We start from the raw sequence: 144,179 nt of genomic DNA, 5'->3' as shown, positions 1-144,179 counted from the left end.
TTTATTGGGTAGAAAAAAGGATAAAAGGGAGAACAAGTAACTCATTTCCCTGGACTCATGCTTTGTACATTATTTAGTTTTTATTCTTTTCATAGATGTCTGCAATTCCTACCCAAATTGGCCATTTGACTGGATTTTGCATTTCATTGGGTCTTAAGAGAAGTGGGTTTTTTTTTTTTTCCTTCTAACTCCACATGCTCTTGTACTTAATGAAACATTCCAATTTTTTCCCATGTAATTGTGATCGCTTTTGGATTACATAACTCTTGCCATTAGTAATAAGATACATGACTGATTCTGGATATCTCTACGGGTTTTGCCTTACTTTTTAGTGTAATCTGAAAGGCCGTGCTGATAGTGCAAACCCACCATAATTAGTGCTGGGGAGACCCTGTCAGGTGTGTTTTGTTCAGTGCTGCTCTAGTGATTTAAAAGATCAGGACCATGGAATGAATACCTCCCAAGGACAGCATTCTGGGCTGCAGTGGGGACTAAGAACCAATATTTGTGCTGAAGGGGAGAAGGGAAGACTTAGGAAACATGATGATTATCTGTAAATGTGCGAATGGCTGTTCCATGGAAGGAGGACTTCTTTTACTTGACCCCTGACAGTAACATGCTGGATAGATGTTACAGAACAGCCAACTCAGTTCAGCGTAAGGAATAACTTTCTAACAATCGCGGTTCTCACAAGGGAACAAACTCCCTTGGGAGATGGTTAGCCCCTAGTCACTAGGAGTGCTCATGGGGATCTGGGTGCCCATCTGTCAGGGACGTACTAGAAGAGATTCTAACAATAGTCATGAGGTTGACCTAAAGAATTTAAGTCACCTTTAAGAATTTCTGATTTAAAAAAAGACAGAGTTCACAAAGTTATATGGCTCATAAAAGACACCTAACTCAAAAACTCAATGATGTCATTGTGTTGTCCCAGTTACTACAGTGTGGACAAGTCAGACTTCCTGATGCTGAAAGCCTTCCTTTTCCCGGGGACAGAAAGCCTTTGGAGTTTTACAGAGAGCTTAGAAATGAGATGGCCCAGAGAGGTGTTGGGGGAGGAGGGAGGGAAAGACTTGCAGCGAGAGCTGGAGGAAACTAGAGCCGCAGTAGAAATCAGAAGGAACAGACACTCTGAAAGGAAAGAGAGAAGAGTACCAGCCACTCTGCAGTTTGGGAGGTGGAAGTGATGGGAAATGCTTTGCCTCAAGAGAAAGCCCTGAAACAGTGCCCTTGAAGAGGTAGGTATGCATACATGTCAATGTATCTTCTCTGGATTTATCTGTTTCTGTGCTTCAGTGGGGTGTGCATGAAACAGGCAATGGGAGTTTGACCTAAGGATGACTTAACTATAGCTTATCATGTATGAAACAAAATAAATCATTCAGACACTTCATTATAAATCATTATTTTATATTTTCATACTAATGTTAGCTAAAATTTATTGAATACCTGCTCAGGGACAGGGGCTGTACCAGGCACTTCCCATAGTCCACGCCAGCGGCAGGTTTGGCATGATGCGATGTTCAGAGCAGACAGGAAAACCTAAAGGACACTGTAGAACGACGTCCACTCGCCACTCTTCAGGTCACACAATCAGACGTTCAGAGTTTCTGGTCAAACACCTGGTTTGGGAAACTCCGCTTCACCATTTTACCAGGTACGGAAAACTTAACTTCTTAAAAACCTCCACTTTCCTAGATGTAAAATGTGGGTAAATGATACATCCACTATCTTATGGTGTTGGAAACAAGACAACAGACCCAGAATGGAGTCACATAGGCTAAGCCCCGAATCACCAAACCAAGCCTTACTTTAATTTCAGCTTCAGCTCTCCTAGAAGTGGAATCTTACACTGGTCAGTCAGGAGTCACCTGGCCATCTGTGTGATAGACCCCTGTTGTTTCCTAAAGGGAAGTAACCTTCCAGTAACCAGCCCACTTTTTTGCTCAGGATAACTTCCTTGTTCCTGCTCCCTTCTGCCTACAAAAGCCTTTAATTTTGTACCGCTCCTCAGGGCTCCTTTCTATCTGCTGGTTAGATGCTTCCCCATTCTAATAGAATTTTGCTCAAATAAACCCTCAAATTTAAAGTATGCCTCTGTTTATCTTTTAACAATAGCAAGACTTACAAAAATTAAATGAGGAAATGCATATAAAATTATTTCTATACTACTTGGCACACAGTCAATACTCAAGAAATGGAGGCTGTTCTTCTCTCACAAGAGGAGGCAACCTTTTTCTGCAAAGGGCCAGATAGCAAATATTTTAGGTTTTGTGGGCCATACAGCCTCCGCCCAATTATTTAATTTATGAACACTGAAATTTGAATGTCATGAAACTTTCACACATAATAATCTTCTTTTACTTTCTCAATTATTTAAAAGTTTAAAAAATTTTAAAAAACCGAAAAGCACTCCTCACTCCCAGTGTGTGGGCTGCAGCTTGCAGCCCCCCGACTCCAGTGTTCAGGGTCCCTTTGTCCCCTTCCACAGCAGGACGTGAGCAAGGCTGTGCGGCCTCCAACCGTGTCAGCAGAAGCATACTCTCTCCTCTAGAATATTGCACTATTTCTTCTCAGCAACAAAGTGACAAAAATCTTTGCTGAGGTCCCCACTGTGCTAAATGTTGCAAAGGACACAGTCTGCCCTTTGGTGCTCCCAACCCTGGTAGAGGGGCAAAGAGTAAACTTTTAGAAACTTGATGGCCACTGACTCCTTTCTCTCCCTACATATCCACCAAAGTAAGCCTGCCTCTTTACAAGGCCATTTTCACACTCCATTTCTTCCTTCCTGGTGCCACAGATTGGCTGCCTAACCTAGATCCTATGGCAACTACTCGAAGCAGAACTTGGAAGCAACTGGGGCTCCACTGAAGCTTTCTAAAAATGTACACAGATCAATACAGGAAAACACACAGCCTGGCTAAGTCCTTTCTGTGAGCTTTCGTTGCCCCCTTTTTATGGGAACCTTGCAAACAGCAACCTCTCAAATAAATTAACGTTTCTGTCCTACTATGAATTGGAAAGGGGACATCAGAAAGGCATTTTACAACACATGAACACATGCATATGACTTTCCTGGAGAGTGACTTGGCAATATCTTTTAAGGTACTTCATACGGCCAGTTCTTTTGACTAGGTAATTGACCTTCTAAGAATGTACCCTAAAGAAATAATCATACACGAACACAAACAATTTATGTTCAAGATGTTCCTCACAGTTTGTGTTCCTCAGACTAAATTCTTTCTTTAAAAAATTTTTATTTATTTATTTTTAGGGAGAGGGGAAAGAGGGAGACAAAAAGGGAGAGAAACATCAATGTGAGAGAGAAGCATCGATTGGTTGCCCGCGCCCTGACCGGGGCCGAACCCGCAACCCAGGCACGTGCCCTGACTGGGAATTGAACTAGCAACCTTTTGTTTTGTGGGAATGCCCAACCAACTGAGCCACACCAGTCAGGGCCAGACTAAATTCTTGAGAGAGACTAATTCATCGCTCTGCTTGGACCTCTGGCTTCTCCCCTGTGCCAGATGCCTGCATCTGGTCCAAAGTGCTATGACTGAAAAAGGGTTGAGAGGTGAGCAGCGTCTCGTGATAATCAGGGCTGTCCCATCCAGAGATGAAGAGGGACAGTACTCTTCATACAATATTTTGTGATAGAGGAAAGCGGTCACAATGTAATGGCAAGTACAAAGAGCAGGATATAAACTATACATATGGTAGATCTTAATTTTTAAAATACAAAATTATTTTAAAAGAAATGGATCTGTACAAAAATGAACTACTCAGGAACTAAGTCATATATGAACATATAATCCAAACCTGTTTGTGAGGAAACTCTTGAAGTTTTTTCTCCACTCTTACAAATGTTTAATATGTGCCCCGCGTGCCACACCGCACCGATCCATGCTACAGTCTAATTCATCCTAGCGTGTCCTCACTGACAAAGTGACGGTCAGGATTTGTGCCTTCACTCCCTTACGGCTATGAAGAAAAGTGGTACAAACATGTTTTTGACACATGCACAGTATAATAAATGTAACGTGTTCAATTATTTTTTAATCAACCCATAAAATATAACACAAACACACACACACTTTTGCACAAGCACACACAAATGTACACATGGAAAAAAACACTAAAAGAATGTACACCAAATGGAAATGGTTATTATCTCTGGGTGATAGAGTTTGTCTACTTCTTTATGTTTTTCTGTATTTTGTAGATTTTTTAATAATAAACATGTATTTCTTTTATAATGTTTAACAGTATGTATTTTCTTAAAGATTCAGAAAAACAACTGCAGGGCAGCAGAACATAAAACCCCAAACTCTGACTGTAGGAGTTCAGGACTCACCACTCCAAATGTGCTGCTTTGGTCTATTGGTTATTTTGAGCTGTAGGCACAGGAGAAACAGGAAATGTGGCGAGAGTCTTCCTCTGAACTCCCCTTACCTGTCCAAATACAGACCCGCCAAAAGGAACTTAGTCATCCCAAGTCCTCTCCCCAGGAATTTCGCTGGCCTCAGAAGGCAGACGCATCCCAGGAGAGGAGGCTAGACATGGACCCCACACCCAGACAAACTTTGTCACAAGCTATCATACCTCCTTCTTTTCCTCTGCGGGCCCATTTATCTTCCCTAGAATAATCTACTCTCCTCTGAGATACCTACCTGCCCCTTCCCCTTTCCCTGTTAAGTCTGAATTCTAAGCCACCTTAGGGAGTTAGCCATTTCTCTCTATCTCCCATGTATACATGGGGTGTATATGTTAATAAACTGTTTTTCTCTGGTTAATCTGTCTTTTATTACAGGGGTTCAGCTAAGAACTCAGAAGGATAGAGTGAAAATTATTTCTCCTCCCCCACAGTATTCTTTTACAAAAGAATAAATAAATAATGAAAGAGAGGCATATGAGGAGTGCCCTCCAGGTGGAGAACATGGGGTAAGTGCTGTGGAGTACATAAAGTATTGAAAGGAAGCTTTCTAGCTAGTTGCAGTAATAACAAAAAAAAAAAAGAGAGACACGTGTAATGAGAACATTAAACAATGGAATTTAGAAGCAGTTCAAGATGGTCCTTGTGGCAGGAACTATACCCTTGTTGCCAGGGCTCTCTCTGCACAGTGCCTGGCCCGTAGTAGCAGCTAATTAAACGCACAAGGAAGCCTCCTGAGGTGCCCCCACGGGCAGGCCCCCAGGGGCCCCACCACCTCCCTGGCTCTTCCTCACCAACTTCAGCCCCAGCTCCATCTTCAGGAATCACTTCGTACCTGCTTTGGCTTCCTCTTTCCCCACCTGTCTTAGTCCGTTTGTGCTACTATAACAGATAGCATAGGCTGGGCAGCTTAAAAAGCAAAAAAATATTTCTTATGTTGTGGAGGCTGAGAAGTTCCAGAGGCACCAGCAGTTTCCGTGTCTGGTGAGAGCCCATTTTCTGGTTCATAAATGGCCATCTTTTCACTGCGTCCTGGCATGGCAGAACCAGGCTCCGCCAAGGAAGCTCTCTGGGATATCTTTTATCAGGGCACTTTTCCCATTCATGAAGGCTCCACTCTCATGACCTAATCACTGCCCCAAAGCCACACTTCCAAATAGCTTCACATTGAGGCATAGGATGCCATGTACAAATTGTGGGGAGACACAAACATTCACTGTATAGCACTTCCCATGCCACGTGGCATAATCCTCCCTCAATTTCAATGTTCAGACTTTCACAAAAGCAAGGAAAGAGTATCACCTCAAGCAGCTTCTGAAGTTCGCCTTACAAACCCCCTGGAAGCCAGGTGCACTAAGGAAAACAGCAGGGACCAACAGGAGTTAAGAGCTCCATGAATTACCCTGCCACACCACTCAGGAAAAGCACCTTCTGTCCTGCTGGGCGGAGATCTCACTGCAGGACTAGGAGACTGGGGTGAAGGGTGGGGGAGTGACTCTTGGTGATAGGACAGCGAGAAACAGCTCAGGGGCAGGGGCAGGACTGGTGAGAAACACCCAAGGTTGTGGTGCCTTGACCAATTGTACTGCTCCTTTAGCTTTGGATCACACGTTGCCTTGCAACGATTCTGATATCGTTGCCTTGTATCTCCATTTAGTTTGTGAATCCTCATTTCCTTTATTACAGTTATATATCCTGCCTTGCCAACTGTCTTCTAGTTCTTATAAGAGCAGGAAACTGAATATATACCCTTCCTATGACACAGAACTCTACAGGTGCTTGATAAGTCCCAAATTAAATGATGACTTCTTAAACTTGAGACAAACCCCTTCTCTTTCCAAAATAACACCCTAATTATTTTAGTCTCTCTTCTCTTACAGGTAGTTCCCCCAGTCCTGAATAATTATAGTGACTAATCTACAAATAATCTTCCTTATGTGCAAAGAAAGGTATTCCAGCTACGGAAGAGAAGCAGATAGTTAATTTTTTATAAAATACTTTGTTTTTAGTCTTTAATACTAGGCTGATGGGACCAAGCATTGTCTTGGCTAGCTAAGGTGAGGCAATGCATTCAGGGATCAGCTGAAGACTGTGGTTCTCAGAGATTGTCCACATCCACGGTGTCCCTGAGACCCTTTCAGAGTGTTCACAAAGTAAAAACTGTTTTCGTCAAGTTACTGAAAAATTACTTGCATGTGTTACTGTGCTGGATTAGCGCCGATAGTCCCAACGTAAAGGTGGGCAACACTGCTGGCACCTAGGTCCAGTGGCCGTTGTGTTCCTCATCGCTGCGTACTCACAGTTGAAGACAACTGCGCTACCCCCAAATAAAAGCCAATTTCACTTAAGAATGCCCTTAATGCGGCAGTAAAAATTAGTAATTTTATTACATTTTAATCCTTGAGAACATGTCTTTTTTAATATCTTCTGTGACAAACGAGTGTTAGATAAATAACTCATGCCCTTTGAATTATGAGCTATACTCATTGTTTTTTTTTTTCATGTAACACCGGTGTTACTTGAAAGAACGTCTGACAGAATAGCGCTATAGTGTTTGTAATTTTCTGCAAAATAAATGAAGTGAACCTGTCATTTCAAAGAACTAAAACTGACAGTGTTTGTTGCCAGTGATAAAATTTGCGTTTGCAAGCAAAAATTAGAATTTTGGAAAATGTGAATGGGACAATGCTTAAAGATTTTTCTGATGAGAAATACAGTGATATTAACAAATGCATTTTTATATGGTAGAAACAAACATCAACATTTGGAAGACCTATGGAATTCAGTCAGTCAGTAATTTCCAAATGAATAATTCATTGTTACACAAATTATGCATGGGTTTAAATTTAAAAACATTCAAAATGCATGATAAACCAATGACTTTTAATATGACAGAACATGAAAAGATAATTAATATGGTTTCAGATTCCACATTGCAACCAAGCTCTAAGAAACACCACTTGGTGAGTTTTAGTGTAGTATCAAAGAAGAATATCTACAATAATCTAACAAAGCCTATGAAAATATATTCCTTTTCCAACGATCTATCTGGGTAAAGCCAGATTTTCTTCTACTACAATCAAGACAACATTGCAATAGCTTAAATGCAGAGGCAAATGTAATTATCCACTGTTTTCACCCAAGTTTTTAATTTGGAAAATACAGTTAATTGAAATTATTTTACTTATATTACCATGTAATGGGTCTCTTGTAATTTTAAAATGAGCTAATAAAAGGCTCTTTGGAGTCCTCAATAGATTTTAATTTTTTGGTCCTGGTACCCACAGATTTGAGAACCACTGGTCTAGACTAAGTCAACCCATAGGTCTTGTTTGTTGATCACCACTTACTAGCAGAGAATAACCTCTTTATGGTGTAAACCCAACATCTTTCAAGCATAAACTGGATTATTTCTTATCCAAGTGTCTTGTCTGACCCTTGCCTACACTGAGGCTCCTGAGTGGAGTTTATGGCGTCTCACATGGCCTCATGGGAGAACGTCTTCTATTTCACTTCTCAGAGAAGCTCAGTGTTATTTGAAAATTTGGAGATTTTGCCTTTGTAGGTCATTCATAAAGATGTTGAAGAGATTTCCCTCTGTACTTATAACCCCTAAAGGGCACCCATTTAGCCTTATATGTTTTCTGCCTCAGAGACAGCTCTCTGCCCTTGACTAAACATTGCCCTCAGTTTCGTGAAATCTCAACATTAGGATTATCTACAGTGTGCAATCTAGTGAAAAGCTGATAACACTCGGTATCGATCACCTCCACACGTTTTCTTCTCTGTAGCTACGTGTAATCCTTTGAGAATTCCTAGGGCATTTTTCAGGTATGATTTGTCCTTATAGAACAATTTCCCCAAAGAGTTTTTCTTTGATTCAGGATTCCCTGCAGTTCCAATGACTTATTCCAGAGTCCCACTCCCTCAGCGATGGTGTTTATTAAAATGATATTTCCTGTCCTCTGTGATTCAAACTGTCTAAGTACTGATGTGAATTGGATCTGACACAAGTTATATGCTTTCCTGCTTCTGTCATTTGTAGAACGTTTCCCTTCTCCCATGAATCCTTTCACCTCCAGTGATTTCGTCTACTGCTCTAGTGACCGACGTACAGTTTTTCCCCAACACCTCATTCGTAAACCTGGTAACATTCATTCATCAAGAAAATATTTTTTAAAGTTGTACCATTTTATAAATAAACTACAAGCATTTATTTCCATCTAGTAATTTAGTCTTACTTCCTTTTTAAAATTAAGTATCTTAATGGATTTCTTCTTACTTTTCCTCTCTCTAGATTCTGAATTCAGTCAGGTTGTCCACTTTCCACAGCCATTCCTGATCACCACTCCGCGCAGAATACAACACATTCCTTTCCTTGTGGATTTAAAGACTAACTTTTTTAAGAAATCACTTGTATCGTCTCAAACTCTTTATTTCTATATCTGGGCCAGATTCAAGGAGGACTGCTACCACTTATATAAATCCTTCTTCGGGGGTGTTAGTCCCTGGCTATTATCATTTAGTCTAATTTTGTAGCTTCCTTCCATATTACAGGATGTCATTCAGTTCTATAAACATGTGTTGAACACATACTGGAATAAGTGCTCTGGGGACACAAATATGAAAAACAACATAAAAGATTCCACACACCACGGTCTCCAACCTCCCAGGAGTCCAGTCTGACGGTGGAGACAGAGGCTGACTTGAGCAACTCTGATTGGCACTAACAAAGTGTCTGGGGAGCCCCGGGGGGGGCGGCAGCAATGCCTGTTACCATAGCTGCCTTACGGTTCCCCATCACCCTCTTTGCGTAGCCTTGTTTCTCTGAGCTACGCCCCTCCTGGCATCTAGGTGGGTAAGGAGTAAGTGCAACGAGGGCACTGTGTCTATCCGCCTCAAGAGATCGTAGTTGACACCCTACACTTTCCAGTTTGTGACCTTCTGGGGGTTGACTCTTGTCATTCTGCACTGCTTCTTCTAACACATGCCTAGAACCCCACTGCACCCCGACCCTGTGTCCCTGCCTTCTGCTGCCTTTGGTGCTGGGCTGTACTGCCCTTATAGCTATGACTGAAGAAGTTCTAGAAGCCGAGACACTATTTTTATCCAGTCTTTGAGGTCTAAGAGACTGGTCGATTGCCATAATTGTTAAGCTCTTGGCATGGCCTGTTTCTTGCTCAGCCACCTTAGGAGAGGGAGTTGGTAAGATTTCTGCTGAGTGGGACTGGAAGCGGGAAGGACAAATTATCAGCCAGCACCATCCATGCACTGAGCACACTTAATATATTTTTTCTCCTCACAGTACATGTCTCACCTTCCTGGAAGCAGACCACTCCCACAGGCTGCACAACCCTGTGTCTCCTCTCTGTTGACCCAAATGACAAGTATCCTAGAACCTGACTATCAGCTTCAAAGTCCCTTCATCATTTATCCTGGGAATAGCCTTCCCCAGGCAGATAGGAGCCTGGATGGACTGCTTGACTGTCCCAGCACCTCTGAACTGGGCACTCAAATTGGGCCCTCACCCGGATGATCGATCTTGCTAGTGCTTTTCTGGCAAGACCTTGCAATTATCAAAGTAATACATGTTCTTTTTCAAAAATTAAAATTGTCCATAAAATGTATATAAAGCTAGAAAGGTCTCCATCATACCTTCCCACTAATCTCACTTCTCACAGATAGTTATTTCACATTTGGTGTTTTTTCTGTTTACACACACGTACACATATGATCAGGAAAAACTTGGGTTAGCCCGAGAACACCTGGGATGTGTCACGTAAGCTATCTTATTAATAGAATAAAGGGAAACCATTTCTAATTGTCTCAATAGATGAAGAAAAGTATTCAATATATTTCAATGGCAATATCTAAAAAACACTTTTAGCAAAGAGGAACAGGAGAAAACTTTAACCATGTAATGGTTATCTTCCAAAAAACACATCTAATATCATAGTTATGTTGAAATGTAGAATTTCCCCTTTAAACAAACATGAAGAACAAGATTTGCTAAAGTAGCTCACGGAACTCAAGGAAACACTTTTAGCAGTTTATTAAAGGATGTGATAAAGGATACAGATGAACAGCCAGATGAAGAGCTATATAGAGCAAGGTCGGGGAAGGTCCCGAGCACAGGAGCTTCTGTCCCCATGAAGTTGGGGTGCACCACCCTCTTGGTGCAGATGGGTTCATCCACCTGGAAGCTCCCTGAACCCCATACTATTGGGATTGTATGGGGCTCCCTCACATAGGCATGATCAGTTATTAACCCTGTAGCCCCCTCCCTTCTTTGGGAGATGGGTTTGGGGAAGCTGGAAATTATAAGCTTTTAATCATGGTTTGGTTTTTCTGTTGACAAGTCCCCACCCAAGACCCCACCAGGAGCCTACCTAGAGTCACCTCATCAGAACAAAAGATGCTCCTAGCACTCTTATCACTTAGGAAATTATAAGAGTTTCAGGAGTCATGTGCCAGGAACTAGGGTCAAAGACAAATAAATATATTGTGTATTTTCTATTACCTCATACCATTGTTAACCAAGGAATAAGCCATTGTTTTCAGGGTTAAAAAAGAAAGTGAAAAAGTTTTCATTGAGTTTGATTTGGTAGGTCATTAACCAAATCAGGCAAAGTTAATGAAAAAATACTTCTCCATAATAAAAATTATACAGTGATATTTTAGAACCTATGACAACATTAAAACCACCAAGCGTTTGTAGAACTTACAAATGAATATGAGTCTCCCTATACCGCGCCAACACAATCTAACAGCATCCCAAAGTGGAAAGCCATAAAAGAATTTTCTTTATTAAATTGCAAGCAACCACAGTGTCTTTTTTCCCAAAAGTAATCTGAAAAAAATCAAAAGGCCCTGTTGCTCTGGAAATGACACAACAATGAAAGAATACTCTTCTGATAAAACAACCACTTCTAGTAAGAAATATGAGTAATAAATTTGCATTACATTCAATACCTGACAATTAATTTTCTGAAATACCCTAAACAGCCATGCAGATTTTCCATTTCAAATTAATATTCATTACATTCAACAGTGCAGGGGAGAGGAGCAGTGGCATAAGTTATTCAGTAAGTAAATAATATCACTCACCAAAAAGTGTTGTGTCATTTTCCATAAGTTACCCATCCACAATAAACACAAATTCCCTCAGCATTCCTACGTCACTTATCACTTCCGACTGAACTCAGCCTCACGTGCGACTTCCATCTCATTCTTCCTCTGTGTCAGATTAGTCTGGATGATTCTGCCTTTATGCTGTTTTTCTCATTTTTTCCTTCTTCCCCACTTGATCCCAGGTCTAACATAACAAGAATAGAAATAGAAAGTAGATCAGTTAAGGTTTCTTTGGATTGATTGGCCAAGCTGTGATAAAAAAGACAAGAGAAAAAATAACGTACTAAATGTTACTAAATATACTAAGTATCTACCGTGTGTCAGTAAATAAATTGCCTCATTTCATCCTTAAAATAACTCCAAGAGGTCACCCCTGTTTATTTGTGGGGGAACTGAGGCTCAGAAAGTTTGAATATACTGAATGAGGTCATCCAGCTATGGGGCTGTAGAACTCAGATTCAGTTGCAGGTGGTCTTTCTCCCCAGGCTGTGCTCTCCCACCGTATCTCATCCAGGCCCACATTCCCAGGTGGCTTGGGTAGTCTATGCTTAATGAATAAGTTGGGCCCAAATAATTAGAAAGTGAATCTTCCTGATTTTCACTAATTAGAAATGTAGGAAAAGTAATATAAATGTGTAATACTATTTCTAGATTTTATTTTGGATGTGATTTTATAACTTCAAATTTTGATTAAACTCAATTAATAATCCATATATATAATAAATTTTGCCTGCCCCCCTCCTGAAATAATAAAATTTGCCACTTTATAGACAAACCTGTTCTGTTCTATAGCTTCAAAGTATATTAAAGTTGAGATTTTTTTATTATTTCAAAAGTTCACCTAATTTAAGATATCTCATTTTGGATCACATTGTCTGATACATGTTGCAATAGATCACCCATAAAACTATAAATGGTAAGTAGTGTTTCTTTCATTCAAAAAAAATTTAGCCTCAAGTGCTTAGCTTTATTAAAACTTACTTTACCCTATTCAAATGATATTGTTTTCTTTGTTAGATTATTAATAATACTAATTTTAGTCACTTTAAATTATTTTTAGATTATGAAATCTAAAATATATGTCATTATAACAAAATAAACAATACATTTGTGTATAAAAACAAATGTAATAAAACAGATGAGGTTAGAAAGGTAGGTAGAGGCAGGTTCCCATAAGGTCTTATTGGTCAGATAAAGAGATTTTGGAACTTTACTTACATCCAATAGAAATCCCATGGGAGCTTTTAAGCAAGAGAATAACAGGGTCTGATTTATGTTTGAAGAAAAGGCACTCTGGCTGGTCTGAAGAGTGGATCGAAAGGAGGTCAAGAGTGGGATCCCGAGGCCCAGCTGAGAGGTACAATCAAGCAGTGTTCAGGGGAAAGACCATGGTGACTGAGAATAGTGGGAAAACAATGTAAAGAGAGCGAAGGGTCGTGTTTAGTACCTGTTTGGTGAGTTGGACTGGGGGATGGTCTGGCTAGAGAGAGTGAAGAGTCAAAGCTATCTCCTGAGCTGTGCATGGCAGCATTTTCTTTTTCTTTCTTCCTTCCTTCCTCCCTTCCTTTCTCCCTCCCTCCCTTCCTTCCCTCCTTCCTTCCTTCCTTCCTTCCCTCCTTCCTTCCTTCCTTCCTCCCTTCCTTTCTCCCTCCCTCCCTTCCTTCCTTCCTTCCTTCCCTCCTTCCTTCCTTCCTCTTTCTTTTCTTTCTTTCTTTCTTTCTTTCTTTCTTTCTTTCTTTCTTTCTTTCTTTCTTTCTTTCTTTTTCTTTCTTTCTTTCTTTCTTTCTTTCTTTCTTTCTTTCTTTCTTTCTTTCTTTCTTTTTTATTGTTGTTCAAGTACAGTTGTCTGCGTTTACCCCCCACCAATCCCCCCCCCCAGCCATCCCCACCTCACTCTCCTGATTCCACACCCCTCTTGGTTTTGTCCAAGTGTCCTTTATAGCAGTTTGTGAAACCCCTTCCCCACTCTGCCCCCATCATCCCCTCCCACCTCCCCTCTGGTTACTGTCAGTTTGTTCATTTCAATGTCTCTGATTATATTTTGCTTGCTTGTTTGTTTTGTTGATTAGGTTCCACTTATAGGTGAGATCATATGGTATTTGTATTTCACTGCCTGGCTTATTTCACTTAGCGTACTGCTCTCCAGTTCCAACCATGCTGTCACAAAGGGTAGAAGCTCCTTCTTTCTGCTGCATAGTAGGAAATGGACAATGAGAGAGAAGCACGGTGCTTCCCTTGTTGCAAGGTTTATACGTAGACATGCTTTAGGGATGGGGTGGCACCTAGAATTTCACCCTACTCCACTGCTCACATACATTTTATATTTTTCCAGTTGCGGTGGGTAACACTCTAGGGTGATCCCCATGATCCCAGCTTCCTGGTGCTCATGTTTTATGTGATCCCTCCACTTGGGTATTACTGGGACCTGTGGTTGCTTATAACCAATGGAATACAGCAAGTTTGACAGGATATACATGAAGACATGGACGGGACTACATTATTTAACACTGTAACCCATTTTGCTAGAAAACTCTTGTTGGTTTTGGAGAAGCAAGCTGTCATGTTGTGAGCTGACCCGTGAAGAGGGCCAAGTGGCAAGCAGCTGAGAGCTGCCTCTGGTTAATAGCCAAGACACTGAGGTCCTCCGTGCAACAACCTGAAACAAACCGAATGCCACCAACAACTACGTGAGCAAGGAAGCAGGCCCTCCACGGTCAAGCTTCAGATAAGGCCGCAGCCCAGGTCGACACTTTGATTATGGTCTTTTGATACCCTGAAGCCGCTAAGCTGTGCTCAGATTCTTGATCCACAGAAACTGTGACATAATAGATGTGTGTTGTTTTAAGGCATATATTTGAGGTAATATTACTAAGTAGGAATAGATAACTAATATAAAAACTTTCTTAAACTGTTCTTAAAGAAATTTGTCATAGCAGGACTCAGGTTTCTCCCATATGTAAATCCTTATTCCTGTTTGAAAACGTTACTTTTTATATATGCATCATATTTATAAATGTGTAAGTCTTTCTACTCTCTCCAATGATATACATACAAAATTATTGCACATAGCTGTCAATTTAACACTAACAGAAGTACAAGCTACAAGGAAACTTGGATAGGTAATGCAACTTGCCCAAGTCCCTACAGCTAGTTAGTGAGAAATCCAGGAGTAAAACTTAGCACGTTGACATTTGACTTTACCATTCACGTAACGTATAACCATGAGGAAAGTCTAGACAATCTTCCCGCTTTTATATATTATGTACAAAATTGTGTAACACATAGAATTAAGAAAAAGCAGATGTGAATAGTATTTTTATTAGGCTGAGATTATACGTACACCTCCTAATAAGGCTTTCTCATGACAGGAATTCACATTTTTAGGGTCTTCTGAGATGAAGGCCACACCTCACGAGAGGAAACAAATGCCATGAGCTTAGCCCGTTCTCCTCAGACACAACAGTTCTGAAGACCAGAAGCCTTGATATTCAGCTCATTTTGTCACTGTGCTTCTGGTTTGTGAGTACTTGATTCTGACAGACTAAAATAGAGATGGAATTTTCCCCATAAAACTGAAGGTGCTAAAAACAAGAATAACCAAAGAACTTCCATACTTAAAAGCAATAAATATGATACCACATAAAGCTAAATCTGAAAAATAAATGTTGTCCCAAAATATCAGATTATACATTAGATTAGACCACAATTTAACACACCAGGTGAAAGAAATGACCAATGCAAGCTGGCTGAAAAGTAGAGGCTATGGCTGGTAAGAAGTTATCTTTGTTTTACCCATAGTTTTTCAAAGAGCATCAGTTCTATCATTTGGTTAAAGCCATATATACAACAGGTGACTATATTACTCATTTTCCAGTTGGAAAGCCAAACAGTTTGTGATTCCATTCCCCAAAATTTACCTAATATTACTCCCCAATACAAAGCCTTCAGCCTGTGAACAGTTTGGGAAATAATCACCAAAGAAATGACCCTCCTTGTCCTGTTCAAAGGGAGTTCTGGGTTCTTTGCTTCTTATCCACCCATGTTCATTTGAAAGCCTTTGGCTTACATGAGACTCCAAGCCACTATGCATGGAAATCAGGGTACACGGCTTCACTCCAGTGAGCATGTTATTTCTTAGCCACAAGTTGAACAAATTGGGAGTAGCTGGCATAAAGCGTGAGTTCATCATTGACGTCTGCCCATTGGACTTTTTCGGCAGCCTTGCCAGCTTCCAGAGGAAGATGATCCATCACCTCACCTGTTTCATCGTGGTAGTTCACAGCCTCTGTCTCCATCTGCACATTACCTGTGTTCCAAGGATCATCACACAGCCTTCCTCTACCACAAAATGTTCCTGGCAGCAACAAACTGCTTTCTTGCTTACCAGGGTTTTCACCATTATAGGGAGATTTAGTTCACTAGGTCTAGAATAGCTGGCTTGGAGAAGGCAGCATGAATGTGTTGGAGGGCTGGGGGAGACAAAATTCCTTCTGTGGGAACACCCTCCAAGGCCTAGTGAGAGGGGTCTGAAAGGGAAGGAGCGCCCACTTGGTGCACCAAGCATGGTCCTGATGAGAAATCCAGGAGGTGTGATGTGTGTGGTAAGGGAGATGGTTTCAAATATTGGACCCATCATTTACCAGCTGAACGGCTCAAGCGAGTTGTTTAATCTTTCTTTTCACAGGAGTAGTGGCTGCAGCACAGAAGATGGTACAGAGGTTGAGACCACGTGGCCTCTGCTTTTAAAAGGTTCTGCTTGGGGATGCAGCACTTATATTTAAAAACAGAACTACCACTGGAAGGGCAGTGCCCAGTAATCCATAAGAGTTGAACACAATCAGGTTCAAACCCCAGCTTCTCAGCCTTAAATGGGACCTTCGTGAGCAAAGTTATTTAAGCGTACTTCAGTTTCCTCATTGTAAAATGGAAATACATAGTAATATCTACCTTGTAGGGTTGTGGTGGCAATTAAGTGGAAAGTTATATGTAAAGCTGTTAGCATGATATCTAGCCCATCATGCACACTCAAAACTGCTAGTTATCATTATTATAGTTATCATTAACTTTTTGAAAATTGTAGATTACAACAGGACAGTTGAAATGATTGTGGGAATTGAGCAGCTCACATATCTGGTCAAGCAACCTACGATTTCTCTGGGGAAATTCAGGCTAAGATATAACAGCTTCCCAATCCTGAAATAATAAACAATGAAAAGAAGAGGCACAGGCTAAGTCATTATATATATAAAAAAATTTTTTAAACCCTAGGGAAAGATATCTTAATACTTGACACAGATAGCTTTAGAACAAATGGAGTACTACATACTCTAATTGAAATCCAAAGGATATTTAAAATTTCCCAAAGTTTATTCCATGTTACACCAGTCCCATGAGAAAGATGTTTAAGAAACTAATGATTTGATGGTCAAATGTGTCTTGGGAAATTTTACATATTTCACCATGTTCCCCTAGAAATTCTGGATTCACATTAGTGTTTTAAGGATCCTGTGATTTCAAGTAAAAACAAAACTAATCAACCCTGTTTAATTCTGTTTCGTCCAGTTTTTTTCAAACTACCTAACCAGACAATGCTTCTTTTATTCAATAGCTGGCATTATTTTAGGAAGATACTCCCTGAAGTTTCAAAAACTTTCAGAATGTGTGTGTGCATGTGTGCTTGGGTATAAATCTCTAACCAGGTGAAGTTATCGGCATCATCACTGTGGAACACAGTTACTGAGTCACCCTCATGTACTCTAATCCAACTGCACCAGGCTTCCAGAAGGCTTGAAACCCAGAAATAGCTGGGACTATAGAAAATGACTGAGAGCAGAGAAATAGGAGACCTGGTCATCATTAACCACCACCATCATCATTGTTGTTGAGAGTTTGCTGTGCACAACATACAAAGCACCACTAGAAAAGAAAAATGGTCTTTAAAGGATACAGTTCCAGTTCTGTAATGCTGGCCTTCTCGTGGCAGTATTTTTGCTATCACAGAGTACCTGTTCCTCTGAGCCTCCTGGAAATGTATCAGGAAAACCACCAATGGGAAAATACAGTGTGGTAAAGGACACTTCTAAATTCCTCACATTATTGTTTCCAGGGATCATCATCAAACTCACAAGAAGCCAGTGGAGCAGAAGGACTGGGTCTGGTCCTATCTCCCCCATCACAGGCTGTGTGGCTTTGTATCTGACACTTGTCTTCTCCCGGCCTTGTTCCTTACTACAAAAGGAATCCACTGGCCTCTGTTATCTACAAAAGTCCTCCTGGTTTTAGCATTTTGTAATTCTAGGATCTATAAAAATTTTATTATTTGAAGGTCAAGGTCAATATTTACTATGAATCAAAAGGACCAGATGTTCAAATATAAACAATTGGATGCTCAGGGTGCAATACACATTGAGGAAAGCAAGAAGCACGGGAGGCACGGTGTGTCCAGTTCAATTCAGAAATACAGTGGGCCCGAGAAAAATTCACACAACACCAGGAAAGGGACATCAAAGCCAGCAGTGCGGGGTTTGGTTTGGTTTTTAGCATCGTCAAAGACAGTAAGACAGTTAAATCAGACCATTTGATGATCATGGTGCAAAAAATTGAAGGGAAGAAATTGAAATAATATAGTAGAGACCAGAAGAAGTATATTTTGGGGTGCCACTGGGGAAATTCTCTTTCCTATCTTGTCTGCTGAGGCAGACATGTCTGAGGCTGACAAACAAACAGAGCTAGACACGGAGAATGTTCTGGGCTCACCCATGAGAAAGCCCTAAAGGAAACATAAGCACAATCAGAACAGATCATTGGCCTGTCACGATGGACTGTTCTTGGGTCAGAGATCACCTGCGTGATTCCCATTTTATCAAGGACACTGGAGGGCCCAGTGGGGCTGGGGAGGAACGGCGTGACTGCAGGGCCTGAGCCGTGCAAGAGCCCTTGAGTACCCTTCCAGCCTCTCTTTGGGAAGCAGAAACAAGGGGTAGCCCGCAAACTGGATTATCATGAATTATTTATCTCTTCTTCAAATAATACCAAGGCTCAGTTTCTGAAAGGAATCTGGAAGGAAAGCAGAGAAAAGCTTCCTTATTTCTTTAAGGTGATAATACTGATAATAAACAACAATAACTACCATTGACTTAGTGCTTTCTGTGTAGTGGTCTGCAGCATACAGGTTTGTCCAGCTCTGACTGCCCAGTTTTGAATCCTGGTTCATCCACTTCTTGGCTTGTAGAGCTTGGGAAAGTTTTAAAACTTCTTTGGGCCTCCGTTTCCTCATTTAGAAATGATAATGGAATCTATGTTGTAAGGGCCGATACGAGATCATTAATTTAAAGAGCTTAGAATAATGCCTGGTCCATAGTCAAACCTCAACAAATATTAGCTATTATCAACTATTATTAAGTACTTTGTATTTACTATTCAATCTGATTCTCAAACGACACTATGAATTAGGCACATATACTAATAATAGCACCAGTTAACAGACTGAGGATATTGCAGTTTATAGAAGTTAAACAGGTTGCCCAAGTCTACATAGTTAGTTACTGGGATAGGTTTCAGAATTGGAAAGGCTTGACTGGGATACGTTTCAGAAGTGGAAAAATACAAGAAAGTTGTATTTTATTGATAGTCTAAGTGCATGTCGAATTTGATTTTATATGGCAGAATGACATTGTTTTATTATAACTCTAAAAATTTAAATTATATTAAGAGAGTTCTGCTATAAGAGGAAGAGGTTGGAGAGAGACACTAAAACCATTAGTAGTAACAGAGTTGTGAAGAGAAAACACTCTGAACCATGAGCCAGTTCAGACTAGAAAGGCAAGTCAGACAGATGCCCAGAAGTGGGAGAGGGGGCCTGAAGAGAAGAGGCAAAGGTCATCCATTTCAACCCTAACAGGCCCAGAGGGTAGTGGTGATGGCAAAAACGGGGCAGTCAGGAGGGCAGCTGGTCACGATAAGTTCACCTGTAGGTGGACAGAGCATGGCATAAGTGCTTTGGGAACTTGAGATTCTGCCACTGACATCTCTTAGCTTTTATAAAATAAGGAGTTAATCTAGAACTAATCCTTTGGATTCCTTTCAGCTTCCTAGAGGAAGCATGGAGATGAAACATAGGACGTAAAAGAAAGATTTCGGAGATTAAAGAGTCAGCGAAAGACCAAGGCATGAGGTCATTATTCTGGCTTTGAAGTAACAGAGAAAACTGGGACAATGATTGACTTTTTAAGATTAAAGAAAATTGTGCCTTTTAAGAAATGACCTGAGCAGGATAATTAATATGTAGAATGGAGGCCATCTAGAAATTAATCTAAGAAATCTAGACTAAAATATGCAACAATGAAAGTCAAATCGTTTATTTGTAGAAGAGGGAAGCTTCAGTTTGTGTGATGCAATGAGAAGGTGTCGGGACAGTCCAGCTGCCCCCAAAGTGTCTTCCTGACCCTCTTGAAATATTGCCTGAATTTACACCTTAAAATAAACCCCTTTTGAAAGTAGTTTGCATGGCAAAGTGCACATTTCTTTCACATTCAGCTGTAGTCATGCTTTCTGGGCATTTAGTGTAGTAGGCTGACAACCAGCTGAGGACAGTCGACTGAGGAGACAAGGGTTTGAAGGGGGAAGTAGAAGAGAAGCTTTTGGAATGTGTGGCCTTGCTCAAGTCAGACAATTCAACAACATGTGGGTGCCTGTTCTGCCCCAGATACTAAGCTGGGCCCCAGAGATTAAAAGGTGAGTAAATTGTGGTCCGTTGCCTCCAGAGGCTTATATTCCAGAGAAGGTACTGCCTCAAGATCATGGTGCTGGAGTTCTGAAAAGTGGGACCAGGGACTCCAAAAGGAAAGATGGAAGGCCAAGAAGATTCTGTTCCATCACAGTTTTGTTGAAGGATGGGATACTAATTAGAAGAAGGCTTTTTCTTGGTCCCACTGAATTCCTCTAAGGAACTGCCAAAATTTAAGCTGGTAGGTTTGATACTCTGTAGGCTGAGGAATGACAAATAATTCAAATGCCTTTAGTTCAATGAGTTTGGTTTTGAAATTTGAATTGTCCTTTTGACATGGTCCTTTGAAGTTTAAATTAGTAAAATGACCATCATATCTGATCTCGTAAACTATATTGTTGACTGTGAAATAGACGTCCGCTGCTAATTTTCCGTGTCCCACTTCTCTCTGGAACTTCACAGTACGCAGTGCCGATCGCACAGCAGGATCGCTGGGGTAGGGGCAGAGCCAGCAGCAGGAAATGTAGAGGAGCGGGAGCTAGAAGAATCACTGAGAACTTCTGCAGTCCGAGGATCACCATACTTTCACAGGTGGCATTCAACAAGTACTCCACGACATAACCTCTAGTCATGGAGATTCCTCAATCATGCCTTTAAAAGCTTTGAAAGAGCAGTTCTGGCTCTGGTATTAACTAGCTGAATAGCTATGGGAAATCATAATATTTACCTATAATTATTGAAGACTGACTGTATGCCAGGCACTGCGCTATGCGTTTTACCTGAAAAAACAGTTAATTCTCACAACCATCCACTGAGGTGGATTCTATTATTTTTCCTATTTTATAGATGAGAAAACTTAAACATAAATAAGTTCAAGGTCACATAGCCTAACATTTGTCAAATCAGGGATTTGAGTACAGGTAGTCAAGTTCTAGTGCTCATGTTTAACTAACATAATACTCCAGCTATCTAAGTCTTCTAGGCCTCAGTTCCCTCACTTAAAAATGGACAAGTTGGGCCAGACAATGTCTTTCTGGCTTAAAAAATGCTATGATTTTAATTGTATGAATTATATCTCTGCATAATATAGTTAGGGTTAATCTGGCTTTCTGAGTAGTCTGTCTTAGAGAACTGGGATATAAAGACTAATTTCTGAAATCTGATTTTTATTTCCTAGCTGTCTTTAAGGTTTCAGATTAGTTGGATGATAATATTCACTGTTCCACCAAGCATGCCCTTCCTCAATCTCCATTTATTGAAATGCTACCTATCTTTCAAAAGCCATTCTGAAGTGTTAGAGATTTAGAGTGGAGATGTACTCAAGGGTTGGGATTTGGGAGAAACAGCTGTGCCAATGCAAGGAAAAGATATAGAATAATGAAGAAAGAATGGAGGGAGACACTTAGAGATGCGGAAGGTAAGAGTCCTGTCGGCAGTGTTGAGGGTGACCCACACTAGTAAAGCCTTCTCGATAATAGGCAACAGTGAAGCCACCAAATTCATACTCGGTGGTGCCCAGCTAATAGGGGTGAGTTGAAGATTAAAATGAGGTAACATGTGAAATATCTAACACGATGTCTAGAAGGGCAACAATGTGACAGTTCCGAATTTCATGACCTGCCAGAGGAACCTCTCATCTCTGTCTTGCTGAAGAAGGATGCCCTCCTGCCCTGGAAGGAGCAGCACAAGCAAAGGTCAGAAGAGGCTCGGTGGGGAAAAGAGAAGTCAGGAGGATAAGACAAGTATAGGAACACAAAGAGAAAAATGAGAGCCAGAGCTAGAAAAGTAAGACAGAAAAAGGAAATGTAAGGGAATCATGGTAGAGAAGAGAGTAGATGTAGAAATGGAAGCAAAGAGGAAAAGAGGAAAAAGAAAGACGGAGTTCTGAAGCTTATGCTGCCCCTGCAGAATGGAACCCAGAGGAAGAGTCCCAGAGGTTATCAGGTGCAGCACCCAGGCCGGGAGTACCTAATCACTTGCCACTGCTCTCTGACCCATTCTCCTTTTCCCGCTCTGCTCCTGATCTGTCTTATAGGAGTTCTGCCCTCTGCCCTCTGTCATCTTGTCCATTGGCTTCTCCTGCTGTTTACCACTGGGTGGCCTTGCAGTATTGGAGGAAGGAAGAAGTCAGGGGTTTTCTCCCACTCTCTCTGCTTTGGGGGGCACCCTAGCAGTAATTACATTTCCTTCCAGGCTGCGACTCCCACTGGATAAGCCCTTCATGGTTCTGGCAGCCTCCTCCCCATGTCCCTCCAGCCCTAGCTGAGGAGACAAATACAGCAGCTGCTAATCTCAGGATTGCCTCACCTTCCCCTGGTTGCACTTCCAGTTCTTTCAACCCCTGTGTAACTAAGGCACTGCAGTGAATTATCGCTATTGAATTTTCTGGGAAAGAAAACTTTACTCTCATTTGGATTCACCCTCAGAGTTGAAAGGCAACTTTCCCAGTGGAAGCAGCACATCATGAGAGAAAGAAACCCAGCACTTGTCCAGTGTCTGATTGGAGAGGGACACTAACTGTCAGAGTGGAGGGACTCTTAGATGCTCTTTAAGTTAAAGCTCAAGTGATCAAAGTGAGTACAGTTAAGCAGGAAGGAATAGACATGCGTAGCCATGAACCCAGTCTTTTTACAGATAATTCCTAGGCTGAGTTTTATTCCTCCCGTAGTTATTAAGTGCCCATTATGTGTAGAGGATGCATAGCTAGATATGGCGGGGAGGAGACACAGGAGAGATAGAGGGCGTTCTCCATTTTTGGATGTGTTTGTTTTTAGCAAGCTGAGGTTTGTGGCTATCAGGAGACCCTTTTGAGTTTTTACAGTCCCAGCAGAGCTGCAGATACACAGAGACAATTTTATCCTTATATCGTTCATCTCTCGCGTCTCCAGAGTCCTGTGAAAACCAGACTCCTGTTCTTCAGGAATCCACAGACTTGTGGGGGCACAGAGTAGGCACAGACTGACCCTCAAGCCATGCTAATGCCAGCAGTAGTGTGGATTTTGCGGCGGGGCGGGTGGGGGGGGGGTGGTGCATATAGAAGACAAGCTGAGTCTGAGGGTTTGACAAGTGGAGGGAGCTCTGGGATTTTCCGGTTTCCTGGGAGAGAACAGAGCTGGATCAGTATCAGTTGTGAAAGGACAGAGGCACCTGAGATGTTGTCTGTAGGCTATGGGGGTGACGTTCGGGCAGTGGAGAGGAGACTGAAAGGTAGAGGCGGCCGTGAAGGACTGTGAGACTACGGGGTTGGGGCGTGAGGACAGGGGGAGTCATTGGAGGATCTTGAGCACCACGAGGCAAGGTCACTTCTGGGAGGGCAATTTGGCTGCTCAGAGGGATGAATTACAAGCAGAGAAGCTGGAGACAGGAGAAGGAATTGCAGCTCCCGGGGAGAGCTCATACAGGAAGCCTGGGCTTGACCATCGCCCCAGGGGCAGATCAACATCTGAGCTTCCTTTCCATCCATTCAAGGGCAAGTTTCCTCCGTCTGGCGGGCGGGGGACGAGGGAGTGCCCCTTCTACGGTTGGGTGATATGCAGTCTCCAGCGTCATAAGTTTCCAATTTCTCCTTGCCAATCGGCTACTACAGGTGGGCGACTGAGAGCTGTGGGCAAACATGTGGCTCCACGGCTGCCCACGGCAGCCGCCGCGGTTCGTCCCCTCCAGGCCCCGGCGCCGCCACGGGCCATGCCGGGCAGGGTGCTCCGGGAGCTGCGCGGCGGCTGCTCGAGGAGGCCAGGCGGGCGGCAGCGAGAGGCTGTGCCCCAGTTTGTGTCCAATCAGGGAGTGCGGGCTGTGCCCCGAGCCGGGCAGCAATGCGTAAACAAACCCACGGCAACTCCTCCGCCCCCTGGGCGCGCTCGCCCCGCGCCCGCCGCCGCTGTAGCCGGCTCCGCTCTGCTCGCGCCCGCCCGGCTGGCCGGCCCAGCCCAGCACCCCCGCCCCTCGCAGCTCGCACCCCCGCCGCCCCGCCCCGCCCCCGCCGGCGCGGGCTCCCTCACCTACCGCCCCACGCGCGCGCGCTCGCGCACCACGCGCCCCGCGCGGCCCGCCCGGATCGTGGCCTCTCGAGAGCAAGGTAAGGGCGATGTGCGGGGACCCGGGCGGCTTCCCCGCCTGGCGCGGCCCGGGGAAGTTTCTGATGTCGCTCTTTTCCGCTGGGCTCCGGGAAGCTCCCGGCTCTCGGCGAGCCTGGCGGGCGGGAGGGGCGGCCCGGCCCCCGGGGGTCACAAGTTGCCCAACCTGACATTGTGCGGGCGGGCGGCGCGGCGGGACCCGGCACCGCGCGGGTGAGGGGAGGGCCCCGAGGAACTTTCTCCTCCCCGGAGGGCTTCCCTCCAACCGCGGTCGCGGCCCCGCCGAGGGAGCAGCCGGCTCCCTGGCTGGAGGGAGACCATAAATGTGTTTGAAGAAGCTGACGCAGTTGGTGACGCTCGCTGCTTCCTGACGGGGACCGGCCGCGGTAGCGGCTTCTCCGAGGAGGGACGGGCGAAGTCGGCGCTCGGGCCCTTCCCCCGCCCGGGAGCCGCGCGCCCTGGTGCCTGGTGCGGGGGCTGTGGGCTGCGGACGCCAGCATCTGGTCCCGGCTGGGGAACGGGCCCCGGCAGCGCGCGTCGCTTCCGTTTTGATTCGCTCGGGTTATTATATAAGATGTCACGGAGAGGAAAGGGGCGAGCGGGAGGCACGTTGGCGAGGGAGCGTCGGCCCTCCGCGAGTGGCGGGAGGGGCGGGAGGCAGGGCCGGGCAGGGACCCACCTGTGCGTCCTCCGCGCCCCCTGCGTGCGCCGCCCGCGCGCGGGCCGCGGTGGGATGGAGATGAGGTCCGAAGGGGCGGACGGACGTGCCCGCCGCTCCCCTCCCGGACCGGGAACCCTCGGACAGCGGCCGAAACGTGCCTTTCCTCTCCGCCGCCTGGCTAGGGTCTACACGTTTCTGGCTCCAGGCGTTTGTACTTTGAAACATTTGTTTAATATTAAGGAAGCTGCGTGTGCGGCCGTCGTAGTACGCCCGGAACGTATGCCCGTAAGCTCCAAAGCGTTGAATGAATCACCGCCCCGCGGACCGATGATTCACGCGGGGTTCACACGCGCGCGTACTCGCCGAGTGCCTCTGACCCAGGGTTAGCTAGCGGTCCGACTGCAGCGAAGACGTCTGGAGGGGCGGGGAAGAGTTAACGCAAAAGGATGACGGTTTATTTTTTTCGCCCCTTCCGCGATTTGGGGGAAACTTTGGGGGTGTCAGTTTCCGCGGGTTTCCCGAGGCTTGTTGCACATTCTTGGAAGGGTTACAAGATTCCACCTGGCTGCATTAATGAGTCGGTGGAGGAGCGCTGATTCGCTGCAGAGCTGGGTCCTGTCTCATTCAGAATTTGGATGGTGTCAAGTGAGGTTTTGGGCTCTGAGAGAATCCTTCTAGTAATTGCCTCTACTTAAGTACCACTAAAGTAATTAGCAAAACCTAAAAAGTTAGTGGATCTTAAAAGAAAAATAAGTGGCTCCTACGTAGAAAAGTCCTACTTAAAGATTTGGGGGGGGGGTGCTTAAAAGTCAAATCCTAATAGTTTGCCATTAATAACAAACTTATGACCATTGTGACCCCCCTGAAAGGCTAACTTGACTCGTTTCCACCCCAACTCGCCCTTGGAAGATTGAGTAAAAATTTTCTCATCACTTAGTACTCTGCTTAGGAAGGAAGGCCTTCTGGATCATCTTAAGTAGCTTTTTTTTATCGACCTCCTAGTCCTATTTCATTTTCTTCATAGTACTTCATCACTATATGAAATGATTTTTATTTAGGGGTTCTTTAAATGCTATCTCTGCATTAGGATGTAAGCCCTACTCTGGCAGGAATTTTTTTTTAAATATTTTATTTATTTTTAGAGATAGAGGATGGGAGGGAGAAAGACAGGGAGAGAAACCTCTGTGTGTGCGAGAAACCACCATTGGTTGCCTCTTGGACGCCCCCAGCTGGGGACCTGGCCGGCATCCCAGGCATGTACCCTGACTGGGAGTCAAACTGGCGACGTTTTGGTTCTTTGCAGTCCCGTGCTCAGTCCAACTGAGCCACATCAGCCAGGGTTTGCAGGAATTTTTGCCTGTTTTGTTCACTGCTATAACTTTAGCGCTTAGAACTATGCCTGGCATATATTTGGCACTCACTATTTGTCGACTAGTGAATACATAAATTCATTTTTCCTGATCTCTTGGTAGAAACATCTTTGACAGTTAAAATTCAGTGCCTTTGTGGGCCATGCACTAAGATGGTACAGTTTTAATTTTTTTTCTTCCACTTTTTTTGGTTGGTTTCTTCCTCTGTGCCATTAACTTACAGCACAAGATGGGTTTGGGTATCACATCCCAAGGTGCTGAGTATGAAGAGAGAGAAGGCATGTGGAGCTTTGTCGAGGGAAAGTGTGTTACTGTGTAAGTCAGTGGAGGATTAAAAATACTCTCTGTGCTAGTTGAAAAGAAAAGTGCAGGATATTGAAATGGAATCAGCAAAATACTGGTATTTAAAATACTGATATTTTTGTAGTCTTCTCTCCCCACCGCCTGTGCCCCAACCTCAAGTTTAGCTGTAGTTGGGAAGGTCCATAGCAGGTGGAACTTAATATGAAGTATTAATTCAGGTAAATGAATACAAGATCTACCTCTCTGCAGAGGTCTTAACTCTGCTATTGTTCATGCCGCTCACTAACTTAACTCCACAGGAGAGTAGATCAAAGAAGTTACTTTAAATTATATTTTAAACAATTTAAGTGTATTATAACAAATTAAAGCTATAATAATAAGCCAATGATATAATGGGAGAACAATTTGAATGTAGTGCTTACTACTACCTCCTTAGAGGGTAAACTTTTGTGAACTTTATATTATTATAAACAATAAACTTGGGAAGCATATTAGCTAGCTTTAATCTTGTCCTCAACTCAGTACTTGATTAAACTCAGTACTTCCAAAGTCACTGCTACAATATTGGGCATCCAGCAGTTCCCTTTCGGTAACACCCGTTGTGGTCACTTACAGAAGCATACTCTCATGAGTGAGTTTAGATCAGTTTAAAGCTAAAAAGGACCTTGAAACTGCTTGGCATACTTCATTGCTTTTTACCAATCGCTTTTCTGAGGAAACTAAGGCACAGTGAGGTGACTTGCCCAAGATGCCGGGCGGGGATGAGAACCAAGGGTTCTGGCGTATTGTGGGAAGTCCCTGAATCAGCCAAAGCTTCCACAAGTGGGGGAAGTGACTTCTGTCACTCTCAGAGAGTAAACTATATCTTACACCCTCCCGTGTGCCTTGGACGTCTGGGGGCTCAACTAGTGCTTGTTGAATGCGGTTGGACAATGTGTTTTAAGTTGAAGATGTCCTTAAGAATTGAAAACGCAGGAACACAAATCTCTTTTCCAGATTGAAGACGTTTTCTGACAGTCAGAATGCTGGCAGTAATTAACCACAGAACTTTCATGGTAATGAAGCTACGATTTAGTTTCCCTGCCTCCAAAATTTCAAATAAAATAGCTTATAACTTGTAAGTGCTCATGCTTGCTTAGTTAGCATAACTGGAGGAACAGTAGGAAAGACCTGTGGTAGGTCTTGCCTCTGCCACCGTGTCCACTAGAAAAGCCTAGGCTTTCACAGCCAGATAGAATTGGGCGCTGGCCCTCTGTAGCAAGCTGCCTAACTTTTTCGAGCATTCTCTCATTGCTAAAATGGGGGTAATGGCACATAACCCTGAAGGATTGTTGGAGGACTGGCATAACATACGTACAGTGCCTGGGGTACACTAGGCTCTTAATGAATGGTAACAGCTGTATTCAGGACTTCTGATTTGTGTGGCTGTGGGAAGAGCTTAATCTCTCACACCTTCAGTTTTCCCACCTGGAGAATGGGGGTTAAGATGAGAGGAGGAAGGATTAAGTGATCTCTAAGATTTTGTCCATCTCTGTAGTTTAGGAAACCAATAAAGAATGCATAGCCCTCCTGTAATTTTAGTTTAAATGAAATGATTCACAGTGGTCTAACAAGGGTAACTGAAAATGGCTAGTTTCTAGGCGTTCCTAAGAATTCAGCATAATTAACTTTGATGATATTGAGTACAATTCATTATTTTATATGCTACGTAATGGATACAGAGTTAACTTAATATTTCCTTAATGCTTCAGTCTCTCAGTTTACAATCTACAAGGCAGCATAAGGACTATATAGGTTAATCAGACATGGACACTGTTTCTGTGAGAGGCTTAACAGTCATATCTTAACTTCCTAACTGGGTCACCCGAGTAAGGAAGTTATGAAAATATTCTCCAGAATGGAAGCAGCGAGAACCTAAGTTACGGTAGGGGCAGGTGGGTTGGGTAGAAATAAATGCAACAGGACTTGTTGACTAATTGAGTGAGGGATTGAGGGAGAAGTCAAAGATGGAAACTGAGTGACTTTGGGTGGTGATGGCAAGAATTGAAATAGTCAGGAAGGGCCACAAGTAAAGGCACCGCCAGCAGTGTGCATTCAGTAGAAATTTGTGTCATTAATGGAAATGGTTGGATTTGGATATTTTAATGTTTTTCTGCCTATGGACAGTCCAGATGGATGGGAGCCATTAGAAATAGAGAAAGATTTGGAGACATCTTTTGAGAGGATGGTGAAGCTGTGAAAAAGGGACAGGGTGTGGGGAAAAAGAATAAAAGGCCAAGGCAGGGCCTTGGATAAACCATTATTTGTGCCCTTGGAGGGGGAAACAGATAGAGGCTGATAGGACACTAAGAAGAAAGAAGCAAGAGGAAAACAAGGACATGATTGGGTTCAAAAAAAAAAAGAAAGAAAAGATGACAAAGGAGAATTTGGAGGAGGCTGATGAGGTAGAGGGGCCGAGACTGAAAGCTGGGAAGAGGTCTTTAGATTTGTTACCGAGACCACTGTCCCTCACCTTTGAGGATCAGGGGCAGCACCGCAGTGGAGATGGAAGTCAGCCAGAGCCTGAAGAGTGCGTGAGTGGGAAGGAGATGGGGCCAGTCCCTGTCATCTGTGAGTGGACTATGAAAATCTGAGGACAGTGTGTTGAAGCGATGAGAGTGCCCGAGAAACGTTCTTAAAAACAAAACCTTAAGTCCTGAGAATGTTGTAGCTGTCCATGGAAAGGAAGGAGCTGAAGATCAGGAGAGGGTGTGTGAGGGTCATTTATGACCAGGCCCTCCACAGGTAGGAGAGATAGGAGCAAGATTGGGCAGCCATGCATCCCGATTGCCCAGGACAGTGTTGGTTCACAAGGGTTACCCAGTCTAATTGTGGCATAATAGCTTAACAAATATTTGGACAAATAGTGCCCATTTTTATTCTAACGGAAAGTCTCTTTTTGAATAATATATTATTTGGTGACCCTAGTCATGACGCAGGTAAGGTAGTTACTCATGGAAAAACAGATGTGATATGGAAGGAAAAAGAGGTTAAATGAAGGCAAAGAGAAACTGAGATTTAGAGAGGAAAGTTGGAAGCTGAGAGGGAGGCCGGTTGCATTCAAAGTAAGTTGGTTCTTTTCTGTTGGGGAAAAAAATTAACAGAGGAGACCAGTTGATTTGCTGAAAGTCAGCTGGGAGTGAGAGAGGTAAAGCTGGGAGGTGGAGGAGAGTGGGAAGGGTTGGGAGTAGCTGTGGATTTGCACGTGACAGGAGCCAAAGGGGATGAGGGCCTGGACAAGGTGCTAAAAGGCCTTACCTTAGCCTTGTGACAGGAGGATCTTCCCTGTTTTCATGGCTTTCTCCAGCAATGCTCACGAAGTTGGAAGTGGAGATGGGTGAGTGTCATGGAAACTACCAACTCCTTACAGGCCCTTGTTGAGTAGACAGGCAAGTGAAACCCGTGTTGATGGGCTGGGAAGATGAGCTGGAGATGTGAGATCAGAATGCGTCGTGAGTGGCTGGTTTAGGAAGAACAAAGAAGAGAGAAATGGTAATGTGCAGGGGTGGTTCTGAGGCTATTGGCAAAGGGTATGTGAGGAACTTTCAGGGTGTCTTATCATAATGGAGGGATCAGTTATGAGTGGTGATGGAAATTCTAAGTGTGGCTGAATTTGAGCATGGAAAGGTGACACAGGCATAAGGTAGAAGGTCATCGATCTTAAGGAACTCTGAGGTCAAGAGGTTAAAATGATTATGTAGCAATGTCAGTGACTTTTAAACATTCTGGAATATATTTATTATTAAAGCCTTTCCAAACTTTTAATACATAGATTTGGAAAGTACCTTAAAGATAGGAAAGATTTTCTCATTTAAGAGATGAGGATGCTAACATATTTTAAAGACTTTCTAGAAAGATTATAACTTACCCAGATCACAGGTGTGTGTCTCTGGAAAGAATTGGAATCTCTGAATCTCAGTTTAGCATCACTGTATAGGGCAGAAGTAAAGTATCCACTGAACAAAATCTTAGAATCCTTACCATTCAGCTTGTCTACTGCTTTTAGAACACCAGTGTTTGTGGACCTGGAACTCCACTGACGAGAGCTCCACCGAGGAAGGGCCGTATCTGACAAACGTACTGCCAGCATCATACTCAATGGGCAAAAATTACAAGCATTCCCCTTAAGACTGGGAACGAGACAGGGATGTCTGCTTTCACCTCTCTTAGCATAGTACTGGAAGTCCTAGCCACAGCACTCAGAGAGGAAGAAGATATAAAAGGCATCCAAATTGGAAAGGAAGAAGTAAAACTGTTTTTATTTGCAGATGACATGATACTGTACATAAAGAACCCAAAAGATTCCACCAAGAAACTACTAGAGCTGATCAATGCATTCAGCAAAGTAGCAGGATACAAAATTAATACCCAGAAATCAGCTGCATTTTTATATGCCAATAATGAAGTAAGAGAAAGGGAAATTAAGAAAACAATCCCATTCACAATTGCTTCAAAAAGAATAAAATACCTAGGAATATACCTAACCAAATATATAAAAGACCTGTACTCAAAAAATTCTAAGACACTGAAGAAAGAAATTGGAGAAGATACAAATAAGTGGAAGCACATACCGTGTTCATGGATAGGGTGAACTAACCTCATTAAAAAGTCCATGCTACCCAGAGCAATCTATAGATTCAATGCAATTCCTGGCAAGAGTCCAATGACGTGTTTCACAGCACTAAAACAAATATTTCAAAAATTTATATGTAACCACCAAGGCCCTGCATAGCAACAGTGATCCTGCAAAAAAGGAACAAAGTTGAGGGAATCACGCTACTTAATATGAAACTATACTATAAGGCCATAGTAATCAAAACAGCATGGCACTGCATAAAAACAGACACATAGGTCAATGGAACAGAATAGAAAGCCCAGAAATAAACCCACACCTTTACCGTCAATTAATATTCAACAGAGGAAGCAAGCGCATACAATGGGTTAAAGATAGTTTATTCAAGTAATGGTATTGGGAAGATACATGCAAAAAAATGAAACTAGACCACCTCTCATACCACACACAAGAATAAATTCAAAATGGATTAAAGAGTTAAATGTGAGACCCAAAACCACAGAACTCCTAGAAGAAAACACAGGCAATAAAATCTCGAACATTGCTCACGGCAATATTTTATCTGATATATCACCCACTGTGTTGAGGACACCAGTGTTTGTGGGCCTGGAACCCCACTTGAGGAGAGCTGTGGAATCAAGTCCATGTGTGAAGACTTCTAACTGAAAGGCAGGTGATGGCATCTCTGAGGAGGACCCATGAAAAGCGCCAGTTCTTCCTCACCAGGCAAGGGACAGATGAGAATCAGTCAATAAACAAAATATTAACTTTGTTATTTATGAGACTTCGGTCAGAGAACGTAGCTTAGTGAAGCCCCAAACAGTCTGGTGTACCATCTACACCCTCGTCTAGACTTCGACCCTACTGGATGGAAAGTTCGAGGCTGCACAGCAGAAACGCCCAAGTTTCTGCCTTTCACTGCCCAAGCAGAGGGAAAGATTAAGAGGCCAAATCGCTCCCGCCTAACATCTTTGGTAGAAAAACTCCACCCATCTGAGAACTGAGAAACGACCCATGGCTGTCCCACACCGACCACATAAACTGCTCCACCTCTAAGGGGATGGAGATGGTGTAGGGCAGGAAGACAGGAGTGGACCAGGAATGTCCCTCCTTTGGAAACTATATGAGAGGAGGAAAGAGGTATTTGTTCTCTTCAAACATAAAGTACTGACCACTCTTAACTCTCTTGTTGCATTTCAGTTAAAGCAGCTTCTGAAACACCAGGTGAATTTTTCTGCTAACTGGAAGTGAGCGCAGACTCAGAATGCTTTGAGCCCAGTCCTTAGTTAGTCAGTTTCACGGCCGCGTGCCCAGTGGGTCTTTCCGTCCTTCCGGGTCATCTCAGGAACCCTGAGGATGTCAGGGCAGACACCGCCAGCTTTGATACCGTGTTTTTGAATGCAGCACTTTGGAAAAGTGGAGAGGTCTTTCTCCTCATAAAATGTTTAAGGAGCCCTTATTGGACATGCGACACTTGAAAATAGCCCTGATTCTGTCACTATCAGTGACCTTACTAATAACTATTGAGTGCCCTAGTTTCCTCATCTGCACTATGGGAGAAGATCATGCCCGTTCTATTTCCCAGGTATTGGATGCGAAAGCTTTTTCAATATAAATAGTCTTATGCAGTGGTATCGATATTACATCGATATTACGATGCAATGTCAACTAGGAAATTTAAGAACTTTTTAAAATAAAGTGTTTCAAATAAAACAATCAAGATGACTATTGAAATTTGGTGGGACTCTGGTTTAGGCATTCAAGATAAATCACGATGACCTTTCCTCCTTTGTCCCTGTCAATGTGTCTAATAATTATGGCCAAATGAGATTAAAGCACTGTGTTTTTGGACAAATTAAATTTCTGCCTTTTTATTTCTCTTTTAACTGTTCAAAGTATTTTTATTGTAAAATATAACATCTCTATAAATTCTGAAATGTAAATGTACAGTTCAATTAATTATAAAAAGTGAATATCCATGTAACTACTACCCAGCTTAAAAAATAGAACATTTAAATTTTTTCCCTCATAGGAATCATTTTTCTTTAGGAAAAAATGTTTTTTGTTTTTTTTTTTTCAGGGAGGTCATGAGTAGTGGCAGGAGGCAAAAATAAGTATGGAATATGTGTGCCTTTTGAGCGGAATTAGATCAAAGGTATATTAGTTTTCTCTTATTTTTACTCCATAGCTATTTCTTATTTCTATAACTGACTTTAGTGTTAGGGACAAGTGCTGCATTTTCAGCTTTAAAGATCAAAATCTTCAGGCTAAGAGTCTTCATGTTAGTGCCCTCTGGATGGGAGTGAAAAAGTTGTAATCCTTCGAATGTGAGAAAAGTCTTCATGCTTAATTATTTTTTAAAAGTTCTGATCATCCCTCCTTTGCCTGTCTTTAGAAGCAAAACAGCTAAGACTCCAGTGTTGATGACGACTTTGTGCGGTAGTCATACGTCTTCTGGGGAAGCACTCCGTCATTGTCAAGGCAAATACCTGTCAGCTCAGCTAGATTGGAAGTGACAAGGAGGAGTCAGTGAAAACAGCCTTATTGCATGAAAATCTTTATTTTCTTTGTTTAATTGCAATCTAGTGTTCCAAATTCTACCATCTTTTAAGACTAGATGAGTCAATAAGTCAAAAGTGTTTTGTGGTATCCAGAAAAGGATACTCTTCAATAAGTTTTTTATAATTAAAAAAGAAAATGATAAACAGTGAAATCATTGGGAAGGTAGCTTAGCTAATCAGCTGTGTCTATACAAACAGAAAAGTTACAAGTGTTTAAAAAATTAATAAAGATTCATCTTGAGGGGCAGCTTGTATGGTGGTGAGATATAGTTACAGGGATTTTAGATTAGAGTTTGGTGGGCTGAACATCTGTTTACTGTCAGTCCCCAAGACACCACTATAGAAATGGTAAACCCGAGAAGAGGCAACAGCAGATGGGAGATGCCAACCAAATTTTGGAGGTTGAAAAGCAAGCAGACCTGGGGCAACTGACTTAGTATAATGGAGAAAGTTGATACTTAAGTGCCTTGTAGGAGGTTGGGAGTAAATACCGGGAAGAAACAGTTAGTTTATTCCCCCAAATCCCAGGAAGGGTCTGGAATTAGAGACTTGGAATTGGGGACTAGGGCTGACAATAAGGAACCGATTGAAAGTCTGTAAAAGGAACCTCACCCTCACTTAATTTTTCCCTGTCCTGTATGGCAAAATAAAGTCCTTGCCAGATACTGGACATTTTTTCTGTGGAGGAATTGAAGTAACTAAACAATATTCCTGATTTAGGGATTCCAGGCAGAACAGAGGGGAAGGGTGAAATGCTCAGCTGAAAACACAAATTTCATGGACTGTGCATGCCAAACAGTGAGACCCTATGCTCTTTCTCCCTCCCCCGATGCTGGGAAGGGTACCACAGGACTCCTCTCGGGGAAAATGAAGATCCCTAGAGAGAAGTCCTATAGATGCGGACACCCGGGGTCCCACAACACCCACAAAAAAACCATGGTGAACCACTAGTCCACGACCCTGCTTCCTCTACTCCACGGACGTGGCACTTTCAGGGAGCTTTGTAGTGCCTTACTCTTAAGTACAAACAGGTAGCCAATGAATATGAAACCAGAACAAATGAGAAAAAATCATGGAGGAAACAAATACCAGGAGAAGAATAAACGTGCAAATAATCAAGACTAACACACATGTAATTAATGCAGTAAGACAGGGCTATAAAAAAGAATCAGAGAATAATGATCTTGGAAATTAAAGTAACATAGTAAAAAAAAAAATCATTGAAAAGACCAGAAGATAAGGTAGAAATACAAGCAAAAAGAAAGAAAAAGGAGAGAAAAAATAGAATTAGACAAAACTACAGATAAAAGTAGAGGAAATTACCAAAGAGGTATTATGAGATATTTTTTTTAGAACTGGAGGACATACATTTGTAGATTAAAAGGATTCACAAAATAGCCAGGAGAATGAATGGAAAAAGATCCATCAATGTATAAGATATATTATTGTAAAATTTCAAGATGCCAAGGAAAATGGGAATATCCTAAATCTCACCTTGCGGGGGGCAGGGGGAGAAGGACCCCGATCACATGCCAAAAGTTGGACATTGGAATGGCGTCAGATTTCTAACAGTGACACGGGGACCTAAGGACGATGGATGAATTCCTTCAGAATTCTGAGAGAAGTTATTTATAATCTAGAATTTCCAACACAAACTATCAAGTGGAAGATAGAATGAAGACACTTTAAGGGTATGACAGATCTCAAAATCTTATGTCTATGCATCACTTTACAGGAAACCACCAGATGGTATATTTTACCAAAATGTGGGCACAACCCAAGAAAGAATAATAAATGGTTTTCTGGAAACAGGGAGTCAAACATAGGAGAAAAGCAAAAGAAAATTCTGGGATGACCAGAGAAATTTCAAGATGACAACACAGCCCTAGAGAGAAGCCAGTCCAGACCAGAACAGGGGGAAGAGCCACTCCCGGGCTTTCCAAACGGGAACAAAGACAAAACTGATAGACGATCTGACACATCTGACCACATGCAAGATATTCTTCAGAGGGGCTTTCCAGTCCCTGTGGAGCATGTGGGATGAATTATTGATTCAAAAAGCCTAGTAAATTAAAAAAGGGCAATTATACACTCCAGAGAAATAGCAGCAAAAGACACGTAGAGTGAGATGGGCTCAGCGGATAATAATATTCACACAAGTCATAACAGCATAAATCACTAGTGTACTACTAAGCTGCGCACATGACTAAGCTGCTGTAATAGAGACTCCACGGGACTGTGACCGGAACAAAGAAATTTCCTTTTCCCTCATGCGACAGTCCAAGAACGAGCATTGCAAGTGAGTTGATGCCTCTGCTCCGTGCAGCTTTTCAGGGACCCTGATTCCTCCCATCTCGCTGCTCTGCCATCTGCTAAGACATTGTTCTGATCTGCTTGGTTAAAACCTGGGAGTAGCATATCACGCTCCAGCTTGTAAGTTGGGGATAGAACAGTGAGGGGCAAAGGTTTAGGGCCATGACTTTAAGTGGCACACATCACTTTCGCTCATATTCCAGTGGCGAAAATTTAATCACAAGGCCACACCTAGGGCCAATACTCAAAATGTTCAACAAGTGGCAACCCAAACACTGACCAATCATAACACAGCTCAGCCATAGAGCAGGAGGGCTCTGGTACACTTACACAATGGAATACTACTCGGCCACGAAATGAATGAAATCTTATCCTTTGCGATAGCATGGCTGGACCTAGAGGGTGTTACGCTAAGTGAAGTAAGTCAGACGGAGAAAGACAAATACCACAGAAACAGACTCAGATTCAGAGAATAGACCGACAGTTGTCAGAGGGAAGAGGGCTGGGTGGGCTGCGAGAAAGGTGCAGAGAGTAGGCAGTGTAAATCGCCAGTTACAGAATATCCCCAGAGATGTGGATTACAACGTAGGAACAGAGTCAGTAATGTGGGGCCAGCCGGGTACTTGAAACATCAGCAGACCACTCTGTAAAGTACGCGATTTTCTAACCACATTGCTGTACATCTGAAACTGATACAGAATAATATTGAGTGTAAACTGTAATTGAAAAACAATTAATTTTAAAAAAAGAACTACCAAAAAGAAAAAGAGTGTCCTGGAAGCTCCTTGTTGTATCAAATGTTAGCCCTTTGTTTGCCAGAGAATGGGACACGCGGCAGGAGAAGGTCCCTGGGAGGGTGTGGAAGCAGCTTGGGCAGCAGCCATTTAGCAGCCAATGTGGAAGTATTTTCCTAACGGCTGGTACAACAATGGTACTAAAACATACCGCCTGAATTTCAACCTTGACCATACTTGACTGCTAGAGAGGGTGGGGAAAATGGTGACATAAAGAACTGGTGATATTAGGAGAACAGAAGAGGATAAGCTAGTGCTTAAAAGGACATCAGTAGTTATATGAATTACTCTATTTTGCCGTGTCTAATGCTCACCCATGTTTTGTGCACATAATACACGGGATTATTATACCCATTATCATACCCCTGGTATGTAATAATTATACCCGTGTATAATGCACAGCCTTATTTTTCCCTCAAAAATTTGGGCAAAAAGGTGTGCATTATACACAGCAAAATACGGTGCTAAATTAAAATTGAAAAGTAATGAATCAAGAAATATCAGTATATATATTATTCAGGACTATATAATTAAATATCAAATGAGAAGCTAAATGTTTTTGAAGTAGTTTGCCCTTGGGAAATGGTTTTGGGGGTGAGTGGAGAGGGAACCCAGGTTATTGCTGTGCTTTCATTGTAAGCCTGGTAGTACTGTTTGAGTTTTTAAAGAGTTTGCATGGGTCATGTTGGTCAAAGTAGAATTTATAAGGAAAGTAACACAGTGCTAGTAAGTGGATTAAGGAATGATTTACATGGATCCAGAGCTTTCAAAAGTATATATTAAACATTAAGAAATGTTGTTTCAAAGTTATAATCCTTCCTCACAACTGTGATTCCAGCCCTCACTGTGTCTCAGAATCATTTGAAGGAGCTTTTGAAAAATTCAAATGACCTCCTTCATCCCAATATTCCAATGTACTTGGCTTTGCTTAGGCGCCAAGGAATCAGTAACTTTTAAGAGAACCCCAACTCCTTCTGGTGTATAGGGAGGGCTAACTCCTAGTCTAGTGGTTTAAACACTCTTGTTTTCACTTCTTAAATGTTTCTTGCATTCTTGCTGTCCTCTCTCATTGCTTTTCCTTCAAGTCAGATCTTCTCTACCTCTCGGTTCTGAACTAATACGGTCTATTCTGTGTCAGAAGACCGGGAGGAAAGAAAGGGAGAGACGTGGGAGGGGTCCTTTGGAGGGTAGTGAATGATGAGAATGGCTATACAACCAGCCAATATTTGCTTTCTTTTGTTTTGCAGAAACTACTTTAATTGATGACCCTATGTTGAATTTCTCAGAGAGTAACTTTAAAGCTCAAGTTCAAGTGAATTTGAACTAATAACATTTTGCTATTTCTTTACCTTCAGTGTTGTCTCCTGGATCTAAATCAGCTGCATCCTCAGACTGCCCTCATGTTCTTTTACTTCAGGTTTTGCCCTGGTGCTCCCAGCTGTGGTTACCAGGTGTTCACCATAGCGGCATTTCTGTTTTACACCTGGGATCACCAGCAGTTTTCATAGCTCCCTAATTTTCTGTGCAGCAATTCTTAGAAAGGTGATTAGCAAGCAAGAGAGGAAGGAATATTAGAATTATATATTTACCAAAGTTGGACATCTTGTACATTGGTCTTTGAGAAAAGAGATTTAATATACCTGAAAGAAAAAATGTTATGTGAATGAGAGAAATATTTAAGACCTCAGGGAAAAACTTCTTTTAAAAAAAAAAAGTCTAACTAACATTAGATTTTTAAAGATACCAGTAATTACAGGCACCCGGTCCACGTGAACAAGGAGTGTCAGTGATGTGCCTGTGGGGGTCGCACGTCAAATCAGTGCCTGCCCGTACTCTGAGGACTTCCCTCCAGCACTGTCTCCAGTATGTGGGGAGCGGTCCCGACAGTTTCTGAGGGACTACCTCACACTTAATACATGTATAAAGCTGGGCCATGGTGTGCTCCTTAAGGGGAGGGGTTGATTCATCTCATCAACAAGTCTTACTTAGAGCTTGCCCACTTAGTGCCAGACTCTCCCAGGCCATTATTACATTGCAAACTCAAATTCATTTGCTCTTGGGTGGGGCCTGAGATTCTGCATTTCTAATAAGCTCCCAGGGGATGCAGCTGGTCCACAGATCACACTTAGGGAGGCAATGGTTGTCAACCCCCCCGTTGCTCTTTAGAAGCTCCTAGGACCTACCCCTAGTGATTCTGACTTCATTGGTCTAGGGTGGGGCCTATACATAATATATGTATTTGTGTATGTGTGTGTGTGTATTTTTTTAAACTTCCCAAGTGACACTAACATGCAGACAGGATTGAGAACCACTGTTACAAGCTCTGCACACTTGCTGTGACTCAGGTAAAGCTCTTCTTATGTGGATTTTGTAGCGGTCTGGGAAGTACCTTATAGAGCCTTTGTGACAGGAATCCACCTGCTCTACGGATGCCGTCCATGGAGAAGGGATTCCTCCTGGATTGCTAGGTACCTGAAGACGAGGCGGAGGTGGCTAACAGAGGGGACATACTCAGAAGAAAAACTGGCCTTTTCATTAAAACCCAGATGTCATCTGATATAGGAAGGGTATTTGAAGTATCTCTTTATACAGGGGATCCTTCTGTTTTCTACATCCTTTTAGTAAGAGGTCATGAAAAAATTATGTTGTAAACATTGATGCTTTGTGTTTTCAGAGAATCCTGTAAACTTCTTACTATCCTTATGTATATGTTTACCTGTAAATAGATGCTCTTGCAAAGTTTCTGCATAGCCAGAATCCTAGTATTTATATTTTTCATTTGCCAATTATTTAGAAAAATTAGAGTATTTTCTGTACATTTTCTTTTGGCTCCTAACTTGTCTTAAAAATTAGTGACTTACCATCTCAATGAAGGGATTATTTAATCTCAGGAGTTTCCAGTGCTGATGGCAGATTGCTGATTCGATTTTCTCAAAAATCATAGTTCTTAGCTCAGTTTAAAGGTTAATTGTTTTGTTATTATTATAAGGATGTTCCTAGAAGCAGATAATACAATTTTATGTACATTAAAATATATTAATTATAATTTCTTGGAGACAATACACTTTAAAACTAGCGGATTAAAAGTAAATATTATTATGCTGCTAAGAAATTGGAATCCTCTCCTCCACCTCCTCATCATTCAATCATAAAATAGGCCTTGGATTTTATTTCCTTAAATTATCTTGTCCACTGATTTCAGTTAAGTCTCATTGATGTTTATTTCCTCCCTGGACCTCGCTCACTCCATTCCTGCCCTTTACAGTCCCTCTGCCCGAGTCCTCTCTGGTCTCCATGGTCCTCTCTGCCCGAGGATACAGTCCAGACCTCCAGGGTGCCATGCAGAGCCTTCTGACCTGGCCCTACCTTTTCTCCGCTCTATCGGCTGTCACTTCCCTAGATAGCAGTTTGTTCACTTCTTAGTTGAGGACTGGGGAGGAAACACTGGAGGCATGAAAGGGCAGTTGAGGAGAGTGGAAGAATAGGTCGCACCGGGGATACAAAGTGTGATTGCTGGGTAGCGCTGGAAGTCTCCTGGTGGTGGGTATAAAGTGAGACCACTCAGCACTGTCTGCAGGGGGACAGGTGTAAAGGAGGTAGAGCCTTGCATTCTGCCACTCAACTTGACGAAGCCATTCCACATTTCAGTCTCTGCTTTTGCACATGCTGGATCCTCCACCTGGGACATGACTGTTACCTTATTTGCCTAGAAAAATCGTTCTCTTAAGAAGTCCCGTTGATAATTTTCTTTTCTTTCCAAGACATTCTCTTGTCAGCTCCATGGTATTGGGCATCTCCCACCATTCCGTCCCCACTGGTCCATTAACCAGCCACTCTGATTGCACTTACCGCGCTGTGACAGGTATCGCTCACACCTGCCTCTACTAGACTGAGCACTCAGCAAGGGCGGTGATGTGGTCTTGTGGTTCATAACACAGTCCTGGGCACACAGTAGACACATATAACAAATGCTGGGTGAACCAGTGCCACATTTCTCCCTAAAGTGTTAAGAATCTGTTCTTACTGGATAGGGGCCATTTTAAAAGTGGATTCCACTTAGTAGTGTATGGCATGAAAACTTTTATTGCTTTAATTTTTAGTCTGACCTACCTCTGCCAAATATTCAAGTTAATGAGATCTTTCCATATATGTACATATATGTGCATGTGTTTATACATACATCTACATCTACATGAAAATGGAAGAAAGTTAAGGAGATCGAAGAGTATGAATATTGTCTAGGATAACAGGCCTCACAGAGTCCTACACAGTGCACATGGCTTTTCTGTTTTCTTTGGGGGGATCTCTTTGTCCAGTAGGAAACTGGTTAAAACCTTAAGAAACACCTGAGCCAGTATTGAACACATCTATATTTTCAAGTTGTATTGAAGTTACGAGTATAAAAATGTAGTTTTCAAAAGGTTTTTCCCAATCATGTAGAAACATATGGAGATTTTTAACTGCCAAAACAATTTCATGTAGTTGACAAATGAAAAAAAACCAGAGAGAAAATGAGGGGTACCCTTTTTCCTGAGGTAATGATTTCTCCCTTGGAGTGGAGGGGGCTTGCGTTCTGTCATCATGTGTCATTAAAGGGCTATGGTGTCAGCCTTTCCCACCTCTCTAAGCTTTAGTTTCCCCATGTATAAAATATGAGATTTGTTCTAAATTATTACCAAGGTCATTTTGAATCATCTGTGATTCTGGAAAGTTATGAAACACAGCCGGTAACCATGGTGAGGAAAGTTGATTGGTGACTCCAAAAATAGACTTATTTTCTCCTTCCGCATAACACTGATGCTCACCCATTGAGTAAATCACCCCGTGTGTATTGCCTTAATAAAGCAATCTTATTTTTTCATAATGAGGAGTTCACAAAAGTGAATGCAAGATTGTCTTTAAAAATACCAAACAAGCTCTAGTCTCTTGTTTTAAATGTAGGTCTGAATTGTTGTGCTCCTTTGCGTTCATGTTGTAGGTACTCAGAAAACAGAAGGTGGTGATTTAGTAAATTTAGAAGCTTATTTTGCATCAGTTCTTGCTGTCTTTTATGTTTGTGTGAGAACCTCATTCAAAATATGTCTTATTTATTCTTCCCTTAAAATATGCTTCCCTTCATTTTTGGCTTCCAGCTGGCAACAAGTCCATATCTATAAATACTTACAGAGTTTGTCAAAATCCTTAAGCAACAGTTTTTTGTTTTTGTTTTTTTTTGACTAGCTGCGTGAGATCAGACAACTCACCCTCTGTGAACCTCAGTTTCTTCCTCTATCAAGTTGGGGTTTGATTTCTCAACTGCCTTTGGCTCCAAAGGCAGTTTAGAAAAATAATGAAAGAATTTCATTATTTTTAATTTCAATTTTTTAATTATATTTTATTGATTATGATACTACAATTGTCCCAAATTTTTCCCATTCGCCCCTCTCCACCCAGCACCTCCCTCTCCCTCAAGCAATCCCCACACCATTATTCATGTATGGGTCACGCATATAAGTTCTTTGGCTACTCCATTTCCTAGACTGTACTTCACATCCCCATGGCTATTCTGTAACTACCTATTTGTACTTCTTAATCCCCTCACCTCTTCATCCATTGCCCCACAAACCCCTCCCATCTGTCAACCATCAAAACTCTCTCTGTATCCATGATTCAGTCTGTTCTTGTTTGCTTAGTTTTTTTTTTTAGATTCAATTGTTGATAGATTTTGTATTTGTTGCCATTTTATTGTTCATAGTTTTGAACTTCTTCTTTTTCTTAAATAAGTCCCTTTAACATTTCATATAATACTGTTTGATGATGATGAACTACTTTAGTTTTTTCTTGACTGGGAAGCTCTTTATCTGCCCTGCAATTCTAAATAATATCTTCTCTGGATAGAGCAATCTTGGCTGTAGGTCCCTGCTTTTCATGACTTTGAATATTTCCTGCCAGTCCCTTCTAGCCAGCAAAGTTTCTTTTTCTCTTAAGAAATCAGATGACAATCTTATGGGAACTCCCCTGTAGGTAACTGACTGTTTTTCTCTTGCTGCTTTTAAGATTCTTTCTTTATCTTTAACCTTTGGCATTTTAATTATGACGTGTCTTGGAGTGGGTCTCTTTGCCTCCATCTTGTTTGGGCCTCTCTGTGCTTCCTAGACTTGCATGTCTATTTCCTTCACCAAATTAGGGAAGTTTTCTTTCATTATTTTTTCAAATAGATTTGAAAATTTATTTGAAGAGCAAATTTCTTGATCTTTCTCTTCCCCTTCCAGCACCAATAGGATGCAAACGGTGGAATGCTGGAAGTTGTCCTGGAGGTTGCTTATCCTTGTGGTTTTTTGATTTATAGCTTTGTCATTTCTCTCCAGCCTTAAACTGACCGATGGCAATCAGTAATCTTAAAACTCAGCAAGTCTCTGTCTTTTCTCCTGGTACTTCCTCAGGATGGATTATTTTTCCACCCCACAGGCATTTGGGGAGACTTTTAAAAAGCTCATATGACAACTTTATTCAATTTATTTTTCTGTACATTTTGAGACCAGAGTTACTCAATAACTCAATTTATTTTGCTTGTATATCTGGGTAATAGCATAAAAAATAAAGTGTTCTTATTTTTGTAGAAATAATAAACATTTTTTTTCTAGCATGCATTGCTGGAAGTCTGCATTAATGAGAACTAAACTAAGTATCTAACTAGCTTAGATCCTTTGCTATGGGGCAATATTAAGAGATCAGATCTTTGATATTTACCCATATTCCTCATCATCAATTAAGAATCTTTGTTCAAATTAGTGTTTTAAAACTGTTGAAACTAAAAAAAAAAAAAGTGGAAATGGAGTTAAAAGAATGTTCTACGATAGCTTAAGTTTATTTATTTACTCAAGAAATACAGTACTCATGGAGTGCCTACAGGGTAGTCTTCCTATTATCAGTGAACAAACCAAAGATTCTTGATGTGATGGAGTTACCATATTTCTACCAGGTGAAGATAAATAAAAATAAATCAGCATAGTAAATATTAGTTATGTGGTTTGTTTTAAGATGGTAAGAGCTATAGAAAAATGAGTTGATCTGAAAAAGGAGAATGAAAGGTGGGTGGGGAGTAGAGAGCTGGGCTGCAGTGGAAATACCACAGTCAGGAAAGGTGGTGTGGTGGGCAGAAAGGCCCCTGAAGATGTTCATGCCCTAACCCCTGAACCCGTACATAAAGTTCCATGGCGAAAGGGACTCTACAGCTTTAACTGAAGTTACACGCCTTACAATACAGAGATCATCCTGGATTATCCGGGTGGTCTAATCTAATCAGTGAGCCTTTAAAAGTAGGATAGTGGTTCCACTCAGAGAGATCGAAATGCTGGGGAGACTCAACATACCAATGCTGAAGCAAGGGAAGGGGCACAAGGAAAGCAAGTGGAGCAAAGACCAACCTCTGACTGGTACCCAGCAAGGAAACAGGACTTCAGTCCTGCAGCTGCAAGAAACTGAATCCAGCCAACAACCTAATGAGCCTGGAAGCAGACTTATCCCCAGAGCCTCCAAAAAGGAATCCAGGCCTACTGACATCTTGATTTTGGCCTTGTGAGACTGAGCCATGGCCCAATTGAGCCATGCTGTACCTAGACTTCTAATCGACAAAACCAGGAGATAATAGCGCTCTTGTTTCAAGCCACGGAATCTGTAGTAATTGCTCAAGGCAACAATGAAAACTAGTACACGGAATGAGGAAGTGAGCCAGGGTGTCAGGGAAGAGTATTCCATGTAGAGAGAACAGGAAAGCCAAGTCCTAAAGTGAGGTCCACTCGGACTGTTAGAAGGACAGCATGTGGCCAGCGTGGCTGGACTAGAGAGAGCAAGGGGATGGGTAGCAGTAGATGAGGTCAGGAAGACAGTGTGGGTGGAGGGCTTTGGCTTTTATTCCAAGTGAGCTAGGGAGACATTGCATCATTTTGATCAGAAAAGCATTATCATTTGACTTAATTTTTAAAAGGATCATGCTGTCTCTTCTTTAAGCAGATTATAGGGGAAAAGCTGGAAAACCTATTCAAAAGTGACAGCAGAAATTCTATGTAAGATGGTGGTGGCTTAGACCAGTGGTAGTGGAGATGATGAGAAATTGTCAGGTTCTCAATATATTTTGAAGATCAAGTCTATTTCTTTGTGACTTTGATGTGGGGTATGAGAGAGAGAGGAGTCAGAAAGGAGTCTACAGTTTGGGGCCTGAACAACTAGAAAGATGAAGTTGCCATCAACTGCAATGTGGAAAGCTGTCGGTGGAGGAGATCTGGAGTGGAGGGGAGAATTGGAGTTCACTTTGGACATACCACGGATGATGTGTCTGTTCGAATCCCTTTGGAGATGCAGAGTGTGGGAGGTCGAATAATGGCTCCCCAATTCCCAGAATCTGTCATCTTAGGTAGCAAGAGGGACTTTGCAAATGTGGTTAATTTTTTTTAATATTTTATTTTTTTATTTTTAGAGAGAGGGGAAGGGAAGGAGAAAGAGAGTGAGAGAAACCAATGTGTGGTTGCCTCTCGTGCGCCCCATACTGGGGGCCTGACCTGGCAACACAGACATGTGGCCTAAGAATCGAACCCTCGACCCTTTGCTTTGTAGTCCAGCACTCAATCCACTGAGCCACACCAGTCAGGGCGGTTACATATTTTTTTTATTGTATTTTTTTCCTTTACTGTTTAGTACCCTTATATTCCCCTCCTCTCCCCTCCACCACCCCCTGCAATCACCACACTGTTGTCCATGTCCATGAGTCCTTTTTTCTTTTTGCTCAATCCTTCCACTCCCTCCCCTCCCCCCCACCTTAGCTATCAGCCTGCTCTCTATAAGTCTGTCTCTATTTTGCTTGTTAGTTCAGTTTGTTCATTAGATTCCACATATGAGAGAAACCATATGGTATTTATCTTTCTCTGACTGGCTTATTTCACTTAGCATAAGGTAGTTAAATGAAGGATCTTGAGATGGAGAGATTACCCTGGATTATCTGGGTGGGACCAACCTAATCATTTGAATCCTTAAAGTGGAGAACCTTTCCAGTGGTGGTTAGAGGGGGATGTAATTCTGGAAAAATTGGCAGAAGGATACAGTGTTGCCGGCTTTGAAGATAGAGGGAATGTAAGTTCCCTCTAGAAGCTGGACATGGCAAAGAAACGAATCCCCTTTTTGAGCTTCAAGAAAGAAACACAGCCCTGCCAGCATCTGATTGTAGCCCAGTGAGACCCACGTCTGACCTGCAGGACTATAAGACAATAAATTTGTATTGTCTTACACCACTAAGCTTGTGGTACTTTGTACAAACAGCCATAGAAAACTAATGCAGAGTAAATGGTTGGATCTGAGTTCTGGCAGTGATGGGGGGGGGGGGGTGTGGAGAGATCTGGATGTTGAAAGCATAGAGAAGGTGTTTAAAGCCATGGGACTGAATGAGCTCCCTAACAGAATGAGCAGAGGTAGAGAAGAGGACAAAGCATTGAACCATTTGGCACTCAATGTCACGAGGTCAGGAAGAGAAGGAAACAGCAGAGCACACCAAGAATGATCAGGCAAGAAGGCAGGGGGCAAACAAAGAGAGGGTGATGTCCTGGAAGGCAAGTAAAGAAAGCATATGAAGGAAGAGAGTGATTTTTTGCGATAAATGCTGCTAAAGGGTTAAGATGCACCCAGAAGGCACCCCTGAGAATCAACTAGGTCAGTGATTTTCAAAGGGGACTCTCCATCCTGATAAACAGGGAACTAGAGTAGTTGGTAAATGTTTCTCTCCCCATTCCCCGCTCATGTCTCCTCCCCTCCTGCCTTGAGAATAGCCAGCCTGTAGCACTCAGAAAGTCAGTATCTGTGAAATCCTATTCATTTTAAACCTGGCTAGTGAGCATCTCACAGATGCTGTTGCTCAATATATGTTTAATGAATGAGTTCCTTAAATGCAGTACCCCCCAAAACTGCTGGCGTTTCTGTGGTTTTCCCCTGCATCAAGGCATTCAGTTTTTAGAAATCAGAAATATCTTTGGTTTTAGGACCTCTTTTAGGTGCCTAAAAGAGATCCTAAGTGTTTGTTTCAGCTTCACAACACTGATTTAAGCACAGGTCTTCTGAGGAAGTAGAAACATTCCATTCATTCATTCAATAAATGTTGATTATCTGATGAGTCCCAGACTCTGGGGAAATCGACAGCAGTGAACAGAGCAGGCAAAAAAAAATGTCTGCCCTCATGGAGCTTATATTCCATTTGGTTGAGACAGTCAATAAATAGTTAACATGTGTAATTTGCCAGATGGTGACAAATGCTATGGAGAAAAATCAGTCTAGAGAAGGGGAATAGAAGCATCAGATGATGTCACTCTACCCAATGATGGTCCCATGGCTTTCCATCTTCTCCAGATAGAAGCCACAGTCCAGAAAGCCATACAGAACTTGCCCTCACCTCCTTGACCTCAGTGCCCTCTTCGTTCTCAGCCACACTGGCCTCCTTACTATTCCTCTGTGCTGTTCCTCTGGCATCAGCATTCCTTCTGCCCATGACACTTTCATTTCCCTTTACATAGGCACCCTGCCTTCAGACAACCATCAGACTAACTCCCATCTCTTTCTGGTCTTTGCCCAGATGTCACCTGCTCCGTGATGCCTCTCCTGTCCACCTTATTCTGAAGTTCACTTACCCTCCTTACCCAAGCACCCCTTATTCTGTAGGAGGGCACAGCCCAGCAGGGGATGTGACCAGGCACCACCCACTGGGCATGATGGCTGGCAGAGCAGCATCCCTTCTAGGGGCGGGTCTGCCTGTGGGTTGCAAAGCTGTCTCTGTATTTCAGTTTTGTTGGGGAGTTCTCAGTAAAGGCCCTGCCTGGTAATAGCATCATGGGAATCTCCACAGCCTCTTCAGTGGTGTGGTCCAACCCTGAGCTTAATTAGTGGGAATTCCCAGGATGGCATTTGCCTTCGTCATACCATGGTATAATCTTTTATAAATTGAATGTAGTCTCTTGAAATAAAGGGTCCTATTTCAAATGGATTATTTCTATCCCATGAATTTTAACTGGATGTGTTTGGTCTGTTTAGTCTGCTTCTCCTCCTTGGCAAGTCCGTCCTTGTTTTACTTGTCCACAGAGAGTTCTCTCTCTGAGCACCCTCTGTGACCGCCTCATCCGACTTCTCAGCTTTCAGTTTCACCACCTATGCTGACCTTTTACATATTTCTTGTTTTTGTTCAGAAACCAAAACTGCATTTCATACATAGCTGGTTTATATCTGCCTAGTTCCCATTTTATTAAAAACTTAGCTTTTTCCCCTTGTCTCTGCCACTGTCTGGTCTTAGAGCATTAAAAGCAACAGCCCTGCTTCCACAGGCAAAGTTCCAGAGTCTGTGATTCCCATGACATAATAAACAAAATTTAAAATGAAATTGTTACAGGGTGGGTTCCCTGAGGAGCAGACTCTGAGGTGGAGTTTAGCGCTCAGGATGTTTGTTAGGGAGTCATCTTCAAAGGGTGGGAAGGAAGCAAAGGGTGGGCAGAAGACAAAGCTTTGCAGTGTATAGGCCCAGTGACAATGTTGGTTGGCCCCACAGGGAGCTCTGGAACTAGAATTGCTCTTCAGCGTTGTCTTGACTTGGGCTGAGACGGCCAGGCTTTTCTGCCTCAGCATCCCTCAGGCATTGCGTGTTGGCTACCTTAGGAGAGTGCAGGACCTTGGACATAAAGGCTGAGGCCAGCTGCATCCCCCCAAGGGCTGCGAGAGGGGTCTGTGCAGACCTGGGCAGAGCCTCCCAGCTCCTTCCACGTGACTGTAGGTGCAGTTCAGCTACGGCTCCCAGACAGGGTGCAGTGTTTTTAGTTAAGAAGTAACCTCCGTTGTCAGTTTTAGTTTGATATTGAAATTTGCTTTATTTCATTGAAAATAGGATGTTAGAGCCTGAAGAGGCCATAGAGATCCTCTCTCCAGCTCCTGGTTCAATGGATGGAGAAATGGAGTAATAAAGGGGAGGAAATCTCAGTTTGGTTCCCCCAGAAACAGATCCCAAGACAAGGATTTGAGAGTAAGTGGCTTGAGAGGTGTTCCCCAGAAATAAGGAGAAGAATCCCTTCCAACCCTGAGAGAGTGGGCAAGTTGGGCAGGAGGAAAAGGAAACCAGTAAAGGTGTGTTTTCAAGAGAATTACTGTGCTGAACACTTGGAGCTCAGTCCCTTGTGGGAACTCAGGGAGACCGTCCACAGACTTTAGAGTCTCCTCCCCAGAGGGCAAGGAAGCTGGGCTATTTTCCCAGCAACTTCCCCATCCATCCTTGATGAGGGCTGCTTCTTGAAGGCATTCACTGCCCTGATCCCTAGCTCACTCTCTGTGTGGGCCTGGTCTGCTCCTAGAGCTAGAGGAAAAGCTACAGGTGTTCACATGTAGAGGTGAGCCTTGAGGACACGGGAGGGGGTGGAAGACAATGACAGAGTCTTCTAAGGTCTTGCCCAAAACCTGATCAGACTAGACATCAGATGTCCTGCCCACCTGCCAGGGCTCCTAACCCTGATTATTGAACAAGGTCCTCCACAGTACTCAAACCCATTCTAAGTCATCTAGTGAGGAGAGTGAGGCTGTAGACAGAGCTGAGGATACAGCCCCTCTTTTTGAGAAAGAGTCTAATTGGAGAGCCAAGCACACATTCATGTCTGAAGGAACACAAGAGGAGATTCCCTAAGCACTTGCATCCGCTCTGGATGAGACTGTATTGAAAGCGGAGCATTGCTTATGTCAGTGCTGAGATGCTTCTGTGAAGGGCTGCTCCAGAAAGAAAGCAAGACATTGAGCCTGGAACAGTCTCAGTGGAAATGTGAACAAGGGCTGGTGTGGACTGAGAGGCAGAATAACACACTGGTTAGTAATTGGGGGCCATCAGAGTGAGCCGTCCAGTTTTTCATCCTACCTCCACCATGCGGTTGTCATGGGACAGTGGGTGAATTAGGCCTGGGTCTCCTCCTCTATAAATTAATTAAGGCCAGTAGTAGAAACTAAGTCAGTGATGTAAAAACATCTGACCTAAAGCCTGCTGTGTAGGAAGGGTTTGATTATAAGCGGTGGTCGTGATTATTATTGACTGAGGAGAATGGAAAGGTAAGGTCTCGTGGGAGGATGATTAGGGCACAAGATCCGAGAAGCAAGAAGGGAAATGCGTGAGGTACACCTTCCGGTTGCTGGGGAAGGTGGGGGAGGCTATAAAGCCAAGAAGACCAGCCCACTCCGACCAGGTTCTCATGGGAGCCTAGGTCACATCAAAGCGAAAGTTTATGGGGAAACCCAACACGTCAAAGACATAAACAGAGCTACTTATTTGAAAGTGGAGAAGGAAGCAAGGGTCCTAGATTCCTCCTCCTCAACCACCCACAGCCCCTGAGGGATTCTGAGAAACCCCAAAGCTGCAAGAACAAAAGCAATTTTTATTAGGCAGGGGTTCAAAAGCTACTGTAAACCTCATTTGTTCTGTATTGAGTTAGCTTTCCAGAAAAACATTATTTTTTTAAGAAACTCATCGTGGATGAAATTTTGCTTAAGTGTGTTACTTTTTTGTCTTCTTAACAAGGCTGAATGAAAACCTTTTCATCTGTTCTTGATTTTTTATGATAGTAATGAACGTTTAGTTATGGTTCTGTGCTTTAATGTGGTGATTTCCAACCTCAGAGGTTCTCAGCAGTTAGGATTGTTTACTTACACTGTTCTTTTTAAATCATTACAAGAAGCAGCGTGGCTTCAGGGAAGGTCCAGGTTTGTGTCCCAGCTTTGCATCTTATTAGCACTATGACCTTGAACAAGTACTTAACCACTCTTTGCCTCAATTTGTTCTTCTACAAGTTGGTAATATTAGTCATACTTAACCCATAGGGTTATTGTGAGAAATAAGTAAGTTTTCATATGTTTATTGCTTAGAATAATGCCTGCATATAAAAAGTGCCATACAAGTATACAAGTGCCATTATTATTATTATTATTATTATTATTATTATTATTATTATTATATCTGTTTTTATAATTCTTCTGTTTTCTCCTTTGATGTACCACAGTGGTTAAAACTGACCTCTGAAGCTAAATAACCCAGATTTGAAACCCACCACCATTGTGATCTTGGGAGAGTTAATTTAATTTTCTGTGATTTAGTTTATTCATGTGAAAATGGAGCTAATAATACAAACTAGTTCACAGAATTGCGAGGACTAAATAGGATAAAATTTGTAAAGCCTTCAGCACCATATCTGCCACATTGTATCACAACCATCATTATTATTAATTATTAAGGCTCTAAATGAGGGATACTGTAACTGTAATGTAATATAGAGCCAGAAGTTTTTACTAGACTGACTCCTTAGAAACCTTTAGAAAGTTCCTTCTTGTTACTTAACTCGTTTTCAGTTAGCAGAGGTTGTTAACATATTGATCTTAAGTAATAAATATTTCAGTGTGCCTCTTAATATTGGAACGAGGGGTGGACAGTGGAGGGCTTGACCTTCATACTATATAATGTGATGCTTATTAACAAACTGTCACTCAGAACTTGTGTTTATATTGAACAAGTTAGATATGTTTTGGTTAAAATGTTGATGTATTAGTATTCATACAGGGGGAGTTTTAAAAGGAAGAAAAATAGTAAAGAAATATGTTGGCGGGAATGACTTCAAACAACACAGGGCAGGCAGAAAATTTTCTGATGTGTAAGAGTAGAGGCCAAATATGATTTAAAAAAATAACAGGCGAGCAACCTTGGTGTGAGGAGGGAAATGTTCAGCTACTAGCCACTGGCACACTCCTTGGTATCAGGCATTTTCAGGGCTAATTAAGGTCTCTAGAACATTCCCTTATCAAGACTAACCCATTCAGGAGGGTTTGTATGGCAGAGGGTTTATTGCATGTTAGTGGTAAAAATATTACCGAATCGTTAGAAATTAGGCACGAGGATGATTGCGTGTCCTTTCAGGGTTACGTTGTAGCCTTGTCAGACATACCCGGCAAAGGATCACGCAGTTCTCTGAGGAAATGCACCTTTCTTTAAGTTCCTATTTACTATTGATTAGGACCCAGGTTCTATCTAGTTAAATCTTATCTGTAGATTGAAAACTTGCAAGGGATTTCTGTCTGATGGAGAGGATAACCCTCAAAGTGTAGAGTTGTACTGACTACAGGACCTTAACCAGTTTTATGTCTAAAGCAGCAATCTTATTTCGATACTCTGTCTTTCATAGACCATACTTCAGTCTTTCCTGTACTCCACCGAACCAGAAGTATCATCCTGCTGGTTTCCTCATTAATGATTTAAAGAAGCTTCTGACACATGCTCAGTTTATATTTGTATGAGTTATATTTTTAACTTCTTAAAAACTGTATCCCAACAAACCAACTACTTATTAGTGGAAATTTTCTTTCTTACTGTTTTCTACTTTCTCTAACAATTTTGTTTGTTTTCCATTGTAATTTCGAAATTGAAATGAAAGGAATTAAAATATATTTTATAGGTCTTTTATTCTTTTAACATAGGCATTCTGTGAAGAACAGAAATAAACACAGGTAGTTGAAGTTTTTCTCTTGACTGGTTTAGGCTAAGTCTAATCGTGAACCTAATGATTTCAGCAAGGCCCGCCTTTCTGAAGTGTGTGATGTCAGTGTGAGCTCATGTAGTACTCTTTGCAGTTCCGTAATGTGGTTGTATAACTAGGTGCTATTTATTGTAGTTTACTGAGTTTGTGGAAACGCCCCATTTCATGTAACTACAACCACAAATGAGATAGCGGTAACTTTAGAGAATGTGTGTCTGAATAGTTATTTGCTTTTATAAAGAAATTTTTAGAATTATGAATATAATGTTTAATGTATATGCATTTCTATCCATCTTTAGTCCTTGTAAAATATTCTGACAAGCCTTGCAGTAGGGAAGAGAGCTCTTTGTCAGGGACATCTTCGACAGGATGCCAGCATTGGGTAATAAACTGAACTGGCGACCTTCAAAGTCACTGGGATTGTTAAAAGCTATGTGATCCTAAGGCTTTCATGAACGACGTTTTATATTCGTTTCTCCTCCTTTTGTTAGGAGTTTGCTCTCAACTGTTTTACACACCCTTAACTAGTGTTTACTTGATATTTCATGTAATTAATACTTAATTCTTCTAGAATGTAACTCCATGAGGACCAAGTCATGCCTGCTTGATTCACCATTGTGTCCCAGGCCCCTGCCCTAGTGCCTGTACGTGGTGGGCCCTGAACAAGATATTTCTGGCCCAGCTGACTCTCTACATGCTCACTTTCACTTCATTACAAAGCGAGGAACACATTTAGAACTGGATAAGAGACAGATGATTTCAAATGCTGTGAATGCTGAACATGGTTGGATGTTTAATCTCGGACTTCCAACCTGTGAGAATCATAGAGACATAGCATAGCCTTTAAGTTCTCTTACTAGTCATTTGTTTCAAACTCTTCTGTTCTCTGCAGCATTTTGGTTTTTGTGCTTTTTTTTTAAAAAAAGATTTTATTTATTTTTTAGAAAGAGGGGAAGAGAGGGAGAAAGAGAGGGAGAGAAATATTAACGTGTGATTGCCTCTCACACACCCTCTACTGGGGACCTAGCCCACAACCCAGGCATGTGACCTGACTGGGAACTGAACCAGTGACCCTTTGCTTTGCAGTTCAGCATTCAGTCCTCTGAGCCACACCAGCCAGGACTACTGCTTTTTTTTTTTTTTTTTTTTTTTTTAATTACCTGCTTGGAAATTGCTGAAATGGGGAATAAATTGATATGAAATTGTGGAGTCATTTCTATCCAGACAAACCTTTCCCTTTCAAAACTCTCAGAAGATAATAAACATGGGAACCCAGAAAATGCTGAGAGGGATAGCTTGGAGGATAAAACCAATTAGTTGTATGTTGCAAAGTTCCCCCACTCCCAATTCTTTGTTTTGCTCTGCCCTTTTTCTTACTCTTTCTCAAATTCCTTCCCCCTTTAACTGTCTTAGTTTCTTTTTCTGAAAATGAGTACTTTTGGTATTGGTTTGATATGTTTAGGTCACCAAGTTCAAGAAACATATGTGTATATATGTATATAATTTACATGTACATATAATCTACAAAATTTATGATTTTATCTATATAACAACTTTTAAAAATGTATGGGTAAACCAAATTACATGTCATACAGATTTACAATCCTAGTCCTTTTAGTCCAGTGAGAGTAGATTTATAAATATCATTATATGTAAAGTATCAAATATACTTCTACCTCCCACTAGAGTTATTACTAAGTTGGGCAGAATGTTTATTTCTTTGATTCTCCGCATCATTCATCCTTAAGCATAGTTGCTCCCAAAAAGTTAGAAAGCGTACCATGGAATTAATTTCCTTTTTTCTGAGTTTCCAGATTACTGGAAAATTTTAATCAGTGTACACTGGGCTCAGCCCACATGGAGCAGAGACCAGCCGCCCCTCACAAACGGTCTGTGAGGGAAAACGAACCTGCAGTCCCAGATGGCAACATTACAAGTGACGGGATTGCCTCCCAGAGTTCACGTATAAACCAATTGTTATGAACCATGCTCAAGGTGTACTTTCTCCTCTGGAAGCAATGTTAGAAATATCCTAAGTGATGAGTTTCACAGGCCAGCCCACACAACTGCTGTCCGATGTGTGGGCTGGCCTGTGAAACTCATCATCCATCTAACCATCCCTCCACCCATCAAATACTTGGGGAGTTACTACTATGTGCCAAACAGCACGCCATGCATGAGAGCGCATCCGAATCATTTGTGGTACATTTGCACTTCATAGAGATGAAAGGCACGGTATAGTAATATTTGGAAGTCTTTATCAGCTTACCAAGAAATTGGCATGTTAGTCTTTGTAAAATAGTCCCATAAATGTTTATTGAAGAACTGCTATATGCCGGGCTCTGTCCTTGTCACTAGGAATAAAAGACAACAGGATGACACCTGCCTTCAAGGAGCTTCCCAGCAGAACTTGAAGAAAAGTGGGCTGGATTAAAGGAGCGTGGAGAGGATGGTACAGCTGTTCTCTGAAGCACTTCCTGGGCTTTTGCAAAGATGTTTGTGTGCTCGTGGCACTAATGCTGTGTTTGCTTCCATCGCCTTCGAACCCTGCCACCCAGGAAGCGACGATGACGTCTGCAGAAACCAGCACTGGATGTTGTCAGTGTAACTCAACGTTATCAACTATGTCAGGGCTCTTTTTTTTTTTTTTTTTTTAACATCTCGAACCAAAGAGAACATTTTTGAGCCCTTTAAGAGTTAAAAGAGTACGGGAGGGAGTAAGGAGTTAGACAGAGTGTGTTTCTAGTGTGGGGAAGAAATACCCTGAGAAGGAATATTCTCAGGGCAGAAAGGAGAAGCCTGCTGGGAGGCTTACACACAGCAGAGCAAACTCGGTGGCTTCCCCTCGGTGCTCCCTTTGTGACGGGACTGTGGAGCTGGCTGTCCAGGGCCAGCGGGACTTTGGACAGATGGAAAAGGTGGGAAGCAGCAACCAGCTTATCAGGGTAAACCAGAAAGTCTTGATCCTTGCCTGTGAGGGACTGCATGACCTCTGACCTCTGTTCCCGCCCTCTGCTTCCTCTCTGCTCCAGCTGGAGCTGGATCAGCCTCAGGCCTGTGCACATTCACGTGGCCCTCGGCCTGATACACTCTTTCCCCAGTTACCTGCACAGGTCAGTAGCTCACCTCATTCAGGACTGTCTGCTCAGTGTCATCTGACTACAGTCCGTTTCTGACCACGCTGTTTTAAATAAAACACATCCCCCGCCACCCCTCAGTCCTTCTCAGCTTCATTTTTCTTTATTGCACTCAACAACTACCTGACAGTGTTTATTTGTCTCTTGTCTGTTTCCTCCTCCTAGAATGTGAGCTCCATGAGAACAGGGCTCTACTTCCTGTGGTGACATGTACACACCATTGCACATGGTAGAAGGGATGAGAAGGTGCATTTTCAAAGAAGGGGCTTGTAGTCTAGAAAGTGCTTTTCCTAAAGAGAAAACTTTAAAAATCTTTTTTCAGCCTGTCATTTATTTGTATTCAATTTTAAGACTACTTTGGGTAAGGACAGGGTTGGTGATGGTATTCTGTATTCTTCTACTAGAAGGTTGTGGGGACCATTTGTGATTGCATTAATTTTCACTGGTTTTTTTTTCTAACTTTTTATTTGGATAAATTCAAAATCTACAGAAAGTGTGCCAGAATGGTTCAATGAACATCTGCATACCTTTCACTTAGATGGAATATTTGTTAACATTTCACCACATTTGCTCTCTCTCTAGGCGTGCATATTACTATAATTCTCACTGAACTATGTAAGAATCAGTTACAGATATGACCCTTCACCTCTAAGTACTTCAGTTTGTTTCACCTAAAAAGGAGATACAGTTACCATATTCAGGAAATGTAACATTGATACAACAGTATTATCTAATGTCAGACCTGTCTTGTTGATGTCCTTTATAACAACAATGTACATACAACAACAGGGAGGAAGTCTCAATCCAGGAAACAGTCTAGGACCACACATTGCGTTTAGTTATCAAGCCTCTTTTATGTTTCTGCTTGTCTTTTGTGACATTAACATTTTTGAAAAGTATAGCCCATTTGTTTTGTAAAATGTTCCCCAATGTGGGCTTATTTTGTATTTCCTCGTGATTAGAGTTAGGTTATGCATTTTTGGCAGGAACACTACACAGGTGACGTCCTAACCTTCTAAGTGCAGCCCCTCGGCAGGTACCTGATGCCAGGTGGCCGTGACATTAAATTTGACCACTTGGTTTAGGTAGTGGCCAACAGATTTCTTCACTGGAAAGGTACCTTTTTCCTTTTGTAATTTAGAAATAACCTGTTGAGAGATTCTGCAAAACTATGTAACTGTTCTACTCCCCAACAAACTTCCACCTAATTGTTTTAAGGTCTCTGCAGATTCTTGCCTCAATCCATGATCAAGATATTGGTTGTAAAATTGTGATTTTCTAACTTTAATTCCTTATTTGTTTATACGTTGGTATTCTATAGTAAGAACTTTCACTTTATCCATTTGTTTATTCCCTTGTTATAACTATGGACATACAGACTCATGGATTCTTTTCTTTAACATCAGTGTGTTAGCCCTGGCTGGTGAGGCTCATTTGATTGGAGCATCATCCCATAAACTGAAAGGTCACGGGTTCCATTCCCAGTCAGGGCACATTCCTAGCTTGCAGGTTCAGTCCCAGTTGGGGGCACATCTGAGAGGTAACCAACTGATAATTTCTTTCTCACATGAATGTTTCTCTCCCTCCCTCCCTTCCCCTCTCCCTAAAATCAATAAACATGTCCTCAGGTAAGGGTTAAAAAACAAACAAACACATAAACAAACAAACAAACAATAAATAAATCAATGTGTTGTAATCCATTACTATCACTCATTTGATGCTCAGATTGTCAGATTGGCCTATCTCACTGCACTGGTCCCTAGCATTTGGGGATAGAAATATCTACTCCCAGGAGTAAGAAATATTTTTAGTACGTACACAGTGCTTCTGAAGTTTTAAGTGCGTACAAATCACCTGGGGCCCCAGATTCTGCATTCCTAACGAGCTCCCTGGTGATGCTGACACCCAACGGTCGGTGGATTGCAGTTGCTGTAGCAAAGGTGGAAGAGTCTATAGGCTGATCTGGAAAACTTAAAACGTGTCTTGCTCTCCCTGTATTAAGATGAAAATTTTGCCTCATTTACACAGAAGAGACTGATCTGTTGAAAGTGTGTGTGAGCTCTGGTAGGCAGTGGGGAGAAAAGTGCCACTCCCCAGCTGCTTAATTCTCAGAAACCAACTAACTCGGATAATGAGGAACTAACTCTGCATTCCCCTCACTGGTGCTTGTTTTGCATTTCCCTAGAAATCCTGACCTTTTCAGGGAGCTGCCTTCAGCTGCTGGTATCTGGGATCGGGAAATAGTGACGACCTCAGTGGAGGATGTGACTCCACCAGCATTCTCTATTAGTCAGACTGAACTTTATGGATTCCAAGGAAAGTCAAGCAATTTGAGCTGTCTTCATCAAAAAATAAACGTTCAATTTTTTTTGGCTCCATAGGAATTATGAGCTTCCTGTCGTTGCAGATTTCAGTGGCTTTGGGGCAAATAATTTCTTTTTCCCTTTTAAAGCCATTTCTAGACAGATTGTTGTTGGCACTCCAGCCATCTGCAGTTTACATTTATGAAGATTTGAAATGTACATGGTATTTTGCATTGCTTAGTAATTTTGTTTACTTACAATTTTACCAGTAGTCCTTTTTTTTCTTACATGATTTTATATACCCACCTGTCATCTGACTTTTACATTTCCCCTTACTTCACTCTATTAAGAATTGATGGGGTCTTCCTTATAGAAGAAGAGGACTTTCAAGCAAGGAAATCCAGTGGAGGTCTTAAAGGAAGCCTCAGAAATCAGAGGACTCCTCATGTAATGGACTGAATGTTTGTGCCCCGCCAAACTCATACGTTGAAATCCTACCACCTCATAGGATGGCCTTAGGAGGTGGGCCTTTGGGAGGTGATTAGGGTTAGATGAAATGATGAGGGTAGAGTCCACATGAAAGGGATTAGTGCCCTTAGACCCAAGTGCCCTTGCTTGCTCTGCTCTGCTCTTGGCCACGTGAGGATATAACAGTAGTCTGCTGTCTGCAACTTGGAAGAGGGTTCTCCTGAGAAACCCACTATGCTGGCACCCTCCTCTCTGACTTCCAGCCTCCAGAGCTGTGAGAAATCAGTTTCTGTTATTTATAAGCCTCCCAGTTTATGATATTTTATTCTAGCAGCCTGAACTAAGACACTTGTCTATAAAAAATTTATATAATCATCCTAGGTTAGCAGCTACCCATGAGCACTGGAGAGTGAAGGAGTGTGGAACCAATGTGCACATACCAACTCATTTAACAGAATCTGGAAGATTTCAAAAGCGAATATTTTGTCTGTGTTTGTTTGTTTTAATCTCTCCTATTTGTATGTTTTGCTGTTTCTGGAACTAAGATAGCTGATAAGAGTATTATACTTGAGTAAAGGTAGGGTAATTTCTGACTTATGAATGAATGATTCACAGTGTCATATGCCCCTGTGCTCTTCTTTCTCTGCTCCCTCCTCCTTCCAGAAGGCTGACCCCCACCTCCCTGCTGAGCGGTGGTAGGCACTCTTCCCCTTATTGCAAAGAATCTACCTGCTGCTAGAGCCCCTTTCTCTACCAGAAAGTGCCTTAGCTCTATGATGCCATTCTTGGTCACAGCACATGCTTATTGCTCATGGAACTATATGGAGTCAGTAGAAATTTTATTCTCCTTCTCTGAGTAATGTGTGTGTTTCAGAGGGTGTTTAATATAGCCACACGATGAAAACCTTACTTCTGAAACCTAACCTGGAAATCTCCTAGTTAGATGCATAAACAAGTAGATACCTTTATGTTTCCTTTGTTCAAAGATGCCACCAGGCTCAGCCTGGTCTGAGATGATTGGCCCACAGAGGCTCCCTGGTTGCTATAGAAGCATGAAGCCAGCAGAGCCTGTGGTCTGTGCCGGCCACTCGCAGGGTATTCAGAAGCATGGCCATGGCTGGGGGCCAAGCCCCTGTTGAAAACAGAAAAGCTGTTTTAGTGCCTTGAGTGCTAGACACCTGGTACCAATTAGACCACACCTGCTTTCTGCTGTTTGGTATCTGCCATTCTGTCTTAAAAAAAAAAAAAAAGTCACTGAAAATCAGAAATGTTTGATTCTGATTCAGATCTCTATTATCTTTATAACCTCTCAAAATTGTGTGTAAAATTTGGTGATACTAGTAAGAGAGCAAGTATCATCTATTTTCTCTTTCAGATGTAGAAGAATATCTTATTCTGACATTGAAGAATTCTCAGGTGAGCTGCTTCACTCATACACACACACACACACACACACTCACACACACAACTCAGGTAGACTGTGGCAGCGTCCTTCACCGTGCCCAGAACAATGTTTAACATGTAGGTCCTGGGCAGGTTTGCTGAATAAATGATCCAAAGCAAAATGGAACGGCAACTGGGTGTATTTTATTTTCATTTCCCATCTTACCAGCTTTTTCGAAACATCATTTTAATTCCAGCAAAGTTGGATCCCTCATTATATTCCCAGTGCTGTATCGGAACATTGCTCAAATATCAGTCCCTGGCTGTTCATGAACACACATATGCATAGACCGACTTGCTATTTCCAAACACAGACGTGCCTCCTCAGTTGATGTGATTAACTGGGGGAATAGGCTGTGAGACTGCAGAGTACTGGGAAGTTATGCGCGCCTTTAGTTTTACTCAAAAGGTCTTAAGATGATTTCTTAGAGTGTTACTTCATGGCAGTATGCTGCACTAATTTCATTTTCTATACTGCTAGAGAGGATATTATACATCCAGCCAGCGTTCATTGAGTGTCTGCTAGGTTCACAGACCTGTGCTAGGCCCTGTCTGGCCCTGCCTTCAGATGGCGTACCCTCTGAGCTGACAGATTGCATGAACGTGGAACATCAGTACTAACACTACACTAGTGAAATATCAGGTGCACTGCTCTCCTGCAGAAAAGAGAGACTCACATGAGGTGGAAGGGCTAGAAGAAGGAACAGTTTGGGAAAATCGCACTTGGCCTTAATAGATATTGAAGAGGAGAGGGAGGGAGGGCATTCCATTCAGTGGGGAGCAGTATAAGCAAAGGCTAGAGGCTGGTGTTCACGTTCTGTTTGCGGGACAGTGAGGAGTCTGATCCAGGTGTGGAGTAGAAGTCCTGTGTTGGAAACAGTGGAGATAAATGGTGAAACAGTGGCGAAGCTGTCTGGTGCCAGGGCCCACAGGCGCCTCTGAGCCGAGAGGTCTGGAAGGTGGCCGGGCAGCCCAAGGACGGTCCTAGAGCCGCTTTGTTTGGCTCTACTCCTGCCTCCATTGGTCGTGAGATGCGTGATCCTTGTTGTCATGCAAACTCTCCGTGCCATGGTTCCCTCATTTGTAAAATGAGGACAATGATTGTTTCACAGTGCTGGGTACTTGTTACAATTCATTCCATCAGTTACTGGGCGAGGGAAGGAGGTCGTAGCAGCCTTGCTTTAGGAAGCTGACTTTGATGTGCAGGAGGAGTTTCCACTTGTTGAAAACTTCATGGGTTGAAGCTTGAGGAGGCTCTGAGGAGTTGCCTTTTGCCTGAATGGAGGTGAAGACAGGCATTCAGAGGTGTCACCACCAATTCCAGACTCCACAGGAAGAGACCGAAAAGTGGGCAGGGTGATGTGTTGAGCAAAGCCATTCAGTTTTCACTACGTCTCCATTCACAGATTTTAAGAATGCTCATGCTTGACAGTCATTCAGAAATAATTTGGTCAAACTAATTGGCAGTGTCCCTTAGTAGCCAATGAGAACTCTTATGCTGGTCAGTTAAGAGGAAGTGAATTATTAGGCCAGAAGTAACTGGAAATTTGTTTCCTTGCCTTTTTGTTTCTTGGTTAATATTTTATATTGTGCACCCAGAGGCTGCTGTGCTGACAGGGATAAGATGGAGAGTTGAATCTGAATAAATCAACATGGAAAATAACTGGGAGCAGCCCTGTAAGAATTGCCTTGCCTCACTTAGGTAACACATGCATGCTAATTCGGTTGTGTTTACGCTTTGTGTGGATAAGAAAACGGAAGGCAGCTCTCCGTGTGAAAACAGGAATTCTTTTCATACCTTTCCTTGAAGCTTTTCTTTCTCTTAACCATGAGATTTTTAGCTGAAAGGAAATTTAATTCATGCAGTAGGAAGTTTGAGGTTTTACTAAGCTTTTGTCTTTGTAGAAAGATGTGACTAAGTTGCACTTCAGTTCTATCTTTATGGGGGAAAGTGTATGAAAATATTTATGGCACAAGCATTACAAAGCATATAGCACAGCATCTTCAAAGGATAATGCTGCAAGACACATTTTTATCACAGCAAGTTTAACTTCCTAAGTACTGCTTGTCTGTGTTTGATTCTGAATATTATAGATATGTCCGTATATAGTGTGGGGTGTTCTTATGTACCATTTCAGTGGTTTCAAGGGTCCATATTTACGAATGCTAACGGATCTGGTGTAGCACTCCAAATTTAATGCCACGCGTGGGCCGACACCAACAGTTGTTAATTAAGCCTTGATGATATGATACCTGTCTTCTAAAACAGGAAAGAGATAGCCAGTTAAAAGGGACTGTGACTGTCCTGTTTAAAAAACACATCTGTCTAGTTCGTAGTCCATGCGATCTTTAAAATATGCAGTCATATATGTGGACATGTATGTATATGTCTATGTATATATGTACCAAGTAATCTCTGTAACTGTTTGGCTATATATAGCACAAATCAGTTCTGTGACAGATCGTGTAAGTATTCATCTATATCTGATTTCTTTGAAATGATTCAAAAGAATATGTAGAATTAAGTGCAGTATAAATTACACACGCCCCCACCTTCAACGTGCAGTTCTGGTTCTGCTGCTGCAATTTCTGCCTGTGTTGTCACAGGCTGTCGGCTCTCTGTGCCTCTGTCTTCACATGGCGTCCTCTTTGTCTCTCCCCTGTGCTCGTGAGGACACCAGTCTTCATAGGTGAAGAGCCCCACTACTCCATATGACCTCGTCATAGCTCGGTTATTCTTTCAAAGATCTCATTTTCAAATAAGGTCACAGTCACAGGTACCAGAGGGTCGGACTTCAACAACTTGTCTTTTGGGGGACACAATTCAACTCATAACACACATTTAGAATAAGTCTGTACACTATCTAATAAATATGTATGTGAAATATGTGTGTTTACTGTGGCATATTAGAACAATAGAGTTAATAAACCAAGTACAAAAGTGTGAAACATTCACGTTGGTGTTGCATATGGGTATTATAAATGTCAACTTCTAAAAGCAAAATTCTACTTATTCAGTTTTATTAATGACTGATTTATTATAATATACTTCTCAAATGAATTAACTTATATGACATAAAGCATTCACACAAGTATTCATGCCTATGCTTAAAATTTCAGTTTCAATTACAAAAATTCTTCCCTTTTCTGGTAGAAATGAGTATTCCACTTAAAACTTTGGACTTCATTGGTAAAAAGGATTAAGGAATAAATCGTTTAGGAAATACTGTAAAGGAAATGGTGATCTACTAATTTATAATTATCAACTTCCAATGAACTTCCTTGTCAGTACGTGTGATAAGCATCATCCTTCTAAATTGTTAGGAAGTGAAGTATCATTATAAGTTGTTTAAATCAAGAACAACAATTCTTGACAAAACTTACCTTTTAAAAGCATAAGCAGATACAGTAATTACCTCTCTACCTTGGGGTTTTCTGGGTTTCTTAATATAGTAAATTAAAATGCCGGTATTCAAATGATGAAATATCAAAGCCTCCTCTTTTATAACTCAACAATATAGGTAGTGAATGGACCTCAGTCTTGATAACTTGTGTGAAAAGTACTTTGAAACTCTTTTACCTTGTTCATAGATTCTTCAGGGTTTGAATATAGCAGCCATCCAAAAAGCTAGCGGGGGAGAACACTGTCAGTATCTGTCAGCATAAATTCCTTTCACCATCAGAGAATTAGAGGCATCCTATATATCTCCTTAGTCTGTCGAGCCAAATCCAGTTCCCACAGCTGCAGTATCCTTATTTCAAATGTGTCCTCTCTGGTTGCAGCTGCTCTCCTTCAAAGGAGATGAGATGGTGAATTCTCACCTCCCTGTCCTTCAGGGCCTCTTCTCAGACCAGGATGAAGGTGCCAAGGCGGCCACAGCGAGGCTGGAGTGGACACACACACACACACACACACACACACACACACACACACACACACTCCAGCATGCCCTGGCCAAGTCAGGCCAGTTTGCAGCACTATCTCTAAGTATGTAAACAGGTCGTTTACCCCTCGAAGTCCTGTGTTTTCTCTAGATCAGCATTCCAGAATCCCAGGGAGAATGGAAAAATACTTTCTCTTTAAATGCCACCAGGACTGTTGGCAGTCTTCAAGTCAGAGGTGAGAGGCGAAGCCTGCTCCTGGACAAATACGAGGGAATGTTTCGGTTTAACATTCCTTTTCTCTCTGTTGGTAGACTTTCTCCATTGTGACATAGGAGAAGGATGAGATTGTGGCAAACCGTTACAAAGAATAAAAGACAGTTTCTAATTCTCTGAGCCATCTGAGGGTGGTGATGGTGAGGATGATGATGATACCACCCTTTAGGTTAGTTAAACCACTATATTCTGTTCATTGCCTAAAACATAGAAATCGTAAGTTAAGATGGTGCGCTCCAAGTGTTCTGGTTTGAAACAGTCAAGAGTTGTTGGAATTGTAGAAGTGGTCGACCCTGGGATGTGGGAAGTTTTTAACTGCTATCGTCTATACACATTCACAGATTCCTTCTCCAGGTCAGGAATTGGCAAAGTATAAGCCCAAGGACCGAATCTGGTTCACTGCCTGTTTCTTGAATAAAGTTTTATTGGAACACAACTACATACATTCCTTTACATATCATCTTTGGCAGCTTTTGCCCTATGTGGGCAGAATTGAATAGTTGGAACTGTGGCCCACAAAGCCTAAACTGTTTACCATCTAACGTGTTACGGATAAAATTTGCTGACCCCTGCTTTAGGTACTGCTTCCAAATTGGACAACCACGCAATGGGAGAACGTCAAGGCCTGCTGGCGGCTCTGTGCCCCACGGCTAACGCAGTTCTGTACACGGTCAGGTCAAGGCTCATGAAACAACTCGCCAAGGGTCTTCCTGTTTGTTGGTGATTTTCTTTTACTTTTTTTTTTTAAAGATTTTTTTCCCATAACATTTTTATTTTCAGACATACATAACAAAAAGTTTATCATTTAACCAATTTATGTGTACAGTTCAGTGGCATTGAGTATATTCATATTGTTAAACTGCCGTCAACACCATCCACCTCCAGGGCTTTTTCATCTTCCCAGCTGAAACTCTGTATCCATTAAATACTAACTCTCTGTTTCCCTGCCTCACTCCCCACCCCCCACCCCCGAACCACCATTCTACTTTCTGTCTCTACGAATTGGACTACTCTAGGGACCTCATGTAACTGGAGTCACATAATAGTTGTCCTTTTGTGACTGGCTTATCTATAGTTTTTTTAATTGAAGGAAATATGCCTTGTCCCTGACTGATTCACTACTTGACTTGGTCCAGGGTAAGCTGATCAATTTTTCTTAATGTCCTCAGCTCTAAAATGACACATCTTTTCCTGAAGAATACAACACAATATCATGATATTAGTCTATTAAAATTAAAAAGTAAGACCTCAGAAGTTACAGGGAATAGTCACAAAATATTAACTTGCAGTTCATGTATTTGCGTCCAGTATCTTGGTACAAGAGAACACAAAATAACACTCAGAAAATGACTTTGTGGACGTGTGAACCAGAGCCAAAGGTGAAGGATGGTAACTCAGGTCGCAGGACCCGCTCCTGGGTGGGATCCAGCATCCTTCTCTGGTGACCAGTTCAAAGTTTGCCAAGTTCAGCGTCTCCCTGTTTCAGACAGTGTTGCCTACACACTGTCCACACCTTGCTCTTTGCACTTCCCTTTTGTGGGCTGCTTGTACATTTTTTCCTACTTACACAAGGTTATTTCACACAAGGTAAAGCATAACTGATTATATTTTAGGTTACTAAATATGTCACATTTCAGTCCTGCCTTGCCAAGACTATACCCAGGTCACTCAGTTGGAGTTTTGAGTGCTCATAAAACTCTTTAGCCTTCTGTATACATACTATTTCTTGATTTTATCTTGAGATGAATAATTTAAACCATGATTTTCATACCTTACTCATTTACCTCTTAGAGAGAAACCTTATTTTAAAATTCTTGTAGGGGGAAGAAAGGCACCGGGCAGGAAAGTTGGGTGACCAACCGCTGCCTCCATGTACTTCCCAAAAGCCAGTAAGTTGTACTAAGGCGTTAGTTTTAAGTATTTGTTTGTCATCAGGCCTTAAATCATGTCCTATTTTTACTGTTGTCCCAGTAGCAGGTAAGAGTATAGATATGACATTCTTAAAATTAATTCAGCAATTAATTTGCTTACTATGCTTTTCCGCAAACCTATATAAAAATAACCAGTATTAAAAAAAATAACCGGTATCTTCGTCATTAAGGCTTTGAATAGTTGACAACAGTGTGAACACATTAATTTACCTTTTTTTTTTTTCAAGAGGGTTGTTTGTTTGTTTTTGTTTTTGATCCAAGACGAAATTGTGGAGCATGAGAGCAAAGATCATCTTGGGTGGTTTGCCATCCTCTTTCTGATACTTTCTTCCCTCTTCCTGGCTCCCCGGCCTCCCAGCGAGCAAAATTTTACAGTTACTACCCCGCTAGAGAGTTAACTCGTAACTAAAGCCTCCTGGCCTTCCCCGGCCTTTCTCCTGTCCTATGGACTAAGGAGTCTACTAATTCTGGCAAGCTGGGATCCTAAGAGCTTAACTATGATCCTGCCTGGAGAATTTACATTCTGATGGAAAACACTTCTGCTACACGTTCATTTGAGGGGAATACATAAAGATTTAGCACACCACTTCTACAATGTTGAACTAACCCAGGTTATTAAACATCTTGGGGGGACGAGTTTTCTTTGTATGAGTTTGAATTGCTTAGTGAAATATTTAGGTTTCCCCAACTTGATTTTTTTAAATGGGTGTGATGAGTATCACAGCCTGCAGAGGGAGGAGACCTTTCTGACCATCCCATGCCTGGTTTTACGCTGGGTCCAGGATCCAGCGCCATGTCCAGAGTGTCTCGTTTGTTCCACGAACAGCCTTTGGGCATATCTCAGTGCCAGGACCTCTGCTGGGTGGCATGGGATTATTAGGTACTATTCAGTTGCTGGTGGTCCACAGAATTACCACTTATACCGTATATTTTTTACAGTTTACAATTTAAAAATCACTTCTTGCTTCTCATCTTGTTTAATCTTCTATGTGCTCATTTTAACAGCATACAAGAATCTAAAGATCTTTCCTGTAAACTAGTGTTTAAGATGACAATATTAATCTCAGTTTTCATAGGCAGAATATGAAGCCAAAGGAAGTTAAGTGACTTGCCCCGACTAAAAACCAGGTTCTCTTGACTCTGAGTCTAGAGTCCTTTCTTCTAAACTATAGCTACCTGAAAAAGGCAGGACCTTTTCAATTCATGTGCCTCGTCTCCTTTAGTATTTGAATGTTTATGTTACTAAGTTTCTGTAATGCATTTGCCTCAATTGAATTTCATATCTTTTTTTATGATAGGACTTTTTTTCTAACTTTTCTACAATCATTCTGAACTTAGAATCATCTACTTTCAGATTTGATGGAATATTTGTAGTTTCTGCATTTAAATTATTTGTTCGCTTATCCTCAGGGATTTAATCTGACCTCCCAAAATAACAGTTGTGGTTCTATAATGTTTTAAAATATCATAGCCCTGGTGATTGGAGTAAATCCAGTTTTTTCTTATAGTCTGTACCTATTTTAGTTACAGTCTCTGTTCTTTCAGTATAAATGGAACTTGCTTCAGCCAACTGTTGACATCACAGTAAAGAAAATACAGCTAGTTTTTCCTCCTCTCAAAGAAGAAAAAAATTGTCAATCTGTCTCATTAGCATAATGTATTTAAAGCACTTTGAAATATTTAGCTAGCTGTACAGTCTTTCACAGACTAATCTTGCCCCATACCTATGCTATTTATCTGTACCCACTTTTAGTACATTGACTTAATTTCTCTTTTTTTCTGGCTTTCTCATTAAATACCACAGCTTTTGGTATTCTACCTTGCTGTCTTTGTAACTGGCAGAGTCTTACGCATGTAGAACTAATTTCTTAACCACCCATGGTATTCCATCTTTCAACGGGCGTTTTTGTCATTTGATCAGGTTCTACTTAACAATTTATTAATAAATATGGTGAATTGCTGTTTCATGGAATTGCTGTTCCATGATTGTTTCTTGTGGATAAGTCTCTACTCCCTGGAGTGATTTTAATTAGTAGTCCTAGCAGGCAGGGATTATGCCTTAGCACATCCTTTGTAAAGATCCCTCTAAGAAGAAACCGGAGCAAGAATACACAGAGTGTGTTTCAGAGTGTGCGCAGCCATTCAGCTTCTCAGTCAGGGTTTACCTGAATGTTTACTGTTTGCCATCCACTCTGCTAGGGACGCAATGTATCCATTGTGTTCACACACTAATAGAGGGGTCAGACCAGTAAATCCGATAATCCAAGACAGTGTGATGTGGGATTTGAGAGATTTAGTATAAATTACTATGTAGGTATGTGGTATTTGTATATAGAGGAAACTCTTAAGCAGCTTCGAGGTATCTGTGAAGGTAGCCTTTGAGATTATCTGATACCTAAAGGATAAATAAGAGTCGGCCAGATTTAACGTGGGTGGGGAGAGGTGAGGGAATTGGGACGGGGTGCTCAGTTGGGACAGGGTGGGTCATGAAGACCCACCTCTCTAGCTAGAGGGTAAAAAGGTTCATTAAGGCCACAGCATGGAGTTCAATGGAAATACTGTAGAAGTGACTGGGATCCAGGATAGGCTTAAATGTTTGGCTTTATCACAAGTTTTTTTGTTTGTTTGTTTTTTGTTTTGTTTCAAGCCAGGGAGGAGCATGCTCAAATTTGTACAAATTTGTAGTTAGAAAGAGTCTCTGGCTGTTCCATGGAGAATGTTTTGACAGAGAAGAGCTGTAGGGAGATTGCTTATAGTCCCTTGAAGTAATGGAAGGTAGAGATGATAGTGAGAAAGGGATCTAAACCAGGGTAGGTTAAGTGGAAGGATTCAGAAGACATTTAGCAGAGAGGGTCCTTGAGAATTATTGATTGCAGGAGAGGGCAATTGGAAGTGCTTTAGTTCTCTGTTCTCCTCCTGTCCCTCCATTTATTTTAGGCCATTCATGTATTTTGAGCTGTTATATCCATGGCCATAAAATAAATACATTTGGACCTAGTAGGACACTTTAAATTTTAATATATTCTAAAATCTTTGTAGGAAGATTTTTAGAATACAGAAGGTAGTTTTATAGTAGAGTATTCTGTGTTAAAAGATTAGCATACTTATATAAAATAATTTACAATAATGAAAAAGTCATTATTTCAGAGAAATGTAAAGATATAACCCTATTATTAAAATGTTATGCCATTAAACAGTTCATTGATGATGTATTTATTAGATAAGGAAGGAATGTGAACTGTTCAGTACAGAATTACCCATCCATTGTCCAGTCTTAATGTAAATAAAAATCTAGATATAAAATACAAAGTAATGAAAACGTTTGTTAGGTATACAGATAGTTCCAAGTAGTTCAAAGGTCTATCAAGAGCCATTAACAGTTCCCTGGTGAATCTGGATCAATCAATGGAACAAGTTATTGCTTTCAGATTATGCTTCTTTGATAGTAAATCACCAGTGTCCAGTTCCCTTCTAAATACCCTCTAAGCAGTTATTTCCTGCCCTCTCTTCATCCATTCTTCTCTCCCCGTGTTCGTTTATTTTCTTTAAGTTAATTTGTTTCTTACCAAACCTTCCTTAAATTCTTAGACTTGAGAAGTTATCCTGAGAGGTGTAAATAATATGGAAGTGGCACCTTAGTTTTGGTCTTGGCTTTACCAAAATCAGCTCTGTGTTTATGAATTTGCCACTTCTCAGGATCTTGGCTTCTATATCTGTAAAATGAGAAATCTGAAGTAGATTAATGATAAGGGGACTCCCCTCTGATTCTTTTATCTGCCTTTTCTTTTTCCTGGTCCTTCATATCCAATTGCTTCCAGGCCTTTGTTCACTTGAGGGTCCCACTGATACTTGAGATTTGTTATCAGAGCCATCCCCTCATATTGAAGCTTCTACAGTTTGTTCCAACCCCATCAGAACCAAGGGACTAAGGAGTGAATTACTGCAAAGCTGTCCCAGGGGAGAAGGAGAGGCAAGACGGCCCCAGAAAGCCTTATGTTTAAATGCTTAGAACCTTCACTTAGGTCAGGAAACTTGCCCCCTCTTAACATTCTCTCTTGCATTTTCTTTTGTTGTTATTTTTATTTAACAGATAGATGTTTGAGGTTTTTGTTTTATTTTTCTTTTTTGTGTTTGTGCATTTTTTTTTCTTGGAATGGGAAAAGCAGGGTGGTTGCTAAAGAGGGGAAAAGAGAAACCAGTGGACATTTTTTACAAATCATGCTGTCTCTGGGGACACAAGGCACAGATTTCCTTACATAGGTTGTCATTCTCTCCCAAGTCCACCATTTTCATTTTCAATTACGGCAACCCACCTCCACATCTGTCTTCAGGTACTGCTCCATAGCATCTTTGTGACCCCCTCCCTCCATTGCCAATGAGAATCCTCCTAATATCCATCCTCAAGCTCATTTCCTCAGTGCTAATTAACCCTGCTTATAATGTTGATCAACAGTCACATTTAAGCCCCTCTGGACTTCATTAAGTGTTATTCTTTGAAAATATATTTAAAATAGGTTAATGTGAAAAATAAGAAAATACCAAGTTGTGTAGTGTATGTTGTAACAGTATGTACGGTAATATCTTCTTCCATTACATATTTTAAGTACACTAGTAATAGGGTGACTTTTCACATATTGATCTGTTTAGTCTCCGAGATGAAAGATCTGAAGAGTAATCTTTCAGATATAAAGTCATTTGACCTGACTTGTTTTTCATTCTCATTGTGATTGCTGTGACTTAACTGAAGTTGACCCAACTTGGAAATAGGCATGTTGGCTTAAAAAAGACCACCTTTGCCTTAAAAATGTAGTCATTGATATTAGTAGCTGTTTCAGAAAATGTATTGCTCCAGCTGTGATACTAAAAATGGTAATTTTTAAAGGTTATGTCCACTCTACATAGTTTAATTATGAACTGGATATTTTAAGAAGCTCTCCTGGTCTACTTTTTGGTGTATTTTAAATTTGAAATGGATCTTTGAACCTGTACAACAGCTGGATTAGCAGTTATTGAGTTCATTGGTTTGTCACTGGAACCATCTTCACGGTCTAAACACCCTGGTAATAAGGAAGGTAACTCCAGTCAATTGCAAATAAAGCAAATAATTTGCATTAGTCCCCCCCCCCAATACTACCAACTCCCTAAACATCACTGCTCTCACTTCTAGAAGCGAAGATGATGCAGTTGCAATACCTCTACCTCTACTTGAAAGCTGCCTTTTGCTGGTTCTGTTTGCCATGTTAGTTTTAACTTTTGGTTTTTTTGTTTTACGGGTGAAGACCACACTGTTTTCCTGCTACCCTGGGATTTACTGGATTGCAGTCTTCTAAGAAGCAAAGAACCAGGTCTAATTTATGTTTAGCAAAATAGTGGTTGGAGTAGACACTTGTAAGTTAGTAGAATACAGAATAGTATTAAATGACTGACGAATCTTTTAATGCATGCTTTTGAGTACACTTTTTGCAATGAATGGTCTTTTATAGATCTCAAACAAAACAAAAGAGGTAACATTTTTTGTTTTCTTTTGACCCTTGCAGTACCTTTTCACTAAGCCCCCCCAAAAGTGCTCCCGCTTGTTTACAGTTATTAACGATCATGCTGTCTCTACCCACCCGAGTAACAAATTAATGATTTTAAGATAAAGTGCAAATTAAATGATGTGCTCGTTCCCCTCTCAACCCGGTAGGACTGGCGTGGGGAAGATGCAGCCCAGTAGACAATTTCGCAGGGTGACCTATTTTCAACACTGACTGATAATTTTAAACCCGCCAGGAAAACTATACCAGACATTGTTATGATGAAAACAAGTGGGATGGGTTGGTGGTGGAGAGAATAAGAACTGATAAAAAATTTGGCCAAAGCTACGGTCGCACAGAAGCCCCCTCGGCAGGGCGGGCGGGGCGCCCGGCACCTGCGTGGAGCGCGGGCCGGCGGGCGTGGCCTGCGGGCGTGGCGCGGGGGGCGTGCCCGAGGGCGTGGCCAGCCGGTGGCGCCGGCGGTTGAAAGGGGGTGGAGTTGCCCTTGGAGGCGGCACCGGCCCTGCGCCCCGAGGCCCGTCGCGCCCTATCGTGCCGGAGCCGAGTGGCCCCGCGGAGCCGGCGCGCTCCCGCCTGCAGGGGGAGGGCGGACGGGGCGCCGGCACCGGCCAGGCCGCGGCTGGCGCTGTTTCTCTTTCACTTTCCTTCCCTGTGAGGCCGGCGCGCTGGAGGGCGAGGAGCGGCGGCGGCCGCCGCGGGGTAGGTATTGGGCGGGCTTGAGAGTGGCCGAGGGGCCGGGACCTCGCTGTCCCCCCACCCCCGGTTCAAGTTTGGGCCGGAAGGGGAACAGTACCGGCACCTCCAGGCACCTGCCGCGGCCCGCGCCGTCTGGAACCCGGAGAGTTCTGGGGCGGAGGTGGCGGGCCGGGGTGTGGGGGCTTCGGAGGCGCGGCCTCCCCTCGGGGACGAAGAGAGCGGCGGGCTGCGAGCGCCCGGCCCGGGAAGAGGCGGCGCGTCCTCCCCTGCTCGCCGGGGCCCGGCCGAGCGGCGGCGTCCCCGGGGCCCGGCCACCTGCGGGGCGGGCGGGGCGGACTCGCCCCTGGACCGCCCTGGGCGGTACTGCCGGGTCCCTCCGCTGGACGACGCGGAAAAGTTCCCTGCCGCCGCTGCGCTGTCACTGCAGGGACTTGTTTGCTTTCTCTTCTGGTGACGGTGCTCTGTGGCTTACGACGTTCTTACTGCCACAGGTCCGGACCGTGCGTTTCCTCTTTCCGAGGACTTTCCCTTACTTGGAGCTTCTGGGCGATCCTACCTGTGGGAAAGGCAGGGCCCTCAGTCCCAGCGTGTAGAGGGGAAAGCGCAGACCAAGGCGCGGGTATTGCATGCTTTGCTGAAGGTCATGCAACTCTAAGGACCGAAACCCAGAGCCCCCGTGTGTTAACTGTGTTCCCTTTCTGCTACACCCTCCAAACAATATTCCGAGCGGATGGGAGGATTACACGCAGAACCTGTTCCTTGCACATTCTCAATGGCGATGTGTGGACGGACTGATGCATTTTACTTTTCCGGTTGCTTTCTGTATGCTTATCTATGACTGAACAGCTAAGAAAAAGTTCCTGTTTATAGAATTAAACTTAGGAAATCAACACCTTTTCCACGTCACGTTTTCTAAGAGGTTACATTTATTATAAGAAACCTCTAAAACTTTTTTAAAAAAGTAACCTTATGTACAAATCAGCTATGCTGAACGTGTCTGGAAAAAGGTTAGTGACTTTCAGTTTTACTGTGAGCTAGTTTCATGTATATTGTCTCGTTTAATCCTCACCACCCTTAGGAGGCTGACACTTATTTTCCTTTTAGGGTTAAAAAAACAAACAAACGCTGAGACTTAGGGTAAATAACATTGCCTAGGTTATATATACATTTACTGAATTTGACCAGTTTCTAGCAAAGATTTTTGTAGTCTAATAGAGGAGATGAAGAGTGACTATGACTACGTCAAAATACATAACAGGAGAGAAGTAAGGGGTAAAAACTATGGAGAGGTTCAACTAAGGGCAGAACTGGAGAAGGGTTTTGTAGGATCTAGACCAGTGATTTTCAACCTTTTTCATTTCATGGCACACATAAACTAATTACTAAAATTCTGTGGCACGTTGAAAAATACATTTTTGCCGATCTGACAAAAAATAGGTATAATTTTAATTCATTCACACCAGATGGCTGCTGTTGTGTTGGCTGTTGTCATTTTTTTACTTGACAATCTAAGGGAAGAGAGGTCACTGACCCTGACTGAATAGTCAGGTATTGCATGTTTTAAAAATTCTTAGAGCACCAGTTGAAAATCACTGATCTGGGCAGAGGAGAGGGAGGGTGGTTGAACAGAGTGGACTGTGGGAGAGGGTGGTCCTTTCAGATTGCCTGAGTGTTGAAGGGTGTGTTAAGGTCAGCCTGTGGAGGGTCTTATATAACAAGCTCAGAAATTTAAATGTTTTTCTATTTGTAAAGAGGAGACACTGACATTCTTTGTCTGTCTTTCTTTGACATTCTTTGCCCATCTAGAAGCAGAATATAAGATGGAGTGAAGGTAGATGGGTGGGGTAGCTGTGGATGGAAAGGAAGAGGACATCAGCTTGATTTGACTACAGACCAAGTATGGGGTACAAAATGGAAATAGGGACCATTTTCATCGGGACAATAATGACTTCAGTTTTGAGTCCTTTAACTTGTACCACCAGGAACTCCTAATAGAGCAGTCAGCAGATAGTTAAAATCATTACTGCGGACGTGAAGTTGTCAAAACTGGAGTTAATAGCCTTAGATGTCATTGGTGACATCAAGGTGAGAGTTGAGGCTTCAGGACTGGATGGGTTTGTTATTATTCTGAATTAAAATTTAGCAGGTTTACAAATTAAGGTTAAAATGAGGGAAATGTTCTCTTCACTTGTTTACCAAATTTGGAACATGCAACACTTGGCTACTAATATAATGGTATTAATATAGTATCAGGAATTTAACACTGTATTTTCTCATCTTTTAAATTGTTGTGGAAACAGATATGGAAAAGCAGAACCACCAAAAGGAGTAATGACCAACAATTTCGTGACAGACGTGGATGCTAGTTCTCATGCCTCAGGCTATCCAGTTGGGAACTCCATACCAGCTCCTGGGATCAGACTTTCATCCACTTAAGACTATTCTTTATCTGAACTACTGAAGCCAGTCCTAGTTAACTACGAATGGCTACCCAAAGGAGACACTTGGTGAAAGATTTCAATCCTTACATCACCTGCTATATCTGTAAAGGGTATCTGATCAAGCCAACTACAGTGACGGAATGCCTTCATACCTGTAAGTAATCTTTTATGTCATATACCCATCAGAAATTATGGGTTACACTTGCTCTTTTAAAATTTCCACATTTTGCTTTTATCTAGTTTTTAACTTTTAAAACAATGAGTATTCTAAGAATTAACTTTAAATATATTTTCAGGATTATCTTTGTCACTGGGATACCACTGCATTAAATTATTCTTTTGTTATTTAAATTATCATAGTTGACTTTTATCTGATTTTTAAATGTTCTAAAAGTCATAAGCATATCATTGGTTATAGTTTTTTAACCTTTTAAAATTCTACTGAAGGAATTAAACTTCTCAGGTTTTGTTAAAATATGCATACTTTAATCCATTTTTTAAACTACTTTATTGAGGTATGTCTGACATAACAAACAGCTGTAAATATTTAACGTCTACAGCTTGATTAGTTTAGAGCTAAGTATACACTGGTGAAACTGTCACCACATCTGTGCCATAAACATATTCATCACTTTCCAAAGTTCCTTCCCAGACTCGTATTATTTATTACTATTTTTGTGATAAGAACACTTAACGTTAAATAAATTCTCATGGCAAATTTTAGGTATACAAAACAGTATTGTACTCATAGGCACCATGCTATCCAGTAGATCTCTAGGACTTACTCTTCTTGTATAACAAAAATTTTGTACCCTTCAACTAATCACCAGCAACTGCATCATCACCTGGGAACTTGTTAGAAATGCAAAATTAGTAGGCCCCACCCCAGTATTACTGAATCAGAAACTCTTGGAGTGAGCCCATCAATATGTATGTAACAAGCTCTCCGGGTGGACTCATGGATGTGGACAACAGGGTTGTGATTGCTGGGGGGATGGGGTATGAGGGGATTAAATGGTAATGGGAAAAAAATAAAATAAAGATTTTTTTTTAAAAGCTCTATAGGTGATTCTGAAGGACACTCAAGTTTGAGAATCATTGTTCTAAGATGATATCTGTGGAATTCCTGACAAGTTTCTCTTTTATCTGCCCTATTAGTAGAGAAAGAGAAATTTTTATAGCCACTTATGCCAGGATTTTACATACTTTTGTGGTCCTGCCAGTATGAATTTATTTTTCTATTTCAATGAAGGTAATTCCAGTACATCTAGTTTAATGTCTATCATGTACACAAAAGTAGATACTTTATATATGTACTAGATTTCACTTTAGCTTTACAGTAACCTTGGAGCAATTCGGAGTAGATATGGGAAGGAAGAGAGGATATAAAGTTTTCATTTTGTGGTTGTGGAAACCTAGAGTTAAGTAACTTGCTTGGTATCACATCTAATGAGTAGTGGACCTGTATTTGCCTCCAAAGTCCGTGCTCTAAGATAAAATGGTCTCTCTCTCTTTAAATCCCGCTTTCAGCTATACTTCATCTGCTGAACTGGCACGATATTATACAAGTAGTTTTAAACAGGAGTGCAAAATACAATCACCTAGAAATCGTTAAAGTGGCAAATTTTGTGTTATATGTATTAAATTAAAAAAAGTAGAATCACCTAGGAAGCTGTTTAAACATATACATGTTCAGAACTCTACCCAGAGAGGTTTGGGTATTGTGGTGAGGTCTGGGCAGGTGTGTTTTGGAAAACCTCTCCAAGCGATGCTGGTATACTCCTTTGGGTATTACTGGCCTGCGCTGTTCAGTCGGCAGTTAACTATGAACTGTCTTGAAATACTAAGTCATTGTTGCCCTGTATCATTATTTAACTTGAACAATTACAGTTAAATATCATCCAGCAGATATTTATTGAATACTTACTGTGTGCCATGCACCATTCTAGGCATGGAGGATACAGCAAAGAACAAGATAGTAAAAAAAAAATAAAAAAAATCTCTGCTGTCAAGAAATTTTAGGGGAAACTAATAATATGTGCCACATTAATGATAAATGCTATGAAGAGGAACAAAAGCAGCTTGTAGATAGGAGAGATGGGGTTATTTTATATAGAATGTCAAGGTTGGCCTCTTTGATATGATGAGATATGAACATAAACCTTAAGGGACTGAGCTCTGTGGATGTATGGGAAGAGCATTCCAGGCAGAGGGAAAATCAAATACAAAGCCTTGAGGTAGGAATGTCCTTGGCAAGTTCAAGGAAGAACAGTTAAAAGGCTATTGCTGCAGGTTAGCTGAAAGATTATAGGACCTTCACCTTGGGTAATGAGGTGTGAGATGGAAGTGGGCAAGAGTGATTGGACTGGGTGTATTTTGGAGGAAGAGCCAAGAGCCTGTGGCTAGTCTCGAGTGGGGACTTTATCTTACACTTCCGTATTTCCCACTGTACCAAGCATGGCACCCGGACATGGTGCACAGTCTGTTTTGTTGTGCTGCTTCTAACATTTGTGCATTGTTTGCATATTTGGATGTCTCTGGCAGTAACTGCTAACTCTGTTCGGAAGATAAGAAGAAAGCACAAATTCTTCCCCCCCCCCCCGCCTATTTAATATAGATTTTATATCTGTTCTCAAAGAAAAAGTATTTGGGACATAATGAAACCCAATTTAAATATTACTTTTTTGTAGGAAAACCCAAAAATTCTAGAAGTATAAATAATCAGTTTATAAGCAAGGGTTATATTTATGTTTACATCAGAAATTTAAGGTGTAAGGGGGTAGTGACAGTTTAACTGCACAGGTCATTCTGGCATAAAATACCCCTTGGAAGTCATCAAGCCTCTGTACTGAGAGAGAATGAAAATGGCGGGGGTGTAATTAAAAGACAGTGGTAAATCACAAGTGTGGCCTTTAATCACCAACAGAGAACACAGAACAGTGTAAATGATGGAGTCAGGTACTCAACCCAATGTCTGAGGAGACGTGAGGATTCTGCAGTGCCACTCTTTATGCACTTTCCAGTCCTTGGATTTCTATGGGGTTTTTTGTTTGTTTATAGTTATATTAGGGCCTATAATGCAAAAAATTATCCCACTTGCAAAATATTCTCCTATTTATATTGATAAAATAAATAGTACCACAAAGCAGTGTTCCTCAGTAATTGGTGGGGTCTTTGATGTTACCTAGTTTTCTCATGTGCCAGGTGGGACAGACTTGGTGGTACTGTGATCTGGGGGCAGTACGAAATAGGAAGTAAGATGGCCAAATGAGACAGGAGGAAAAGGAGAAGCATTAAGTGACATTTTCTTACCTCGTAATATTTTCAATCTTGATTTAGTCATATAAAAAGAATATCTTACTAAGATTGTACAAAGACTAAAAGTTTATGATACTGTAAGAGTAGTTCTTACTATGAAAATTAATTAGGAAGTTTGAAATATATAAATGGAGCTTTATTATTGGTTAGCAAAATCAGGTATGGAATCTGCCCTTCTGGACTTTCTGGTCAAGTGAAGAAAGACAGGGTAATCAGTTAAAAAATGTATAAAATAAAATTGGATGTTGATAAGTGTGACAAAAATAATGAAACAGAATGATAAAATAACAGTTATGTGTCAGGATATGGCAGCAGAATGGAATGCAAGAGAAGGAAATAAAGTATTTTCTGAAATTCCTGAAGCCACAGGTCCGAGGTCTCCTCAGGCAAGGACATTAATTTTGGGGTCTGGCTGCAATAGAGGTGATTTGGGGTGGGAAGGAGAGACCATGCATGAGTGGCTCTCCCTACTTTGACATGGATAAATGAATTTGCTTTACTCTCTTTTCAAAATACTCTGCAAAGGCAATTCAACTCTTTTTCTCATCAAATCAGAAAGGTTGTTGCCCTCCCACTCTTCCATTGAGAAATTCTGGAGCTGACACTGACTGGTTTCCCTGTGTATGCAGCAAGAAGGGCTGAAGGGAGCGGCAGGGTGGCAGACTGCAGCAGCCTTGACATTCTCAGCAGTCCGGCTAGGTGGAAGGAGAAGAAAAGGGCAAGCCAGTCAGAAGGGAGGGGGAGGTAGAGGTGACAGGGCAGGCTGCCTCCTGGGCTCCTGGCAAGGAGTTGGGGGGAAGCCTATTGACACCACTTCCCTTTGGCAGGCCAAGGACATTCTGTAAAAAAATAAAATTTTTAAATGAGGTAAAAATTTAAAACATGAATGAGTTTTTAGTTTTAAATAATCACTTAGCACTAGAGGGACTAAATCTACATCAACTGTGGTTATAAGTCTATAACAAACCTAAGGAAATAAACATTCACACAATTATTAAATTTTTAAAAACAAATAATCAGATGTCAGGCACTTTGTTAGCCACTAGAGTAGAGTGGTTAAAAAAAGGATAAACTTGGATAAACTCTATCAAGCAAAACTTCTCATAAGACAAGAAGAAATTTCTGCACATGTGTTTGGATCTATGTTTTTCTTTCTTTGTGAGCTCAAGTACTCTGAGACAACAACTGCGTATGCTGATCTCTCCCAAATCTTTATTTCTGGCATAGTCCTTTCCTCTGAGCTTCGCAATCCCATTAGATGTCTGCTCAGATGTCCTAAAGCTGCCTGGAACTCTACGTATCTAAAAATGAGTGAGTAGGATTCCAACACTCAGTTGGCCAAACTAATGAGTTTGCTAGAGTTAATGAGTGCTAGAGCTGGGTTCTGAATCCTGGAGAGCTGTCTCAGACACGTCTTCATATTCAATTGTCACTTCCCTAATATTCTTTCTGCTTGGCTATATTTTCTAAAATTTCTTTAACAACATGTGAATTTAAAATGTATATGTAATGAGCCTCTTTATGTTTTCATGACTGTATACCTGCCTCTCTACACACACATACATACATACATACATACATACATACATACATACCAAGGAAATACGCTGCACACTTGAGTCTCTTTACCCTCACTACCACAACAGAGACAAAGTCCTGACTGGTCCCTCTCGTCAATATCTCTTAAATCTGTCACTTCACTTCCTTCCCCTGTGACTGTTTGTTCTGGCCCTCATTACTTCTCACCAAAGTCATTGCGGCCTACTCCTAACCACTGTCATAGTGGCGATTTTTTAAACATCGTACTGTCTTCAGCACTCTTAAGCTGACCCAAAATTTCCTAAAAATAACCTAGTACCCTCAGGATAAATTAAAACTACTTAGGTGTGACTGATTTCTGTTCCACTGTCCAAAACACACTTGCAAATAATTGGTTTAGCAGCTTGCTCTGCTTGGAATGTACTTCTCCTATATACCTGGCTACCCATTCTTCAAAAATCATCTTCAGATATGCCACTCACCTGCTCCACAGATACATTTGGGTTAAGTATATTCTTAGTACTTGAGTGCTCAGTAAAAGCTTAAATGAATAAATAGCCAGTGAGTTAATTATTTTAGTGTTTTTTTTCCTTTCAGAGATTCAAATGCAGTGATAGGTAGCTTGAAAGGCATGCAGACAGTGTTGTTTAGGACTTAACGAATTTTGAAAAACTGTCTTCTAAAGTATATAGGTGGGAGTCTTGTGGGCCTTAGGTAAGGTGAGGGAGAGATGCTGGGTTGGGGACTAGAGATTGGTGGCTTTAGATTAAGGGATGCTCTATCTCTTGCACTAGGGTCCTGAGAAACTTTTTGAGGTTACTTGGAGTATAGTTGCTAGTGGCCGTATAGGTTGTTGACTTAAAATGGACGACTGTTCACTTAAACTGAGAACAAAGGAGCTTTGTTCCAGCAGTTAAAATGTGAAGAATACAGTGTGTTGATTCTTAACTCTCTTGTGCTTAAGAGTCTGCTTTAAGAACCTAATGGTTCTTTCCTCAGGAAAAAAGAGAAGTTTTAGACACAGAATTCCATGGTACAAGACAGGATTTCTTCATTTTGCCCTTTGAGAGATTATGGCATGAATCCCCTAAGAATGAATTCTTTGGAAAAACACATTGTTATACTTAAGAATTTTTTAAAATATTTTTTAAATTTATTTTTAGGGCAAAGGGAAGGGAGGGAGAAAGAGAGAGAAACATCAATGTGTGGTTGCCTCTTGTGTGCCCCTACTGGGGACCTGCCCTGCAACCCAGGTATGTGCCCTGACTGGGAATCAAACCTGCAACCCTCTGTTGTACTCAGTTTTTAACTTACACAAAGAACAAGGGTTAATTGGTAATTAAACATAGTTGACGTGACAATTAAGGGACTTGATGATTTTATGTGGTGATATGGGAGAATGAAGGAATAACTTAATCCTAAAATGCTAAAATTTAAGTACTACCAACCATTTATTTATTTATTTTTGAACAAGTATTATAAATACACAAGTATTTAAGTTATGGAGAAGTCTTGATACATTGATACTCGATGTTTAAAGATCTTATGCTACATATACTTACTATTCAAGGTGCATTCACCAGACAGCAGTATCCACCAGCAGCATCACCTGGGAACTTGTTAGAAGTGCCTATCTCTGGGCCTTACTGTAGACCTCCTGAGTCAGAATGTGGGGGAGGCCACAAATCTGTGTAAGGAGAATTTTTCGGTGATTCTGTGGTGCACTGAAGTTTGCGAAACACTGCTCTGGACCACACATTTATAATACTAGCATCTCTTGGACTAGGCAGTTTGTACTTTTAATCACGCAGTAATTAAATGCAGTGAAAGATTAAACTAATGTATGTCACTTATTGAATGTCATACATAGGATCATGAGCTTTACTTTCATTGTCATAATCTTCCTAAGGACCCTTCTAGCTAGGCAGTATTATTTAATCATTCAACAAATGTTTATTAGCACCTACATTTTGCCAGTTTTTATTCTAGCCAGTGGAAACACAACAGTACACAAGACAGACGTAGTTTGTGCCCTCCTAGAATTTACGTTCTAATAGGAGAGACAGATAATACACAAGTAAACAGTATAATTTCAGATGCTATGTGTATCAAATGCTATGAGGAAAATAAAACAGAAGAAGGTATTTCTCGAGAGTTACTATTTGAGCAGAGACCAAAATAACAGGAAGGAGCAACCAGTGAGAAGGTTTGAGGGCAGAATATTTCAGATTCATATTCCAGTGTTTTCCACAGAGACTCCAAAAGTTTAAGGAACATAGCTAATGAGTGCTAGAGCTGGGTTCTGAATCCTGGATAGCTGACTCAGACACATCTTCATATTCAATTGTTACTTCCCTAATTTTCTTTCTGCTTGGCTATATTTTCTAAAATTTCTTTAACAACATGTGAATCTAAAATGTTTATATAATGAGCCTCTTTAACTATGTTTTCATGACTATATACCTGCCTCTCTCTCTACACACACAAATACATACATACATGCCAAGACATGATCTAAATGTATTATCGCTCCTGGATAAATAGCCTTTATAATGAAGAAAACATATGAATTGAACTTTCTAACAACGTATTTTGTATAAAAGTTGATCTTCAGAGTCAAGACTTTTTTTAGAATAAAAATCAAAGGTCTATCAAAGTTTTTGATCCCATCAAAGAACTGTTAGAACTAATGAATGATTTGGGTAAACTTGCAGGACACATAATCAGTACAAAATAATCTGTTGTGTTTCTGTGTGCTAACAACAAGCTACCAAAAGAGAAATGAAGAAAACAATCCCATTTGCAATTGCATCAGAAAGAATAAAATATTTAGGAATAACTTTAACCAAGGGTGTGATAGACCTGTATATTGAAAACTATAAGACATTAATGAAAGAATTGAAGAAGATATAAATAAATGGAAAGATATTCCATGTGCATGGATTAGGTGACTTAGTATCATTAAAATGTGTCCATACTACCCAAAACAATATACAGACTCAGTGTAATCCCTATCAAAATCCCAATGGCATATTTTTACAAAAATAGAACAAATAATACTAAAATTTATATAGAATTTTAAAAGACCCCAAATAGCCAAAGCCATCTTGAGAAAAAAGAGCAAAGCTGGAGGGATCATGCTCCCTGATTTCAAATCTGTAGTAATTAAAACAGTGTGAAATTGTCATAATAATGGACACAGATATGAATGGAACAGGATAAGGAGCCAGAAATAAATACACATATATGCTCAATTAATTTACAGCAAAGGAGCCAAGAATATACAATGAGCAAAGGACAATCTCTTCAATAAATGGTGGGAGAATCAGATAGCCACAGCCAAATAACAAAACTGGACCACTATCTTATACGATAAACAAAAAATGAACTCAAGATGGATTAAAGACTTGAAAGTAAGCCCTGACCAGTGTGACTCAGTTGGTTGGAGCATTGTCCCATAGACCGAAAGGTCAGGGCACATCCCCAGGTTGCTGGTTTGATTGCCCCTGTGGTAGGGGAGGGTAGGGGGGATAGAAGGCAACCATCGAATTCATTCTCTCTCTCTCTCTCTCTCTCTCTCTTTCTCTTTCTCTTTCTCTTCCCCCCCTCCCCCTCCCCCTCCCTTTCCCTCTCCTTCCTGTCATCCTCTTTTGCTCTGTTACTCTCTCTCTAAAAGCAATAAAAAATATCCTCAGGTGAGGATTAAAAAAAAAAGACTTAAAAGTAAAACATGCCTGAAACCCTAAAACTCCTAGAAGAAAGCATAAGCAGTAAGCTCCTTGACATAGGTCTTAGCGATGATTTTCTGAATCTAACACCAAAAGCAAAAATAAACAACTAGTTCTATGTCAAACTAAAAAGCTTCTGTACAGCCTAGGAAACTAGCAACAAAATGAAAAGGCAGCCTATTGAATGGGAGAAAATAATTGTAAATCATATATCTGGTAAGTGGCTAATATCCAAAATATAGAAAACTCATACAACTCAATAACAAAAGGACAATCTGATTTAAAAATGGGCAGAGGATTTGAATAGACATTTTTCCAAAGCCATACATATGGTCAACAACAGGTACATGAAAAAGTGCTCAACATCACCAGTCATGAAGGAAATGCAAATCAAAACTGTAATACAATATCACCTCACACCATTAGAATGGCTATTATCAAACACAAGAAGTATCATGTTGGTGAGAATGTGAAGGAAAGGGTGTCCTTCTGCACTGCTGGTGGGAATATAAGTTGCTGCAGCTACTATGGAAAACAGTACAAAGGTTCCTCAAAATATTAAAAATTGAACTGCCATATGATCCAACAATTTCACTTATGGGTATTTATTGAAAGGAAACAAAAACACTAACTTGAAAAGATATATGAACCCCCATGTTTATTGCAGCATTATTTACAATGGGCAAGATATGGAAACCTAAGTATCCATCAATGGATGAATAAAGAAAGTGTGGCGCACACACACACACATACATACATACACACACACGCACGAATATTATTCCCTGATAAGGAAGAATGAAATGTTGCCATTTGTGACAATATGAATGGACATTATGCTAAGTGAAATAAGTTAAAGACAAAATAATGGATGATTATGATTTCTCTCGCAGGTAAAATCTAAAAAAAAGGTTTTAAAATCCCACACTGATAGATACAGAGAATACATTGGGGGAGAAATGGGTAAACTGTTTCTGTTTTTTGGGCTTTCTTTTTTTTAGTTTAAATAAATTGTTTATCTTTTAAGAAAAAAATCAAAGGCTTAAGTAGAAGTTATATTAAAGCTTCAGTGGGTATAGATATAATGTTTTAGGGTTGTACTAAAAATGAGTTTGCTGGTATACTGATGTTACATATTTCAAACAGTATTTTGGCAGTAACTAGTCACTCATTCATGAAAGTGATTATAGTGCTCATTTTGATGATTCTTTTTAAATAAGGAAGAATAATTATAGGTCTTAGACAATCTAGGTGTCATCTATTATTAGTAATAATGTTAAAGAAGAATTATATGAGATGTGTGCCGCTTCTAACTTTTGAAACTATGCCTTAGATAGTAAAGAATGTTTAAAAGGTTGAGCAAAGTATCATAGTGGACGCTAAAAGACAAAACTAGGGGATAACAGATAAAAATGAAATTGTCTTTCATATTGGCTTCTGAGAATAAATTATATCTGTATCAGAGTGAGTTGGAACTGATATTAATGATGGATTGAAAGAAAATATATGATTTCAAATATATATTCAGAATTAGAAACCAAGGTCAGTGTGCAGGTATGTTTAAGAGTTCAGCAGATCCAAAATATATAAAGAACTCACACGACTCCACTCCAGGAAGACAAACAACCCAATTAAAAAATGGGCAAAGGACTTGAACAGACACTTCTCCAAGGAAGACATACAGAGGGCCCAGAGACATATGAAAAGATGCTCAGCATCACTAGCCATCAGAGAGATGCAAATTAAAACCACAATGAGGTACCATCTCACACCAGTCAGAGTGGCCAACATAAACAAATCCACAAACAAATGTTGGAGAGGATGCGGAGAAAAGGGAACCCTAGTGCACTGTTGGTGGGAATGCAGACTGGTGAGGCCACTGTGGAAAACAGTATGGAATTTCCTCAGAAAACTAAAAATGGAACTGCCCTTCGACCCAGCAATTCCCCTGCTGGGATTATACCCTAAGAACCCTGAAACACCAATCCAAAAGAACCTGTGCACCCCAATGTTCATAGCAGCACAATTTACAATAGCCAAGTACTGGAAGCAACCTAAATGCCCGTCAGCAAATGAGTGGATCAAGAAACTATGGTACATTTACACAGTGGAATTCTATGCAGCAGAGAGAAAGAAAGAGCTCCTACCCTTTGCGACAGCATGGATGGAACTGGAGAGCATTATGCTAAGTGAAATAATCCAGGCGGTGAGGGAGAAATACCATATGATCTCACCTTTAACTGGAACATAATCAATAGAAGAAAAAAGGAAACAAAATATAACCAGAGACATTGAAGTTAAGAACAATCTAACAATAGCCAGGGGGGAGTGGGGTGGGGACAATGGGAAGAGGGGATTACAGGAACTACTATAAAGGACATGGACCAAATCAAGGGGGAGGGTGGAGGTGGGGGAGGGAGGTGGGTTCAGCTGGGGTGGGGTGGAGGGATGGATGGGGAGAAAAGGCATAGAACAGTAATTGAATAACAATTAAAAAAAAAGTTCAGCAGAAAGGTTGATTGTAAACATTAAGTACAATCTAGCCTGTACAAAAGACAAAAGATAATTTCATTTCGATACTTTAAAGACTTTTCATAACTACTGATGCTTTATAACACTTTTTACCAGACTACTATATTATATTAAAAATTTAAATACCAGTGAGCCAAAGCTATGTTCCCTCAGAGGCTCAATCACTGACATTTCTTCATTCAGTTAACAGAAAATAATTACTGCATTTTATAAAACTCAAATAGATTTTAGTTTATATTGAATTAACTCATTTTAGTTGTCAGAAAAATTAGTAAACTTAGATTCTATTTCTGTGATTTATTTGAAAACATGGGCCGATTTCTGACTTGACTAAAATAGTACAGTTGTGGATCCTAGAATCTTGGCTCCCTTTGCTGTTCCTAACCCTTGTGTCCTCATTTATTCCCCAAGTATTCACTTAACTCCTCCTCCAGGTACTGTTCTGGTCACTTGGAATTCATTAGGCAACATAGTAGGCAATAAGTAATATGATTGGTATAGAAAAAGTAATGTGAGTGGTATAGAAAAAGGGAGAGCCAAGCTGGGTAAAAGGATTACGGCAGTCAGTGGGAAGTTGTTACAATTTAAAATAAGCCTCTGTTTAGGGTAGACCTAATTACAAAAGTACCATTTGACCAGGTTTAAAGAAGTAAAAGAGCTAGGCATTTACAAGTCTGAGGGAAGAGTATTCCAGGTAGAGGGAATAGCCGGAGCAAAGGGTCTAAGGCAGGCAAGTGCCTGACATGTTGAGAAATGGTCAGGAGGCCAGTGTGTCTGGACAGCAGTGAGCAAAGCAGAGTTTGGAGAGGTGACAGGGGTGGATGTGGGCCACAGGCACAGTGTGCAGCTCTCATAAGGCCATTGTAGGATCTGGCTTTTCCTCTGAGAGGAATGACCCATTTCAGGCAGGATTTTGATAGAGGAATGACATTACCTGATTTGGGTTTGAAAGCATCACTCAGACTACTGTTGAAAATAGACCTGGTAAGAGGCTGTTGCATAAGTCCAGGCAACAGGCAGTGATGACTTACACCAAGGTGGTGGTGGTGGTGATAAAACCGGTTAGATTCTAGTTATGTTTTGAGGATAGGGCCAAATTTGCTAATGAACTGCATGGGAGTCATGAAAGAAAAAAGAGTCAAGGAGTTAAGTCAGTCTTTTAAAAAATTTTAAATACTACTATTTATGCTATTACAGTTGTCCCCATGTTTTCCCCCTTTGCTCACTTCCACCCAGCTCTGGAGTTAAGGCAGTCTTAAAGGATATCTGTAAGAGTTTGGTATGAGAAAGTTGAGGGATAAAGATGTCATCAGATTGTATAGAAAAAGTTGAAGGTGGAAAATCAGGAGACTGTTTTTTGAGACATCTAAATGGAGATGTCCAGTTGGGAGTTGGACATGTGAGTCTGGAGAATATCAGCATGTAGATCATATTTAAACAATGAGAGTACCAAGGGAATGAGTTCTCACTTCTAGATGAGAAAAGAGGACCGAGGATGGAACTCTGGGGCACTGAGGAGGAGGAGTCAGTGAGATAAGAAGAAAACAAAGTGTGGGATCATGGGAGGCAAAGCACGCACATAGTGTCAAGGAGGAGAAGGGGTAATCGAGTCAACTGTGCTGAGTGAGATGGGACTGAGAATAGACCACTAGATTTAGCAACACAGAGATCATGGATAATCTTGTCAAGCAGTTTCAATGGAATGGTAAGAGGTGAAAGTCTGCATAGGTGTAAGAGAATGGAAAATTTTTAATGTCCTGGTTTTGATAATTGTACTACGATTATATAAGTATTTTATCTTAAGTTTTAAAAAAAAGTGAAAAAAAAGAATGAGAAGAGGGGAATTGGATGGAGCGAGTATAGATAGCTCTGAAATGGAATGATAGCTGACACGGGAAATGGGGTCAACAGTCTTTGTTTTGTTTTAAGATGAGGAATATGTTTGAATGTTGATGGGAATCTTCAGTAGATAGCAAAAGACTGACACAGGTGAAAGGGAAGAATACTGAAGCAGTGTTCTTAGGTCATTGGTAGGGGATGGAGTGCACAGAGTGGAGATTGACTTTAGATAGGCACATGGAAGTTCTGGAAATAAGCAAGCTCACTAAGTATAGATGCTATTCATGTGGTGGTATGAATTACCTGTGTCTCAGTTTTTTTACTTTTGTTTTCAGTAAAATAGAAAGTGAGGTCATCAGTGGAGAGTGAGATTGGGGGAGGATATGCTGTGGATTTGAGGAGAGAGGGGAAGGTGTTCAGAGATCATAATGGACTTGCAGCATTGAGTATGATTGCCTGGTAGATGAAGGACCCACTCTAGGTTCATAGTCATGAATTTAAGGTGAGACACCAATCAGCATGGTGCATATTTTTCTCCCACAGCTACAATCTTGTATAAGCAGAGTATGTTGGATTTAGCCAGGATTGATAGTTTAACTGAGCCAGTATGACGAAAAAGAGAGGTAGAAAAGTTGAAGTAGAGGAGAACAAAGTTTCCAAGGGTATGTATGAGGAAGTGATTACTCTGATTGACCACAGAATTTATATTAATCGGGAGGGGTATGAGGGCATTGCTGCACTCACCAAGCTAGCAAGCTCTACCCAAACCTTAGAGTCCCATTTGACTCCATAAGCCTGTCTGTGAAAGTACAGCCTTCCTGGACATTTTGGTCTCCTGGCGTTCTTGATGTAAGATCCTTCTGCTTTGCTGCCTGCTTCTCTGTCAGGGCAAAACAATAAAGCATTCTTCTTAGAAAGTAATGTTATCCTTGGTGTCCTCCATGAAATTGCAAATGTAGGCCTTTGAAAGAAATGTGCCATTTATAACATAAGAGAAGAAAGGTGTTTATTAGTTCCTTATACAAGTAAAACCAGGAAATACTGTCTCATGGAAGCACATATTCTGGAAAACTTTTGTGAAGATATTGTCAGTTTCACCTGTAAGAATAATTATCAAAATCAGGAAGTTGATGCCTCTTCTTTTTGCAGATGACCACAGTTTACTTATAAACTGTTAGCAGATAACATTAAGTTTTCAAAGCAAACTGTATCAAATGAGTGTTCATCAAGAAGGGCACATAAAGATGGTGACAGAGCTTAAGGAAGGAAGAAAAACATCCTTCTATGTTAACAGATAAAACCAACACATTAGGATGATTTTAACAAAGAAGTCAGCATTTGACCACTTTTAATAAACAGAACATTAATGAATGACATCACCAAGGACATGAGAGAAAAGACTATCTTATTATCGATGGTAGCAGAGTTAGTGCTCAAGAAGAGAAATTTGTGTGGATTACTTTGCATCATTAGAGCTGGGAAGCTAGCTGTCTGGTACATAGAGATGTGGACATATCCAAGATGGCAACAACAAATGGCCCTTGTACCCGTTGTGAAGAACACCGCAATCCCCAACCTCTCAAGACTTGACAATAAAAATGCAGGATAGCCTTTTGTTAAACTATGAAATCAACATACAGTAGCACTTCAGAACAGGTATAAAGTGAGGAGACAGAATACGGAAGCTCCTAGACCAGTGGGACTGTGCTAGAATTGTATTAAACATACAAAGTTAAGGAAGGAAGGAATGTATAATGGAGAAGCGTTGGTCAATCTTGGACCCTCCAATCCAGAAAAAAGACGTATCATACATGCAAAGATAGGCTGTTCCCATTCAGATGAAGCAATATGTAGAAAATATCATGCTTGAGTTGTAAGACTGTATCTGTAGGGTGGTCATAGCTGCAGAGGATTAATACCAATACATAATAGACATTTCGAGTTCCGTTAGCAAGATTATCTGTCATAAGATGGACGTATCACACTAATCATATAGTCTGTTGCCGTTCAATATTCGATACTCTGATTCTCCTTGTTATGATTTTATGTTCACCCAGTGATATAATTTGTAGTTATAGCTTACATTTAATGACTCTTTACAAGTTCCCATACACTAATTTACACATTTTACATATATTTTTTAAAGATCTTACTTATTTTTTAGAGAGAGGGGAAGAGAGGGAGGAAGAGAGGGAGAGAAACAGCAATGTGTGGTTGCCCCTCACATGGTCCCACTGGGGACCTGGCCTGTAATGCAGGCATGCGCTCTGACTGGGAATCAAACCGGCAACCCTTTGGTTCGCAGGCCAGCACTCAGTCCACTGAGCTACACCAGCCAGGGCTACACATTTTACATATATTATCTCATTGAATCCTTACAAGAAGTCTGTGAGATATGTATCCTTCTTATCTCCCTTGTATAAAGAAGCACAAGTAAGTAATGTGCTTAATGGCAGAACTGAGATTCAAATCCAGGCCATCTGCCTCAAGATTGTCTTTTGTCTAGAGCAGTTGTGCTGTACTACCTTGGCCTCTGCATTATAGGGAGAGGGTATGTTAATCCCATATTCTTTTGACTATGCTTTGTCCTATGACAGTGATTTCCTAATAGTGAACAGTAAAGTGACTTCTGACTATGATTCGGTAGAGGTCCAAATCTTTGAATGGGTCCACCTATCTGAGGTACTAGTCAGTAACGGTCTTGTGGCCAGCTCCTGGCCTCCTCTGGCCAGGATTTCCCAGTTATCTTTTGACTGTCTTAGTGGAGAGCTTTGCAGAATTAGAGTCTGGGTGCTATTCTCAGAGATTCTGATTTAATTGGTTTGGGAGGGGGCCCATGAGTCTGTTCTTTAAAAGATCTCAATGGTGATTGTGGTACCCATCTCATCTTGAGAACCAGTTTTAATTGGCACATGACTCTTTCTCTATTAATTTGTGCAACAACCTAGTTCAAATCTAAGAAATGGTAAAATGAAAGATTTCACTTAGTAACATTTAGGCAGAAGTTTCGTGATGTTTGTAATCAACTAAATATAAAGATCAGTTAAAAATAAGAAATATTGACACCAAGAACCAAGAGTTACTGACTTTCTGGTGATTTGGTTTTTAGGCTTAGAGGCGCACAGCCTGGGAATGGATGCCATCTCTGGGCAGCTGTGGACAGCCGTGGCAGCCTACTCAGGCTCTCCAGTACTACTGCATTCCTCATTGCCCCTGGGGTCGGGGAGGGGGGGGGGGGGAGGTCAGGTGGTAACAGTCTATACCATAATCTATGTAAAGCCCTGAGCCCAGAGCCTGATATTTGGTTAGTGCTCAGTAAATGTTAGCATTTGTTGCTAGTTAAGTGGTTTTTTTTCAACTGGAGATGGTTTTGGTGAGGCTAACTCCCTTTCTGAACTAGGTGTTTTTTGTGGCTGCAACATCTATCTGCCTCTAGAGTGGCTGGTGAAAATGAAGATTCTAATTAGTCTCCTTATAGTATAGTCTTCACCCAGTCTGGGACCTTTTTATCTTGGACCACTTGAGTTAACCAGTGTAGCAGTTGAGCAGTTAAGAAGCTTGGCATTAAATCTTTTAAGGCATTTAAAAATGTGTTGTATAGCTGGTATAAACCAAATTAAAAATTAAGAATCGGAGTAGTGATGAGTTTTGTAGTAATGACTTTTGTAAACATCTAAGGAAAAACAAATCCTCACTGAACTTCTGGCTTGGATTTTCTCAGGTTCTAATTTTAAAAGCATGTGGGAGGTAAATGTATTTACTACTGATTTTTTTTTTTTTTAAGGAGTAAATCAATTACTTAAAAGAGCTATTTTGTGCTAAACATTCAGTTTAAAGGAATTCTAACTCTACAAGTAGACATATTTAAGGCTCCCAAACTAAGGGGTAAAGCTTTTTTAAACAAATTATTGCAGACCAATGGAAGTAAAATTGGAAGAAAATGTATCATATAGGCATGTATTGGTTAAACAAATGGACTCTTGATTAAAATCCTGGCTTTTACCACCTTATGACTTCAGGATTTTTGGCAAACTGATGGAATTCTCTACTTACTTTGCCCATCTATAAGAGGCCTAATAATGTCACCTAATTAATAGGGTTGTAGTGAGGATTAAATAATTAAATTGTGTTGAATTAAATATATGTGGAAGCATTTAGGGTGGTGTCTGGTACATACGCCCTGTGTTGATGATTATGATGACAGTGGTGACACCCACTGCCAAATCATCTGAACAAAAGTGAAAACTAGAGTAAAAATGTATTTCAACATCTCAATATTTTTCTTTCTAAAACTATTTGAAAAAAATTAAAAACAATTTTTTGGCCTTAGCCTCTGAAAAACATTTTTTTTCCATTTCTTTTACTAACACTTAATGTAATAAGGTACATTCCTATGCCCTATGGGACGGCTTATCTGTCGTGTTTACTTGGTGCTTAATAAAGATGCTTAGGATGTTTTGGAGAGATGGTATTTCTACATAAAATGTTCTTTTCCTTTGTGAAGTTAAAAAATCTTTAAAATTTGACATAAAATGTGTGATTTCATATCAAGAAAACCTGGAGTCAAGTTTCTGTGCTGCCACTCATCGGAGCAGACAGGTTACCCGGCTTGTAGGCGCCTCTTCTTCATCTGCAAAAGTAAAATAACATACTGCATCTCAAATGTTGGTGTGAAATATAAATTCATCTCCAGATGGGGCTCTCTGTGTCCTTCTAGAATAGTACTGTTCAGTAGAAAGAAAATGTGAGCCACCTGTGTAATTTAAAATGTTCTAGTAGCCACATTTTTTAAAAGGAAAAAATGAAAGTAATTTCAATATTTTATTTAATCAAGTCTGTTTAAATATTATTTCAACATGTAAGTATAAAAAATTATTGAGATTTTTTTTCATGCTAAGCCTTTGAAATCTATATTTTACACTTATCGCACATCTCGACTTGAACTGGCAATATTTCATATGCTCAATAGCCATGTGTGGCTAGTGGCTATCGTATTGGACAGTCCAGATCTATATATAGATTAATATTCCCCATCAGCATCCTTGGGCACTGGTGTTGTCTTGGTCTTAATCAATTAACACAGACTTATTCTTGAAACTGTGTGCACCTCTGGATGGATAAACTTTACATTCCTGTCTTCAACAACCTAGATTAGTATTTTTGTCCTTGGGATGACAGGCTCCTAACCCTCAGCCTTTTGGCTGACTCAGATCAGGGCTTGCTCTAGGCATATCACGTGTCTCTCCATCTGGCCAAGGCTATAGACAACCAGAAATTCCTCAGTCCTTGAGTGTGATAAACCTTTTGAACCATAAGGATCAGAGCTCCAGGAAGGGATCAGTCTTTGTAATACCCCTTTATTTTTGTCTCTAAACTTTTTTTTTTTTTTGCCTTCTTTCCCAAATTTCAGAGGCTTGCCCACTGTGCTAGGGGAAAGAGCAAATACTAGCAATCTTCTAAAGGAATTCAGCTTCTCTGTCCTCCACTTCGGTACAGTTTAACAAGGCAGCCCTCCCTTCCCAAACATTATTTTGACTTTTTAAAAGACTTTTAGAACCTTTTTGGTACCAAGAGATTTAGAGGACATAGGATATATTCATATCTAAGCTTTTTTATTTTTAATATTTTCTGTCTGATACTGTGCTTAATACAAATTTTGAGAGAATTGAAATGAAGGGTGTTACCCTAATATCTGTATGTAATGGTAAAAAGAGATAGAGAAAGTGGGATTCAGGTGTACTTCACAAAAAAATATGCTTAGATGTCACCTTAGAAAGTCCTACACTGATCACACTATCTAAAATAGCTGCCAGCCCCCAATACTCTCCACCTTTTTTTTTTTGTCTCACTTATTACTAAAATCCTTTATTTGTCTTCCTGAATAGAATATAAGCTCCATAAGGGAATGGACTTTGTTTTGTTTACTCCTGCATCCCAACTCCTAGTACAGTGCCTTCAGTAAATGTCTATTGAATCAATGAAAGGAGATACCAAGATATTATTCTTTATATGTATTAATGATTTTAAAACTAGATACCTAGTAGAATTCTTCCCTGACCATCATTGCTCTGACTAGTGTGTGTAACATGCTTGAATTTTCAGACCTAATCTCAGTGATAAGAATCCTTTAGTGTTTACTCTTGCTCAATCATTTAGATAAACTTTTACTTCTTTTAGATAGTGTGGGACACTAGGGAAAAAGAAGTAGTTTGCAATGGTGTTGTAAAGTGGGGCTTAGCGAAGCCTATCTGTATTAGAGGAGTGGGTATTGGGACAGGGGAGTGGATGAACGTTTTTATAGTTCAGTGCTGTAAATATATGTCTAGGTTTGGGGACAAGACAGTTGGCAAAGTAGGTAATAGAGGCTTAGGGAAAAGTGAGAGAGATTCATAGCAAGAAAGATTATTATTATTTGGAGGAAATGCAGGCTTTGTAGGCTTGTGGCAAAAAAATTCACAAATCATATTTCTGTCATTCTAGTTTAGAATCTCATTTAAAATCTTAATTTTCACTGTCAGTTTTACAGTCATTCTTTCACTTTACCTCTCATGCTTTTGTACTAACTTGGAGCCACTACCATACTTTGTGCTCCATGGAATCATGGACTATAAGCACAGACTCTTCATACTTCACAAAGGCCAGAAGTTCCATTGTAACTCCTGCTTTGTTCCAGGAGCATCCTGCCAAAAAGTAATACACACATTGAAAACTCTCATGTTTTTTTAATGAACTATTTACTTTGCATTAAAATAAGTTTCTAGCAAAAAGAAATAAATGCAGACTTATCAGTAAAAGTAAAAACATTTTTTTGGTCCTACTTCTTTAAGAAAAACCATTTTATTACATGAACTAGCTTTTTTATAGTATGAATGAATTTGGTTTGTTCATATAGTTAAGAAAATAAAATGCTGTATACTTTTTATATTGTGGTGGTAGGCTTTATTTCAGTTGGGGTTTTTTCAGTGTTACAATTTAAAGTTTGATTAAAGATTAGTACTCTACCTATAATAGTTAATTTTTAAAGACTTTCTAATTACATTCAAAATTCAAATGATGCATTTTAACCTAACATCTTCTTTCTTCTTAGTCTGTAAGACTTGTATTGTTCAGCACTTTGAAGATAGCAATGATTGTCCACGGTGTGGCAACCAAGTTCATGAGACAAATCCATTAGAAATGTTGAGGTAAGTAAATGTATTTTATAGTTCATCTAAGTAAATGAATAAACACTTAATAACTTTTATTATGCATCATAATATTTGTTGGCACCTTGACTCAGTTAATACAGGTTTTATGAAATTTATGGTTTTCATTTTAAACAATTTATTTCATTTTAGAGTATTTTATTAAGCAGAATTAAAAAGTAAGGATGTACATTTTAAGTATTTAAGAAATACATTTCCTAATTAAAAATTATAACTTTATCTCAGGTTCTCAGAGTTAATTTAGTTGTAGCTATTTTAATATTCTACACACTACACTTCTTTTTTTTAAAGATTTTATTTATTTATTTGTTAGAGGGGAAGGGAAGGAGAAAAAAAGGGAGAGAAATACCAATCAGCTGCCTCTGGCATTTCCCCAACTGGTGGCCTAGCCCGCAACCCAGGACCTTCCCCAAGATCCAGCCCAACATGTCGGTAGTGCTGAGGGCAAGAAACTGATTTAAATAATTCAGAGGAGATCAGAACAAACATTTTCTATCAAATAAATTTTTTTCCTGGTGCTTTCATCAAAAGCTATAAACGAGTAACACTTTAAAATGGAGTTGGTAATAATTACTATATTGTAGCAAATTATCTTAACTTTTGGTTTTGACTGTTAGATACCTGAAGGAATCCAGTCACAGTTTAATTGAATCGAACTCCCTTGGCTAAAATGTAGCATCATATTTTTTTTTAATTTTTACTTGGAAATAACTGAAATCTACAAATATCTGCAAAAATAAAAGTAGTACCAGGAATGCATGTATTCTCTCTACCCAGATTAGTCTGTTGTTAACATTTTACCTCATTTGCTTTATCATATGCTTAAATTTTTGCTCTCTGTGTTTTTTTCTGAATCACCTGAGGGTAAATTACATATAGCATTACCCTTACCTCTGAATGCTTTAGTGCATATTTCCTAAGAATAGAGATGTTATCTTACATAACCACAATATGATTACATTAGTATAATACTTTCTACATTTGCCTTCCACATTTCAGTTTTTGTTAGTTTACCTAATGATATCCTTTATAGAAAGAGGTTTCTTCTTCTATACCACTAAAATTGCTATGGAGGAATTTTTTTTAAAGGCAAACTCAGGGATAATAAGAACAAGAACATCAGCATTCGTGGCACCTAGGATAACTCCTGGAATGTAAGATTCTCAATTAATATGGGTTGAAAGGATGAGATATGATATAGCAAAAACTGGGAACTGGAAAGCCAACTGATGGTGGTGATAATTGAGCAGACCCAGGAGACCTGAATATATGAGGAGGTGACAGGGGAGGATCTTTACCAGCCAAGATTAAGGATGGAGAAAGAGGGCTATAGGGGTTTGAGGAGAGAAAAAAGTGTGTTGTGTTGTCCACCGAAGTGAGAGAATAAATGGGCTGGGGAAATGTAGTATGATTGCTGGCCCCCTTCAAGGCACATTTGGGTTATAGTTATGAATTGGAAGGGCTGTGATTGTGGATTTTTTCCCCAGCAATGGGTGCAAAGTGCAGAGATAATGGAGAGTTGGATTTAAGTGGAGTTGTGGTTGTACCAAATAGTTTTGAGAAAGTGCAGAGAGGACAAGAGAATTGAAGTATATACATGGATGTGGCTTTTATTGACTTACTGTGGAGTAAATCATTCCTAAACTGGGTGAGGAGGACAGAGAGGACACCAGATTGGTGAGGGATATCTCAGAGGAATAGAAATGAAAGTGATTGATTCCTGATCTGTTTGTACATAAGGGGGAAGAAATTCTTCAAGAGAATTTAGGAATATGTGCATAGTTATTGCTTTCTTATTTTTATTTTCCAACTCCAGGGAAAGGAAAAAGCTGAATGAGGGGGCATCTATAATACACTGTGAATATTTGTGTAATCAAAACCATATAAACACTGGTTATTTTAAAAAATGGTAATAAGACTATATCAGAAGATGAAAGTAAGGAAAAGGTGTATGTTAGGAGGAAAGAGGTGGAGATTGCAGGATATCAGGGAACTCAGAGAACTAAACCTTTATCTTCCCTAAAAGGATGTCAGAAAAATCTACACAGCAGAAAAAGCGTGGCTTTGTTGTGTGTGTGTGTGTGTGTGTGTGTATAGTACATATATGTGTGTATATACATATACATGAAAGTAAATATTACAAGGAACAGGTTGGATTTGAACATGGTTGCCTCTGGGGTTGTAGGAATCAGGATGAGAATGTTCTATTTTAATGTAAGATTTATGGGGAGGTTTGGCTTGTAAATTATAAATATGTATTACTTTGATAAAAACAAAAATATTAAATTAAGAAGAAGAGAAATGCTACCTTTAAGTACTACTGCTATTAAATATTCAGGGAAAACTTGGTGAACAAGTCAGTATTTGAGTTAAGTCCTGAAGAATAAGGTAACAGTGGTTTGGTTGGAGAGTAGGAAGAGTAACTGAGCCAGGGTAAAGAGCATGAGGGAGAGAAACAGACTGCAAAACACAAGGCATTTTTGCTGGCTAGAGACGAGAGGTGATAGGATAATAACACCAGTTATGGTTTCTAGGGTGGATTCAAGTTATATAAACACTTGAAGCCAGGTGGTGGGAAGAAATTAGTTCTTGAGCAGGCAAGTAATGAATCTTTCTTAAGTACTAATTTGATTATTATGAGCAGGTCAGGTTAAAGGAAAATAGCTCGACACTGTCCTAGTCGAAGGAGTGTGGTAATTGAGGAACTAGAAGGGTAACGAGTATGGGGAGATGAGATGGAGAAATACCTAGAAGGAGCTGTCAGTGGACCCTGGAGATGTAAATGTGTGAGTTGAGAGTGGTGGGAAGAAGTGTGTGTATTAAGAAAAGTCTTACATTTTGAGACTTTTTTGGAAAGAGATATGGTTTTATTTGTAAATGTAATTTTTTAAAAGTAAGACAGTAAGAGTGGTGTTCAATATTTTGTGGGCGGATGGATGAGACAGTGACACAGATGAACAGAAGGAGGTGCTTGAGATATTCAGCATCTGTTGGGCATGTGGAACTTGAGCTCAGCAGGGAGATGTAATATGTGTGTATATAAAAGTTACTTGCTTTATATGGTAATTTAATTATAATTAAATATATAATTTTAATATAAATATGTATAAGTTAATTTAAACATATAAGTTACCTGTTTATACAGAGTCACAAAAGTGGATGAGGTCCTCAAGGAAGGCAGCCTACAGAAAAGGTCAGAGCATGCAGAGTGCAGAGCATTGAAAATGCTTGATTTAAGAGTAGATGGAAAAGAAAAATACTTAGGGAGAAAAAGAGTAGACAGAAAAAAAGAAAACCAGGAAAAGACATTTTGAAGGAGGCAGTTTTGGACAACTGTCAAACTGCTTCAGAACAATATAGGAGAAAAGTGACTACAAAATAATTTTAAAATTTTAAACCTATCCATTTGGAAGTTATGGATGATTTGGGGAGTTCAGTAAAGGATGCAAAACAGTATGTGACAGAAATAATGTTGATTATGCTTCAAAGATTTTCCAATTTGACGAAAAGATTGGGAAACAGTTAACAGCTTGAAAAGACAATAAGTTAAATGTAGGTTGGGTCTTTCAAGATTCAGGGAAACTACATGTTTGTAGTTAGAGAAGAGTAATGCTGCTGAGCAGGATGAAGGTATGAAGAGCGAAGAGGGCATTGTGGGAGCAAGAGAATTAGATTAAAGAAATGAAAGCCAAGAAAAGGACGAATTACACTCTTATCCAGAAAAGAAAACTAGAATAATGTCAAGAGAAATATTTACTTTTTTTTTTTTAATCTAAGAAGAGAGAATGACTAAGTGGTCTAAATTTCTGAGAACAGAGAGTAGAATTTATTTCCTTTATATGAAAGAGCCAGAGTTGTGGTAGAGATTTTGAGAGTGAGTATATCTGCTAATGTTGCAAAACCAACCACCCCTTAAATGTCATGCTTAAAACATTTGTTTTTAAAAAGCATTTCTTATTCCTCACAATTCCTCATGTCACAGATCTAAGCGGTTCTTCTGGTCTTGGCTGGACTCACTCCTATGACTGCAGTTAGCTGCTGATTGAATAGAGAGGCCTCTCTGCTGACCTCAGCTTGGTTCTGTCATATTGGGATGGGCCGTCAATGGACTCATCTAAGATGGCCTTGTCAGGGGAGCTCGGTTGTCTTGTGTGTGGTGCCTCATCCTCCACACCTGTTCTCATGGCTGGCAGGATTCTGAGAGAGAGCAAACAAAAGCACGTGGTGCCTCTGAAGGCTTCGGCTCAGAACTAAGCACAGTGTCATTCATGTCATATTCTGTTGGCCTAAGCATATCTCAAGGGTAGCCTACATTCTTGGGGTGGGTAGATTAAGGGGTGGAGTCTAAGTCATGTTCAGAGGGTGTAGATGCAGAGAAAGTTGGGGACTAGGACCATTTTTGTAACCAATCTACCACTGTGGGAAAAGCTAGAAATAGGTGTGCTCCACATGCAGAGGACTTTGGTATGGATGTGCTGAAACTGCATGTTCTACATGTTCTATAAGATAGAGATCTCAGACTGTTTATGTGTTTGATTTTGCTATATTCATTGTTAGTGTATTCTCTTTTCCCCTTTGGAAGGTTGGATAATACGTTAGAGGAAATCATATTTAAACTGGTCCCTGGACTACGAGAACGTAAGTTGCTCTTTGGCTTCTTGCAGATTTGTGTTTTATGAAACCAACATTGCTATTACACATTTTATGATTGATCTATTATTTTTGTACTTCTTTTTTTCTTTTAAATTAGAAGAACTTCAGCGTGAATCTGAATTTTGGAAGAAAAATAAGCCTCAAGAAAATGGACAAGGTGACTTTTTCTTACATCTGTATCTGACAGCATCTTTCAAATTGGCTAGCTTTTTGTATTTTTGGTGAACTAATGTCTTTCTTCAAGCTCAAATTTCTCCTGTACAAAATTTATGTAGTCCTTTATTCATATTATGAACCTTTCTCTTACTATGAAACTTATATAAAAGCCTGAGGCCACTCCAGTTAAAAGTGATAGGAAATAAAGGAAATTGGACTTTGGGAAGAGAAAAAGGAGGTAAAACAGAAATATGACTACTGATTGCAGCAGTATTTGCTGGAGAGCTAAAGGAAACTGAAGTAAGGAAGAGCTGTAGCCTGAAAGTAAACAAGTGAGAGGTTTTGTCTTACTTTATTTTGTATGTTCGTTTGAATAGGAGATGGAACTGAGATGTGGCTGAGAGCATAGCAACGGGGTCTTAGAAAGAAGTTTTCGTAGGTGCAGCTCATCTATCCTGAAATTTGAAAATATTTCTAGGTGCTTATTGGAATTTTTCCCATCATCACTGTTCAAAGTCCAAATTTCTCTTCTGGGTCCCAGGAGACTCAGGAAGCAGTGAATTTTTTATAATTTTAGCAAAGTAGCAAACACTACTGGGCAGAGAAAAGGCTTTTAGTAAGTATGTAATTCACACAAAGAAAAAAAGTACAACCTACCTGAAATTATAAGGAAATGGTATCATTTCCCATTAATTAATATAAGATTTATTTCAAGATAACCTAAGTGCCACTGAAATGTTTCAACAATGTGTGTGTGTTTTTATAGCCTCACTCCTGAGCTCAATCTCCCACCTCTGGTTTTCCCATAAGATCAAAGGATTGTCAATTATACATAATTAAAATGGGTGAGAAAATGCTCTTTTCATTTGTAAAATGAGGATCATAGTTTCATTAGTTTAGTTTAACTGTGCAGGGCTGGCTTCATGTATTAGGGGAAGTTTGAGCATAGTTTTGAATGACTGGGATCAGGTAGAAAGGGATTATTTTTTATCTATAACCACAAAATAAGCCTGACAGAAGATGAATTAACTAAAAAGAAACCAAGCCTGACAAAAAATGGCTTAACTAAAGGCTTGTTTAGCCTAAGTGTAAATTACAATTTAGTGCTATAGTAAAAATATAGATGATATAAAGTTGACTAAATGTTCGTTTTTGACTACCTTTCCAAGAGGACAGGGGATCAGCATCAGGAGCTATGTTGTAGGTTTAGTTTATGACTCTGTGTATCTTCCAGATTCGCTTGTGAAGGACTATAGCCTACTTTGTGTTTTTCTTCCTTTTCCCATTATTTCTCCCTCTTGTTTTTTAAATATTTTATTTATTTATTTTCAGAGAAGGGGGAAGGGAGGGAGGAAGAGAGGGAGAGAAACATCAACGTGTGAGAGATACATCAACCAGTCGACTGGTCACCCCCAGCCAGGGACCTGGCCCACAACCCAGGCATGTGCCCTGACTGGGAATCAAACCAGCAACCCTTTAATTTGCAGGCCAGCACTCAGTCCACTGAGCCACACACTGGCCAGGGCCCTATTTCTCCCTCTTTATTTTGTAATATTTGGTCTTTAATTTCAGTGGAGAATTTGGATCTGTTCTGGGGGTGGAAGTTTAGGTCACAAGAGGCAACTACTGTCTATGTGGGTTCCATATAAATATGTAGAAGAAACAATGCAGAAGAGAACCCACTTGCTTTTTATGAGACAACTATAATGCTTGTATTAATCATCATAGAGGAGTTGACCTGTTGGGTTCTCCCCCGCCCAGACCTTCCTATACTGTAATGCTCGGCTAGCCAATTCTTTCAAGTTTCAGCTTAGAGATTTTATCTGGAGATTTTCCCTGAATCTCTGCTTCACCCCAAAGTTTGAGTTTATTACCTTTCACATATGTGGCCATGCTGTCCATTTTACCTCTTCCATCAAAGGCCGTATCTGACTTCTCCATCTGTCTTCTTTACTTTTCTGAATCTCCTCCTATCCCTGACCACTATGAGGATGAGGATGATAACACCCTAGTTTTAATATTGTTCCCTCAAGCCTAGCACAGTGCATAGCTAATAGAGTTAAAGGCACGATGAATGAATGAATCAGCAAATATAGTTGTATTATATGTAGGCTGAAGTTATTTCATAGTTTAAATACATTTGAATATAATGTGAAGTATACCATTCAGATTTCTTTAATGGAGTTTTAACATGTTATATAGCTATGTACATGTTTAGAAAGATAATTCTACTCATAGTTAACTAGCTGATTTTATGAATATTTTAAATATTGAGAACTTAAAGAGAATATTTTATAGCAGTGATTTTCAACTTTTCTCATCTCATGGTACACATAAACTAATTACTAAAATTCCACACACCAGAGAATACATCTTTTGCTGATCTGACAAAAAGGTATAGTTTTGATTCGTTGTCAATTTTATTTGACAGTCTAAGGGAAAAGAAGTCAGTGCCCCTGATTAAAATAGTCAGATATTGTAAGGTTTGAAATTTCTTGTGGCACACTAATGTGCCACAGCACACCAGTTGGAAGTCACAGTTTTATCGTTTTAAAAGAGCATTTGGTTTTAAATTTGAATATATATATAACTTGGAAGTATTTTTATATCCTGTTTGCTTTCTAAGTGATCTAATTACTAGTTACAATTACTTTTGTGACCAGATAAAGTAGTTCTGAATCTTATTTGGATGTCCCAGTGAGCCTAGACATCTTACGCTGTGTTAATAAGTAACTGATGGTTTTTAAAAATATTTTCATTGTTGAGTTAGTTGGGACATTTTAAAGTTAAAGAATTTAATGTTGATTTTTGTTTCAGTGATTAATATATTGTTTAACTTTAATATCAACTTTGAGTTATATCTTTAGTTTCATTTAAATTTTACAGATGATACTTCAAAAGTTGACAAACCTAAAGAAGATGAAGAAGGTGATGAAAATCAAGATGATAAAGACTATCACAGAAGTGACCCACAAATTGCTATATGTTTAGATTGTTTACGGAACAACGGACAATCAGGGGACAATGTAGTAAAGGTAAGTGGACAAGTACAGTTATATTTTTTATAATTATTTTATAGTAAACCTTTGATAATTTGTTGATGAATTTTCCTAATGTTTCAAAATGTTTGCTCTCAAAGTTTTTAATATAATCAAGCAGAATACCATTCTCCAACCATCCCATACCTACAAATGGCCAAGCAATTGCTCACTTCAGGCACCTGATTTCCAACCGTACAACTGAACTGTCCTGGGCCAATGCTACCACCTAGTGGCTGATGTGAGAATCACACCTCTATTTCTCCTTTCCACCTTTTTATGCCTTTGGGAGTTCATACGCATTTTTTCTCTTTTGAAGTGTGGTAACCAACTCTGACTCAGATCATTTCATGTTGGGCGGTATCTCCAACCTTTTTGTTCATCCTCTTCTAATTTTCTCCATTTATTTGCAACTCAAAAACATGTCATGGCTGACACATTTTATGAATAATTAATTGGTTCTAAAGTAAAATTGGATGTCATAAAATGCTTGTGAACTTTTAAAGTTCTGGAAAGCTTCCAGATTATTTCTTATAGAATCTCCATTTCTAACACTGTTTCTCTCTCTGTTAATTGAACCTTTTTGTAAAGGACCTCCATACTAGAGAGTTTAAAACACCCTACTTGCTTTTAATTGCAAGAAACTTTTGTTTTCATTGTAAAGGTTTACTGCTTTACCACTTAAATAGATTTTTGTCACTTTGTCCTACTAAATTACAGCCATTGAGTATATTGCTGCTTTCTTTGTATTACATGTTTTATTCAAATAACTATATTCAATGTCTCTTCTTTTCTTCCACTGTATAATCTATAGGCAAGTGGGTTGAATTTTCACTAATACTTTTTTTGAAAAGATTTTCTTTATTTCTTTTTAAAGAGAGGGGAAGGGGGAGGGAGAAAGAGTGGGAGAGAAACATCAGCGTGAGAGATGCCGATCAGTTGCCTCTCTCACACCCCCAACTGGGGACCTGGCCTGTAACCCAGCCATGTGCCCTGACTGGGAATCAAACCAGAGACCTTTTGGTTCGCAGGTCGACACTCAATCCACTGAGCCACACCAGCCAGGGCATGAATTTTCGCTAAACATTTAATGACATTTTTCTTTTAGGAAACTAAAAATAAATTTTCATATTAGATTAAGTGTTCCCAGCATCTTCCAACAAAGAATATGTGAGCACAGTGAGTCAGTGAATACTAATCAGCTATGTGGATATGGGGCAGTGAGGATATTTAAATAAGAAAAAAATTTTACTCAGGGAACTTGGGTGAGGTCTTATACAAATAAACAGTATAATACAGTAAGATAATGACTGGATTAATAGAGTCTGGTTCGATAAGGCATGTCATAAAGTGCAGAAATCTTTAGGGATGCGGCCATTGTGCCTGTTAACCTTCCCAGGCTTCTCTATTGTTTTTATGCTCTGGTGGATCACCCTTTCTTTTTTGTAAGTCTTTTTATCAGGGTTTTTAATAACCTTACATTTCTCTCATTGCCAGTCATTTCTGTAATTCCCATTTTGGGAGGTTCTTCTTAGTAGAGATTTGATCATCCTTTAGTTCTTGAATACGTGAGTTATTACCTTATAGTGAAAATTAAGTCAATAGAAAGGCTGAATATCTTTATAAATAAATGTAAAGTATACTTCTTTGCAGGATTTCTCATAAGAAAGTAAGTGTCCCAGTTGTGAGTTTCCCTAACACCTGAAACTGCACATATTTAAAGACAAGTTCATTGTATTTTCACCTATCTTTGCTCCAGACATGCAATTTCAGTTATCATTACCATCTTTCAATGAGTCATACAAGTTCAAAACCTTGGAGTCATCTTTGACCTTTTACTCTTTCCCTTCAGCCTGTTATAAGTCCTGAAAAATTCTCCAGTCTAGTGCTGCTCACCTTATATGTAGATTGTTCAAAGTAGTCTCTTAAGTATCTTTTGTACCTTAATTTCTTTTATCACCCATGGCTGAGTCCACAGACTGAGTATGCTTAAGGCAGAGAGTGAAGGGCAGAGTCAAGGCCAAAATCAGGGCAGATAATAAATATTTTAGGCTCTATGGGCCATATAATCTCTGTTGCAGCTACTCACCTTACTCATTGTAGCCCTAAAGCATCCATAGATGATGGTGAATGAACGGCATGGTTGTGTTCCAATAAAACTTTACTTAAAAAGATAGGTGGCCAGCCAGATTTTGCTTGAGAGCTGTGGTCATAGTTTGTGATCTTCCGGCCTGTAGCATCAAATCTTAACACCTTAAGACAGTATTCAAGGCCTTTAACTAAATAGACCCTATCTTGATAAACTTACCTGCCATTGTACCCATCAGTGAAACAACTTCTCAAGACAAACAGTTATTGCTTTATATATGAGTACCAATGTATATGTTGGCACTCATACCTGACAAAGGACTTGCGTCCAGAATTTATAAAGATTTATATTAAGAATATTAAAACCCTCTAAAATTTTGAAGTCTTTCTTTTTTGGCATGTTCTTCCTTCTTCTCACTACCTTCCTGTGCTTCCGTCAAGACTCCAGCAGAGACCTCTATTCTTTGTGATGCTTTTTCTACCTTAGGGAATCCCATCTCTGAAATTCTGTAGCAATTCTATGGGATTTGCATTTGTCACTCAATTAGGGCTTAGTTTGTTATTTCTTAAGTCAGCATTTACCGTGTTCCTGAAGATACCAGGCACTGATGCTGGGTTGTTTTTTTTTTTAATCTTTTTTGGTATCGTCTTTAGAACATAATTATAAACTCCTTAAAGGCAGGGAAGCAATGTCTATTTTCCTTTATAGCCTCCTCAACCACTTATTCCTTTGCAGTAAGATGTGATTCTCAAATGTGGTGGTGGAGTAGTCACATGTATAGTTTACATGGTATAGCTATTTTTTTTATAATTTAAAAGCCAATGCCAAGAACAGGAAGGCAGTGAAAATAGTAAAGACCTCCAAAAATTTTCTCCTCCATGAAAGCAATTAAAAAATGGGCAAAAAAGCCCTTCAAAATCAACTTGTTCAGAATTCTAATAATTATGAAATTAAGAACAATCTAACAATAGCCAGAGGGGAGGGGACAGTGGGGAGAAGGGTTTTCAGGAACTACTATAAACAACACATGGACAAAACCAAGAGGGAGGGTGGAAGCAAGGGAGGAAGGTGGGTTTGGCTGGGGTTGGGGGGAGGGGTGGGCAGAAAATGCAGACTGTAATTGAACAACAATAAAGTAATTAAAAAAAAATTCTAATAATTAACCAAAGACTTGCAGAAGTCTGTGGAGCAATTAATCAAGAAAACTGTCTGATGTTGTGCCATTTTAACTTATCTTGGTCGCATCCCCTGCTCTGTCAGGCACCAAAGGGACAAAAGAGGTGGAGTTGTTTCAAAGCCCAATTGTCAAATAATTGTCATTATTTGACCTATCTGGTGGTTCTTGGAATACTTCACTTACAAGGGACTTTGAAAAGCTTGGACAGAATCTGGGGAATGCGGAAGAGCAAGCAAGCACATGCTTAGGAAAGACTCGAATAGAGCGCTAAGCTCTCCCCTGTGGCTGACCCTGAGGCTCTGCACAAGCGGGAAGTGAAAACTAGGACAGAGTTTTCCACAACCTGATTTACTGTTGGAAGCGGTCCCCAAAACAAACAGAGTCCCTCGGCAAAGACTGGAGACTTAATTTTTACAAGTGTATAAGGAACTCTGTTTAGTCATTAGCCAATCACTAGATGGAAACTAGTGACCATATTATATAAAGAATACACACTTACAGAATTAGTTTAGGTAAGTCATTAAAAAGAAACAATAAGAAACAGCCACGACAATAAATCCTGAGGGGCTAGAGGGAATCTAATTTTCCAAGGTTGTCATGTTACGTTATTTAAGGCGTTCAGTTAAAAAAAAAAAAAATGAGGCAAATACAAACAAGAAAGTATAGTGCATTTACAGGAAAAGAAGCAGTCAGTAAATCTGTCCCTGAAGAAGCCCAGGCATTGGACTTACTAGATAATAGATTTTAAATCATCCATTTTAAGCATGCAAAGTACTAAAAGAAACTATGTCTAAAAATCTAAATGAAAATATAAGAACAGTTTCACCAAATAAAATATTAATAAAGAGAAATTATTTTTTAAATATTTTGGAGTTGAAAGTATAATAACTGAAATGAAAAATGCATTGTAGATGCTCAACAGCAGATATGAGCCATAGGAAAAGAACCCAAAAACTTGAAGACAGATTGCACTTATTCAGTTTGAGTAACAGAAAAAAAAAAGGAATAAAAATGAACAAATTCTCAGAGGCCTGTAGAACACTGTCAGACTTATCAACATACACATAACAGAAATCCCAAAAGAAGAAAAAAGCAAGAGGGGCAGCCCCGACCAAAGTGTCTCAGTTGGTTGGGCATCATCCTGCAAAGCAAAATGTCCCAGGTTCAATTCCCAGTCAGGGCATATGCCTGGGTTTCAGGTTGGTCCCTGGTCATGACACATATGAGAACAACTAATCTATGTTTCTCTCTCCCTCCCTCTCTTGCCCTCTCCCTTAAAAAATAAATAAAATTCTTTTTAAAAAATGAAGAGGGACAGAAAGAATAATTGAAGAAATAAGGGCCAGAAACTTCTTAAATTTGATAAAAAATATTAAAAATCTAAGAAGCTCAACAAACTTCAGGTATAATAAAAAAGAAATTAATAGCAAGACACATCATAATCAAACTGTTGAAAGACAGAATCTTGAAAGCAACAATAAAGAAGTGACTCATCACTTACTAGTGATCTTCGGTAATATTAGCAACTGATTTCTCATCAGAAGATAGAGGCCAGAAGGCAGTAGGATGACATAAGGAGAATGACGAGAAAAAAAACAGAACTGTCAACCAAGTATTCTGTGTCCATCAAAAAATCTGTATCTTTTAAAAAGGGAGGAAATATTAAGATATTCCCAAATAAAAACTAACAGAATGTGTACCTACCAGACCTTCTCTGCAAAAAAATAATGAAGGGCGTCCTTCAGGCCTAAATTAAAGGACCCTAGACCATAACTCAAATCCACATTAATAAATAAAGAGCACTAGTATAGATAACTACACAGTTAAATATAAAAGACAATGTATTTTTTGTTTCTAACTTTTTTTAGGGAGGGGGGAGAATGGAGATATATAAGAGCAAATATTTGTATACTATTGAAATTAAGATAGTAGTGCTCCAAACTAGATTATTATAAATTTAGATGTTAACTGTAATCCTGAGGGAAATCACAAAGAAAATAAGTTGAAAATATATAGGAAAAGAAGTTATAAGGCAATTAAAATGATATATCTTTAACATGAAATAAAGCAGTAATTGAGAAGTGGAACATTTAAAATAGAAATAGCAAAGTGGCAGATAAAAATCCTACCCTATCAGTAATTGCATTAAATGGAAATGGATTATACTCTCCAGTGAAAGGCAGAGGTTGGCAGAATAGATAAAAATACATGGTACAACTATAGGCTGTCTACAGGAGACATACCTCAGACTCGAAGACACAAATAGCTTGAAAGGTAGACTGGAAAAAGAAATGCCATGCAAGCAGTAACCAGAAAAACAGCACTGGCTATAGTAATATCAGAAAAAAACAAACTTGCAGACAAAAATTGTCAAAGACAAAGAAGGAAATTTTTTAATGACAAAAGTATCACTCCATCAAGAAAATATAACAGTTAAACATAAATGTACCTAACAATAGAGCCCCTTAATATATGAAGCAAAAACTGCCAGAATTGAAGGGAGAAATGGACGGTTGAACAATATATCACACTTTCAATAATAGAACTAGGTGAAAAGGTCAATAAGGAAATAGAAGATTTGAACAGCACTAAAACTAGCTAGACCTAACAAACATTGATAGAACACCCAACAACAGGAGAATACATGTTTTTCACAAGTGCATAATGAACATCTGTCAGGATACACTATATCATAGGCCATAAAACAAGTTTCAGTAAATTTAAAAGGATTGGAATCTTTCCAGGGGCAAAAGGATGGTTCAGCATATGCAAATCCATCAGTATAATACAGCACATTAGCAAAACAAAAGATAAAAATCACATGATCTTATCAGTAGATGCAGAAAAAGCATTTGATGAGATACAACATCTATTTATAATTAAAACACTCAATAAAATGGATATAGAAGGAAAGTACCTCAATATAATAAAGGCCATATGTAACAAACCCTCAGCTAATACTATACTCAGTGGTGAAAACTGAAAGCTTTAAAACCAGGAACAAGACAAGGATATCCACTCTTACCACCCTACTTGGACATAGTTCTGGAAGTCCTAGCCAGAGCAATTAGGCAACAGAAATAAATAAAAGGCATCCAAATTGGGAATAAAGAAGTAAAGGTGTCACTTTTTTCAGGTGACATGATTCTGTAATAGAAAACCCTAAAGACTCCACCAAAAAGCTATTAGAAACAACAAACAAATACAGTAAAGTTATAGCACACAAAATTAATGTACAAAACCCCACGGCTTTCCTATATACTAACAATGAAATTTCAGAAAAAGAAATGAAAAAACAGTTCATTTTGTAATTGCAACAAAAAGAATAAAATACCAAGGAATGAACTTAACAAAGGATGTAAAGGACTTATATACTGAAAACTACAATACCTTGTTAAAAGAGATTAAGAAAATATAATAAAATGGGAAGATAGTCCATATTCATGGATTGGAAGAATCAACATAGTTAAAATGTCCATATTACCCAAAGCAATATACAGATTTAATGCAATTCCCATCAGAACCCCAATATCATTTTTTAAAAAATAGAACAAAAAAAAATAATCAGATTTGCATGTAACCACAAAAGACCCCAAGTAGCCAAAGCAATCCTGAGAAAAAAGGATGAAACCAGATGTATCACACTATGTGATTTCAAATTACACAACAGAGCAACAGTATGGTATTGGCACAGAAACAGACACATAGACCAGTAAAGCAAAATTGAGAGCCCAGAAATAAAACCACATGTATATGGACAAACAATTTTTGACGAAGGAGCCAAAAACACACAACAGAGAAAAAAACTTCTTCAGTAAATGAATGGTACTGGGAAAATTAGAAAGCCACATGCAAAAAGAATGAAACTTGATTACAGTTTTTGTCCTCATACAAAAATTAATTCAAAATGGATCAAAGACCTAAATACAAGGCCTGAAACAAACAATTGCATGGGCAAAAACATACATACTAAACTCATGAACCTTGGTCTTAGAGAAGATTTTATACAGTGTCCAGCACAAATAATGCCCCTTTTAATTACAAAATCATAAGCATGTAATTCTGTAACATAACAATATCACACTCAAGCACACCATATAACATTTTAGGTGAAATATTCAAATTAAAACTATAAATTATTACACCCATATTATTACCCTACCAACCACCCTCAAGCAGGCATTACTGCTGCTGGATCCTGTATATTTGACTCTAAAGGCAAGGGAAGTAAAGGTAAAAATAAGTGTGTGAGACTATATCACACTAGAAAGCATCAGCACAGCAAAAGAATAAGGCCACAAACCAAATGGAAGATGATATTTGCAAACAGAAGCTCCAACAAAGGGTTAATACCTAAAATATATAAAGAATTTATGCACCTGAACACCAAATAATCCACTTAAAAAAATGGGCAGGGGACCTAGACATTTGTCCTAAGAAGACATATGAATGGTCAAGAGATACATGAAAAAACTAGCTATTGGGGAAATGGATATCAAAACTACAATGAGACACCACCTCTCACATGTTAGAATAGTTATTATTAACAAGACAAGCTATAACAAATGTTGGAGAAGTTGTGGAGAAAAAAGAACTCTCATTCACTGCTGATGGGATTGTAATCTGGTATAGCCACTATGGAAAAGAGTATGGCAATTCCTCAAAAAATGAACAAGAGAGTTACCATATGATCCAGCAATCCCTCTTTAGGGTATCTACCCCCAAAACTTGAAAACATTTATTCACAAAGATACATGCACCCCTATGTTCATTGCAGCCACCTGTGTTCATGGTAGCCAAGACACGAAATACAGAAACAACCAAAGTGTCCTTCAGTAGATAATTGGATAAAGAAGATTGGTACATGTATGCTGTGGAATACTACTCAGCCATAAAAAAGATGAAATACTGCCATTTGCAACAACAAGGATGGACCTTGAGAATATTATGCTAAGTGGAGTAAGTCAGAAAAAGCTAAGAACCATGTGATTTCACTTATGTGGAATATAAAACAAACTCAGGCATAGACAACAAACAGTATGGTGGTTACCAGAGGGGAATGGGACGAAGTAGTAAAAGGGGCAAAGGGGGTCAACTATACAGCAATGGAAGATTTGATTTTGTGTGGTGGTACACAATGCAATGTACAGATCATGAATCATAGAAATCTACACTTGAAACCTATTATATATAATCTTATTAATATCACCCCAACAAATTCAATTTAAAAATAAATGAGAGAAAAGGACTGACATCATACAAAGTATATCTCCAACCATGGCAGAATAAAATTAGAAATCAGTAACAGTAGGAAATGGTGAAATTTACAAATGTGTGGAAATTAAGCTACACACTACTAAATAAGCAATGTGTCAGAATAAAGCACAGAGGAAATTAGAAAATATTTTAAGATGAATGAAAATGAAAGCACAACAAACCAAAACTTAGGGATGTAAAAAAAGCAGCGTTTAGAGGAAAATTTATACCTATAAACACCTACATTAAAATAGAAGATCTCAAATTAATAACTTAATCTACCTTAAGAAACTAGGAAAAAAACAACTAAAAGCAAGCAAGCAGAATAATACAATTATTAAATATTAGATTTAAAAAATGAAATAGAGAATAGAAAAGCAACAGAAAGTTAACAAAACCAAAAAATTGTTTTTCTGATGATCAATAAAATTGGCAACTCTTTTGCTAAATAGGCTAAGGAAAAAAACAGAGGACTCAATGTACTAAAATCAGGAATGAAGGAATATTTCTAGTAATCTTACAGAAATTGAAAAGATTGTAAGGGACTGCTGAGAACAACTGTATGCCAAAAATTAGATAACCTAGATAAAATGGAAAATTTCTAGAAAGACACAAACTACCTAAATCGACTCTAGAAGAAATAGAAAATATGAATAGACCTGTAACAAGCAAAGAGATGAAATTAGTGATTTAAAATAAAAAAGAAGTTCCCACAAAGAAAAGCCCAAATATTTAAAGAAGAATTAACACTAATCTTTCATAAATACATGCAAATGATAGAAGGAGAAACACTTCCTAATTAAATCTGTGAGGCAAGTAATCCCCTGATACCAAAACCAAAGACATCACAATAAAAGAACTTTTAGGAATCAAAGGACACAATCAATAAAGTGAACCTATAGAACCTAAAGGTAACCTATAGAATGGGAGAAAATATTTGCCAATCATGTATCTGGTAAGGTGTTCATATCCAGAACATGTAAAACTCTGCAATGCAACAACAAAAACAGTCAAATAATCCAATTTAAAAATGGGTCAAGGAAATATACAAATGGCCAACAAACACATGAAAAGATGCGAGACATCACTAATCATAAGAGAAATGCACATCAAAACGTATCACTTCACACCCATTAGAATGACTAATGTCAAAAATAAAACAAAATAGCAAGTGTTGGTAAGTATGTAGAGACATTAGAACCTGTGTACTGCTGGAAAATTGTAAAGGTACAACCTCTATGGAAAACAGTGTGGAGGTTTCCTGAAAATTTCTAAAAATAAAAAGTACCACCATGTGATTAATCAATTTCATTTCTGGCTATATATCTCCCAGAATTGAAAACAGAGTCATGAGATATTTGGACACCCATGTTCACTGTTGCACTATTCACAATAGCCAAGAGGTAGAAGCAACCCAAATGTCCATCAATGGATAAATGGATAAACAAAGTGTGGCGTATACAGTGAAATATTACTCAGCCTTAAAAAGGTCGTATCCTACAACATGGATGATTGAGGACATTATATTAAGTGAAATAAGCCAGTCATAGGAAAGACATATTGACTGTGTGATTCCACTTGAGGTATCTAATCAGATTCATAGAAACAAAGTAGAATGGTGGTTACCAGGGGCTGGGGGGACAGGGGAGAAAGGAGGTGTTACTTAGTACTTAAAGAGTTTCAGTTTGCCACCATGAAAAAATTCTGAAGATCTGTTTCACCACATGTGACTATACAAAGCACAACTGAACTGTACACTTAAAAATGGTTAAGATGGTAAATTTTATGTTACATGTTTTTTTACCGCAATAAAAATTGCAAAAAAGGGTTTTTTTAAAAAGAAAAACTGACCAGTTTTCATTAATAAAGATGCAAAAATCCTCAAAAAATACTAGCAAACTGAATTCAGCAGCTTACAAAAAGGATTATATACCATGACCAACATGCAAAAATTAATCAGTGGTCCTACACCATATTAATAGAATAAGGGGGTGAAAGACCACATGGTCATCTCAACAGACAAAGAGAAACCATTTGACAAAATCCAACACTCAATAAATTGAGTAGAAGGGAACTTCCTCAACCTGATAAAACGCAATTACAGAAACCCACAGCTGTCACCATAATTAATGGTGAGAGACACTGAAGGCTTTTCAGGAACGAGGATGTCTTCTCTCACCTCTTCTGCTCCACATTGTACTGGAGGTTCTAGCTAGAGCAATCAGACAAGGAAGAGAAATTAAAAGCATCCAGACTGGAAGAGAAGTAAAACTATATTTTCAGGTACCATGGTCTTGTGCATAGAAAACCTTCAGTAATCCACAGAAAAACTGTTACAGTTAATAAGCATCTTAGCAAGGTTGCTGGATATAAGAAGTAGGAATAAAGTTGGAATGGCAATCCAAAAATGAAATTTAAAAAGTAATTCCATTTATAATATCAAAAGAATAAAATATTTAGGAATATATTTAACAAAGAAAAATGTAATACTGATACACTGAAAACTACAAAATGTTTAGAAGGCCTAAATAAATGAGACATCCTATATTCATGGAATGGAAAACTTAATACTGCAGTCCTATCCAAATTGCTCTTCAGATTCAGTGAAAACCCTAACTTAGCATAAAGGTAAACATACAGATTAGTGAAATAGAATTGAGAGTCAGAAATAAACCCATGTATCTATGATGAATTTATTTTTGACGTGGGGGCCAAGGTAATCCAAGGGGAAAGCATGGCACCATTCCACAAATGGTGCTGGAACAATTGAACATCCACATACAAAAAAATGAAGTTGGATCCCTGCCTCATGCTACATACAAAAATTAGCTCAAAATGGATCAAATACCTAAATATAACAGCTGAAACTGTAAAACTTTTAGAAGGAAACATAGGGATACATTTTCCTGGCCTTGAATTTGGCAATGGATTCTTAGAAATAATACCATCAGCACAAGCGTCAAAACAAAATATCAAGATTTTACCAAAATCGAAAACTTTTGTATAAGAAAGTGTATCAAGAAAGTGCAAAGAAAACCTACAGAATGGGAGAAAATATTTCCAAATCACAAATCTGATAAGCCTCTAGTGTCCAGAATTTGTAAAGAACTCTTAAAAACCAACAACAAAAAGATAACTCTTTTTTTTTGAAGTGGGCAAAGGATTTGTATATCTTCTCCAAAGAAGATATAAAAACGGCCAATAAGTACATGAAAAGATGCTAAACCTTATTAGTCAGTAGGGTTATGCAAATCAAAATCACAATGAGATACCACTTCACGTCCTCTAGGAAGGCTATTATGTTTTTTTAAAGGAAACTATTAAATGTTGGGTAGAATGTGGAGAAATTGGAACCCTCTACATTACTGGTAGAAGGTAGGATAGCACAGCCAGTGTGAGAAACAGTTTGGCATTTCCTCAAAAAGTTAAACAGAGTTACCATATGACCCAACAGTTCCACTTCCAAGTATATACCCAAGAAAACTGAAAACATACATTGACACAAACTCTTGTTCAGGAATGTCTATTTTGTATAGTTATTATTATCATTAGCATTATTTTGTATTATAACCAAAAGATGAAAACACCCTCAAATGCCCATCATCTGATGAATGCATAAACAAAATAAATCTGCCCGTTAGAATGTTATTCAGCTGTAAACTAGAGTGAAATACTACTACATGCCACAACATGTACAACATGAATAAACCTTGAAAACATGCGAAGTGCGAAAGAAGCCAGACACAGGAGGCCACATATTATATGATTCTATTTGTATGAAATGTCCAGACTAGGCAAATCCGTAGAGACAAAATTGGATTAGTAGTTGTCAGGGCCTGGGGAAAGGGAAGAGTGAGAAGTGACTGCTGATGGGTGTGGAGTTTCTTTGCATGCTGAAGAAAATGTCCTGGAATTAGAGTGGTAATGGTTGCACAACCTCATGAAAAAATTGTATGCTTTAAATGGTGACTTTCATGATATTTGCATTATATATCAATTTTTAAAAAGTCAGAGTCAAGCTTTAGCTGGTGGAGATAGTAACCATACCATTCTGAAGATGAGAGAAAAAACATTGTAAGGGGTTTGGGCTTAAGAAACAATCAAAAACAAACAAACAAACAAAACCCCTCAATAATCAGTATCATAAGAACTAGAATTTTTTGAATTGTATCCTAGAACTGAAAGCCTACCTAACTTGCAATATGGACCACTATTTAATTTCAGATATAGTCTTTTAACGCTTCTAGAACAAAGGAATAAAGAGTACTCTAGGGTAGCCAACATTAAAGCAGAAAGAAGCATATTTTGAACCGTTCCTCTTCTGGCCCAAGTTGGAAGGAAAAAGTTAGAAGGCAAGGGGGTTGTGTCTTGAAAGGGAAAGGTAACATGCTCAAAAACACAAAACAAATATCTTTTCATAAATCATTTCTTCAGATATACAGGTGTGCCAGAAATGGTGATCCCCACAGGGTAGCTCCACAAGGCCTGGGCTGCACCGCCCACTGCGCCAGGCAGCAGCCTCCCCTTCACCGCCTGTGTATCCTACACTTTTCCTCTTCCGTGTGGGCACAAGATAAAATGGTAGGGAAGAAGCACTGCTCTCAGCTTCTCTTTGAAGGTTCATCTCTTTAAGCTTCTCCCTACCATCACATCATCTCCTACTGAACACTCTCAATTGTTATTGCCCCTCCTAAAAAGTGCCCGTTCCTTCTCAGAGATCTGTAGAGCAGTAATTTTCAAATGGTGTGCTGCAAGAATTTTTTAAAATGTGCAATACCTGACCAGTCAGGGGCAGTGACCTCTATTCGCTTAGGTTGTCAACTTACAAAATAGTTCTGCTTTTGACTCAGTGAATTTAAGAACATTTCCAAATTGTCTATCTAATTTTCTATACATATAAGTAGAAGTAATATTTTCTATCTTTAAAAGATCCAGTTGCCAGTTTTTGCTTTATATTGATATTTTCTGAGGTTTGGGGATATAAGCTTGTTTTACAGGTTGGCTCATCTTTATCACATCTACAACTACATTTCAGTTCATTTTCAGCTTGTGTGTGCATTCTGCTTTGGTTCTTCTGTGTTAGTGATATTTGACCTTAAAGAGTAAATTAGCACTGCTGGTGAGGTGAAAAAAATCAAGACACACAGAACATTGTTTTTCTTCCAGTAAATACTGCTGCAGCCCATCCGACACTGCCTGGTTGTGTTCCTCCCCAGCCAAGAGTCCATTATACACGACGTAGTTGCTGGGACTCTTGTTGACTAACTGGCCTCTCTATATTGACCCCTAAGGCTCCACAGAGCCCCACTTGAAATCACTGCTCCTCTTTAAAACATTTAAAAGTTACAAGACTTTTAAAAATGCCCCTAATGCTTTCAGAAGCGACATTGTGTAATAAAATATTTTTGTGACCTTTCTTTACTTTCAGTTAAACTCATGACGCATTCTTTACCAAAATGTGGAGAGGTATGCCAGTTTTTTGTTTGCCAGCATTTTCTTGGCACACATAATAGTACATTCTTGAAGAATATCATGTATCTAAGAGTTAGGAACATTTTTACTCACAAGTAATAAAGAGCTGTGAATTGAAATGTTTTCAGAATACATTTTGAAAATACTCAAAATGATAGTGGAAATGACACCTGTGGTTTCTTTATAAAACAAGGTAGAATGTTTTAATTAGTAACCTTTATTTCCTTTAGGGTTTAATGAAGAAATTCATTCGATGTTCTACACGTGTAACTGTGGGAACTATAAAAAAATTTCTAAGTTTAAAACTAAAACTTCCAAGTTCTTATGAGGTAAGTTAATAATCTTACATTGATCATTTTGATTATTCTGATCTGAAGTGAAATTCTAACAAAGTAAGTAAAAATTAACTGAGTATACATTTAATTTAAATTTGTAGAAACTTTGGTTATTTTCACGTTAAAAATTTAATTCTTAAATGTAACATTCTATTTCTGTAATCTGTATTTTATTTTAACCTTCTGACTAAACATAATAGTAACGCATTTAGTGTTTTATAATCAGAGAAGATATTTAAATAACATTAAGTATTCTCAAAATAAGTATCTCAGTTAAATGGATTCTATTTTTGTTTTTTATGCCAGTATGCTTTATTTAGGGTGTGTCTTGTTTTTTATTTTTAATCTGAAACCTTTGAGATCCATTTTTACCAACTGTTCATCGACTTATTTTTTAAAATATAAAACAATATCAAAAGGGATTTTGTAAATGTAAATTATGTTCCTTTTATTCCCATAGTAGGTGAAGGTAGTACTGTTTACCATTAAGTAAAAGCTAGTGTTTTAATATTGCATCTGCATAAATGCAGTTTACCAATTTCTTTACAGGAGAAAGTGCCCTGATGCTGATCATAGTACAATATCCTTATCTGTCCTAGTACAAAAGGCTTTTTCTGTGGTTTTCAGTAATATTTACTGCCCCCCCCCCTTATTTTGCTGCCCAACATGTAGGGGATGATTTAGTGGAATACCTGAAAGCTGAAAATTCTGTAACAGAATTGCTTATGAATTTATTTTATAGGCGAGATAAAATGAAATTATCTACTTTGTTCTTTTAAACACAAAATGGTATCTGAAAAACATTTCGAAGTCCATATCAGACACCATAAATCATCAAAAGCTCAATATATTTTAGCTATTAATTTGTCTAATACAATTTGAACTATACTCATTTTAGACCTAAGGTTCAAAACTATTCTCTGTCTTACTTACAAACAATTATTTAAAACCCGTTCTTCTTCCCCCTTTCTACCCTTTAAATTTAATTCTGTGAGTTTGCCCTTAATAGCTAGAGAACTAAAATATTCTATGTATAGGGACCTATGATAAACATTTAATTATGCTTTGTTGATTAGTCAGTCATAGTCACATATGGGGGTCGTTTGGTTCCTGCAACACTAGAGCAAAAGTGGGCATTGATAAGTACAACGCTTTTTTGAAGTTTTACGCAAGGTTAAAAGAGGGACCTGTAAATATTAATGCAAGTTGCCAACCAAGCAGAGCAGGGAGACCTAAGAGCCCTGGGAGACACAGGCCAGTGGCATGGTGCTAACTGTGCTGTCAACTTAGCTATAGGTGACTACCAGAAATTCTCATATGCCTCGAAGGCCCCATAAGTCACGTCTCTACATTCATTCATTTGCTCTCTTCAAATATAAACATGAGAGGAAAGTAAGTCCTTCAAATCTTGGGTTGGGAAGGTGAAAGGATTCTGAGAGATGAATATAAAACTGCTTTGAAGAACTGTGAGGTTTCCACAGTGTCTTCTCATTCAGTAAGAGGCAATCACAGAAATGTGTCTAAAATCTCAAAGCTTGCAGAGAGACGTGGATGAGAAAAGTTACATTGCTTTGCAAAATTTTGTGTATGAACTTGAGATACAGGTGGGTGGGACAAGATAAAAAGTGCTTCATGGGACTTATATCTGCTTTAAATAAAAACTGTTCTTTTTAAGTAAATGAATAATATTTCTATTTTAACTATTTGAGTCTTTTTGAAATTTGGAAAAACATGTAAAACACTTACACATTCAAAATTACTTACGTTAATGGGCCTATAACCATTCTTTTTAAAGTTGGATGTGCTGTGCAATGGTGAAATCATGGGGAAGGATCATACTATGGAATTCATCTACATGACAAGATGGCGACTAAGAGGCGAAAACGTAAATTGCTTTTATATTTACTTAAGTGCATATTTAATTATATACTGTTTCATCACTCACATATAACAGTGTTACTTAGAAACTCAAAGAACAAACTAGCTTGGGAAAGAGAAAGAACTGGTTTCTGCTTATTGTTTCTCCCAGCTATACCATGATAATTAGTCCCAAGTACAAGACCAAGGTTTATGTTAAATGTAGTTTTGTTATATTTAAGGTGAGCTTAAAACCCAATTAAAATATATTCAGAGTTATACTGACCTCAAGACAGAGAAGATGGCACTCAACGTTTTTTTTAAAATCTTCCTAAAATATGGGAGCGTTTAACTATATGGAGTAGGGGGTGAGGAGACTGAAGATCGGCCCTGTCTAGTATGTTTAATGGTTGATAATGTATTATTTTTTTGTCATGGTAGAAAGGATGGATAGGGTAAAATCTAGATAAACTTTTTTCAGGTACCTGATTTATATTGAAAGTATAAAATTAGACCGAAGGATAAGTGCGTTTGCAGTGATTTCTGATGCCAGATTAGATTATTGTGCCTTAGGCCCTAAGCAATATGGGAGAAATGATTAAAAGGAAAAAGCTAAGAAATCCGAAAAACCTAAAAGGAGGATTTTATATTTTGAACTGTATCTTTGATTAGGGTTAATTAGAACATTCAAGCATATCTCATCTGAATTATATGTAACATTGATATTAGGGAAATTTTAGGGACTAGGGATTATAAGGCTTGTATGTAGCAGTAAGGAACATAGTAGTAATACTAACAGAAACTCTCATCATAACCTGGTTACATGAATAAACTTTGATTGACTGCAAGGTTAGACTAAATGACTTCCATTTAGCCCTTAAGATTTTGTGGTATGTGGGATAAAAAATGTCATATTTTTAAACTCTATAATTTTAACCTCTCTGTAAGCTAGCTTTTATTATATTTTCTTATGAAAATATAAATTAATTATAAAAACAATCACAAGATTAAGAAATGTAACCTCACACAAAGATAGCTAATACAGAGTCTAGATATAATGAGAGTACAGTGATTCAAAAACAGACTTATATTAAATGTAAACATCTATGGAACTTCTATGAAACCTCAAAATATCTTTTTTGTGTGCCATTCAATTTGTAGGATATTTGGCTATTTTTAAGAAGAAATGTCTTGATGTGATACAATAACGAATGAAGCACCTAGCTTCTTAGTCACAATTTTTTTTTCTATTTGAGTCTCACATGGGTCAAGCTTCCTTGTGAAGCTGAATTATCAAGACCAGGAAGAAAAAATTATGTTTTATTACTAGACACCAACTAGTTGTGTGCCCTTGAACTCAATAAACCTCTCTAGAGCTCTTTTAAAAAACTGATTGTCTTTGTAGCCAGTAAATTACTACTTGCCTTTATATGACATTTCCTAGTTTTTAAATCATGCTGCATACATCACCCTCATTTAATCCTTCCAACTGAAATGTTTCAGGCAGCAGGGACAGATTACAGAAATAGTCATTTCTGTAGTCATAGTTGGGGCCTGGATATTGTAATATTACACATAATATCATATTGACACAATTTTAGCTTTCTTTGGTAGTTCTTTGGGCATTTCAGTATGTGCTTGATACCATCATTATGAATAGGTTTGCCTTAAGTTTGAAGAAATGTAAGTAGTTATCCACTGCAAGACTCTGTTAGCACTCACTGTCCTTCACAAGATTCCCTCCCCAAATGTCACCCACACTTCCATATATTTTAAGGTCAAAGCATGAAGAGCTAATGCATTGAAATTGTTATTAATAGACAATAAATTAAATCAGTCTTTGTTACAATTATGATTTTTGATTACACATTTATGAATAGTTTGAAGTCCTTAGTTGTTTAAGGCATATTTTAACAAAAGTTAGTCAAAAAAACTTCACTATCATATGATTTTTCATTCACGTAGAAACAACCAGTAAATAGAGAAATTACCACATTTTATATTTAGTGCAATAGTAAAGTAATATACCGGCCTGTTTGTTTTTTTTTTTCCAGCATGAAAAACCTGTATTTGTTCCCCTCCTCCAACCTGTTTCTGCCATAGCCTTCCCAATCTCAATCCTTCTGAGACTAGTGGTCCCGATTTTCCAGTCTCTCAAATCAAAATCCCTGAAGTCAACCCTGATTCTTTTTCTTTTATCCATCTTTAGCAAATATGGTGACCTCTACACTATACATATAATACTGTACGGTATACAAGATAATCAGAATCCCATTGTGTCTTACCAGCTTCACTCTACCACCCTGATCCATGCCACCGTCAGCCATCCTCCCGAATTCCTACCAAAGTCTCCTACCTGGGCTGGATACTTCCACTCCTGCTGCCACCTGTTTCCCCCTCCTATCTTCCTCCAGTGCAGGAGTTAGAACATATCAGAACATGTCACTTCTCTGCTTTGAACTCTCCAGTAACATCCAGTAGCATGTAGACAAAAGCCAAAATCCTTCCAGGGACCTATAGATACAGGCCCACATGATTTTCCCCAGACACCTCTCTGATCTTACCCTTTCTCTCTCCCTCTGGCTCCCTGTACTCTGGCCTCACTGGCCTCTGTGTTTACTGTGGCCAGGCTCTCTCTGGCCTCCCCAAGTGTCACCTAACTTGCTCCCCTTACCCCTTCACTCAGAGAGTTTTGCATCTACATCACCACCTCAGTGAGGCCCCCAACTTTGCTTAATATTACAATTCCCTCTCCCACTCTGGCACTCTTAATCTTTAAAAATCAAAATTTTAGCACAGGCAGGTGTGGCTCAGTGGATTGAGTGCTGGCCTGCGAACCAAAAAGTAGAAAGTTCGGTTCCCAGTCAGGGCACATGCCTGGGTTGTGGGCCAGGTCCCCAGTAGGGGGTGCACGAGGGGCAACCACACAATGATGTTTCTCTTCTTCTCTTTCTCCCTCCCTTCCCCTCTCTCTAAAAATAAATATTTTTAAATAAAATATTTTTTTAAAATTTATATGTGTATATATATTTATTCATTCCTGGGCATTGTATTTTATTTTAAAATAAAAATAAATTTAATGAATTTATTGGGGTGACATTGGTTAATTAAATTATATAGGTTTCAGGTGTACAGTTCTAAATACATCATCTGTATATTGTACAGAGTGTTCACCGCTCCAAGTCAAGTCTCTTTCATCAGCATTTATCCCCCCTTTACTCTCTTCTACCTCTCCTCACTCCATTTGCCTTTGGTAATCACCATGCTGTTGCCTGTGTCTGTGAAGTTTTTCTTTTCCCTTTGCTTAATCCCTTCACCGTTTTCACCCAGTCCCCTAGCCCCCTCCCTCTTAAGGAGGCCCCTATTTTGTGCCTTCCATGGTATTTGATACCATCTGATGTACTGTGCCTCTTATTTATGTTTATTGTTTGTCCTCCAACTAAAATGTAGTATGACGGCAGGGTCATATTTGTTAACTGCTGAGTCTCAGCACCGAGAGCAGTGCCTAATACAGATGTTCAATAAATAGTTGAAGAGTAAATTGATGAAAATTTTCTCTTATAAGGTAATAGTTATATAAAATATACCCTAAAGGTTATTCCATTCAGAAATTGAATCTCAGTTTCTCAGTTGATTTTATTAAACAAATTTAAAATTATTGCACTTGTTCCAATTAATTATGAGTTATAATAGTAGTAATTAATGAATTCTGACCATTGAAATGAATGGACAAATTAGCAATAAAACAATCATTTCTTAATAAAACCCTACTAGCAGTCACATACTTTCCCATCTCTACCCTCCATTGCTAGCAAGATGCCAGGTGTCTGAAAACTCACAGTACTTTACCCTCTGGCTGACTGGCTCTGCCTAGGGCTGAGGACAGCTTCTCTCCTAAACGAATATCCACCTTGTGGTTCTCTCACTTGCTTTTAGTACATTTTTATATTGAACATTTCAGTCCACCAGGATTTGTTTGTTTATACACACATACCTATAACAAGGCTAAGACTCTAACTTAATCTAGGGTTTTTTTGCCAGAAATATGATTTATTGAATAATCTATAATTTTCCTCATCATTTAGAGATGTCACTATTATTTGTGCATATGTATCTACATGTATTTGTATACACACACAGATATGTGTGTACCCTCATATATGTATTTGTGTGTGTGTGTATTTTTTTTCATTCCTGGGCATTGTATTTTGTTTTTCTGAACGGTTCTTATTTCTACACCAGCGTTACTCATTATATAGCTTATAAAAGTCTGATCACATAACACCTCTATCTAAAACCTCTCCAATTACCCATTTCCTTTGGGATATATTTGAATACAGTCCAAACTAACCTACAAGGCAAACAATTGGGCCTTCTTGGTTACTTTATGCTGTGTTTTATTATCTATTAGGGCAAAGCTGCTTCTTATTCTTTTCAAAATTGTGTTTTTTCCCATTTATTTTTTCAGATGAGCTTGAGAATAGGATTATGATTGCCATTGGATTAAACTTCTAGGTTGATTTGGCTAGAATTGACATCTTTGCAGTTTTTCATTCTGTTCAGTGTGGTGGGGTATCTCCTCACACGTTCTACCGTCTTCTCTGTCTCTAAATAGACAGTTAATGTTGGATGCCACCTCTGCCCCTCCAAGTCTTTTGCCTCAGGCAAGGACACTTCATACTCAGATCACCTCTACACCTTGGCCTGTTTGTTGGGTCCTAGGAAGAATCTCAGAAATCAATTTTGCTTCCATTTCTCCAGAGCGAGACACAGCTCCTGTACTGTCTAGCACCATGCCTCTCCTTTAGCCTGGGGCAGCTCTACTTCAAGTTCAGCCTATTTTTTATGTCCCTGCTCTTTCTGGATCTTTGGCTTCATTGTGATTCATTTTTTAAAAGATTTTTATCTTCAGAAATCAAATATCTGGTCAATCTTAGCTTACTCTCAGAAATTTTTCAGTTCATAACAATACTGCAGCCTCAAGATTGTTATACTCAAGATTGTTATCCACAAGATTGGCTTATTAATATTGGTTCATCTTTTGCTTATTAGTGGGATAAAATATACCTTTAAAAAGAAACAGTGCTTGTCTATGTGACTACAAATCACCTGGGGATCTTGGTAAAATAATAGATTCCGATTCAGTAGGTTGGGGGTAGGGACCAAGAATCTGCATTTTTAACAATTTCCCAGGGGGTGCCAGTGCATCTGACCTTTGGACCATCCTTTGAGTAATAGGGTTTTCAAGATGTTGTCCGTGACCAGTGGCTTGCCCTGTGGCTTCCATGTCTATGAATTCAGAGTGTAGAATTATAGAATTAGATCTCAGTTTAGAAGGGACTTAGTTATCAAGGGACTTGATAACTACCAAACATGGATCCTGTTTATATCTATGCAGTGTTCATCACATTTTTTGAGACATAAATATAATTATATGTATTGTTCTGCAACTTCTCATTTCATAATGTCTCGCAGAGAATCAGTAAAATTTGAAATAAGTCTTTGTAATGAGTTGATAACATTCTGTTTGTGTGGCTGTAGTATAATTTGATTAACACACACCTCTTTGGTTTTCTGATATTACAGGCAGTGAGATAGAATTCCAGTACATACATCTTTTTGCACTTGTGCAAGTATACTCATTGGCTAGATTCCAGATACGGATTTACAACAGAGTATGCGTATTTTAAATTTTGATAGGTACTGACAGATTGTCTTCTAAAAAGGTTTTAGTTTTAGCAATTTATAATCACACCAATAATGTATAAAAGTGTCCATTTTCTGATGTCCTCACCAATAATGATATTACCAGTTTTGTATTTCTTCTGAGAGGTTTCTTTTCATATCCATTGCCGTGTTATGTTTTACGTGTAATGTTTGTCTCTTACTGACTTCTAGGAGCTCCTAATGTATTCTGGATGTTAATCTTTTGTTATATATGTTGCAGCTATTTTCCTCCCACTTGTGTCCTGCTTTCTAGTTGTTGACTCAGTTTTTTGATCCTTAAAATTTAGGAAACACTAGCTATCTTGAAAAATTTTAGTAAGAATTATTAAGATATTATAAAGCACTTAGCAGTGTGCCTGGCATAATAAATGTTATTAATAGCTTATGTATGTTAGCTTTTATTATTATAATTCCTCTTACACTTAGTCTTATCCAAGAGCTTACTGTTAATATCTCTGTTCAAGCCTTAGTTTTCACCACAAACTCACGTTCTTCCTGCTCCTCTTTTCTTGGGTGGGTTCAGTACCCACTCTCAGTACAGCCCCTCTTTCCCAGATGGTCCTGGTCAGTTTTATCTTCCAGCAACCCTGCCAGTCCATATCTGAAGTCCCTGCAAAGTATGTCTTGCTTTGCTTTATTTGAATTGTCAAGCAGTTTTAGGAAAAGCAAACATCTATCTTGACTGATACCAAAGAAATCAGTGGGGGAAAAATAGTCAGTAAAATTGTCTCTTTCCACCTTAACTCTTTACACTCATTACATGCTATTTGGGACTTAACATAGTTAGACCAAGTTTGAGAGACAAAGAGCGGGAACTCTTCAGAGAGAGAGGGGAAGGTTGCCAAGGAGAGCAGTGCTGGGCGTGTTTTACGGCACGTTGATAAGCCCTGCACAGAAGTGTAAGGACTAACTTTGAGAGGAAAAATTGCTGACATCTTTGGGGAAATGGAAAATTTCTAAAATTTTCTTTAAAAGACTGCCAATATATTTATTTTAATTATTGCTTACTTAAGTATTCTTTCAAACTATATCTTTTTAAAAGCTGCTCTGGGATATTATATTTATCCTGGTTAATTTACACCTTCCATTTTTATGTATTTTTTTCCATTTGGAAGATACATGCAATGTTGAATTCACATATGCATAATTATGTTAGCATAATGTTGAGAAATCAATATTTGGGAATGATTTTTTAATATGGTTAAACTGCTAAAAGTTAGTTTACAGATGAATTTACTCAGTAGTTTTAAAATATGTTCATTCATTGATTTACTCATAAAACATTTTTCAGTGCTGCTGCATGCCAGCCAGTTCTGGGCCTTAACTCTTAAGATTGCAAATGTAAATAAATTATAGATTCAAGGAGCTCACAATGTGAATATATTAGAATATAATGGAGACTAAGAATCTAACCTGAACAATGTAAAGAAGAGAATCAGAAACAGAAAATGGATCCCTTACAGGCTGAGGCAACTTGCACGTCCCTGTCGGAGTGCTGATGTCCTTCCATAGTGACACTTTCAGGAGGCGGTTGAAGAGGAAATCTGGAAGAGATTACTTACAGGAAGGGATAGAGTAAACAGGGTACCGAAGAGGGGAGGGTTTTCCCAGGACTTAGTATTCGAAGAGGATATGGAGAGGATATGGCTACCATTTTGGTAAAATATTTGCAGAATATTAGCAAAACTCTTACTTAGATACTAAAATTACTTCAAGCTAAATTTTACCAGTCACTAAGTTCTTAAAATCAATTTTTAAAAAAACAACTACCATATTTTGGAAAGTGTTTACTTAAAATTAATCATGTTGACTCATGTTTAACGTTAAAATATTTTAAATTATCAGTTTTAAATATGTATCCAGTTGTGGATGCCTCTTATCTGATGAGTTCATCTCCTCCGCAGTTTCGGTGTCTGAACTGCTCAGCTTCGCAAGTCTGCCCTCAGGATGGCCCTTTGTATCAGGTAAGAGGCACTCACCACGGGTACATGTGGCCCCAGGACGCTGCCCCGAGGGGACTGCTTCCACCCCACACTCAGGGGCCTAAGATGTGTAACTTTGGGAAACAAACACTTGAGCTGCAAAACTTCTTTTCAAAATAAGTCCCCAAAGATTTCCATTATTTTAGTGCTCTTGAAATAGCTATTTAATTTTACTAAACTAAAAATGAAATTATAAATGTTAAGGCCATAGTTTATGGGTTAGGAATTTTTAATAATTACCAGTTTTATCCCTTGAGAAATCTCTGCTCCATATTGGATCTCTGCTCCATGCTAAATACTTCTTTGTGTGTTATTTTTGAAAATACTAAATTATTTACCCACAAGTGAAAGATAAAATGCCAGATGAGGTGAAGCTGAATAATGGCAGCAGCTAAATGTAATTACGAACTTACTTACTAGGCCCTGCCCTAAGTACTTTACTGAGTTACTGCTTTTAATACAGAATGATAGTGACCGAATTCAATAATGCACTGGGAAAATTTGAACATGCATCTGAGGAAAGTTTATCTCATAAAAATACATACTAAAAGTTTGGAAAACAGAAAAGACTAAAGGTAGGATAGTAAGAATTACTGTCCATAGATGATCTGTGATCAGCCTTAATCTGTGGATGAATCATAGCATTTCTTTAAAATCCTCATTGTTTGGAATATTACTCAGCCATAAGAAAAGAACAAAATATTACCATTTGCAACAGCACAGATAGACCTAGAGGGTATTATGCTCAGTGCACAAGTTAGTCAGAAAAAGACAAAACCATATGATCTCACGTGTGTAGAATCTAAAGACCAATGTAAATGAACAAACAAAACAGAAATAGACTCATAGACACAGAGACCGAATTGGTGACTGGCAGAGGTCAGGGGGGTTAGGGGATTGGGTGAAAGAGGTGAAGGGATTGAGAGGTATGAATTGGTAGTTACAGAACAGTCACAGGGATATAAAGTACAGCATAGAGAATATAATCAGTAATAACATTGTAATAACTACGTATGGTGCCAGGTGGGGACTGGAAATATCGGGAGAACACCTTGTAAAGTATGTGATTGTCTAACCACTATGCTCTACTGAAATGAATATAATATTGAATGTAAATTGTAATTGAAAAGATTTCTTAAAGAACAGAAAGAAAGCAAAATAATTTGTACTTCATGGTCATACCCTGGAATTTGCACATCTTAAAACTGCTTTCAAAATTTGGGGGGGAAAGGGGATATATTTTGTTTTTATTCTAAACGTTATAAATACACTTTTTGAAAGTTGAGTTCTTAATAACACTGTGCTGAGGCATCCCTGCTTCTTTTGGAAATGTAAAAATAGAACAACTTTCTTGGAGTCCACTTTCCTGTGTGAGAGTATTTAGCAAGAAGGCTTTTAAAATGTGTATGCTGTTTGAACCAGCAGTTCCCCTTCGAGGACCCAGTCTGGGACTGGTGGGTGAGGAGGGGTGCAGGGACTAGACTGTATAGATCCTTGGGTCAAAATTGATTTGTAATAGCAGAAAAGGGGGGGAAGAATAAAGTGAAAAGAACAACAAAAGAGATTGGTTTGATAACTTATAATTCACTTATGTAAAGGCATTATGCACAGCCTTTAAAAATGATCATATTAAGTAGTATAGAAATAAATTTATTTTTAAATGGACAAAATTATTTACCAAACAATATATGTAGCATGATTGCAGTTTTGAAAGACAAATAAGTACGTAGACAAAAAGATTAGAAGGATATAAACTAAAATAATTATGGTAGTTATCTTTGGGTGGTGTCGTTTTAAATGATGGTCCTTTTTTCGTGTGTGTGCGCTTTTCTGTATTCTCCAAATCTACAGTAAAGCCAAGTTATTTTTATGATAAATAACTTGTTTTTTAAGAAAAACAGTACGCCAGTGTTAATTTTAGGATTTTCTAACATCCCATTTGAAGTATATGCTTTGGAAGTATCTATTCTTTATTTTAGAACCTCATGAGACCGAGGCCTAGCAGCAACTCCACGAAAGGGAGGTTCAGTCGGCGCGGTCACTTAACCACACCAGGAGGAGTGATGCGCTGTGTTTCCTTGTATCAGAAAGCAAACTGCAATGCAAATAGAACTTGAAGTTCGTCTTAATTTCCAGTACTGTAACACATGTCAATAAAAGTATTAAGCTTCATATGTTGCCATAGAACAAACAAACACAAATGGTTACTTGGAGAGGCAAACAAAACCATTTTTGGCCCAAAACTGAGAAAACCTCAAGCACTTAACCAAGCCATTTTATTGTACTTCCCTTTCTACCTTCATGCTGGTAAAATCAGTGATGGAATTTTCTATATATTTTGAACAAATTCTAGGACAAATGACTTAACTATTTGCAGAGAGAGTGCAGATTTAGCAATCAGGAGTGGAAAACAAAGGTAGAAGATTATTGATAAAGGGCAAGCTGTGGGCTGGGCTCTGGTAGGATTGGAAGCAGTGAAGTCAGGGTTGGATGTCTAGGCTGCAGTCCCCAAATCTGGCTGAGCTTCAGAAAACCCAGGGAATTTTATAAAATGCAGATTTCTGTGCCCCACTCCCAGCTACTCTGATTCAGGGAGAACAAAATAAAGTTTAAAATAAAAACAAGCAAACAAAATTTACACCAAAATCAGTTTAGAGCATGGAAACCCTGAGACATGTCCATGACTTTTACGCCAGCTCCTAGAAAACTGGGAGTGGTACCACCTTATTTCTTCAGCTGGGAGGAGCCAGTCCGAGGAATCTCATTGCCACCCTCCAGTACCATCCTGGGCTGAACGGTAAAAGAGGTTCCAACACTGAGTTTTCTCAGTGTGTAACATGCTTATGATAAGTAATGAAGTGGTCATTTTCAGGATTGCAGAATCTCAGCTATCCCTTTCATTCATATGAAGAAAATGGTTCTCTGTCCTGGATTTTTACATTCACCCACACTGAGATGAAGGAGAAACAGTCAATGGCCATTTCAGTCCTTTCTTGGTTTCATAAAAGTAGCTCCTCAAAATTTCACTTTAAAAGGAGGAATCTGCAGCTTGAAGAAGAGGAAGACAATTGGCACTCCAGACCCTTTCTGACTTGGGCTCTATACATGTGGTAAAACAGAGGGTAAAAGCAGACCCACAAGTAGCAGTGTAGCCTATACCATTTGTCTACAGGAAGCTGTTTCCTCTCTAGTGCCATATGTTGTTGTGTGACTTTTTTCTTTTAACATAGAAGGACAATCTGAACCATTCAAGTATATAAGAATCAAATCTAAATATTTAATAGTATCAACTGATTATTGAAAGGAGGCAGTAAACCTAAGTATTTCATGTAACAGATTAGCTACTTGTTTTTCCTAAAAAGAAAACAGGTGTCAAAACTGATTAAAAAGAACTAGCTTCATAGAGGGAGGTGTCTGTTAATTTGTGACTCAGCGGGCTCTCACGAACAGCAGCTCTGTGGAAATGCAGCCTACAGACTCGCCTTGTTCCGCCCTACGAGGTTAACGATCAAACACACCTTTAAGGAGAGTATTACAGCTTTCAGTCCTCCACAGGCCCTGCCTCTCCCTAAGTGTTCTGTCAGTAGTACTCACCTGTGCAACCAACACGACGTCTCCAGGCCTTCAAACTTGAGCTTTGTTGTATACTACGGAAAACTTTACTGATTCTAGAAAAATAATGGCAATTAAAAATTACAGAGTTTTCATAGATACAACAGAATGGTGGGTACCAGAGGGGAAGTGAGGTGGGGGAGAGCAAATTGGGTAAATGGAGTCAAATACATGGTAATGGAAGGAAACTATAGACTTTGAGTGGTGAGCACGCAATAGAGTATACAGTAGTGAATTATATTATAATGTTATATACCTGAAATTTACATGTCATTAACCAGTGTTACCCCAATAAATTTAATTTCAAATATATAGTTTTAATGTCACCTTGTCATAATCACTAGTATCAGCAAACATTGGAAATTATAACCCCTCATTCTTAAAATCTTTTGTATATAACCTATATTGGTTTTTTTATAAACACAGTCTTATTCATCATCTGTTTTTATTTTATAGTCATACCCCATGGTATTGCAGTATCGACCAAGAATTGATTTCGGTTAGACCAAGGGGCCCAGATCCCACTGAGATGAATCCTGCACTATTTGTTTACTCTGGACAGATTGCACAGCGAACGGTGTGTGGACTAGAGGGACACAACCAGACTTTCAGCATGCAAATAAGGCCATTGTCTGTCTCTAAATTGTCGGTCGCATTTATGTCATTTCTGTTATGAGCAAACCAAGTGCCATTCTGCTACTGAACCACCTGCATAAGTTATTTGCGCTGTCTCCCCGTATGCAAGTCTCGGTTGCGTCAGGGAGATAGGCGCCACGACACAGCCCTCAGCGTTCTGCTTGCCTGTTCCGAGACTGTTCTCATGTTTGATTACACTAGTAATATGGCTTAATCTTTGTGGTGTTGCAGTTTTCACACACTTACTATTTTATTAATTCTTGTTTAAATAGTGTACTGTACAAAAAACTAGTAATTATTATATCTTGAAATTATTTTGTATGGGAAATATATTTAGAAAAGTGGTTTCTGAGCCACTGTCCTGTTCTCAGTAAGATTTTTGTTTGCAAAATAGTTCATCTTTGGGGAAGAATTCCACTTATTCTTTGAGCACATTGTAATTATAGGCATTTTAAGTCATCTGTCAGTGTAGTCTACCAATTGCACAAGGCGGGCACGTTAGCCCTGCAGACTGAAAATGTATGTGATTCTTGGAGAACTGAAGTTCAATCCACAATCATTCAGAATGTTGGCAGCTGATCACATTTACTTCTAACAAAATTAATGTGTAAGTAAGGTCAGTCTCCTTTCATAATGCCTTATGACTAGAGGGTGCTGCGTCACGAGCCATCGCTGAGTAGCTCATTTTACGGATGCGTCTTTATACCATTGGTCTCATTTAATGAGTACAGTGTTGCTCTTTTTCCTTTGGCCTTAGGTATGTGTCACTGTGGCATGCAGAGGGTTAGGACGACTTTAAATATTAGGATCTTTAGAGCAGATAACATTAGCTATTTTATGGATCTCAAAAGTCTCAAAGCAATTGTAGATTAAAACTATTAGTTACCTATCACATTTCCAAAACATTTGCATACAATAGAATTAATGCAGTGTAGTAAATATGCTAACCAAAATTAATAGTCTGAGGATATTTCATTTTAGATCCGGTAGCATCAGGGGAAATGGGATTACTGTTTTATACATAAGTTCATTAAGGTCAGAGCTGTGATAATGTCCTTGATTTTGCAGTTTTGTTAAGTCTTCCATTCATTTTGAGGTTAGTGTGCAAGTCAAAGAAAGTCTTGTTATCTTAACTTATATGAAGAGCTTCGTTTTAAATGTTTTAAAATTTATAGTTGTTTTCAAAAAACTTCTTTAGAAATTGTTTTATTAATTGCTTCAAAACAAGTTAACCTCTGAAACTTAGGAAAAATATTTTAGAAATCTGACATGAGCACAACCTGTGTGATACACACGTAGTTTTTATACTGTATACATGGTAGATGTGCTACATTTTCCAGTAAAATGTATCACAAATTAATGCCTTCTGACTCTCAAAATGCTCCTTAGAAATAAAACATTGTACAACTCTAAGAAATGCATACAAAATACAGCTAAATCTTGATGCATTTCACAGTATAAAAGGCTGAAATATCATAATTCTCTTTTCCACATCTCTTTTCCACATATCTTTGTTTCAAGTCAAAAAGTCCACATTAAATTTTCTGTTGTTTTTTGTTCTGGCTTATGTGAAAAAGGTTATAGCAATTTCATTGTGTGTGTGCTTGGAAGGGCTCACAAGCAGAGTTTAAAAGGCAGATTTTTTGTTCAAAATCTTCAAAAATGGTTGGAATAGACTATTACCATCACACTCAACCAAAAACTAAATTTACTCTTTAGCTACAGAAATTATTTTATCCTGTGAAATCTAATCCCCTACATCCCTAAGAAATTTTGAAATTTATTATTAATTTGTGACATCTATACCAGTGATTAAAGTGATGTTTTTTACACATGGAAGTTAACTTTAGTTGACTTAATGCAAAATGCATTGAGAGTGCATTTTTTAAACTACTAATGAGACTTGGGTGTTTTCAGGTCCCTAGCCAAAACATACAACCTTAAGTGAATTTTATATATACAGTCTCTTTAAATTTGTCCCATTGCTTCATCGTATATAATTTCACTATTTTCCAAGGAAATACAGGGTGTGGCACAAATAATGCCCCTTTTTATTACAAAATCTTTTATTACAAAATCATAAGCATGTAATTCTGTAACATAACAATATCACACTCAAGCACACCATATGACATTTTAGGTGAAATGGTCAAATTAAAACTATAAATTATTACACTCATGTTATTACCTACTGACCACACTCAAGCAGGCCTTACTTCTGCCAGACCCTGTATATAGGAAGCATTTATGGAATTTAGAATAGTTTTAGTGTATTAACATTTTTACTGAGATGCAATGGAATATGTGCCAAAACATGTGAAAACCCAACATAAAGGACATCATTTGTCATTTGGGGGAAGGTACACATTTTATGGTGGTCCTGAATAATACGATACTACTACTGGAACCACAGTTCTTCAACTGACCTCTTTTGATATATTCAACTATGATTTTCTAAGTATGGGACCTCTTTCATATCCAGTAATACACTAAATCCCCAGCTAATTGTTCCCTAAGTTCGGTTGTGGAATTTGCAAGAAACCAGGTATAGAAAAAATACACCGACAACTTTTGTGGTTAGTTTTATAAACTTAGGGTGCTAGTAAAATACTCTTTATATAAATAACCTACAGGAATAATCATCTAAATCTGCAAAATTAGAGAAGAAATAAAACAAGTTTTTGTTTAATGTGTTGTTTCTTAAGTAAGAAACTGAAAGAATTTTACTTCCATAAAAGATTTTGTAATCTGTTTTCTCTGCCTTAGATATCATATTAGTAAAAGGGTCAAGGAACCTTGGACACCAAGGCCTGTTATTTACAGACATCACTTTAACTGAAGTAAATCTCATCCGTTAATAGAAAAATCAGAATATGGCCTTTTCTCGAGATTAACAAAATGCTTTCAAGAAGTACAAATGAAACTAAAAAGCTCATTAATGAGGTAATATTAGCCCATTCAATCTGGGGTACAGCTGTCTTGGGTGATGTCTTCTATCTACTTTTAGAAAAGTATGTTATTTCATTATTCATTGAAAATCTGTCCCATACTAATATGCCACATTTTATAAATGTAATGATTTTGCTCAACTGTATTATACTCAAATGTAATCTAAATTTAAATGATTCTTTAGGAGAAAAAAGTGTGTTATGTAATATTATGAACTGTTTAGCTTTATTGAAATATTTAAGAGAAAGTGCCTCATTGCAGCTGTGCATCCTGTCTTCGATTTACTGCGTACATTTGATTTATCAGTGCCTGTCTCCTATGAACGGCTTCGTACCTGAATAGGCACTTGGAAGTTAATCACTTTTTAAAAGATTTTCATAAGGAAATACATATCACCAAAGACATTTTACTGCTAATTAATAATGATGTTGGAGAGGCGGTCTTAACAGTTTGGAGGTTGGAAATTTTAGATTGCAATTTAATTTTACATTAGGCAATAACTGAGTAATTGCTAAGTTATCACCAAAGAAAGGCTTTAAAGTGAATTTTCATGGTGAGATTAATCAAATAGAGGTTTTTCTTGTAATTAGCAGAGCACACTTTTTTTCAAATATGCTTCTTGTTTTCCAGCGCTATTTGACAGATCTTGGGAAATCTCAAAGGTGAGAAAGAGATAAACATAGCAAACAGCCTTTCTCTGGACAAAAAGTGGGAGAAGGACATACTTTGAAAAGCAAATTGAAATGCAGATTTTAAATTCTAGTTTGAGAAGCTTTTTATTCCATGGAGGCAGTAGAAACAAACATTACATTTATTTGGTTCCTGGGTTCTTAATAATATGAGAAATTTTATTAAAGACAGACTTTGGTAAGAGTGCTCACATGCTTACTTGTATAGAAAATACTATATTCTGTTGGACTCACGTACATAAATGCTTTTCTTTTATTCAAAAGCAAAATTTTCATAAAGGCCTGTTTTAAGTCCCTGTCCTGTTTTTCAGTGATTATTGTTACTAGAATTCAGCCACACAGCCAAATCTGGCAAAATGGGTCTCATATCCAGAGCATCTGTACATCTCGTTGGACACTCCCCTTACACCACTCTCCTTGGGAGTCATGCCATGGGCCACCTTAAAGATAGAGCTCGCACCGTGAACTCCTTCGGATAGGCCACTGCGTTAACCTCCTCAGAGAAGATAGAAATGGGTGGACTCTGTCACGTACTGTGGTTTGTCATAAGGCATTTCCCAGCAGGCGAAGTAAGCTTTACACATTAAAATATTGGTTGTAGGAGAATTGCAAAAATGAATGAGTTTGCCATAACTTTAATTTTCTGGATTAGAAACAGAAAAACATGAAATGCTATTGTTATTTTAAGATATATATCTCTACAATAAGGAACATGTCTGCCACATCTGGCTTATTAATGATTGAAAAATATTAAATATACCAGAGACTCTGAAACCCTTTGAAAGCACAACATAACCAACCAATTCTGGATTTACTTGATATATCTAGTTCAGTAATATTTTGATGGAAAAACATCAGAAAAAGTTCATTAAAATGTACTTAAATATATATTACAAGGTTTTCACAGGTTTTTTTCCTTACCACAGTGGCATTTTCCCAATAATTCAAAAGTGATTCTCTTCCTAGTGTAACATAGTTTTAAAAAATAGTGTGTTATTTGCTATTCTTACTATGCTTTCTAACGATGAAAATGCTTGAGCACTTCCATTTTAGAAAGTTACGAAATTAAAAATAATTTTAAATGCTCATTAAAATGTGTCCGTATACCTGTTATGCCCCTTTTTCTAGGCTCCAACACTGAGACGTTGTTCAGGTTGCTTTTTAATTTTAACTACCTTTAAACCTAGAGTCGAGTGCGACTGATACGTTAATTACTGGGTCTAGTTCTCTTCCATCCTTCAGAGCTTCGTGGGATAAGAAGCTAACCTAGTACAGATGAAGATTAAGTGTTTCTGGGCCTCGTAGAGACAGTGAACAGATTATTTATCCACAGACTTCTCGTCAGTCCACTGGAGCAGGAGTTCTACGCGTTAGCAGTGTGATGGGATCAGACGGATAGTGTGCGGGGTCAGTTTCTTTTGCTGTATTTTTTAGAGTGGGGATGGGGCCTAAGTGTCCTTATGAAGCGGTGGTCACGACAAGAGCCTGGAAGGGGCACCCGTGTCCTGCTCGGCCCTGCAGCAGGCAGCACAACAGCGAGCACCAGTGCTCAACAGAGTAGCCCTCACGCCACACAGAACCATCACGGAATATACTGTACAGTTGTGTTGCTGGTTTTCCTTTGAAATATAAACTGTTTTAAGCTTTTTTTGTCAAAAGTGGTAACATCTTAATACAAATAAAAACCTTTTTGTGGTTGTAAGATTTCGCTTATAAATCATTCAAATTGAAGTGAAAGATTACCAGGTCATTGTTAATGACTTAGTCTATTAAGAATATATGTATTTTTGTAAAGGAAGAGCACTTGTAGATATTTAATCAGTACAAGATATATGTCTGTTTTGCAGAAATAAAATGCTGCTTAGAGATTCTCTTTAAATATTTTTTATTTTTGTGCTCAAATGTATTTTCTGTTGGTCTCTGGAATGTTCTGTACAAGCTGTATGGTCGTACTGTTGGGCTAGATAACTTCTGTTTTTTAAAATCTGGACGTAGCCACGTATACTTGACCATGTTAAAAATAGTATCTTTGTTATTAAAAAATTGATTGCATAATTTATTGTCTATCATCCTTAATAGTTGTAGACTGTAATCTCCATTTAAAAGTATCCATTAGTTATTACTGTAGCAAATTTTATTGAGATTTGAGTTTTTGAGATTATAAACATTTTCTAAAGCATTTGAGCAGTTTAAGATGGCAGGGCCCCTCAAATAGCACTTTGAGTGTCGAGAACAGGCTTTACAACAGGTTCTTACTTTGTTAGATTGAGTCGCATCCAGATAACCTCCTGGCTGTGACTGGGTGTCAGAGAAAGGCCCAAGAGGACTGCAAGGTTACTTTCTTTAGCCAGTTAGACAGCGACTCTGTTTTGTCAGCGCCTCGCCGCACACTTGCCTTAGGAATTCTCGGCGGGCTAAGTACGACTTCCGAGTCAAGAGGGTAGCGGTGATTCATCTCTCTGCCTGTTGTGCCTTAGATGCCCGAAGCTTTGTCTTATACTAGTGGTGCCGACCTGTCCAGACTTTCTCCCTTTGCGGTAACACTCAGCACCTTTATCACAGCCGCAGTAATTGATGTTTGTTGGTCCACCTGTTAGGTAATGAGCTTTCAGAGGGATATTGACAGTGTGGTGTATCCCCGCCTTCACAGGACACGTTTGCATAGTAACTGGCATCCATGAAACCAGTGGAAGAATCCAGATTTCAGAAAGCAGAGGCAACACCGGCAGTCGTCTCTAACAAGTCTCCTGATGTCGTGCCTCTTCTCAAAAGCGCATCCATCATATTGGATTAGGGCCCCACCCTTATGACCTCACTTGAAGGTTATATCTCAAATTCAAGTCACATATAAGGGAGTTTATAGGTTAAGCAAATGAATTTGGGAGGACACTATTCAGTTCCTGACACCCATGGGGTGCCCCACAGACCTGGGTTCGAGAGCAGGTCATTCTGTTGCATAACCAGGCAATTAACCTGACTGAGTCTGTTTCCTCCTTGGTGGGGCAGGACCAGGAACAGCTTACCCACAGGTGTGTGGAGGAGTGTGATGCCGCAGGAAGTGCCCAGAGGGATGCTGGTGGAACAGCAAAGGACAGCACAATTGTTTCCGTCCCTTCCAGTTGCAGCCCAAGGTTACACCAGTGTTCTCCGATTTGCTGTGAGCTAAAATACTGTCAAATAACTCCAGTTCTGCTTTCCTAGAGCTATTCCACTCATGTGGCAGCTCATAAAACTCATTCCCACTGAATGTGCTAATACAGAAATGACCCAGCACAGGGTCTAACACATAGTAGGCTCTTTTACAAGATGCTTCCCTTCCCCCCACACCCATTTAATCATCAGAACACATCTATGAGGCATTCTTAGCCCAATTTCAGTGATGTAAAAGTGAATCTAAATAACTCACCATCACCAGAGAGATAGCTGGGTCCCGACACAGTCCCTTCTTTTTCCAAGGGCGATTCTCTGCTCGGGGTCACTGCCTCCCTCTTTAGCATGGAGCTCCAGAGAAGACTGCTCAGGCCCCCCCGGCCCCTGCAGGCTGGACCGCATGGAGGATAAACACCCGACAGCCAGTGTGTGCCTAAGGCGGCTCCGCACGCATGGCATTCCTGTGGCCAACACACGGCTTTGAGCACCCACTGTACACCAGGCGCTGCGCTAGGCTCTGGGGTTGCAGTGGGTGAGGCGGACATTCTACCCTCATGTCAGCGGAGCTTCCAGGATGGGGAAGGACTGAACATGAGACCTACAATAAATATGTAATGCAAAGAACAGCGAGGGTTCTGAAGAAAATAAATTCTGTGAGACAGAATCGTAGGTCCAAGCTTTTCCGAGAAAATTATATTTAAGCAGAGAGATGGAAGAGAAGCTGCAACTACTCAGGCAAAGAGCCGTGGCAAGAGTCCCGAGAAAGAGCAATTAGAGCTGCAAGTAGCCCAGCCATCCGCAGAGAACCCAGGCGGGGCAGGGCGGGGGGGTGACCAGAGCAAAGGGACACGACTCTGGAGGGGATGCCAGGGGCCCTCTTTGTAGGCACTTTTAGAACCTATTTCCAAGCTTGCATTTTATTCTGAGCCCAACTGAAGGACTGGAATTGCGACTGATATCATCTTGTTATATTTTTCAAAGCGCTCTGGGAGCTTTGTGGAGAGCAGATTGTAAAGAGATGGGGCCTAGACTAGAAATGGGAACAGGTTAAAAGCCAACAGCAGTAGTCCAGGTAAGAATAAACACAAGGTCCCCAACCAGTGTCTCCAGTACTCAGGACGGAAAGAATCAGTCATGGAGAAAAGTGGGTTTCTTTGCACAAATCCTCCCCACCCCAGCCACAAAGTGCCCGCATTCCATGTAACCTCAGTTTTTAGGTCATGGGGGAAGCTTCGATGGGGGTGGGGAATCCAGACTGGAAGGTGGGAAGAAGCCATGGAACTGGAGAGGAGCAGCCACGCCAACACCCACCACTTCCTTAGGAAACCAGGAGGTGGCTGGGCAGAGGGAGGGAGGTGGGGTTGGTTAGGACTAGGTGGGAGAAAGGACCCTGAAAAGCCACCTCTACCAGTCCCCTTCAGGGCCTGCTAATCAGGGCTCTCCACAGAACCTGCTGTCCTGCTGGTTGGAGCCCCAGCTCGCAGGAGAGGCTGCTACACTCCCCTCGAGGCCCAGCCCGTAGCACCTGCTCCCAGAGGTGGTCCCATCCTGCTCTCTCCCCAGAGCCCTTTATACAGCCCTGTCCTACTGCAGGCACTGGAGCCAAACAGGCTTGGGTTCCACCGCTGTTTAACTAAGGGTGGGTACATTATGTAGTCTCTCCTCCACAGTGAATGAGACCCTACTGTAAATGTGACACTGAACTAGCAGAACTCCCGAGATGTAATTAAAACATGTACTTATTTAATTTGTGCCTCTCATAGTCTCCTTCCACTGGATAAAAATGTCAGCAGTCCTGGGACTTTTTCAGCACAAAACACGGTCTCAACTCAGAATTGGAAAGTTCAGTTCAGTATATTAATCAACGTTTCAATATTCATTGCAGGGTTCCACTTCTCCTCTGCTCCTAACTAGGGCCTGATAAAGGGTCACCTCCCTTCCCAAAATAGAGGGAGATGGCTTTCCTCCCTCTCCTCCCCAACCTGGTTTGTGTGGGAGGTGGGGGAGGAGGGGAAACCGAGTGCAGGCCCCGAGTGCTGGGGGTAGGTCTAAGGGCCCCCCGCAAGGAGGAGCTGACTGATGATCCCAGTTCCTTCTCTCTCGCAATCCTTCTGGGTTCTTTGCAGGGTCCCCTCGGGGCCCTTCAACCTCCACTCACTTGCAGGGGCCGTGCCTCTATTTCAGTGGGCTATTCCTGGTGACCCTCACCTTCTGTTCCAGTGGTACAGCCCACAGCCTCTTACTACAGGGGTTTTCTCTCCCCGCAGGCTGCCATCTCAGGCAGGATCCCTTCTAAGTGGCTCCTGGCAGATACTGCAGGTGCCCCATAGGGCCCCCAACAGTCATGCCACAGTGAGCCCCCATCAAAGACGAATCTGTTTCCTGTCAGCTGGGTAGCGCCTCTCTCCCACTGCTGGCCTGATGCCCAGCGTGCAGGCACAGCCTCTGGCCTTTAGATTCCTCTGGGTGTGTTGACTCACGCGCAGGGTGTCCCCAAAGCCACAGGAACACACACCTAGCTCTCCCACTGGAGTTGGTGGAGAGGGCAGCACCTCCACCCCTCTGCCCTGAGGAATGGTGTGCACAGCCCAGCTCACTTGACAGCAGTCCTCTGCATAAGTCCTCCCTCCTTAACCCCTGCAGCATTTCCTTGAAAATGGGATCAGGAGCTCACCAGGCAACCCCCCCAGGGAAGCCTTGGGCATCACGTGACCACTGAGTATGATTGCACTTCTTCTCTAGCTCCCTGTCCCATGGAACAGGGGCTGTCGAGGCTCCCAAGAAAACATGGCTCTCTCTGTGGTCCCCTTGTCCAGAGGCAAGATGACACACCGTCCATGACACCATAGAGCTCCTGGTGGCACAGACAGATGGACAGAGACTCTGTTGTGCCTTGCCGTGCAGTGTCCAACACAAACGGAGGGACTGAGGCCCTGGTGCCAGCCCAGGCCAGACTCTTTCAAGACGGCTGCCGCTGGGAGCCGAGGCCTGGACTGAATGAAGAAAGGCAAAGGGAAGTCCTGTCCGAACCACTCGAGTCCAAGACAACTGCTGATTCCCAGGCACTCCAAGCGAGTGCAGAGCAGGAGGGAAAAAGCAAAACCAGTGTGGCGTTTCGTAGATCCTGCAATGCAGAGGCCTTCCTCTGACCATGGTGTTGGTGCCGGCTCTTCTGGGCTGCTCAGTCCACCCTACCGGCACCAGGCTGCCTTCATTTCTCAAGCTTGTCATGTGGAAACAGTTGAAGGAGCAGCTGATGGTAGGGAAGGAGGGGGTGACCAAGGAGTAAGACAGAAACAGCCCAAGGAGAGTGTTACTGGTTCTTAAAAATGTGCCCACTGAACAGCAGCCGGGAGCTGCCACTGGGGTGTCCATCTGAAGCAGCCCCAGAGCTTTGGGTTGAGTGGGGTGATGGTAGGAAAACTGGCAGAGATCCAGGAGCCCCATTTCATTCCTAGTGCTGCCACTCATGAGCTGTGTGACTTTGGGCAAGTCACTTGCCCCCTCTGGTCTCTGCCTTGGCTACTTCCCCCTGTACCTCCCTTCCTGTAACTCATCTCCGTTATCCAGCCGGGTTGCAAGCTCCCTGAACACACACCAGTCTGTGTAGTTCAGCCCTATGGCCCACCCCTAGCACAGGGCCTGGCCTATGGTAGTGCTCAAGGGGGAAAAAAACCTGAGTGAATAAGATGAGCAGTGACTCTACACTATGAATCCACTGTTCTTAATGCAGAAACCAATGGCCTGCCATCGCCATCCCCAGACTGGGGCAAGAGGGCCCCCGGTCACCACCGCCCAGGCCTGCCCTGTAGAAGGCCCTGCATATCACAAGCTGTATGACACATTCTTGTTTTTCCTGTTTGGCCTTTTAAGAAACTTTTTCAGAAGTTCAATAACCAATGGAATAAACAGGAATTAGGCGAGAGGAACATGCCATATAATGGGGGCCCTCACGGGGAAGGGAAGTGGGGTCGTGGTCTCCGCCCTGGGAAACCACAGAAGGGGGTGCTCCTTGGTTGAAGTCACAGACCCAGATCGCCCGTGTGAGTGTCCAGGCACACAGACAGTTGCACCCTCTCCCTCATCTCCAGGGGCGGATGTTTGGGGAGGCCCTGGCTCCCTGGGGATCTTGACAGGTTAGTCTTCATCCTGGGTTTAGGTGGGTTCCACTGGGTCCAGATACCCTGGGCACCTGTGCCAAGGCCAGGCTTCTGCTGCACGCCCTCTCACCCCTACCTCCCAGCAGGCCCACGAAACCACTCACGCTCACAGGCAGCAGGCTGCTTGGAGAAAGAACAGGCTGCTCCATCCTCTGGGGATTAGGCTGCAGAGCCCCAGGTAAGAGCTGAGCGTGTCTGTGAGACTTTATATATCACTCTGAAATATGTAGGGACATGCGATGAGGCACTCTGGCTTCAAGCCCTGCACATTTAGAGGTGTGTCTCCTGGTTGCTCATGCTCAGGCCTAACTAGTCAATGCACTATCATTCCTTTATGCCTTTAATAAACCTTTTTTAAAGCTTCTACTATATGCTAGATATTGTGCTGGTACCAGGTCCTTCAAGGATGTCACTGCCCAGTGAAGGTGACAGGGACATGGACACGTAAACTTGAATGCTGGCGCTCAGAGCAGTGACAGAGACACACTCCAGGTGTGTGGGATCACAGAGAAAAGTGTCTGAAGCAGAAAGGTGACAGACGACTTTTAGACTTAAGTGCCTCCCTCGCTCACAAATCGAGGACAAACAGACTGTCGATCTGGAATCCAAGTGCTTTCTGGAAAAACTGGAAGAACCCAACAACAACAAAAAAAAATCCAATGAAAATACAACAGCAGAAGAAACTGTTGCTGTGATTCTTAAGTGCGTGACATTTGTCAGGCCCTGTGCTAAACCCCTCACATGTATTATCTCATTTGATCCTCAGAAACTTTATGAGGTTTCGTCATGGTCCTCAGTTTGCAGATGAGAAAGCTGGTTCAGAGAGGTGAAGTCACAGGGCCAGTGACTGTGAAAGCTGGAATTTGAACCCAGGTCTGTCACATTCCAGAGCCTATGTCTTTAACCATTGTGGCTTTTAATAAGCAAGAGTTGTGCACCTTCTACATGCCCAGCACTACTCTGGGTCACACATATGAAAGGATCTTCCTGGCAATCACTGCTCTGGAAAAGAGAACCCTGCACATACCACAGGCCTCTCAGCTGCTAAGGTCTACCAAGCACATTCCACTGCAGTAAAAGTGTAGTTGTGACAAATTAAATGCAGAGCCCCTCTCAGAAAAGGAAAGCTAAAATGACAGAGGCGTGAGGCTCCGGGACGAGGACTGTAGACACGCAGGACTGCTCCGTCTGGAGTAGGAAGAAACAGCAGAGCGCGGGGATCTATAAAACAGGGAAACGCCAGGACAAGGTGGTCTGCAACATATCCATCTCTCCATCTCCCAGGGGCTGTAGTGCCTAGGCACACAAATAAATCCAAACTTCAGTGCCCAACTTCTGTGTCCCCTTAGCAGAGTTCGACAATGGGGACCATGCATCCTTCGTGGAAAAAACCCTCTTCCCTTGGCTTTCATGATGCAAATCGCCCCATCCTCATTCTTCCTCGCTGGACAGGTGGAGGCAAGTGAAATGTCTGGGGAGCAAACGCTGAGGCATTTACTTTGAGAGCCGTGCAAACGCCTCCCCCTTCTGCTGGGTCTTTAATTGCAGACAGTCTTCCAGAACTGGCCCGGGGTTCTCTTCTCGCCCTTTACTCTCTTCCCCAAGTGACCTCACCCAGGCCCGCAGCTTCAGTGACCACATCCATTCACAGGCCTGCAGACCGATCACTCCAAACCCCATCGCGCCTCCAAGTTCTGAGCCCAGTGTTCAACAGCCCAACGTGGAAGCCCCTCTCTCCTCCTTCTCTCTCTCTTTCTTTCTTTTTTTTTTTTTTTGACACCTGAAAAGTAATTTTATTTTTGTTTAGCCTTAAACTTGTCAATCGTTTCTTTCCTGGGTTTCAAACAAGATACCCAGCTACACTCATTGGAAACTTAGTAAAAACTACTTAGTGATTCCACCTCGAAGTTATAACCATACAACTGAGATGTTTTGAAAAAAAGCCTGTCCATATGCCAAATAAACTTCAGGAACTCTTACTAGCTCTTCTTTTACAGAAATTCTTTGTCTATCATGGTATAGTTAGATTAAGGGCCAGAAAGCTAACTTCCTTAAATGAGACAAAATTTTAAAATTTTCCCAAGTACCACTGTAAGAAATCTTTCTTTCAAATACAAAATCAGTTTCCTCACCTGTACAATGAATTGTAATTTAATGGCTTTTCTCTTACTACTTCACTTCAAACAGCGTATAAACAAATGTATTGCTATACATTTGTTTAAGCAATAATAAATTTCTGGTTTCTTCAGAATAAAAAAACATCAAATGAGTTAAAGATACTACTAAAAATATTTTACCTATCAGATATATGGCCTGTGCATTGAAACATATAGAAATTTTTCCAATTAATTTTCAAATCTTATAGAATCTCTATTTTTGCAATAATTTGTTTGAATGTTTGAAATAATATATATGTTTGAAATAATCTGAATGAATG

The 144,179-nt window shown here is 39.9% G+C and overlaps 1 protein-coding gene across 5 annotated transcripts; it reads left to right on the top strand.

Moving 5' to 3' along the window:
* Nucleotides 1–24,238: 24,238 nt before the first annotated feature.
* On the top strand, nt 24,239–136,487 carry PCGF5 (polycomb group ring finger 5). Of its 5 annotated transcripts, none has more exons than XM_053923555.2 (10): nt 24,239–24,363; nt 74,503–74,797; nt 94,687–94,783; nt 99,387–99,442; nt 99,555–99,614; nt 102,500–102,648; nt 116,876–116,974; nt 118,776–118,865; nt 126,469–126,528; nt 130,615–136,487. In XM_053923555.2, exons 2-10 carry the CDS (start codon nt 74,686–74,688, stop codon nt 130,660–130,662), a joined length of 771 nt encoding a protein of 256 aa, XP_053779530.1. In that variant the 5' UTR covers nt 24,239–24,363; nt 74,503–74,685; the 3' UTR covers nt 130,663–136,487. The 5 variants fall into 5 exon arrangements, with proteins under 5 accessions (XP_053779530.1, XP_053779533.1, XP_053779532.1 ...); XM_053923556.2 differs by lacking the exon at nt 24,239–24,363 and adding an exon at nt 71,999–72,205 and having other exon boundaries at nt 99,558–99,614; XM_053923554.2 differs by lacking the exon at nt 24,239–24,363 and adding an exon at nt 72,000–72,205.
* Nucleotides 136,488–144,179: the final 7,692 nt, after the last annotated feature.

This window comes from Desmodus rotundus, chromosome 4 (assembly GCF_022682495.2).
Source record: "Desmodus rotundus isolate HL8 chromosome 4, HLdesRot8A.1, whole genome shotgun sequence".
NCBI lineage: Eukaryota > Metazoa > Chordata > Mammalia > Chiroptera > Phyllostomidae > Desmodus > Desmodus rotundus.
Note: the sequence above shows the minus strand (reverse complement) of the source record. Positions and strands in the feature narration are given on the sequence as shown.

Excerpts from the sequence above, each read along its gene's own strand:
- PCGF5 (XM_053923555.2), top strand. The coding sequence starts at position 74,686 with ATGGCTACCCAAAGGAGACACTTGGTGAAAGATTTCAATCCTTACATC. Across the intron at positions 99,615-102,499 it reads GCCTCAAGAAAATGGACAAG|ATGATACTTCAAAAGTTGAC; the intron begins GTGACTTTTTCT and ends TAAATTTTACAG. Across the intron at positions 126,529-130,614 it reads AGGATGGCCCTTTGTATCAG|TCATACCCCATGGTATTGCA; the intron begins GTAAGAGGCACT and ends TTTATTTTATAG.